The following is a 144,179-nucleotide window of genomic DNA, read 5'->3' as shown; positions in this document are numbered from 1 at the left end:
ATTCCCTTTGTCAATATTGCACCAACTGATTTATCTTCAACATGCTCAGGTTGATGCATCACTAAGCTTCATTTAGTGAGCTTCAGATAGGGGAATGACCCCTGGCATACCTCTTAGATACAAAAATGTATCCTTAGGTAATGGCTCGGTGAATATGTCTGCAATTTGTTCTTTAGTATTTACATATTCCAATCTTACTTCTTTATCTTGTACCAATTCTCTCAAAAAATAATATTTTATAGCAATATGTTTTGTTTTGGTATGCATCACTGAATTCTTTGATATATAAATTGCATTGGTGTTATCACAATATACAATCCCTGGATCTTTGATCTCTATCTTCATACCTACCAACAGTTGTTTGAACTAAACAATATTAGAACAATTAATTATTGTTGCCACATATTTTGCCTGAGCTGTGGACTGAGAAATACAAATTTGTTTCTTGCTTGTCCAAGACACTAGTGTTTTATTAAGCAAGAATGCTCCACCACTAGTGCTCTTTCTGTCATCAATGTTCCCTGCCCAATCAACATCTGTGAATACTTTTAAATATAGATTGCCTCCTATTTTGTACCATAAACCATATTCTTGAGTACCTTTCAGATATCTTATGATTCTTTTGATTGTCATCATGTGGTTTTCTTTGGGATTTGCTGAGAATCTTGCCACCATACCGATTCCTAATGCAATATCAGGCCTTGTATGTACTGCATACTACAATTTTCCAATCATTGATTTGTATGTGGTTTGATCTACCTCTTTGGAATCATCATTTTTTGAAAGCTTGTGTCCAATAGACATAGGGTTTCCAGCTAGTCTTGAGTCTTTCATTCCAAATTTCTCTACTATCTCCTTGATATATTTAGATTGAGTAATGTAGATACCATCTTTCTTCTATTGGATTTGCAATCCAACAAAGGATTTTATCTCACTAAACATAGACATCTCAAATTCTTTACTCATTTCTTCTGAAAATGTCTTGCATAAGTCATCATTTCCTGTGAATACAGTATCGTCAACAAATATTTTTGCCAACACAATCTTCTTGTCTGGTCCTTCTTTGATATAGAGACTATTGTTACCATTTGTTCTTTGAAAACTAATCTATACCAAGTAGTTATGAAGTCTTTCATACCAAGCTCTGGGATTTTTCTTGAGACCATATAATGCTTTGTGTAATTTGCAGACCATATCTCTTTTGCTAGGATCTACAAAACCTTCAGGTTGTTCTATGTAGACTTCCTCATCAAGAATTTCATTGAAGAATACAGATTTTACATGCATTTGATAAACTATAAATCCTCTGTGTGTTGCATATGCTAGTAAGGTTCTAACACCTTCTAATCTTACAACAAGAGCAAAAGTTTCACCATAATCAATACCTTCTTCTTGAGAATAACCTTTACATGCTAACCTTGCTTTCTTTCTAGAAACTCCTCCATCTTCATTTAGCTTATTTCTAAACACCCATTTTGTGCCAATTACATTTTTATCCTTGGGTTTAGGAACAAGAGTCCAAGTTTTCTTCTTTTCTATCTATTTTTCTTCATTCATTACTTCAATCCAACTTTCATTATCCAAAGCATCTTTAACATTTCTAGGTTCAAATTCAGCAAGTAAACATGTGCCTTTCAATTTGTTTCTTATCACTTTTCTATCTAATTTGTCTCCAATGATCTGGTCAGGTGCCTGATGTCTTTTGACATATCTTGTTAGCATAGATACTTTAGATTTGGAGTATGTTTCGCTAATTTCATCATGAACTTCAGTGTTAAGCTCAGGTACCACTATCTGTGACTCAGGTCCATCAGACTTGGTTTGCTCTTGTAGTAGCTCGATAGCTTTTGACTGTGACTCTAGTACTTTAGACTGTGACTCAAGTTGCACTATCTACAACTTGGTAGTTGATGGAGATTTTGGAGACTCAAGAGGTGAGGCCTCCTTTCTTCCAAATAGATTTGCCAGAGTATTAGATTCGTAACAAACAAATCTTCTGTAATCCTCAGGTTCTTTGTTTTGTTCACTCTTTCTTACAAACTCATTAGTTTTCGCATGTGTACTTTCTATGATTTTATGAGTAGATAGATTTAAACATTTATGTACCTTACCTTTGCAAGAGTATCCTGGGAATATGTCTTCATCCTTTTGATATCAAATTTACCTATCCTAGATTATTTCAAGATATAACATTTGCTGCCAAATACTTTCAAGTAACTTACTTAGGTTTGTAGCCATACCATAGTTCATAAGGAGTTCGATTTGAGTCTTTCTTCAATTGTACTCTATTCAAGGTATCTACTGCAGTACTCATTGCTTCCTTCTAGTATTTGGTTGCAATATTCTTTTCTATCATCAATGTTCTTATATAATCCATAATGGATCTATTCCTTCTCTTAGCTATACCATTCTGTTGAGGATTACTAGGGATTGATACTTGTCTCTTAATTCCTTTTTCAGTGCAAAATTCATTGGAAATGAATTCACCACCTCTGCCTGATCTTAAACATTTCAGCTTCTTTCCAATTTTCTTTTCTACTCTTGTCAAATACCACTTGAATTTTTGAAAACTTTCAGATTTTTCTTTTAGATACATTACGGTCATCATTCTAGAATAGTCATCAACAAAAAGAATGAAAAACTTATCTCCACTGTAACTCTCTATTCCAATAGGTCCACATAAGTTTGTATGCACAAGCTCTAAGACTTCTTTAGAATGATAGCTCTTGCTTTTGAAAGTAGTCTTTCCCATCTTACCAATTTGATAATTTTCGCATAGACCCATATCAGGTTTCCTCAAGCTAGGAATACCTCTTACTCTTATGTTTTGCTTATTTTAACCATGTTATAAAAGTTCACATGACATAATCTTTTGTTCCCTAACCAGCTTTCTTCTACTTGAGCAATAAAACGTGAACTTTCACTGAGATATAGATAGAATAAATTACCTTTTGTTTGTTTGCTTGATCCAACCAAATTTTCTTTTCCATCCAATAGTTTGGCCTTCCCGATCATAAATTCTACCTTGAATCTAATGTTATTCAATTGTGCCACACTCAGTAGATTGTGCTTTAGCCCTTCAACCTAATAAGCATTGTCACATATAAGTTCATATAAGATACATTCTTTTCCTTTTATGCAACAAGGTTCATTGTTTCCAAATCTTACACTACCACCATCATAATATTCTATGTGCTCAATATTTGTTTTGTCTCCAGTCATATGATGTGAGCATCCATTATTAATAATCCATGTGTCATTTTTTCTAATATGAGAGATAAGTGTCATTTTATCTCCTTCATCATTAGAATCATCTTTTACAACAATATATGCCATTTCATCTTCATTGTTATCAGCATCTTTAGCTATAAAATATGATTTCTTACCTTTATCTATGTAGTCCTTGTAGTTTTTGAATTCCTTCTTGCTTTTGTACTTATTGTTTTTCTTTTCATCCTTGTCTTCTTTGTTTTGGCACCTTGCAGCAATGTGACCAACTTCTTCATAAGAAAAACATATTAGAGGTATCTTACCTTTGTACTTTCCTCTTTGGAATATTTCCTTTCAAGTAGGGCTTCAACAACTTCAAGATCACTGTCAAAACTTTCTTCTTCTTCTTCACTTCTTGATTGATTGGCCTTTGATTTCTTACTTCTTTTCTTGAGTGAGAGTTTGGCTTCAAATGTAGACTTAATACCTTTGGAATGAGGAACATAGTTATCATAGTTATCCAAATCAAAAGCTATCAATCTTCCAACTAGAGCATCCAAAGATATTTTGTTATTTGGATCACATCTCATTTCTTGAATAGTAGACACTCTAATTGCATAGATAGGAAGAATGGTTTGGAGTACCTTGCTCACAACTATTTTGTCATCAATGTCTCCTCCAGATGCTTTGATTGTTCTCACACTTGCTTTGATTCTCTCAACATATTTTGCAATATTTTTATTTTCTCTCATTTTCATCTAATCAAATTGTCCTCTGAGACTTTCAGCTTTAGCTCTTCTTACATTATCATCTCCTCCATAGATGTCTTTTAGTTTAATCCATGTATCATATGTTGTAGTACAACTTTTGACTTCATCAAATTTAACATAATTAAGAGCAGAAGCAATGTCAATCATCTTGATGTTATGATTTTTCTTTTTAGCAATATCTTCAACTGATAATGTTCCAATAGGAGTCTTGTATTCAGTGTCAAGATACTTACAGCGTAAATCACTGATAGTTGTTAGATGTAACCTCATAAGTCCTTGCCATACTGCAAAGTTTTCTCGATTCAACTTGGGAATCTCTCTTCTATAAGACATCCTAATCTTTAGCTTTGGTCCTTAAAACTTTCACTGTAAGCACCAAACGCTCTGATACCAATTATTGGAAATATAAGAGGAGTAACTGAGAGGGGAGGGGTGAATATGTTACTACTAAAATAAATCCCAGATTCCTTAGATATCATTACAAAATAACTTCATGAAAACTTAACTCTATTGATGCTCAACAAACACACAGAAAAATAGTGTAACTCAGTAAATACTAAAATAGCTCAGTAAATGCCTAACATGAAAATATTTTAAGATATTATCTATGATTAATATTACTTTAACTTAGTTGTAAATACATAAAACAAATAGCATGAATAGACTTGACACCAATATTTAACATGAAAACCCAGTTTGGGAAAAACCACCAATTGCAACTACTTACTGATTTTCACTCTTCTGAAGTGAGCCCTATTAGGAGCCAACCATGTTGAAGGTTACAAAACACGCTATTAGGTGTGACCCTATTAGAAGATTTAATCACCTTATTAGGAGTGGCCTTGTTAGAGGTCTTTAGACACTTCAATATAAATGTCATCTTGTTAGAGGATTTACAAATAGATGTTGAGCCAACTCTGTTAAGAGATTTAGATCATTTCTACAATGGTTAGAGTGTAACAATGAGATGAACTAATTCCTAATACAATTGAATTGCTAATTATAGATCTCAATTCTTACTTGTATACTCAATCCTTCTTGATCAAATGTATCTTTGCATCTCAACAAGGATATTTGGCTTATCCTTCTAATTCACTTCCTCTTAACATTATCAGATCTTCAATTATGTTCCACTACCATGCTCTCTCCAATCCTCAACTTGACCTTATATTTATATCTTTCATATTGTCAAGTCAACTTCAATATAACTTAAAATAATTAATATTCATCTTCTTAGTCGGTTAGAACCAACATATTAATTAATTAAACTCAATATGCCAAAACAAGAAAATGCTTTGTTAGCTGACCCTACTTGGTAGACACTGACTCAGAAATGTTTTTCTTGTGTTAACCAAATGAACTCGGTCAACACTGCATATTCACAAAGTTCCTTTGGTAACTAAGTGAGCTCGGTTAACATTTGTTCCATCCAACATTTCCTTCATTAACTAAGTGAGCTCAGTTAACACTCAACTTTTGCAAACTTTCCTTTAACACCCGAGTGAACTTGGTAGATACTGTCTTATGAACAAGGCAAACTCTGGAATGCTCGGTAGACACAGAAAACTATCTTTAATGCTCGAGTGAGCTCGACATACACTGACTGGTGATGATATGACATTTTGTGTAACATCAAAAATAGTACACAACTAATCAATTGTATTCAACAAAAACAACTTATAATGGGTTACCCACATAGCCACTTTAGTGCTCCGACCCCAATTGGAAGCCATTTCTTGACATCACATACATATTACCTACCCTAGGCTCATAAAAGTACAACTCAAAGAATCACAGTTTTCACCTCAGCCCTATACAAGTGAGTGGAAAGCATCAAAAGACAATTCAAAATAACACTTCAGTCCTTTACAAGCAACTAGAAAGTATCCAAAAATAATTGATCGAAGACTTAAAGGTTATATCAAAAGAGATACACCGTTCACCTTAGTTTCATATAAGAACATTGGAAAGCAATAACCACCAATAGATCAAACTCCTCATAGAAACACACAACACATTACCAAGGTTGGGTATAAAGATCGAATTCAAAAGCATCGTCATGACATCACAAAACAAACTCCCAAGCCTCTGGTAACATCCTGATTTGGTCCAAGCTAAGTCAACCCAAAACCCAACATAGAAGTAAACATACAATAGACAGTGTAGTTTTGTAGTTTTGTTTGATTTTGAAAACACATAGCTTGAGTTTATAGTAAGGTTCAAGTTTTTGTTTTGATGCAAGTTTTCAACTTTACTAAGTTCATAAATTTCCCCTTTACGACTTAACTCATTTCCCATTTTAAATCAAATCACACAATTAACATTAACTTATGAAAATACAAAGGTCATAATTAAATATCATTAAATAATTTTAAAAATTTATTTATTAAATTATTAAAATAATAATTATTGATTATTTAATAAAATAATTATAAATATATTAATAATCAAAATCATTAAATAATAATAATAAATAAATTTAAACTTTTATTAGATAATATTTATTATTAATTAAAACATAATTAAACTCAAATAATTAAATTAATTAATAAATACTAAACTATAACAAATAATTATTAATTATTAATATTTAATAATTAATAAAACTATTATTAAAATCTTCTCAAAGGGTGGCCTTCTAATCTATGCAAGGGCCTCTATAGTAAACTTTGGAACATCTACAATTCTCATGTGGGAAGTCTGGAAAGAAAGGAACAAAAGAATTTTTAGCAATATTGAGATGAAAATAGAAGAGCTAGTTCAAAAAATAGAAGCTAGCGTAGTTGAAACAATTAATTCCCATCTTAAGAAATTGAGAATGGAAGAAGGTTCCTTTTCTTTTTGGGATGGTCAAATCAAAAAGATATTGCCTAATCTGATAAATCCTCCTCTCGTTTACTTTAAGGAAAGCAAGGAGGAAAGGAAAAGTTGTAAATGGTCCTCCCCTTTGAAGGTATGGGCGAAGCTTAATTTTGATGGAGCAGTCAAAGGTAATCCAGGGTTAGCAAGAATTGGTTGCATCATCAATGATGAAAAAGTGGATTGCTAAAAAAGTAATGGCCATTAGCCCTACTTCTAATAACTTGGTAGAGCTCAAAGCATTAGAAGAAGGGCTAAAGCTATGTTGTCAGTTAGGATTATCAAAACTCATCATCGAAGGTGATTCTCAAATCGTTTTAAATGCAATAAGGAACAAAGCTACTCCAAATTGGGTCCTCAACTCAAAGTTAGAAGAAGTTATTTATATGTTAGATAGGTTTGAGGACATTAGGATATGGCATATATATAGAGAAGGTAATCAAAAGGTAGACCTTCTAGCTAATAAAGGGGCTAATGGTGTCAACTTCTTGGAATTCAAAAATGGACAATGATTTTTTAAGTTTTTTTTCCCACTGTTAGCTCTTATTTTTAGTCTAGAATTTATACTTGGTATTATGTAATAGATGTTCATAGGATACCTAGATTAGGATAGCCATATTTTAAATAGGTTTCTTGGGGTATTAGCATCTCTTAACATATTTTGCTTTATAGATATCTAGTGGGGTAGTTAGCTATTAGGGGATTATAAGTTGGTATGTTATAGACACCAAGGCTAGTAAAGGTTTATGCGGGGTGACTTCCTTAGGTCATTAGTCAAGTAGCGACTGATTTTAATTAGGATTATATAGACATCTAGGTTTGTTTTTTCAGTAATGATATATGTTATGTCACTTCACTATAGCCTATCTGTGTAATCATTTTGAGGTGAAGAATAGCTTCTCCGATAATTTAGGATAATCGAGGAGCTTCTAGAGGTTTTGTCTTTTGGATCTATTTATTTGGACAAAGAACCCAATCTCTATCATTCAGTTTTGTTAAGTTTGAAGATGGACACTAATATCTGCATTTATCATACCACTAAGGCATGCGCAATGGCCTTTCGTGGTAATATCAAACCTAAAAGATGGAACCAAATCCTTAGGGCAATTGACGAAATGACCTGCATTGCGGTGACTAGAGCTATCGGTGAAGGATTTTTTAAGTATGAGCACACTTGGTCGACGAACAATGATGTTATAGGCACTTTCATCGGTTGTATGGCTAAAGTAGGGATCAACAAATGGGCCATGGTAAGACTCTGTCTAAATATTCTTGATTCTACTTGGTGTCAAGGTATATTGGAAACTTTATTAGTTTGGATGAATATTTGAGAGTGCCCCTTCCTGAGATGTATATAGAACATCCCCCGAGGAGTCTTGTTGTGGAAAATATCCCTAGGAGACCTGCCCTAATAATAAGAGATAGGGTTGCTTTCAATATGGCATGGCCCAAGACGGAATCTTGTTTTCATTTCCTCCTAGGATGGAGAAAGATCACGGTGGAAGCTGGACATGAATGGCTCAACAATTATCTTAGTCTTGTTAAGGCTTACATTCATCCAGGAGTGGAATTTGGCAATATAGACAGGTTGGATTTTTGTACCCCCAATATCGAAAAGACCAGCAAAGAAAGGTCCTCTTTCGAATTTCCTACAAATTTCTAGGCAGAAAACCTGAATGATGTTGTGGAAGTAATCATGGTATATTGGAAGAAGTAAGAGGTGTCATGGAGTTGTTGGTAACAAGTTTTTGTTTGTTCTGTTCGAGTAAGACGATTGGACCATGAAGCATAGTCTCCTTCAGATAAAGAGAATTTGTGTAAAAGGTTCATTTTGTTTATATAAAGCTTTCAGCCTTAGTATATGTATTCAAACATTAATCTAAATTAGTCTTTATTAGGTCATACTAGGGTTTTGGTTTTAGTTAAAATACAGTGGTTGACAATGGTGTGTAATTCAGTAATGGGTAGTTTTATTGCCTTTAGATGTAAATAAGGTGATGTATACTGGTATGTCTCTATACTTAGTCCGAACATAGATTATATTAATAATAGGTTTTATTTTATACTATGGAAAGGGGTTATCTTTCTGTGAACGCTTTGCATATCTTTACCTGAGCTATATCCTAATATAGTTATGGAGTATTGTTCTAAATATGTAGAGTGGACAATATGGTTTCTGATGATCAGTTTTTTAAATTTTACTTTTTAATTAACATCTTTAAGGTTTATTAGCATTCACATCAAGAAAATTTCTCTCTTTTCAAATGCCTTTTTGGTAGGGCACGATGGGTTAGGACTCAAAATCTTGGTCAGCATAATGCCAAATGTTTAAGTCTAGCATCTGTGTCTGAGGAGTTGAGTTCAGAGGTGCTGACTAGTACTAAGTAGTAATTTATTCAGTTAATGTTATTTTAGTTCGGGTGATTCTTTTCGAGATTAGCTACAGGCGATGTATGTGTTTTTATGACAGATTGAAATTAACTCATTTGGTTGTGTTTAGGAAATATAGGTTTCAGTTTGTTACTTGAATATTAAAGGAATTTTAATGAGCTTAATGAACTAATATATCAAAGTACATAATCATCTTTTAAAATACAAGGTTTTAGGTATTACTTGGAAGGCATTCAACATTAATAATTTTGATGTTTTAAGGATTTAGTTAAGGTATGAATATAATTATTATGATGTATGCCTTATTTTAAGTAATGTAGGAATTATTAGAAATAATTAAAAGAAAAAGTAATAGTTATTTTCTCCAAGGTATCCATTATTTTAAAAAGATGTATGCAGTTTTATCACTAACCAATTTGATTGCTAAGTCAAGAAGGCAGGGTTGAGTGCCCCGCTTAGTAATGGGAGGTGTGTAAAGTACAATGGCAGGAGTGGCTCAACTAAAATTGGTCTCGGTTGCATTCAAGTAACCTTGAAGATTGTATTAATTTATTTTACAATCTTCTTCTTTGTAATCATAAAATATGAAGTAATTTGATTGGGGTATGCCCCTTTTATGATGTAATAATAAATGACTTTGGTCCCGGGCTAGACTGGAGGTTTTCTTCTTCGTTCTTTCCTACCAATGCCCGTTTGAATGGAGAAACTCAGATGTAAATTATCAATTTTTTTTAATAAATATAATCAAGGCCTTGGTCGTTTACCGATTTAAAAAAAAAAAAAAAAAAACTATTGTTAAAATCAATAATAAAATTTTAATCTAATACAATGATTTAAAAATAAATAAATTTTAAAACTTAAAGAAAATCAACATGTTTAAAGGCTCGCTGACCTGCCCTATGGGTGGTTGCTGCAGGTAGCCCTACTGTTGTAGGCAGCAATACGAAATACTAAATTTAATTTTAATTTTTTTTTGTTTTGTTTTATAAAGAAACAAAACAAACACATCACCCCACCCCCTTTTAATTCATTCTTTTCAATATTTTTTAATAAAAATTGTGAATAATACTTTGATACGAAAAACCTAATAAACCAATCAATTTTTGCACGCTATAATTCAATTTATTTTCAAAACCCTTCCTAATTAAAATACCCAACTGATTAAAATTCACAGAACGAGGGTTCTAAAAACTTAATTTCTCGAATACAAATATCAATAAAAATGTACAACAAAAGATTCATCTTAAATAAAACTCTGAAAATAGATTTATCAGACACAAAGAAGACAAGAATTCAAAGAACAAAAATTGCTCTGCCAGTAAACCAAAGATTCTACCTGATTCTGATGCTAATACGCAAACGCATGAAGCACATGAGAAATCCTCTTTCTTCTGAAACCCTTCTTCCTGAAAATTGCTCCTTCAAAACCCGGTTATTGAAAAACTCCCCTCTATGATAAGGAGTTCTGCCCTAAATTCGGGGCTCTGATTGTGCAATCACGAGAGTGAACTCGTTGGTCAATATTTTTTAATATTTTATTGCTTTTACATTTTCATGCACCCTTTTTGCAATTTAAAAAATCTTTATTAAATTAATTTGTTTTCTCTTTAATTTAATTTTTGAAGCGTTTTTTATATAATTATTTATTAACTTAATTAATAATAATATTTAGCATTTATTTAAAAATGATCTCCTCAATATATTATTATTAAATTAAATAAATATTGTTACGCTATACTTAGTATTATAACTTTATTTATAAATTTAATTTTTTTATTTAATTAATTTCTCAATTAATTAAATATAATTAAATATTAAATATTCTTCAGAATTTTCCATTAAATTAAATCATTAATTATTCTATTAAATTGATTTAATTATAATAGAAAATACACCAAAGACCCACAAGACTAAAAATGAAAACCCATAACAAAATATAGACAACTAGATCAAATTCAAGGGCTATAATTAAGAATTTATGTCACTTGATGAATTCGAAAGGGTAGAAAACTCATATTCTTGCCCTACTTTTTAGAACAAATGGCTTAGGGATAGCATGTAGACTCAAGACTTATCTTCTCTCTCTTACCATTGAGATATTGTGATAGAGTACGCTCATCCTGGCAATTCAGGGAAGTCGATGCCCAGTACCTGCAATCTGCATAAAACCCACGCATGTACAAACACATATATTGTAAACTAAATAAGCAATGGCAAGAAGTGGTACATCGTGTAGATCCTGACTAGCAAATGACTACGACTCCCTTCCTCAACCGCATCAGAAACGTCAAACATACATACACGTACACCATACACATGCAAGTATAGGGTAAGTATCCATAGAAAATGCATATAAATCATTCATCCAACTAAAATTATTAAATAACTAAAATTCACAACATGAACATATATATCATCATCGAACAATCATGAGATAATTGAAATAATTGTGTGTGTGTGTGTGTGATAATTGGATATGGAACAATATCCAATAATATAGAAAATAATGTCATTAATCATCAAGCATAAACATAAAGCTTGCCTAAATGAGTTTGACAATAAAATCATAAAAGTTAACCAGGGGTAGGCACTATAGCTTCAAAAAACAGAGACCCCACTATTTTCACAAAAAATATCCTAAAAGCACCAAGCCTGTTCTATCAAACTCTTGTTCTTCTTTTTCTCCAAATACCAAGCAAGCTACAATAGATCTCAATTTGACATCATGAAGGATTTGAACAATACAAATCCACAAAGCCCAAAGAATACCTACATGTAAAAACCTGTCATAGAGAAGAAAAAGACAAGAAGAGACAAGGGTTTTGCTCTGAAAATATGCAAATTGTATTCTCAGAAATGAAAAAGATTAGAGATTATTACAAAAGATGAATCTTTATAGAAGGAGATCAGAAATCTAAAAGGGGTAATCTTAAAAGTAAATGACATTTATTAATTACTAATTAATTATTAAATAGAAATGCAAGGTGCATAAAGTGAAATAGGGAGAAAAGGTAATTTAATAAATTAATGAAATAAAATTGTATTGCCCACCTATAGTTTGTTTTTCCATTATATTTACCAAACTCTTTTATGCCTATTTCATGGATGTGTTAGTTTCAAAGATATTATTTCATAACTTAGACTAGGGATGTATCAATGATGATTACTTAGTTGACTATATTTCATGTGTCATTTAATAATTATGGTTATTGGTGCATTAATGATGCTTTAATGATGATTACTTCATGTTCGTAATGATGAATTATTTTATCCGAGTATTTGATGTTTTACTTATAATTATTATGGTACCTACCCCATACTTTCATGTGTATGGCGGGTGTGTTTGTTTTATCTTTCTATTTATTGTGTTTGATGTGGTTAAGGGAAGGAGTCATAGTCACCTACTAGTCGAGATCTACACGATGTACCACTCTCTGCCATTGTCTTTTTAGTTTAGATATATTTATATACATGTACATGCTCATCTTTTATGCAGAATGTAGGTATCGGGCATCGACTTCCATGAATTGCTAGGATGAGTGTGCCCTATCACAATAATTTAATGGTAAGAATGGAAAGATAATGTTCATATCCAATCCCACCCATAGCCTAAATACTAGTCTTGCAAGGAGGACTCGTAACTGACTTTCCACCCTTTTTAAAACCCGTGAGTCTTTGTCTATGTTGTCTGATTTTAAGTTTTAGTCTATATTGGTAATGTTGCTTTTATGTGGATTACGCTATGTGATTTATTTGGTAAATGATTTAATTATAATATTTAGGTTAATCATATAATTAAATATTATTTGATTAAAAAGAAAATATTAAAGCATGAGAATATTTAATTAATTAAAAAACTAATTAAATACACACTTTAATTTAAAAGTCTTAATTTAGAAGTTTAAATTTAGAAAATTAGTTAAAGATGAATCATAATATGATGATATTTAATTAATTATTAGTTAATTAGTTAATTATGTATGAACTTTAGTTTAAAAGATTTAATTTATAAGTTTATTTTAAGCAGTTTGACAAAAGGACAATTAAAATTTTAAAATAATTTATTTAATAATAATTAAATTAGAGTTGCATGTAAACAATGAGCTTTGATTATTATTTTATTAATTTAAATAATAAACTATGCTTTAATTAGTGCTTGCATTAATTAATAAATTGGAGGAAAATAAAATATATAAAAATATTTTAATTAAAAAGTTTTCAAGTGTGCATGAAAGAATTAAATAATAAAAATTTATTTTAAGGAAAGACCTTTGCATGTTCAAAACTTAGAAATCTTAGGCAGAGTTAAACTCTTTATTAATAGATTAGAGTTCATTTTACAATTACATAGGTTTTTGAGAGCAAAATTTGAAATTAGATCAAAAGAATTGTTGAGAGTTTCAGGTGGTTAAGATTTGCATGCATTCACAAATTGTCTTTGACTTTAGTTGTGGTTTTGAGATAGGGCTTGAAAACCCATTGTAGAATTTTATTGAAATATATATTTACTTGATGTCTTCCTAGGTGTTTACATACTACTTATTAATTTATTGTATTGATTGTTGAATAAGGAATTATGTTGTAGATTCTGAAAAAGGAAAACTTATTAATCAAGATAACTTGATTGCGAAAAAAATGTAGAAAATGATTATGATTGTATTCTTTTAAACTCATTTAGATAAATAGAGAATATTTGATTATGGAAATTTGAAAAATAAATAAATAAATTGAATAGTTAGGTTTTCAACTTTAAATTTGTCATTAAAACCATGAGATTATCATGAATTTTCTAAATACAGATAAATATTATTCTTATATCTAAAATCATTTAATCGCAAAATTTATTGAAAAAAAAGAAAAAAATTTAATTGAGAGGAAAACACATTGTAATTAAACTTATGCATGAATGTGAAAACAAATATGCTAAAAATAGAAACTAAGTATAGTATGGTTGCATGCATGTGAAAACAAATAAGTTAAAAATAGAAAACTAAGTATAGTATGGTTCTATGCATCTGAAAACAAATACGCTACAAATAGAAAAGAAATTATAGAATGCTTGCATGATTTGAGAGATCAAAGACATGTGAAAATACTAATTGCATATTTATTTTTATTTTATAAAAATATAATATAATTTTTTAGATTTATTTATTTTTTAAAAATTAATTAATTAAAAATTAATTTTAAAAATTATTTATTAATTTTTTGAATTAAATAAATATTATCCATTAAGTTATAAAGTGAATGTTAGTATTAGTGATTATTTAAGTCTAATTAAACTCTTAGTTGCATATAAATGCTTTTATAATTATTAATGCAAGAGGGAAGTTAATAAATAAATATTTATAATTTTATTATATTTTAAGAGAAGTTGTGGTAGAGTTCACTTTGTAATCATTTAGTTAATAACTATTTGACTTAATGAGAGAAATTAAATATAATTAAATTAAATTTATAATTTTATATCTAGTTGCATTATGAATTAAAGGAAAAGTAAATATTAATATTAGACTTAGATAGAAGTCATATTAGTATTTTAGAATTTGAAATTAATGTCAATATTTAAATATAAAAATATACATTTATGTTATTAATTAAATCATTTATGATTTAAGATTATTTAAATTAATAACGTGATAATATTGCATGATATATTATTATATGCACAAAAATATTGGATATTTAAATACTTATTATTTTAAATAAGTATATTAGCATAATAATTTATATTAACATGTATATTCTTACTTTATTTATAAACACATCTTTATGACCCAAACTAAACAAGAAAATTTGATGTAAACTATGTGTTTTCTAATATTTTATTTATAGTCTTATGATGTTTATTTTCTTGATAGTTTTTCTTTGTGGGTTGTTTAGTTGGCTAAATTAGGATGTTCACTAGATGTGGTTTTGATATTTATTTTGTGATTATTTGATTGGATCTCATGGTGAACTTTATGATTTGAATTGAGATTTATGTTTTATGAGCTTTATATTATTGAACATTTATGAGAACTTGGGTTTTGAGAACTAGTGTTATTTTTTGGGTTGCCTGTTAAGGAACCAAATCCGATTAATATTACTTTTTGTGGTATGAGACACTATTGTGGTTTGTGAATTTTGAGAAGGTAGTCTAGGTGCATGTCTATGAGAGTGGCTTGCATGTCTATAAGGTAGTTTTTCTTTGTGGGTTGTTTAGTTGGCTAAATTAGGATGTGCACTAGATGTGGTTTTGATATTTATTTTGTGATTATTTGATTGGATCTCATGGTGAACTTTATGATTTGAATTGAGATTTATGTTTTATGAGCTTTATATTATTGAACATTTATGAGAACTTGGGTTTTGAGAACTAGTGTTATTTTTTGGGTTGCCTGTTAAGGAACCAAATTCGATTAATATTACTTTTTGTGGTATGAGACACTATTGTGATTTGTGAATTTTGAGAATGTAGTCTAGGTGCATGTCTATGAGAGTGGCTTGCAATGGAGGCTGGGGTCCAAAGTGGCTACCAGGGTAACTCATTGTAAGTTGTGTAACAAGTGATAACACAGTAATTAAAATATCTTGCCTAGCCCTTTCCTTGAGATACATTAAAATGATAAGTTGGAGATTTTTCCTTGTCCATGCCTTGAGTGCTTGTATAGATTGAGGATGAAATGGAAATGATACCTTGAGAGGTATGACTAGTTTCCTCATCTTCATGATAGGCTACTCTGGTTCTGCATAGAGTCACTAGGGGGTCGAGGTCCTAAGAGACTGCCAGGGTAACCTTAGAGTTGGCTCATGTGATGACACTTCATAGTATGTAACCTAAGTCTCCTTCATGGTTTCTTTTCTATATTTGCCTCTAGTGGCATACTCATTCGATATTACTTTTGATGGTGTATTTATTGTGAGTTGTTACTCATTGATTGAATGTCATTTATTGTTGACAGTTGACTTTTATTAATAAATGATTAGTTATTTATTGGTGGTGTTTTTATTGTTAGAGTTAGTGACTGGTGGTTTATTGTTATCTATTGGTCATTGTGCTTGTGACACTTGACATTGATTTTGAGGTGGTTGTATATTTTTTGTTTTGGTATTTGTATGTTGACTTGGTATGAGATGTTAGTATTGGAATGAGTGTCATTTCGATTTTTATTATCTCTTCTTCTTAAGTAGTTTGTGTTACCCTTGAGGTAGTTTTGGCTATCAAGATTCCTTGCATATGATTTTTTTTAAATTTGATTATCTATGTGTGGATCATACATTATCTCTCTTGCACGGTGGGAGTGGGAACTTGATTAGGTGACCACGCGATTGAGAGGTAGTGTATTCTTACCATTTGGGTTCCCCTCAGATTGACAGTGTTGGATGTTCCTTGATATAGTAGTGCCATTATCATTCTTTCTCTTATCTTGAAGACTCCTACTCATTTGACGTTTCTAGGCATCATGTGTTATGAGATCCCGCAGGGATATTGTATTGTATATTGATGTACTTGTATCTATTTTCACATACCCTATGATATGTGTAGTGGATGTTATTCATTAGACGTACTTTCATATTATTAGTTGTACTTATGCATTTGCTTATATGACTATGTATGTGCTTATTCATTTTATGATTATAGACATTGGAATTGAGACTTAAAGTTATTAATAAAACTTTCTTAAATGTGACTCAACACGAAGGAACCCTTGAGGAATTGAAATTGTATTTGTAATTGATTACGTGTTCTTGATGTGTATGCATATATTTCTTCTGCATTACTGTTACTTTGGTTTTCTTTAAACTTTAAAAAAAAAAATTCAATAAATTTTATAACATATTAGGTTTATTTCTCTAGGGTTCTCGAGTGGGGCATTATAGAAATTAACCTTTTTTCTCTAACAAAAAATTGGTTTAGTTGAGGATACTTATCAGTATGCTCTGGGGGTGAAATATAAGTTGAATAGAAGACATCAAGGTAATTCCTAAGGGAAGGATAAGCAGGAGCATTTGGTGAAGAACAAACAAATTATTTATTATATTAAATTGATTTAATTATAACAGAAAATACACCAAAGACCCACAAGACTAAAAATGAAAATCCATAATAAAATACAGACAACTAGATCAAACTCAAGGGCTATAATCATGAATTTACGACACTTGACGAATTCAGAAGGGTAGACAACTCATATTCTTGCCATACTTTTTAGGACAAATGGATTAGGGATAGGATTTAGACTCAAGAGTTATCTCCCCTCTCTTACCATTGAGATATCGCGATTGGATAAAATCCACACATATACAAACACATATATTTTAAACTAAATAGGCAATGACAAGGAGTGGTACATCGTGTAGATCCCGACTAGCAGGTGACTACAATTCCCTTCCTCAACCACATCATAAATGTCAAACATAAAGAAAATATACATGTACACCATACACTTGCAAGTGTGGGCTAAGTATCCATAGAAAACACATATAAATCATTCATCTAACTAACATCATTAAATAATTGAAAGTCACTACATCAACATATATATATCATCATCGAACAATCATGAGATAACTAAAATAACTCTCTCTCTCTCTCTCTCTCTCTCTCTCTCTCTCTCTCTGTATATATATCAATTGGATATGAAACAATATCCAACAATCTAGAAAATAATGTCATTGATCATTAAGCATAAACATAAAGCTGACCTAAAAGAGTTCAACAATAAAATTAGAAAAGTTAACTAGGGGTGGGCACTACAGCTTCGAAAACCAGAGACCCCACTATTTTCACAAAAAATATCCAAAAAATACCAGACCTATTCTGTTAAACCTTTGTTCTTCTTTTTCTCCAAATACCAAACAAGTTACAACAGATCTCGATCTAATACCATGAAGGATTTGAGCAATACAAATCCACAAAGCCTAAAGAATACCTACATGTAAAAACCTGTCATAGAGAAGAGAAAGACAAGAAGAGACAGGGGTTTTGCTTTGAAAAATATGCAAATTGTATTCTCAGAAATGAAAAAGATTAAAAATTATTACAAAAGATCAATCCTTATAGAAGGAGATCGAAAATCTAAAAGGGGTAACCTTAAAGGTAAATGACATTTAATAATTACTAATTAATTATTAAATAGAAATGCAAAGTGCATAAAGTGAAATCTTAAGAAGGGAGAAAATATCCTTTAATAAATTAATGAAATGAAATTAACCTTTTTTCTCTAATAGAAGATTGATTTAGTTGAGGATACTTATCAGTATGCTTTGAGGGTGAAAGATAAGTTGATGAGAAGACATCAAGGTAATTCCTAAGGGAAGGATAAGTAGAAACATTTGGTGAAGAACAAACAAATTACTAGGGATAAACCATAATTTATTAAGTAGAGAAGAAGAATAAGTAGAGGTGCATTTAAGGGTACTTGTTTCAGATGTGGTGAGGAAGGACATATATCTTTTGAATGTTCCCAAAAGGTTAGTGATAGAAGAGTTGCTATGGTGAATGAGAACGTGGACTCAGTGAATGAGCCGGAGGAGATGGAAAACTTGCTAGTTTGGTGAGTGTTGCTTGGTAAGAATATGTTGGAAACTTGTCAAAGGATGAATTTGTTCAAGACTCGATGTAAGTCTGGAGGCAAATGATGGAATGTGACTATGGATGGCGGTAGTATTGATAACCTAGTTGTTGAGGAGATGGTTCTGAAACTTGGTTTGAAGAGAGTGAGACATCCTTGTCCTTACAGGATCAATTGGTTGCAAGATGAATATGTTGGAAGTGAGGGAGAAATGTCTTATTAATTTTCATATTGGACAGTATGTGGATCAAGTGTTGTGTGATATCATGGACATGAGTAGTTGTCACATATTACTTGCTAGAACTTGGTAGCATGATTGTGTCAAGAATGTGTTTATTGTTGAGAAGGGTGGCATAAATTTTTCATTGATTCCTTTGCATAATACAAAGATCGATAGGAGGAACTTGAATTTTGGTAGTGGAGTCGAGTTGAAAGATTCCCAAAGGGTTAGAGATCAGCGTGGGAAACAGACCTGTGGTAAACTGAAAAAGGATGTGAACAACTAGAGTAAATAATTATTTATTGTAGGAGAAGATTTGCAAGAGTGAAACAAATGCAAGAGCGTACAATTCACTAACTTGGAGAACATGTATGTAGAGAACCAAATCAAGGTTTACGTGTTGAACCTTGGAAGATGTTCTTTAAGTTGTTAAATGTAGACCTTATGGCAAGACATATTGTCAATTAGTGCCAAAATACTTAGTCATTTTGTATGGTTATATTGTTACCGAGAAAAATTGAGTAAACCATGTTAATAGTGTTAACCGAGCAAGCAGTGAGCAATGTCAACTGAGTTGATAGTATTTACCGAGTTGTAGTGTCAACTGAGCATTTGGTTTCAAGCATTGTCTACCAAGCTACTAGTGTTTACCGAGTCATCTTTGCCTGTTGACTGATCAATGTGAACCAAGTGCACAATGTTAATTGAATGCCTCAATTGCCGAGTTCCACTATGTTGCTCAAGTGTCAACATATCACTTGAGTGGATAATTGGACTTGAGTGTCAGCATTGAGTCAACTTGGTAAATTATTGTTTCAAACTATTATGATATCTTTGTAGCCGACTTGTTAATGCAATTATCTTGGATGTATATAAATATAAGTTACTTTGTTTATCTAAATCATCACTATCAATTGAAGAATATCACATAGAAGTGAATATGAAATAGCAGAGTAATTCAAAGGCTATAAGTAGTATACAAGAAAGGCATAGAGTCATCTATCATAGTTAGGTGATCAATTTAAATCAAAGGATCTTATTCAACAAACCAAGTTGCACAACAAAGATCAATCCACTAATTCATCCTAACAGGTGCATCAGTCAAATCCTCTAGCCGGGTGGACCTAACAATCCTTTGCATAAACTCCTAACAAAGTGCATACTTTATTGTATCGTATAAATCCTTTCACAAGGTGGACCTAGCAGTTCTTACTCTTAATTGAGTAGATCACCAGAAGTGATCAATTGTAAGCCCTAACAGGCCAACTTTATTACTGCAGTAGTGAAGCATTTTGAGTGTCATCCCCACCCTAGTTTTACCTTCTAGTTGGAGGGTTTTTGGGCTACCAATATTGTGTCAAAGCGTTATGGTGTTTTTACTTTATTGCTTTATATTCCATGCATGTAAGTGGACTAGACAATCTAATAAAGTGAGATTAAGTGACAAAAGATTTAAGTGGTTCCTGATTCCCCCCTCTTCCCCCCTCTTAGTCACTCGACCATTAGAAGATTTAAGTGGTTTATGTGTTGAAACCTGGAAGATGTTCTTCCAGTTGTTAAGACCATCTTTTCTTCACACCTGGGGTGTTTGACGTAGGAGCATCCTAGGGTGGTCAGGAATTCGATATGCAAGAGCATCGAGCTTAGATTTGTGGACTTATGTTTCACATGTTAGGGTTATGTTTGAGGCATATTGGTGGACCTTATCTTATGTGCGTATAAGAATTGGAGTGATAGTGTTGAAGTTATAACCTTTCTGGTGGTTGTTTGTAACATGTTCTTATTTCCTAGGCAAACCTTGGAGATTGTTTTCACGAGCTTTGATCTATGGGATTTGGCTTATGCACTCTTGGATTTGGATGGCATGTGGACCTATGCCTAAGGGCACACACCTTTATGTTATCAAATGAGTTATTTATGCATTGTAAACTTGGGGCATATCCTAATTATTTATTATTTTAGTTTGTCGGGTCAACTTGTGGCTTGAGTGCTTATTTAATGTATCTTGTTGAGCCGACTTGTGGCTTGGTTTAGTATAAGTAGATGGTCTTGTGATGTCCAGAGTCATTGAATTTTAGCACTGAGAAGATGGAGTAGTTGAGAGGAACAAAGTTCAATAGAGCTAGTAGTCGAGTGTGGGTTTGGGAAACAAAAAGGTTGCTTGGTGGCTTGCAAGCACAACTTTAGATTCTTCTTGGGGTGTTCTACCAAATTACAGATCTGGGCTAGCTAGGGTTTGGATCTTGTGAGGTCTTGCATAACTGTTATTGCTTATGTATTTGGCTGTAACCCAGAAGGCCTTATAGCCGTGCATGTTGGATGTAAATCTTATGATTATATTGTGAGAATATATGTTGCAATTGATCTGAATATCTATGTTACTATTTATCTTCTGTTGTGTGGGTACTTGCTGGGGGCTAGGTTATCTCCTTTAGGGATACACTTGCCTTGTAATACATCAATGATCCTACATTATGTTGGGTGGGCCCTACAACTTCTATTGGGACCTATAAGAATTTGAAGGGGTGGGGTGTTATGGGCCAATAAGGATAAACAAGGCTACCTTTTAAATGAAGAGCCTTTCGGTTCAATATCCCTTTTGGCCTTTAATTGATAAGACATATTTGATCAGTAGTCCAATCAGATCATAATTCATTCCTTGGTAGTTGGAAACCATATATTTATCTTAGATTCCCTCCTTTATGCTCCTTGTTTGTCAACGATAGATAAGACATCTATAAAGTACTTCATGATTAGTAGTCCTCATCTAGGGATCGATTGCTATAACTAAATTCGAGGCCGACAGGGAGCTCGACTTGAATATAAGGGGTTCAGAGGGAGCGAGAACGATTTATTCATTCCACAACAGGGGAAGGCGGGGTGGAGTTATCAGGAAACGAAAGCAACCACTACTATGTTGGGTTGCCAGATAGATTTGCTTTCAAATCCCTACTTTGTAGCTTGTAGCATAGATAAAGATTGATTCCTCATCAAGAAATTGAGGGGAGAGAGAAGCTGCATTGTTGTCCCAACCACGAGGTGGGTGGAAAATAGTTGGATGGGAGGGGAGAGAGGGTTGGACAATGCATCTCGTGTCAAAGCATCTCATCAATTTATTGTAAAAACCAATGTTGAAAAATACCTAAAGAAGCTTTTCTATTAATTATAATGAAGCAATCAAGTACATTACATTCGTATTTTTTTATGAAAGAAATTTGAAATTTTTTAATATATTTTTTGTACTTACAAAAAAAAGATTAAAAAAAATTTCATTTTAGAATTTAACATCTCTAAGAACAATATAAATAATTATATTAATACCCTAACAACTAATTCTTGAATTGATATATTCAATAAGAGAAAAATTGAATAATAAAAAACACTCATCATCAAATTATAGAAAATAAATTTTAAAATACATAAATAGTTTGTGAGGGCTATCCTACATACTATGTTTAACCTCATAGTGGTTAATTTCTTCCCCTGCTCCTACTATATAAAATACCCTATATAAAATAAAATACCCCAACGATACAAAAATCAACGTATCCAGAGGCAAATATACAAACTCCTCTCAATATTGGAAGCCCCGAAACAAGAAACACAATTTTTTTTTCACTGCGGCTGCAACATAAATACCAAGCATTCTCAACACAAACAGAAAAAGAAAAAATAAAACGAGTCGTGGATCGTTTTAAGCTCAGGAGATCCACGACAGAAACGTCTACACAATTATCAAGCAAACTCGATCCTCAGACTTTCAAGATCGAAATTCAGCAATTCTGTACGAAAAATCAAGCTCTTAACAATGGCGGAATTCGCAGAAATGGAGGGCGTGGACGGGGTGCGTATGACGTGGAATGTGTGGCCGAGCTCGAAGGTTGAGGCAAGTAAATGTGTTGTACCGCTGGCCACAGTCTACACTCCGATTCGCCCTGCGCCTGAATTACCCTTGTTGCCCTACGCTCCTCTGCGCTGCAAATCCTGTCTCTGCATTTTAAACCCTTTCGGCCGCGTGGACTACACCGCCAAGATCTGGATTTGCCCCTTCTGCTTCCAGCGCAACCATTTCCCTCAACACTACTCCATGATCAACGAGAGCAACGTGCCGGGGGAATTGTTTCCTCAATACACCACAATTGAGTATGCGGTTTCCGGCGAGAAGAGCCTGCCTCCTGTGTTTCTCTTTGTTCTGGATACGTGTGTCATTGAAGAGGAATTAGGGTATGTGAAGTCGGCCCTCAGTCAGGCGATCAGCTTGCTGCCGGAGCACGCACTTGTTGGTCTGGTAACATTTGGAACGCAGGTGCACGTCCACGAGCTCGGATTTTCCGATCTGTTTAAGACTTATGTTTTTAGAGGATCGAAGGAGGTTTCTAGAGAACAGATATTAGACCAGCTTGGCCTCAGCGGGGCCCGTCCTGGATTTCCTAAGGGAGCTCCGATCGGCATAATGCAGGGAGGGGTTGCTAATGGTACGATCCCTGCTGGGATTAATCGGTTTTTGCTTGCTGCATCTGACTGCGAATACACGTTGAATTCTGTGAGTATTCTCGGCATTGGATGCTTTTGTTTTGTTATTCTGGCGGACAAGATTGTTCAGGGTTTGTTGATGTGAGGAAACATAAGAAAATTCTCTTACCAGACACTGCAGATCTACTTCCAACGAAAAAGTTTATGCGGCTACACTGTCATTTGTCATAATTTTTAGACCAGCTAGTCAATTTGGGCGACTGTTGAACGAGCTTGGTGGTTATAATGAAATTGACATCAAAACAATTTGTGGAAACTATAGCCAAACTTATAATTAAACTATCTCATTTGAGGTTCGGGATTTAGTATGGATTTATTTTGAATATTTAGGAAGAAAGCTGCACTCTTATGTCTGGTGTATTTTTGAGCCCAGCCGGTTAATTGCTTCCTTCGTTTTTGCACCTGTTATGATTCGCACTATACAAACCTCGTTCCTCAGTACTCCTGACTATGAACTAGCTGCTCGCACTGTTTCACAACATTGCGATTATTTGTGAAATCGAAATTAAAACAAATGTGAGATTCTCACAATTGGGGTTCAACTTCGGTGCAGATTTTACTCAGCGTCAAAACGTATAGGAATCAATTTACACAATCATATGAATTTTGCGTTTTCCAGTTTGGATAATTTACTGTTTATGTTGCTTTTGTATTCGAGTCGTCGACGAGACTAGTTTTAGTCCCTTACCAAGTTTTCTGAATTGGGTTCTGCAGAGGCCGAATAACTTACGACTGGTTATAAAATGGAATCTCAACTAAGAACGAAATTTTTTTAATTTGAGGCCTAATTTGGCGCACGTTTGATTTCAAGAATCTCTTTGTAAAGCTATACTTCTCTTTATGGTGTCTTTTCAGCCTAGCTCTTATTCGTTTGTAATCTGCTTTTGAAATGATGTCCTAAATCTCTGTACTCTTATCAATGAGACATATTATGAAACCAACCTAGAATGTGTGTGGAACCCAACCGTTGCTGACTTACTGTAAATAATTGTTACCACTACTAGAGTCAGACTTAGCATAGGTTCAGGAGGTTGATTTTGGCGAAAAATGCTTGGCAAAAACTCATCATAGATGACAATTTAAAAAAAAAAGAATATATTAATAATAGAATTTTCAGAAAATAATGTAATATAGAAACACTTGGTCCAAATTTGAAGAGCTGGACGAAACAAGTTTACAGGCCTTGTTTGGCCTGCTTGGACTAGTATAAAGAAAGTTCTGGGTACTTAAGGAGTCTGGTGACCATTCCCTAATTGCACAGGAAAAATATTATACTGTTCTCAGTTCTGTATCATGAATTCATTCTTAATTTGATTTTGCATTCAAATCTTTACCAAGTTTAAGAGAGGTGAAATTTTTCATGAAATGTAATAAATAAATTATAAAATTCTGGTATTTTGGGCACAGATTTATTACAAATATATTTGATTGCACTTGTTAAATTTGATCTAAGTTTGCATTCACAATGGAGTTATCAAGGCCTCTACTCTTACTAGCAGCCTAAGTATTTGTTATTCTGAATTGGTGGGTTCAATTCTCTGCCAAGTTTGAGACCAGTCGTGCAGTTTACTTGAAAAGTAATGATACAGTTCCCTTAGGTTTGGTGCAAAATTTGTGCAGATGACTCAAAAATATTATGAACAAATTTACACTATCCCTTATGCTATATTTTTAAGCCCAGCATGGTGATTCATTCTTTCTGATGGGTATGGTTTTATTTTGTAGCCCAGCTTGAGGATTCATTCTTTCCGTTCCTTATGGCATGTTTTTCATGCCTTTAGTGGCAAGTCATTCTTCAAATCTGTTCTTGCAAAAGAGTTCTCTGTTATTCAACATAATTAGTTGGAGCCTGTACCGGTGGGTATACTTGTTCTCCAAGTTTTAGACTAATTATGGAATTGACATTAAAAAAGCATTGGAAGTTTATATTGGGTAAAGGTCTCATGGATGGTTGGAGATCAAGAATATAATTTACTGGGGAAGATGGAGGTGCTGCTAAAAAATTGGAAGAGTCTATTTCAACAAAACGTCTCCATCAAAATTGGAAGTGTCTATGCCAAGAGAAAAGTGAAGTTTTTCCTTAAAGTTAATGCAAAATAATAAGAAAAAATAATACTGAAGCTAGTTTTATTGCATAACAATATGGCTTTTTGTGAAAACTGAAAACCCTGTTTTTGATGTGTATGTTGGCTGTTAAGTTAACCCTTTTGTTTCATCTTGGAGATGCAGTGGATCAGAGTGTGCAGGATTTATAATTCCGAGGATGATTATCTTAATTTTCTTTTGTTGCAATGATCTCGTTCACAATACTAAGCTGGTTTTAAAATAACCTAGTTGAGCTATTGGTCATGTTACATACCACTTACGAAATTGTAACCAAAATGACTTTTATGAAATTTTACAGTTTCATTAACCTGAGTTGGGTAGTAAGATGCTTTAATTTAGTGGTCATTATTATGTTTTTGCCAGTGCAAGTTTAATCTTATTCTTTTCTTGGCAAATCCTTCTTTAGTCTGAGTAGCTTGAGCATGTTTCCAGGGAGGTGATGCAGTAAATTGTCTTATAGATCTGCTTATTTGTTGCCTTCTTAGACTAGTCCTAGTATGCACACACATATGCTGCTGTTGAATTTTCATCTAGGTAAGATATCTAAAGCAGAAGACTTTATACTCTGAATTAGTTTGGATGTTTTTGGGACTAGGAAACTTTTCAAAGATTTGGTTTTCATTAAATTTAGAAAGAAAGCAGCTGATGTTCCGGCATGAAAGAACAGGAATGGAATTTAATTTTGTTTATAAAGGGCATTTTTTTTGAAGTGCACAGTTCTCTCTTTTGGTCAAAACAAATTGATATAGAAATCATTGTCAAACGATCAGTGAGTTTGAGCTCTACTTTTATATTTATTAAAGGAATATGATTTTGTCAGCTGTTTTCTGAAAGACTAAGATGCAAGTGGAAAATCGAGCTTACATATTAAGACTTATTCAGTCCGAATAAACTGAAGGCTTTATTTGATTAGATGTTTTTCACTGTTGCAGCTTCTTGATGAATTACAAAGAGATCAATGGCCAGTAGAAGCAAATAATAGGGCGATGCGTTGCACAGGTATGGCACTAAGTGTTGCAGCAGGGCTACTAGGTGCATGTGTGCCAGGAACTGGAGCTCGTATTATAGCTCTTGTTGGTGGTCCATGCACAGAAGGGCCAGGCACGGTAAGATAATTATGCCATTTTTATTAAATCTTTCCTGGGTTGTTTTTTTAATGTTTGGTGCCATACTAAGCTCTTGTATGTTATACAGCCAATTGAATGATGGTTTGGATATGGGATTAGTGGTTCATTGGAGTTTTTTCCCACTGGTTAGGTACAGATTGGTTCTTCTGTACAATACACACACACACACACATACATATACATTTACATATACATATAGACACACATATAGTTTGCAAAATCGGCAAGTACTCTCTGAGTTGCCAAGTACTCTGCTTTTTTGCTAGGTGAGTATGTATAAGTTTAACACGAGTTTTTACAAATGCAAGAAAATGCGACTAACACCGATGATGCGGAAAAAATACTGGTTAAGATGTGTTTTCACATGTTTGTTTTGCTGTAAAACCATGCAGTTTATCTTTTGAGATGTCAATTTATGATTTAATACATTTTATAATTGAATTTTGCAAAAATAATGTTTCTTTAAGGAATTAGAAAATCTAGCATTTATAAATTGGCGAGCTTTTTCTAAATTTTTATCAATTATTTGCCTAGTTTTTGCTGAGTCAAATCTTAAGGCTAGATGAGTACTCTCAGATTCCAAGTCCACAAACTATGCAGTCACATACATTGTACACATATTTGGATATAGTGACCAGAGAAGCTATAATCTGCAAAAACAGATTGTACCCAATTATTCGTGAATTCTAGAGCCAGCTGATTTTTTCCCCAAAATAATTCTGATACATGATAAAAAAATATTTGACAAATTGGTGACCTAATCTTCTGACTATTTTGCATTTAAAGCACATTAAAATCATATATAATGGGAAAACATGTAAACCATTGCAAAAGTCTAGGAAACCCTAGAGAAACTCACAAAAGTCACAAATGGCTCAGAATAGTGTTGATTTGAGGACTAAAGCAAAGTCAGTGCAGAATCGGCCTAGAAACAATTTTTTATTTTGTTCCTTTAGTTTACTTTCCAACCTTCGGGAAACCCTAAGCAGAGGAGTGGGAGGAGCAATGGCAGTCATGAACCAAATTTGGAAGGGTCTCAATCATCCTGAATTGTGGGGGGCACGTGAGATAGTGTTGAAACAGCTAATGAATTTGCTCTAAATTGTGCTTTCAATATGACCCAAGCACATCTCACCCCATTAATTTTAATGTGATCAAATATATAATTGATATTGCACTAATTAAAAAATTATTACTATTATGCACTATGATAGAAGGCCCTTCATCCAGGAAGCAGCAAATTCCTATAGTTTACAACCAATATTATATAGTTGTTTCAAAATTTAAATTATTTTTTACCATTAATATATCTTATTAGTTGTATAATAAATAAAAAATAAAAAATAACATATACATTTATTTTTAATATATTTAATGTGTAATATATATATATATATGATTTTTAAATTACAAGTAGTTGCCAAAACCAGTGGCTTGATAATCATTTACTTCAACTAAACAAATGTCTCTTGTTGAATTTTACCCCATATAAAGGACTCACCAATTGCCATTATGGAATATAAAGCATCACAATTGTGTAATATGATTTGATAAGCCTTCTTAAATAGTGAACTGTCCCTACAAAACTCCTTGCCTCAATCACAGTGAAAGTCTTGGATCACTTCAAAATGGTTTCGCCCTTTAAATTATTCCTAACAGTAGACATATTGCTGTCTTATAAATTTTGATCTCACTTACATGATAACTAATATTTGATCTCAGACTTTGACAACTATTTGGTGACTATCCTCTTAAAACATTTGATAATTTTTGTTCTCAGTTACCTTATTTCTCTTATAAAGTCCATCCCAGTTACTTTATAGACTTAGCTAATATTTGATCTTAGACTTAGACAGCTATTTGGTGACTGCCCTCTTAAAATGCTAACCAAATATTTGCCTATGTAATCAGCAATATTAATATAAATGGCAAAATCATATTTCTACAACTCATTTTGGTCTTAAATACTTAATAGACATTGGCTAATGTTTGAACTCAGACTTAGGCAACTATTCGGGGACTGCCCTCTTCAAATGTTAACTAAATATTTGGCCTATGCAATCAACAATATGAATGTAAGACAAAATCTATTTTTTTCAATTCATGAGTTAGAGTCTATTTTGTTTGCTCCCTATATATCTCTATGCTATTGGAAATGGGCTAAAGCTTAATTTTTTTGTTTTGCTCTCCTTTTCTACAATTTTTTTTTTTTCTTTCCAAAAAAGGGGGGTAAAATTTTTTTTGAAGATCAGAAAGCAACATTACAAAGGATGCCAGGGACTGAGGTCCCAAGGAAAAACAAAATCACCAAACCAAACAAAGATAAAACAGCCAACACCATGAGCTGTCGCGATTCTCAGCCCTATCCTCATCAAGAATATTCATTAAATCAAGATAGAGCATCTGAGGAACCAACTCCTAGTCCTCAATTCTCCATCCCTCAGCATGCTTAGAAGCCCATTTCGCCAAACAATCAGCTGCCCTATTCCACTCCCTTGGAATATGGGCAAAAGTCACCATTTCCATCAGAGAACAAACCCGCAAAATTTGTTGGACAACCCTAGCCAACTGCCAGCTAACATCAGCCACTTTTTGTTCAATAAGCAAATTGATAAAAACGTGGGAATCAAATTCACAAACTATCCTTCTCCACCCCAAAGCATGAGCTCTCTCTAGAGCAGCAAGAATAGCCAGCCCTTCCACCAGGTTAATGGTTTGTATCCCTTCATAGATCGAAAAGAGAAAAATCACTGAGCCTAGAGAATCTCTACCAATCCCGCCAATACTAGCTGGACCTGGATTGCCCCTTGAAGATCCATCTGTATTAATCTTCAAAATGCCATAAGGGGGAAGTTGCCATTTGCCATCCCTATCAATTTTTTGCTTCTCATGACGCCTTCTCTTAGCCCTTGTCAAGGTCAAAGAAGACCCCAAAATCCCCAATCTTTCCACGAACTTTGTATCCCTTTTCCCCAAAGGGAATTCCACTTCACACCTGGCTTCCATAGTTTCTTGAACCATGCCCAATAATCTCCGCCAAATTGGTTGCACCAGTTTCTGTTCTCCACGAAAAATCCTTCAATTGCACTCCAGCCAAATCTGCCACAATAAGAAGGTAGGCCCCACAAACTACACCTCTTGCAAAATGGGTGCCATAGAAGGGGGCTGACCCATCCCCTGCCAAAACTCAACCAAGGAGGAAGCATAAACACAAAGAGTTGTCCAAACACTCCACCAAAAATGCCAAAGCTGCAGGGCAAAAGACTAAAGAGCAACAAAAAAACAAGTGGGTAGAATCTTACTCATTAGCCCAACACATAACACAAATAGAAGGGCCCAGGAAACCTCTCTTCCGAATGGTATCCAGAGTCAAACACTTATTCCAGGCCAACAACCAAACAAAACAATTACATTTTGGCCAAGAAAGCTTGTTTCAGACCTTTTTCCACCACTGAATTTCAGGCTCAACCAACTTATGAGACAATAACCTACTATAACCAGAGGCTACAGTATAGGTCCCCATAGGATTGGGAGACCAGGCAAGCACATCATCTTCCTAGAGAGAGCTACATCTTCCAGCACAACACATTCCTCCTGCAAACCGACAACCGACCACTTATCTGGGGACTTCCATTTAGCCATCTCCTTTTGACCATAGGGGAAAAAGGACTTAAAGTCACTCACCTGTGACCACCCTACCTCTAGAAATCTCTGACAAAGAACCAACAAGTTGGGAAACTGAGAAGTGATGGGAGGAGAACCATCCCAAGAATCAGAGCAGAATTGGACTTCTGTCCCCCTCTTGAAAATCCAAAATAATCCATTCTTAATAAGCATAGCCCCTTTCTTAAGGATGCCCCATATCACAGATCCCTTCCCCACAAGGGGGTATTTAGAAATATCGAATTGAGGAATCCCCAGGAGATACTTATGATAAAGAACCTTAGCCCAACTCTTCTCCTGCTCATTACACTACTACCAGTATAGTTTAGCAACCAAAGCCTCCCCAGTCAAAGCTGACTGCCTCAAGCCTAATCCACCATATTGTTTCAGACTACACACAACTTCCCATCTAACCAAACTCCATTTGGAGGACTCCAAGCAACTGGCCCATAAAAATTGTCGCACCATAGAATCAAGGTCCTTTAGAAAGCCCATAGGGGCAACCTGGAGCATGCATCTATAAATGGGTAGAGCCTACACTACTGACTTAATCAACTGGACACGACCAACAAAGGATAACCATCGATGAGTCCAGTGATCAACTTTCACTTGAAATTTATCCAAAATAATCTACCAAGACTCCCTGGGTAGTCTACTCACCGAGATGGGAATGCCAAGATAAGTCAATGGGAGATTCCCGATCTGAAATCTCAAAGTATGAGCAATCCTTTGCTGAATTGGGCCTGGAGTATTGAAAAAGAAGATGGAAGATTTTGCCTCATTAATCTGTTGGCCGGAGACAACCAGGTACACATCCAAGACTCTTCGTAAATTAGAGGCCTCCCTCATTGTAGCCATCCCCATCAAAGCAGTATCATCCACAAATTGCAAGTGAGTTTGCGGAGGTAAGGTGCTACCCCACCTCTAACCTTGAATGAGACCAGACTCCACATTCTGTTTAATCCATCTCCCCAAGCCTTCAGCCAAAAGAATAAACAAATAAGGGGAGAGAGGATCTCCCTGACGAAGCCCCCTAGAAGCCCCAAATAGCTCAGAATGACTCCCATTGATAAGCATCGAGAAAGAAACTGAAGTAACACAACTCCAAACCCATTGAATCCATTCTTCTGCAAAACCAAAAGCACTAAGAACCTGTCGAAGGAAGGACCACCGAACTCTGTCATAAGCCTTCGCCATGTCCAGTTTAATAAACATTGCTTTTTCTTTTGAGCTAACCATAGCATGGATGACCTTAGTAGCAATGACAATCCCATCCAGAATTTGCATACCCGCTACAAAACCACTTTGCTCTTCGGAGATCAAATCAACAAGCCCCTTCTTTAACCTGTCAGCAAGAAGTTTAGAAATAATTTTATATATTACATTGCATAAAGAGATGGGCCGAAATTGGCTTAACCTATCAGCCCCCTCATTCTTGGGAATAAGAGCAAGAAAAGTAGCATTTAGAGCCCTTAGCATCTGCTTATTGTGTTGAGACTCATGGACCACAACCAGGAGATCAAGTTTGATAATATCCCTAAATTCTTTAAAAAACACAATTGGGAAGCCATCAGGACCCAGTGCCTTCCCTTTCCTCATATTAAAAACAATCCCTTCAAGCTCTTCAAGCGAGATATCTCTCATGAGTTATTGATTCATACCTCCAGACACAAGAGAGGGGATACAAGAAAGAATTTGCGCTTCCTCAGGAGACCCCCCTTGCGAGTCCTCTCGAAAGAGAGATTCAAAGTACTGCATTGCCTCCCTACACATTTCCGAGAAGGAGGAAAGATGGTCTCCCCTGTCATTGACTAGACCAGAGATAGAATTGCCATGGTGCCTGGCCTTTAGAGAATTGAAGAAAAAAGCAGTATTTTTGTCCCCCTCCTGAAGCCACTTAATTTGAGCCTTTTGTTTCCAATACATTTCCTCTCGCAGTTCCTATTCTTCCAGCATTTTCACAGCCTGAGCCTCGTCCTTAAGCAATTCAGCCATGACCCCATCCTCTCTTATCCTCCTTGTGATGCCATCTAGATCTGCCAGGGCCAACGCCTTTGCATGGAAGACATTCCCAAAAGTGCAAAGGATTCCACCTTTTGAGCTCAAATTTAACATGTTGAAGAAGCTTTGCAAAGACATACATTGATGTGCTGTAGGTAGGTCTTCCTTTCTTCCACCAATCATAAACCAAATCATTCAAAGATGAGTCCCATGATCACATGAGTTGGAATATAAAAGAAGGCTTACAAAGCACCCAAGCTGACTCTGTAGCAAGTTTAATAGGCCAATGGTCTGATCCCTTCCAATCCAAGATCTCAGAGCAAGATGACCATATCCCTCCAACCCAGTAATAAGACACCAGAAATCGATCTAACCTTTCTGCAATACAAAACTCACCAACCTGACGATTGTTCCAGGTGAACTGACCATTGATAGGTTTGATATCAACAAGACTCAAGGTATTGATATTGTCTCTAAGCAGCAGTGCAGAGGGCTCCAACCTTCCAGTACCCCCACGCTTCTCAGCTAACTCACAAATAGCATTGAAGTCTCCAGCCAAAATCCAAGGATGGAAAGGCATCATGCTACGAATTAACCTGACGTGTGACCACAAACCTTGTTTACCCTGAAAATCAGCAGGAGCATATATATTGGAGAATAAAATGATGTCCCCTGTCTCAAGGCTAGCATCAACCATGGATATAGAGGTTTTAGAGGAAATCCACCAAAGAGGCTGGATTCTTCGAGGATTCCATAAGCATGCCAGACCCCCAGAAGCTCCATGAGCTCCAATGCACTGGCACTCCCCATTTCTCCACAACTTAGGAGTCAAACCTTGCATACTCTCAACAGATAACTTAGTTTCTTGCAAAAAGATGACATCAGGACCTTGCCTTCTGACTAACTCATGAACCGCTTTTTGTCTAGGGCCGCTGTCTAAGCCCCATACATTCCATGACAGAACAATCATTTCAAGGGGCATGAGAAAATAGAATCTAGAGTTTTAACTGCCCCTGACTCCACCAAATTCTCACCAGCTAGTTTAATCTTTTCCACGTCCTTTTTCTGCCAGGTTTGACAAATTTCTCTGCCCTGCCCTTCTTAATATCTTTCTGCAAAATGCTCAATTTGGGAGGCGGCTTGATCTTAGCAGCCAAGTCTGAACCAATGTTCCGCCCAATAGGCGAAAAATCCACTCTTGTTGTTGTAACAATGGCCAAGGGTTCCTGCACCTCAAAAGTCCCCCTTTGCTGATCAGCTTCCAAGTGTTGACAATCATCCCCTTGTGGATCCATAGAAGAATTATAAACAAGATCCTCTTGAGCTAAGCCCACAAGCCCTTGATCCAAGTTGATCAAACCCGAGTTTACCTCCTCTTGGTTGAGCTCATCCAAAACCTCAAATCTATTGAAGGTACCATCATCATGCCTTTCTTTTAAAGGTCTCTTTTGACCCTTGTTCCGATTTCGAGCTTTGACCGGGGCGAAACCATCAGAAGCTCCTACCTCATCAGGAGAAATGCTCTTCCCTTTATCTGATTTAGGAAGATTGCTCACAGGTTGTGAAGGTTGGGACTCCCTAGGTTTGTACCTTGGGCGTCTTCGCTGCAAATGGCCATATTCTTGACAAAGCCGACAATGAAAAGGAAGAGTTTCATAGTCCAAATGCTGCACCCAAGAATAAGAACTTGCACACATCTCTATTGCATCGGGCAAAGGCTCACTTAGATCAATTTCAACGCAAATGCATGCAAAAGTCATTACCTTTTTACCCAAAGTCTGCGATGAAGTCCCAATAGGATTTCCAAGCATTGAGGCCAAAAGGTGCAGCACATCCTCTCGACAACATTTCATCGTGAACCTCGGTAAGCGAACCCACACCGGGACACGATTTGGAAGCTCCTCTACGAGGTTGAAACTAGCATGCCATGGCTTGATAAATAACCCTACCTTATTATGAAAATAAGGACCACCCTCAAATACCCGATTGCGATCAGCAGTGCAATTAAAAGTAACCATGAAATAATTGTTTGCCAACAACATTATCCCCATTTCCCTCTCCGGCTCCGAAGTCCTCTAGGCCCAAACTTCCAAAAATTGCAGGGAAACCCTCATCCCCAAAAACTTACAATATAAGGAGTGATGTGAATAATACTCAACATCTTCAGCAATCATCTCAACTGGAATGACCAATTTTGGCCTCTCCTTGCACCTCTCGAGACAACCGTTAGTCTTCGTAATCCTTGAGCCATTAGATAACCCCAAATCAGCAATCTCGGAGTTCGGAGCAAACAAATTATTATCAAAGGTCTTCATCCCTTGATTTGAAAATTTTGGGCCTATCGCTGCCCGAAAGTCCAAGTGAGGGCTCCTCACTGACATCTCACCCTTTGAGTCAGCCATAATGCCAAAAAAAATGAGCTCCAAGAAATGGGAGAGGGAATCCTCCCCCCACCTTGTTTCAAAACCGCTCGCAACACCCAATTGCACCCCTTCAATCCTCCCGCCCCACACAAAAGAGAAGAGACACAGGCCGTGGGCTTGTAGGGCCTCCAACAATAGCGAAGTCTTCCACACAGGACACAACTGGGGTTTATGCAAATAGAAGGGCTGAATCTTTTGCGTGATCCCCAATCCTTACCCTGCAGACTCCAAACACCCACCTATGCAGCCCGGAGAATATCAGACAGAGCTAGGGCTCGGATGCCCTGGCTCGAGTTGCAGAGCGTTCGACATCCCAAATTCTAAGTCCTCCTTTTCTACAATATTTTTATAATCCAAATTTTTCTGTTTTTATTCCAATTTTTAAAAAGAATCTCATGCTTTTGTTTTGCCAATCAATTTCCCAAATGATTTTTGCTGCTATGGGAAATACCATACTCGAAAAATGAGAGCAAACTCTAAATAAAATACAATGCCACTTCCACTAAACATGTCATATGTAGAAGTTGCCTCATTTGAAAGGATTTTTTACCAAGTAGGGTAATCACTCTCAAGAGTTATATTGAACTTCCTCCTTACCCTTTTATTATAATCAAGTTTCTTATGGGACAAGAGATCACAATATCTAGTGGGGGCTTAGTAGTGTGGATCACATTGAGGTTGAGGAGTGGCATCCCTCATATGGGGGTTTGGGGGCAGTGCCTCCAACAAGGTTGAAGGGTAGTACCCCTTGTGATGTTTTATGGGAAACACCCTCAATGCCTTTGAAAGAGCACAAACCTTCATGGCGCAGCTATTTTCCCAATTTTATCCCTTACGGGTAAAACTATTTGTTTGGCACTTTCTTGTTTATTAAAATTTAAAACATCTCAGAACACTGTTTTTTTTTTGGGATGGCCCTTCAGTTGTCATATGTTGCATGCCCTAAATCATTGCTAGTCGATGTCAATTACATTCCTAACATGTAAAAATCTTGAGTTTTTAGTGAGTTTATTATGGGTTTTAATAAATTCTCCTTGGAAGTTTTGCAAAAAGCTCATTAGTGACTAGCTTGCCAAGGTTTTTGACTTGTGAGTTTTTGAACTATGATATATACATACTTAACACAGATGTAGACACATGCTCACATACGTATTTCTACATCATTTGTTTTTATTTGTTTAATATATCTATTTTGTACTTAGTATCAACTAATTCAAGAAATAAGTATATATTTTTTAATATTAAGTTTATTTAAGCTCCCATTTCGGGAATCAAACACAAGATCTTTCTATTACAAAGAGAAGCAGCAACCGCAGCACTACAGGCCTATGCCTGAAATAAGTATATTTTCAAATTATATATCAATTAATTTACATCTCTCAGTTATTAATAAAATTATAAATTATTTATTTATTGTTAATCTATATATATTTATATTTTAAATTTAGAACCCAAAGGAAAAATAGCAGTTGAGCAGATCTTGGTACACCACTTTTACAAATCAGCAAACTTAATCATGGGGATCCAAAATGATCTGAAACCTTTAGCCATGTTCTTGTATACGAGGAACGTGATGGATGAAGACCTTTGGCTGACAACAAGATCAATGTCTCACATGCAAATGGCCAAAAATTTGCATCTTTGTAGCATTACCAATCCTTTGATAATTAATCCTCTTTTACAAAAGGAATCTATTAAAATATTCATTAATATCCACGTTTTTAACTAAAGGGTCATAATGACTTTTATGTTCTATCTCCCTTTTAATTCTAAAGGTCTATTTTATAAATTTTTTTTTTTTCAGTTTGGGGAAAAATTTCCGTAACACGTTTCCTTGACAAATCTTGCTCCGTGCGTCTCCTCAAACATTTCTTTGTAAATATTCCTCTCTATATGCTAACTATGTGAGATACATTTCTTTAATGCAAGGTTGAATTTGTCCACCTTGATTTTTCTGCATTAGATCATTCATTTTTCTCCCCCAGCTTCTTCATGATGGATTTTGATATTCTAAAATCTTGGCTGCTCTCTCCTTTACTTGTTTTTCTGCAGTACATCATTCTTTTTTCTACCCTAGCTTCTTCTTGATGGATTTTGATATTCCAAAATCATAGCTGCTCTCTCCTTTACTATTTATACTTCCCTTGCACAACCAAATCCTTTGCAAACAATGATAGTGCGGTATAATTCCTTTCCTTTTCCAATATCTTACTGCTGTAGACATTAAAACTCAACTTTTCAAACCATTGTTACACCTAATCTACTAACTCACTCCTTGAGCAACATTTGAATAACTCAATCACACATTTCTATAGATAATTTGTTTATTACATCTTTATAACAATCAATTTGTTCTTTTTTTGATTTTAAATTAATCCTAAAGGAATTTTAGATTAGTCATTAACTTTTAGTGCTTTCTTGATAGGAGCACCCCTAATTCCTTTGTGCTCAATATGAGGTTCTCTATGGTGCAGTTCAGTTACTGAAACTTGACAAAAATTTGGCAGAGTCAAATCTGACCTGGACTCAGCAACCTGGCAAAGCCTCATCAATTTGAAAAATACTTTAATTACGAAATGTTTTCTATTATGTTTAAATACAAAAAGATTATACTATCACATCATGATACAAATGCAATTGCCAACCAGCAACTATGATATATATTATGAATATGTGATTATAGTCATTGAAAATCATCACTATAAACTGCTTATTTGTGCAAGTTACAACAATATACAATTTCCTGTTCTCCATTCTAGTGAAAAACTGGGGTGAAGGTCTACTCTTTGTTGTTCTACATCACCACTCTCATATTAAAAGGTTACGGCTCCATAGTGGAATTATATGGCAGTGATTCCTCTTCTGCCTCCTGTGTAGTATATTTGCAATGATGTCACTCAATCCACTGTTTTCTACTTTCATTATAGCTACATCATCTATAGCTTGCTCCTTGAAGTCAATAATCCTACCATTTGTAAACCATGGGGTGTTCTCTACCTTTGTACACTACACTCTGTATGGATAAGTCTTATCCAAGTCTATAGGCTCATGTGTGAAGGTGAATGTTGTATTGCACAAAAATAGATCATTGAGACAATTCATTGTTCTTTTCACATAGTGCGCTTATACAAATTATAGTTGCTCTCCTATTTAGAAGCACTATGACGTTGAGACGAAATTCAAAAGGCTAGCTTTTGAATATTTGGAGTATTTGCATCTGAATCTTACCACCACAACTCGCCGTTATTTAAAGTTTGTAATTCCATTAAGTGATAATTTTAAAGATTCCAGATTTTTATTATGTGGTGTTTGTGTGGATCATGGTATTGCTAGAGAAAATTCTCCTCCTAGCCAACTTGTAATTTTGCAGCTCTTGAATTTATTTTCTTCACATAATGCTCTTATACAAATTATAGTTGCTCTCCTATTTAGAATCACTGCAATGTTGATACAAAATTCAAAAGGCCAGCTTTTGAATATTTGGAGTATTTTCATCTGAATCTTACCACCACAACTTGCAGTTATTTAAACTTTTTAATTCCATGAAGTGTTAAATTTAAAGATTACAGATTTTTATCATGTGGTGTTTGTGTGGATCATGGTAGTGCTAGAGAAAATTCTCCTCCTAGCCAACTTGTAATTTTGCAGCTCTTGAATAATCAAGCTCATCACCTCAACCTTAGGTGTCATCCTCTCGATGCATGTTTAAAGGTCTGTTGTAACCTCCCTATTAAATTTTATAAAGGAACTTGACAAGAAAATCTTGGGTTGAGGTAGTACCTTATTGCATGAATGGGCTGGTGGAGTTGAATTGTTTCATCGATCAATGCTTTTGTAATTGAGATCAATTTTGTGTCTAACATCCCTTTTGTAGTTTTAGATAGTCACCATTTCCGTTTTTAATGTCCTTATAGATGTATTCAATTGAGGTATGTCCTCTATCCATCAAGCACGAAACCCTAACCAAAGGGTTTCACATGTACAAACAAATTAAACAAAAGTAATGCATTAAGATTTTAAAGTGAAAAAAATTCAAATTTGATTTTGTTTTGAAAATTTGATGTTTGAAATGACTTTGATAATCTTTGTAGCTCTCTTCACAAAGATGTAAATAAATTTTTTTATCGACATTCTTTGAATACAATGAATCTAGCTAGCAGTGTTACTAGATTTCCACAATCCATTAAAATTCATTTGAGTAGCTTCTGTTTTTGATTGTGTAAAATTCATTTGGCATTCTTTGTGCATCTCTTGCATTCTCTTACATCTTGTTGATGGATTACAATGTGTGATCTGAGATGTTGATGATTTTTTTTTACATAAACAAACCTAGATGCTACTCAAATGAATCTGGCTATGCTTTACTCACATACATTTACTTTAGGTGTGAGTTGTAAAGTGGGAGAAAGTTGTTTTACTTACCTAAGTGTCTTAAGGATTACAACTAATCTCAATCTATCCAGAAAAGATTTTTATGGTGTGGAATGTTTTTGTACTTTTGATTTATAAATTTAATATCTAGTATGCAAATAGAAAACAGATCTTTTCTAGATAAAATCTCCATCCTGCTTAAACAAATAGTATAGAGAAAATAAAGAGAGTTGGGTTGCAAAGAATGCTTCATTACAACAATGTGAATTAAATTAAAAAACTCAATTCAGAATTGTAATTGACAGATTGAGAGGGACCTGACACCAAAAGATGAATGTCATTGTCTAGGATGTGGACATGATGTGCAGAAATCTGCAAGATGCATTATAATCCAACTTATGCTGAACACTTTTGGGTGCTGAGAAAAGAAGCGCGGGGGTGAGGGTGGGGGGGGGATTGAATTAACATGCAATAGAACTTAACCTTTTATCAAAGCATTCATAATTAACACATGCAGTAGTAAATAATTGAAACCAAAAGTGCAACACTCAAGGACACCAAATTTTTTATGTGGAAAAATCAATATGGCAAAAATAATGGTGAGAATCACACCTACTGTATGAAAACTGATTACAATGTTTTAGGCCAAAGGCCAAGGAGGCTTACTGCTTTTGATCTGGACTTCCAGGCAAGGCACACAACCTTAGAGAAAGATACAGAGGATTTGCAAAAAACCGAAGATCATTTTCTCAAGGCAAGATACAATTGATTTTATGAACTGAAGAGAATCACATTTTCTAAAATTTTGATTACATTTCACTGTTCTATGCATCTGAAATTGGCTTCATTGCTGCTTATTTACACATTTGCACCATTGCACTTATACAACATGTCACACACAATCATATTGGCTACATTCATCATTTTCCAAAAGACCTCTTCCTTTATATATCATCCTTGACACAAATAACATCTATTAGGCTGGCCTAATTAGATAGATGTATCGTGCAAGTCATCCCCAAATTTATTCTCCAATGCACGTGGATGGAAAACAAGACATGTGAAGCATCACACCATGTTGGCACATCTTCCCAAATCTTCGCCTTCAATTAGCATGCTACTGTATTGACCAAAACAACCTAATTCAGCTCCAAACAAAAGAATTGTTAATGCACACCAACCAAACATTCCCAAAAGTTAGTACAGACCTCTACAACATTTGAGGATGCACAAAAGACTATCACCTTATACCAACAAATCAATCAAAGAACCGCAACAGAAAATCTATTGAAGGTGGAGGAATGCAAAGCATTCCTACAAACTTGTACATTGTCTCTGCAGGGTTCATACACAGAATAACACCAAAACAGCTGGGGGCCAAATGGCAACACAAAACTTGAGAGTTGACATCCTTTCATCCTTTCACACCCACCAACTTCATTTTACAAACACAAGATTGTATGAATCAATGCGCCACAATACGGACTAAAATACGGAACTGTGTCTTACAGATTGTTCACTGGAACAGTCATACTTTCAGCTGCATAAACCTGAATACTTTTCCAATGCTCTGGAACAGACCTGAAACACCTGGATATGCTATCTACACACATTTCCAACTAACACCATGCATCAATGTCAATACATATGTATACTTCTCATATTGTATCAGCTGTCACAAACAAGACCATACCAAACTCAGCTTCCGGATTATCATTGACATCAGACAACACATTGTTCATATTTGCAACAACTTAGGCATCATGGTCCATGTTACATGTTGTTGTCTTAAAAATTGTAAAATGCAGTTGTATAACTGAATTTTGACCTTTCCTACTGAACACTAAACAAGAATGACTGGAGCATTTAACCAAGAGATATCATATGCTACACAAATAATAAAAACAAATCTAACTTATGAAAGGGGAAGAGTGTGCTTAAACCTCTATGCATTTGAATGTTGTGAAGAGCTGTAGCTTGTACAAGAAGGAAGGTTTGGGATACTTGGGAGGTTGCAATTAATCTTCAAACCGTTATTTTTCTTTTGGTATTTTTTAGTGTTCCACCACCTGTTGAGGACATGGGGATGGGTTTTGGGGATGGGGGGACAAAGGGCCTAATTTCAGGGATGGTGGAGGGGGCTGGAGGGTTGGGTTGTGGGGGGTACGGGTGGCGCTGATATACATATAGTACTAGAAAAACTAGTTATGAAAAGATTTTTAAGAATCACATTCCAAATGAAACTTTGGTAAATTAGTGAATTAGCAGAATTGCAAATACTAAATACTAACATATGACTGCTGATTATGACTGATTTTATGGACCTTGATACTGTCATTCACAACTGATAATATGAAACCTTTATAAATTATAATTAACCATATTTGGAAATGGAATTGGATAATGAATTGTTGGATACATATGAGAGTTGGACCCGATGAATTGCTGGATTTATATGACAGTGGCACCAGATAAATTGCAAACATGGAAACACCAACATAGAAACTCTACTTCTGATTTTTATTCAGGGTAGCCAACATAATCAGAAATATGTAAGCAATAGCAGCTATAAACCCTCATAAATGCCCATATTAGTTATGCAAATGATCTGAAAATGTCCTTAAATCGGCCATAAATATATGTATATATCTGATTTTTGTGCAAAAATATCATAAAAAAGTTTTAAACAAACACTGTTTGATTGTCTAGAGATAAGAGACTTCTACAAGTCCCTGAAATGCTCAAGGAACTCCTTGGCAATCCCTAGACAACTTGGGGACTCTTGGCCGTCCCCGGCCATCCGTTAATAAACCTTCAAGTGCTATTCAAGAATGCTTGTACGTTCACATAAAATGTGTTTGGTCTCAAAACTCTGGGTCCTTAAGGTTACTTAATTTTCTCTACCTGCAAGACCAAAGGTTTGTCTTAGGCAAGAGCCTACAACACCATGGTAAATTGTGAGCCTGTCATTTGGGAGGTCTTGGGTTTGAGTCTACTCGAACTTAATATATAGTAATAATTAATCTCAACAAATAATAATAAATACTCTAGGCTTCTGCCCATTACCTTTCGGAAAAAAAGACCAAAGGTTTGTCTTGAAGAAGGTAATGAGTGGCTTATTTGATACAAAAATGATGTCAAAGCTTTCCTACTGAATTGCTTGTTTGCATCATGCCTTCAAGTTGCGTGTCTGGAAATAATTGGAAAAACTAGAAGATTGACTGGAAGAAAATTAAAGTGAAAATGACTGGGAATATTTCTTCTGTTCTCTATACCTCTGCCTTCGATTGAAAGGTTGTTTAAAAGAACCCCAATTAAGCTAGGTATGTTTGTATTTAGGGAGAATGGATGGCCATTCAAGTGAATTGCTTATTCTCTTTTCTATCCATGTTTTATGCAGAATAAAAGCAATTTTTGAGATAGCCTACCACAGAAAATATTTCTAATAACAAGTTTATATTTAATTGATTCCTAGCATTAACTATTTGTATTCTAACCTTAGTCTTTTTAAATTACAGGGTTTAATTGCCTGAAGCCCTAAAATCTTATCTACAAAGGGATTTACATGGTTTCCCTTTTGGTGATTTATGCAATTGTTCTGAGAAATCCAATTATGTTAGTGTAGGGGCACTGAGGTGTTATGTTGCATATTAAAAAAACATATATTAGGTTGAACTATTTCATTTAGCAGGCCTTCCTTTACATGTTATGTTAATCATCATGCATGTAGTCAATTTTTCTAAATTCTAATTATAATTGTGAAAATATAATTTTAATTATCTAATAGCGTTATATGATTTTTTGGCACATCCCAAGTTCTAATGTTTTTGTTTCCTTGGCACATTTTTGGTTTGCAGATTGTGTCTAGAGATCTTTCCGAGCCTGTTCGATCACACAAGGACCTGGACAAGGATGCAGCTCCACACTATCACAAGGCTGTAAAATTTTATGAAAACCTTGCCAAACAACTTGTTAACCAAGGCCATGTTTTGGATCTCTTTGCGTCTGCTCTTGACCAGGTCTGTATATTCAATTTTCAAATGCTTTTAGTTCCATAAATGTGGAAATCGGTGCTCATCATCTTTGTTTCCAGAACTATTGTGCATTTCTATTCAAATAAGTGCAATATAACATTTCTTAAGTATTCACACTCCTACTTTCTTTGTTTTTATAAATTGGGTCTTCAGTGCTTTCTTCAATGACTTAAATATTGACAAATGCACATGGATATGTTTTATTTTCTTATGAAGAAGGGTTTTTTTTTCTTACAAATATATTGCGAATCAATGCTTTAATGGCTTTCTTAACCACCTTGCAGATTTTTCTTTTTGATTGCCCGAATAATAAATCTCTATTTGCCACAGTATCAGAATCAGGGTAATAAGTAGGGTCAATGTCCTTGTCATTTGCCACAAAAGTGCCAATACATATCAGATTACTATTGTATTGTTTATCTCAAAATGGTCATTTAAAGTCACTTAATATATTTGGTCACTTAATGCATCTGCAGATATATCTGGTCACTAAATGCAGATGTATCAGGTCACTAGATGTATCTAGTCAGTCAGTTTAGTATATTTTTATTTCAGTTCTTAGTTAGCGATTGTTTCTTTTAGAAACATTGTCTTTATATTTCCTTATTTAAGGAGCCCTCATCTCCTTTGTAATAACTGATTGAATATCAATCTATTATTATTTCATGGTGTTAAAGCACATAGTTTAGTTTTCGTGGTTCCATACCTAGAATAAAACTCCATAAGCTTTTAACAAATGTTCAGACAATTTTTATAAGTTTTTTTTCTCAATGTTGTAATAAAGATTGAAGGTTTCAAATTGGGGTTTTTAATATTGCAAATCTATGAAGAATTTGAAGGTTGTCTTTGCAGACTTGGAAGGTTTTTCTACCAAGTGTGAGGGTTTTCTGTCTCAGAATTCTGTTTTTTGGAGGTTTTGTTTGCTGTGTTCTTGGGTTTACACTTTTGGTCATAGATGGAGGGGATTCTTTTTTTCCATAAAAAATAATGGATGTGGTTTGTTGATATTTTTTCCCACAAAAAATAATGATGATTTTTCTAAATTTTTTCCAAAAATAAACCACCATGGTGGGTTTTCCAATCTTTTCCACAAAAAAATCATGATGGAATTTTGTTTTAATTTTTCCCACAAAAAATTTGTCATGGGTTTTATCAAATTTTTTAAGAATCTTGTGGTTTTTCCATTTTTCCCTCAAAATGAAAATTAAAGTTTTTGATGATTTCTTCACAAAATTGTTGTGTCATTAGCAAAATGTTTTGATGACTTATTTTTTAATCGAATTGTGGTTTCTTGCAAAGTGTTTTGGGATGTACATTGGGTTTCAAAGGCAAACATTGTTCCTAAAAATGTACTAGGATTTATGGTGTTTGTGGGTATTGCTACTTTTAATGATTTTTGGCAAAATCATTGTTTTTTAGAGTTTTGAAGTTTTTTGAAGCTGATTTCGGTGATTTTAGAAAAAGGGAGGGATTGCTTTGTTACCCAAAATCATGTTGCAAGGATAATGATGAACATGGTCATATCTAGAAGTTTTGTAGTAGTACCAGGGAGGGTCTTAGCGACAAGCTCATGTCATTGAGTGTTGTGTTGATTTTTCCCACAAAAAATCATGATGTTTTTTGTATTTTTTAACAAATAAATGACGCTGGGTTTTCCAATCTTTTTCCATAAAAAATCTTGGTGGTTTTATCATTTAAAAAAAAAGTTTTTGATGAATTTTTCCTAAACTCGTGTTGTCTTTGGCAAAATGTTTTGATGTTTTTTTAGTAGGACTGTAGCTTCTTGCAAAGTGTTTTGGGTTGTGCCTTGGGTTTCAAAGGCAAACATTGTTCCTACTAATGTACCAGGATTCGCTGTTGTTTGAGGGTGTTGCTACTTTTAATGATATTTGGCAAAATTGTTATTTTTTAGAGTTTTGAATTTTTTTGAAGCTGATTGTGGTGATTTTGGATAAAGGGAGGGATTCCTTTGTTACCCAACATCATGTTGCAAGGATTATGATGAACTTGGTCATATCTAGAAGTTTTGTAGTACTAGGGAGGGTCTTAGCAACAAGTTCATGTCATAGAGTGTTTTGTTGAATTTCCCACAAAAAAATCATTATGTTTTTTCTAATATCCTTTCTTTTTTCCATAAAACATATTGGCAGCTTTTTGATTTTTTTTCCTCAAAAAATCATGATGGGTTTTTATCAATTTTCTTAAATCATGAGTTTTTTTGCATTTTTCCTTCAAAATGAAAGTTTTTGATGATTTTTCACAAATTCATGATGTCTTTGGCATACTGTTTTGACAATTTTTTTTAATAAACTTTTTGTTTCTTGCGAAGTGTTTTGGGTCATACCCCGGGTTCCAAAGGCAAACATTGTTCTTGTAAATGTACCAAAGTTTACTGGTGTTCGTTGGTTTTGCTATATATTGTTGTTTTTAAGAGTTTTGAAGCTTTTTGAAGTTGATCTCGGTGATTTTGGATAAAGAGAGGGACAATTGTTTTGTTACCCAACATCTTCTATGCATTCGTGGCCAAATGACTTGCAGAATCAATCTTTTGTAGTGTGCTCTGTTAATAAATTGACCATTAAGGGAGTCTATTATAATATTATTGTATTATTTACCTTTTAAAAGTCAATTAATTAATGTATCTGGTCACTAAATGTATATAGTTAGTTAGATAGTTCAGTATATTTCTATTTCAGTTCTCAGTTAACGATTCCTTCTTTTAGATATTCGTATTTAGGGAGCCTTTGTTTCCTTTGGAAAAAAACTTATTGAATAACAACAAATTATCATTTCAACAAAATGACTCATGATTTGATGTTTGTCAGATGGATCATATTTCTCCTTTCAGTACCTTTTGAGATTCATGATTGACAAATCTTCTTCTTGGAGAGAAAATAGGTAATCAAGGGTGTGAATGGAGAGTAGCCAAGTTCTCACCATATGTGCTAGTGATTGTAATGACAAACATGTCCATTACAATGGTGCTTGGTTTATGAAAACAACTGGTTCTCAAAAAATAGGCTCAGCACATTTCTTTTGGATAATATCAAAGGTGGTAATGACCTCTCTTGAGTTATCCATACAAGTAATCATATTTCTATGCTTAGTTCTCAAAAAACACAACACCCAAAACTATTTCACTTGGAGGGAGAAAAAGACATAAGTCCTATTGTGATTCTTGAGAGGTCGCAGGTAAATATTTTAAGTGGCTTGATGTCTACCTAATTGAAGATTTTATGATTCGACTAATCTCCTTTTTGATGGGAGGAAGATGATGGCGATATTAGTAGAATGAATAATTGAATTGGTTTTAGAATATTAAAATTCTAAATGAGGCAACCCACATAAAATTCATTCTTGGCTTAGGGGTTGCAGGCAAAGGTTTTGAGTTGCTTGAATATATTAGAATCTCTGCTAGCTTGAAGATTTTAACATTCTAGTAGTCTCCTTTTTTATGGGAATGATGGAGATGCTGATAGATTAATTAATAATTTCAATTTCAAAAGCTAAAACACTAGAGGAGGCAATGCACATAATAAAACATAAGTATATGCATATCATATAGACTAACTAGTTGAGTCGATTTCAAAGTTAAACACTAGACAAGGCAATTTACATAAAAAAGCATAAATATATGCATATCATATCTTTCTCAGAATATCTAATGGTAAGCTTGATGACGCTTTCCATGAAAGGATGTTGGACACCAATTTAAGCTTGGGCAATGCTCTATAGGGGGCCATTTCTATTGCAGAAAGAGGTATCGAAAGAGGTTATAATAGTTAACAGTGGAAAGTTCTAGGAAGAAAGAAACCTATAATCAAATCAATAAAAGCATGTAGGATGAATAAAGCAGTGTGTCACTAACAAACAACAATGAAGGGCAAAGAAATGCCCCAAAAGCTTGTGCTGGTGAAGATTGGAAGGACATCTCATAGAATATCTGATGCAGAGCATCATGGAACAAATCCTCAATTCTTAAATCAACCATGGAGATTAAGGCACCAACCCTACATATCCAACACATTAGAGGCATAATCACATAAGCAATCTTCCTTATCAACATATCATTAGGCCCCTCTATCCATCTAGGATACAAATCATTATCCGATATATTACAAGAATGCAATCAATTAACTGGCCACTTCTTAACATTTCCATATATTGCTTTTAAGGAACACATTATTCCATTTATCCATTCTAAGGAATCTTTCACATCATTGATCAATAAGACTGATAGATCTATTAGGTCTTGGATCAGAAACATCATTCATTAAATGAACACTGGCAACCAACATTATTATCAAATTATCAATCAACAACAAATATTAGCTCCCAGATTAGAGGATCCCTCATTTGGACCATTCCACCATAGCACTTCAATTGTTTCTATCGGCTGTCCACACTGTACTGTCTGTGTACAAAACTCATTAGTTCCCTTCATTAGAACAATAACAATACTCCCAAACCAATCCACATTAAGACATGCTTCATGTTCTGATCGCAGTCCTCAATTATTAGAGAACCTTTACTTACAATCAGACCCGTAACTTCAATTTGTCTCTGATTAGTGACAGTAAGGTCAATACATTAAACAAATCAATTCTTCAACAAGGTATTGGTAACATAATTGGGTGGATTATACTTAAATAAACTCCATTTAAACATTTATTGATCACATTTGGTTAAGATCAAAAGAAAATAAACAAGTTCTCCACTAACTATGATGACTGTCATTGACAGTTTCCACTGATCCTGTATACTTTCTTGATTCTACTTGTTAATGTATCTGGTCACTAAATGTATCTAGTTAGTTAGATAGTTCAGTATACTTCTATTTCAGTTCTCAGTTAATGATTCTTTCTCTTAGAAACATTGTCTTTGTATTTTCTTATTTAGGGAGCCTTTGTTTTCTTTGTAAAAACTAATTGAATACCAACAAATTATCATTTCAATAAAATGACTCGTGATTTTATGTTTGTCAGATGAATCAAGTTTGTTCTTTCAGTACCTTTTGAGATTCATAGTTGACAATTCTTTGACACTATAGCTACTCCTAGAGGCTTACTCAACACACGTGTTTAGTCATGGAGTCACTCACATGATCTTCACCATGGCTATTCCCAGAGGGTGGATCCACCATAGCTACTCCTAGAGGGTGGAATAAGGGCTCTCACCTCAAACTTTTACTTCACAAAGAATAATGCATTAATAAGGGCTGATACCTCAAATTCATGTTTCTCAAAGAAAATTGCATACAAGGGCATACCTCAAAATTCTCCATCTCAAAGAAAAATGCATACAAGGGCTGATACGTCAAATATCTTAGAGAAAAATGCTACAAGGGCTGACACCTCAAATTTCTTGGTCTCAGAGAGAAATGCTACAAGGGATGACTCCTCAAATTTGTCTGTTTGAGAGAGATGCTACAAGGGATGACACTTCAAATTTCTCCGTCTCAGAGAAAAATACTACAAGGGTTGACACCTCAAATTTCTCTATCTGAGAGTAAAATGCTACAAGGGCTTGCACCTCAAACTTGTCTAATAGAAAGAATGCATTAGCAAATCCTCATGATGATGTGGCTCCTTTGAAACAACTATCAACCTTTTGACCTCTTCATCCAAGGTTACTTCTAATGAAATGTCAGACTCCACTTGAATCTAATATCAACCTTCTAACCTCCTCATCTAGGATTGCCTCCAATAGTTTGTCAAACTCCCTTGAATGTTAATTCCTCCTCTTGAAGAAACAGGTATCAACCTTGGGACCTCCTCATCCAAGGTTACTTCTAATGAAATGTATAACCCCCCCTAAATCTAATATCAACCTTTTAACCTCCTCATCCAGGATTGCCTCTAATAGTTTGTAAAACTCCCTTTGAATGCTAATTACTCCTCTTGAAGAAACAAATAGGATTCTATGAACTTATTTTTAAGGCAGGCAAGCTATGTCTCTTGCGATCTCTTATCATTCTTATGCTCCTTGAATCGTCCTGGAAGTAATTTGTTCTTGAGAGATTACTTATGGTTCATATAATCAACTTATCTCAAAGAGAAATACCAATACAATACAATTGCATGAGTTAATGACTGCATAAAAAATTCATGAACATTATGCAATACTTATCTCTTTATATGTATGATACTCCTTGCAAATTCATATCACACTCACGATAGTTTGCTGAGCACACCACACTATTTAATGCCTCTGTTAGAACTAAATTCCCATATGTTCTATTTATAGGAAATGACTTTGCAAAATGCTTCACTTTAGCCAATTCTTGGAACCGTATAATATATATCCTTTGGTGATCAAGTGGATTCTTTCTTGTCACGGCAATTAAGAGATTGAAGAAGCCAAACCCTCTGTGCTGGTAATGGACCCTGATTCTCATAATATTATGGACAACAGTTTGAAGCAAGTATCATATTTGGAGTCAATTTTCCTTAGTTCTATCAAATAAATGAACATCTACACATCGGCCACGATCCAATGTTGAAGTTAATTGAAAGCAGTGTAACATGGGGTTACGTCCCCCCCACCCAAAAAAAAAAAAAATTGGGCCGTCTTAGAGACGGGGACGTCCCACGAGGGGACGGTGTCTCGGCGTTTTGGGCGGCACCACTTAGTGCGCCAATGTCATCGGAGATGGCAAGACGTCTCCAATTGTGGGGGTGCGAGGGGATGCGAAGGAGTCTCCTTCATTGCAGGGGGATGCCAGAAAGTCTCCTTCATTGAGAGGAATTGGTCTACATACAGCTTCATCCACTCTCTTAAGAGGAATAGACTTACCTCTCAAAGAGTAGAGAAGCTAGTGGCTGTACACAGTGTGTTGCGTATCGATGACCGCAAGACAACTTGTACAAGGAGATTCCAGCATCACGATGGGATGTAGAGCTTGAGGAGCCATCGCATATTGATGAGGAGGATGCTTTAGTTTCAGCCATAGGGCTAGTTGGTGTTTCCTTTTCGGCTCTTGATCTTGGAGAGATTGATAGTTCTAGTGGCGATGAGTTTCAACTTCCAGCCGTTAGGGGATGATCATTGATCATTGATTTGACATTTTGATTTGGACACTTGGAGACTTGTAGTTGTTGTTTGCATTATATATTTATTTTGATATCATGATTCATGGCACATGATACTTATTGTAATCATCTTTATGTCATGACTTGTATGATCATTGATTACTATTAGATCGTAGAATCTAGATACTCATACTATTGATCTGGAGACTGACATATAGACAAATATATATTATTTGCTGATGTTCAATGTTCATTGTTTGTTTGTCATTTGATCATGAATCATGATGTTCCAGTTGAAAACTTCAATGCAATGTTCAATGTTTAAGTTTTTTTACATCTTTGTATCTTATATTGTATAATTGTAGTACATCTTTTCATAACTAGCATTTTAAGTACCATATGTATGGTATATACACCCTTGCTCCCTTCACCACCCCCCTGTTCCCCGCCGCCGGCGCCCTGCCATACCCTCGCTGTCGCCAAATCAAGGCCCCTCTATCCCCCCATCTCGGAAACTTGTTCCCCTGTCCCTCGTCTCCCAGGGCGGTGTAACCATGGTTGAAATTATATTGCAGTACTTAGAACAGAAGCAAGGATCTTCATTCCTTCATGCTAATATTCCTAGACTTATAGGTAGAGATATTATGACCCAGAGAAGAGTTATTTTTCCCCAACCAGGAAACTGAAAGACTCCAGGCTTGATTCCAAAGAGCAGAGGAAGACTCTAAAATTGAATACCAATTTGGTTTTTACACCGGCAACTAGGTAATAAAGTAGCAGTTGAAATATGGGATACATTTTCTTGCAATTGCAAAGGTATAATCTTTTGCAGAGCACATAATTCCCTTGCCCCCATGGGACCAAATTTCAACACAGAGGTGTGATCAGCTACAGTAAGAATACCTGGCAGTGAATTTGAAAACTTCTAATAATTTCCAGGCAGTAGCGACTCGTTCCAAATACGCTGAATTTGTTTGCAAATCCCATGCTAGAGGTCACAATGGTATGTAGATTGAAATGATTCCATTCAAAGCAAGTATGAAAGTCGACTCAACCCAGCCTGATTCTATTCACAGGGCATAAATAATTCTTGAATAAGGCTCATGCTTTGAGGCAAAATGTTTTCGCATAGGGAACTCTTCTTGTATTCTATGCTTGTCTTTGCATCCCCCATGGATACTTGTTTCTTCAGTGCATAGACAGATCACTTGTTTTAATAAATAAATAATAATCATTATTTGCTTTTACAAGCACCATTGTAACATCAGGAAAATCTTGAAAGGATAAAGATTCTCTCACACACATTTAATAGATGTCTATCTTTCAAATTTATAAACTAGAGCAAAATAAGCGTTATAACCTAGAACAATGTTTGAAGAGGTGCTTGTCCAACAGTCTGGATATGCTATGAAGCAGCACAGATTCCTCCAATAGCATTGGTCTACATCTTGACCATTCTGTAATAGAAGGAAGCACATGCCAAATTTTGTATTAATTCTTTATTACTGCTCTAAATTCATATTGCTGCTAGATATGGCAAAGAAATGTGTTTCTTTAGGAATCAATAGTTCTTATTCCCCGTTCAAACAGTCACAATGAAGGATACAGGCTGGATTTCCCTTTCAAACATGGTTATACAGAAGATGTAAAATCTCAGCAACCTTGTGAATACACTGTTTGTTCACCTTACACATCTTTATACAGTCTGATACCCACGCTAATATTCATGCCACTCATGTTTTCTGCATCCATACAAGCAAGGACAACTGTACCATTTGTTCACTTAGAACTGTATTGTTGGTGAGTCAATATATATTGCACAGAAGGAACATGAGCTTGGTTTCTAAAAGAATCAGATTCAACTTCAAAATTCCTTAAAATAACAATATCTTCACCTTTGATAATTTTGAACTTACAGTTACGATAGTCACACTCTCTTCAATACAACACACGCATGAAAGCTCATAACATCTACCCACAACTTGTATGCTCTCCACATTCTCCCAAATACCAAATGTCTTTCACAGTGACAGTGCTTCAACAACAGTAAACAATTGACATTTTACATGTTAACAGGATTGTAAATTCCTCTACCCCACAATGAGTGAACTAGTCATGGATATAGTTCACCATACAAACAGAGCCCAATAGTATTCATGGATGCCATATGGAAACTGTGTTCATTTTTGTGTGAATTGACTCCAATGTGAAATCTATGTAAGTCCAGAGTCAACCTTTATAATTCTTTAATCATAAAAAAAAACTGAATAGGCACATGGTAGAGACCTTATTTTTTCTTCCAATATGGTATGCCGTGTCTGGTATTTTATAATCTCTTTATTGGGATTTTGTCCCAGACTTTGTTCTGATACCATGTTGTTTTCCCAGATTGTGTGTTAGATTAATGCCAAGAAGAAGATTTGATATTATTTATATATATTAGTTACCAAGGGTCACCACTCTTGGACCAATTAATTAGTTAATTCAAATAATTATATTATATTATTATATAATCATATAATAATAATAATTAGATCACAATAATATTATAATGTAATTATATTATCTCAATAATAATATAATATTTATATTACCAATATAACTATTATTTACAACCTTTATGTTGTCTATGTTGGCCTGAAGGAATCCGCTCAATAGCTACAATAACATCAACACCACATCCGTCAATGAGGGTTTTAAATCAGTTTTAAGAAAACTCGATCTTTCTTGCTCCACAACTCATGATGGTTGCTCCAAATTGATTTAGAAGAAAGTTAACACATTATACTACCTAATCAAATTGATTTTGGAGACAGTCCAATCCATATACCAACATAAATATGCCATACAACAAAGAAAACGTGACTGTAACCAGAGATATTAAAAGAAAATGAACCTGAACTATTCCTTTATTCACTTAATCCTCAACAAAATACATTCAAGATATTTGAACCATACATCCCTCCCTTCTTCACTCCATCTATAATCATCCTCCACATTCAAATGGATGAATGTATACTTGACTGTCAACCAACCCTGCAGGAACCTTGATGACAGTCAGAGGGATAATACATTTGCCATCACAGTCTTCCTCCATCTTGACATCGCTGACTAAAACCCGACCATTACATGGTTTATAAAGTCTTTGAGATATGTTTTGACAGTTACAACTGCCCCAAAACCGAAATGCACCCTTTAGACATCATTTTTACAACTTTTGCACATTTGACCTAAATGACCTTAAACCTTGTATGGACATTCTTTACATCTGAAAATAGACTAAACAAAACATTTTATATCATCTTTACCCTTCCTTGGATTTTTATGCACACTTTGACCATACTAACCCTATCAAGATCTTTAAGTGCTACTTGAGCAAATTGAATTACATTGTTTTGCACAAGGACTTATTATGCCTTGAATTACATCCAAATGACCTTAAAGACAACAAAGACTCAAAATTCAATGAGATTAGTCATGGCATGACCCTTTGAACTCCTGGTGTACCTTTAGTACTAGGTGGTCCTACACCAGTATCATTGTTTGAAATGAAGGTCTCTAAACCATTATTGCTCACGTTGAGTGGTTATGATCATAGGTGAGTATCCAAGGTGGAAGGTCATGTTGGGATATGTTAGGAGAAATTAAAGCACTTCATTTTGGAAGATTCTTTTACCTCCAAGACTAGTAATATAAACTTGTAATTTGAGTTTTCTCTTTTGGTTTAAGGATAGGCAATATATTGCAGATCCATGTTGCAAAAATGGGACAAACTCATGCTTGTGGAAATGAGTGGAGCCATGATATTGAGGGAGATATGATAAATTTATTAATGTCTAACAAATGACCACAAAGAAGGTCAAAAAGACTGTAAAACACAAAACAAGGTGCTAGTCCACAACGATAATACCACAAAATGCTTCCTAAAGAAACAAACTAAAAGCAACAAAAAAAACACAAAAAGGATTGGACAACCCAGCAAGAGAGCCCCAAAATCCTAAACATTTTGACCAGTTGTGAAGAACTCCAAAACAAAAGGCTAAGCCATAGGAGAAGTAGGGGCCCTAGATTGCTTTTAAGAATTCTGAGGGGAAGACCAATGTGATAAAAGGTCCAAGGCGACCAAGGGTCCACAAACCGTCATTGAGAAGTGCTAGAGGAGTGGTATTGCCATGTGAACCCACTTCAGGGTCTCATAGATTTGGAGTGGTAGGTGATAGGGGTATTGGACAACAACTTCACACCACGATTTGGAGACAAGGGTGAGAAGAAGGGCGGTGATAAGTTGATTTCAGATCTGGCACTAGGGGAATAAGAGTTGTAGAGTGTGATCTCAGAGCTGCTTGGTCTCGTGGCGCAAGGTATCGCTGATCCGTGTATCTGAAGAAGCTAAGAGAGACTTGCACTCTTTGAACATACAATAATATCTCCCCTTAATTTTATAGTAGATGGGGCATTAGAAAATGAAGTGGGTTTCCCTCTCTATCTCAGTCAAGGTACATAGTTGACAAATCTAGTACTCTATCCATATGATGGCTAGTCTGGATCCGAAGCTGGTAGGAGCCAACTCTGAAGGAGCCCAGAGTTGGCCCAAGGTGTGATTGCTAAGCGAGACCTGCACTCTTTGAATAGACAATAAACCCTAATCTCATAGTAGATGGGGCATCAAAAAATGAAGTGGGTCTCCGTCTCAGCCAAGGTACACAGTGGAAAAATCTGGTCCTCTCTATCCATATGATCGTCAGTCCGAATCTGAAGTTGGTAGGAGCCAACTCTAAAGGAGCCCAAAGAGATACACAAGGCTTGACTTCAACACCAAGACAAGTAACCTAGGCATGCAATAATCCCATCCTGAATATTCGAAAAGTGCTTAGCATAGAAGGCCATTCGTGGATCCAAGGAGAACAAGAAGGGAGGGAGGCAGTCAATCTCAATCCCAATCGATCTCATCAAACTAGTGGCTTGCTCATACCAACAACAGGTCCTAGTGGAGGGATCGTACTCCACGACAACAACTGAGGTGCAATATGCCAGGTAGGAGTATCTGTGGCAGCCATTTGCAAAGTATGTAAAACCATGAAGGCGGTGAAGAAACCAAATCAGATCAAAGATGACCCCAAGCTTGAAGGGATGAGTACCAAACTCTACAAGAATAACACTATCTAGTATGGATCTATGACATTTGATGATACGCCGGAGGAACAAAGTCTGAACCTGCTCTAGTCTGAGTCAAGGAGAGAAGGCCCCCACATCATAGAACCATATAGCACTGTTGGTTTGACTAAGGAGTCCAATAGGGACAACTTCGATGAAGTGTTATGGAAGTGATGTCTGAAACACTGTCTCTCCACCATAGTAAGGTAGCCTAGACCTTTAATAACTCTGGGTTGGATGGTGGGTCTCGAGCTGAAATGGAGTCCATAAAACTTGACTTCGAGATATGTATAAGAAATCAGTTGATGGCGGGTCTCGAGCTAATATGAAATCAGCTGTCACGTGTGAATGTTATTTTTATGCATATAAGTTTTTTAAAACATAACTGGAACTTGAAGGAGGGTATCTGGTTTTGAATGCTGGATTGTAATCATTATTTTATCTGATTGTAGAATTTTAACCTTGTGCCTCTGTTTGCATTGGGGTTTTTTGTGATGTAATAACTCCCCTTCTAGCAACATATATCAAATATTTAAAAAATGGGTGGCTGTATTGTTTTGGTTTGGAGGATTATATGACCCAAGAAGATAGTGTTAGGAAGATCATTGCTGTAGGCAAATTGTGGTAAAGCACTGGAGCTCTCGTTATATGCCACGGTAAAAGAGCCTATGAAAACTTGATGATATCCGTTAGAGAATGGTCAAGATCATTGTTTGAAAACTTGGATATGGCACGGGCTTGGCAGCCCAAAATAGGCCCCAGACTCAGGACTGGGCTATCAAGTTGGCTAGGACTCAGCTAGGACTCAGCAGGAAGAAAACTGTAGTTTTACAAGAAAACAAGAAGAAATTAATCTATGATCTTATATACTTGTCTTCTTCAAACCCAAATTCACAATGTAGACCTGTTTTGGTCACCAAAGAGCAGAATGAAATGGAAAAGTAAAACAAAAAGTGTTGTCTTTAGTCCAGGAGTTCTAGTCCAAAACTCTTGAGTTCTAGCCTAACACTCTGTAGGACATGGCTCGTGAGGCCATCGAGCCATGTCTAGTTGACTTTGCAAGCCAATAGATTTGTGAATCTTGCGAGACTTGGCGAGGTGTAGCAAAGTCTTCCAACTATGATCAAGATTAAGTGGGCTTGGTGAGGCAAATTTGGGGCTATTTGTGAGAATGGATTCAGGAAGCACGTGATCTGCAAGGGGGAGCTTGTGAGATTCATGGATGGTGCTATTGTGAGGGTTTAGACATCCATTAGGAAGCATATAACAACTGCACTGGCGCTCACTGTGAGGGAAGCAAGTGAATCAACTAGTCAGGAAAGTCGGAATCTATGAAGAATAAATTGACACGATCTTGCACAATTAAAGCTATAAATATCTTGTATGCTGTGACTAGATACTTATTCATCAACATAGATCTAGGATCTAAGAATTTCAAAGTTCTTGAAATCCATCATTTAAGTCAGCTAATTCTACTTAAGATTGAAAATCTGTGTTTTGTGAGTGTCTGCTGTATTGTTAAAATATCCTAACAACGGAGAAAGTGAAAACAACTAACTACAATCAATATATTTTAAAGGGTGGTATGGGCTCCTTTAGACTCATATCAACATTAATTTGCAATACTTATCAAATGCTTTCAGTGAGGCCTTCTACTGGAAAAAATTACGAGTAAGGAACTCTGCAACAGCATATACATGTTTGGGTCCTCAAGTTTCATTTTTGCAAATTGAAGCCTAATGGGCACAAGTGACTAGGTGAGGGCTATTCTAAGACTGTCACCTATCTTAGCAAGTGAAAAATGATCTTGTGATGGGACTATATGTTGAAACTCCGCTGCTCCATCATGAGGTACTGTCTTGGAGGCCCCATATCCTTACCAGTACCATGCTGGTATTTGTTGTGTTCTGAATAGATCCTGGATTCTTCTGTTAGCTTGGGTATTGGACTGTCTTAATAAAAACTTTATAAATGAATACCTCAGGTATGGGTGCAAATATCATAATGAAAGATACAAATTAAAACATAAATATAAACACAATTAACTAAGCTATTGATTTCAAAACATGCAATTGCTGGTTGGGGGATGCTTTTGAGGAAGACCAATATGATGTCACAGACTTCCAGGATTCGACTATTGTCATTGATTGTTTTCCTGTCAAACCTATGTGATATATTACATCACATGACTGAATTTATTTTTGAACAATCACTTATTGGTAATGTTTCTGTTATTTTTGTTTTTAAATTTTATGCATATACGATTGCTATTATGGTTAATTTGTCTACAATTTGAAATATAATTACTTTTCTATTCAGTCTAATCAAGCTATAGTTATACAGTATCTGGGATCCTTTCATCCTGAAAAAGGGAAAGCCCTACTTCTATGCCCATGGCTTCACTTGGGAGGTTTATAGGGAAGGTCACATCAGACCTTTTCACATTTGGTTCGTAGTAGGAATATTACCACAGTCCAGAACCTACTCAAGGACATCATTTGGTTGGCTAGGGCAACCATCTTGGGGTGGGGAAGGTAATCGCCAATCGTCACCCTACCATTGTACTATAGCTGTATGTTACTACACATCTGGCATAATTTCTTGCAAGTGATACCTGAGTGAGATGCTTTGAAGTTTGAACTTCTTCACATAGAGCTGTGTGCATTCTTCAACCATGAAAATCTTGTTGCAAAGAGAACAAATTTATTTTGATTTTCAAGGTTTGCAAGTGTTCCATTAGCAGCTGAGAGCCAACTAATAAGGGTACCATTCAAAGATGTGTGAGCATTGTCATGAGTGATATTCTATAGGTCAAGGTCATCTGTAAAGAAAGTTGGCCAACTGTTAAAAGGATCAATGCTCCTGGTAGAACATGGAGCTGAAGGTTAAGTTCTTTAGCTTGTATTGCTTTCTTCAATTTTTAGCAAGTTTTATGATAGGATTGAAACCTCTCAAAGATGTGTTGGAATAGACTTTTATAATCAAAATTCTGTCTAGTATGCAATTTGAGGGGCTGTATATTTGTGATGAGTTTTCGGATTGTTTGATAACTTTTTAAGTTATCCAGTCATGAGAAAAGAGCATGAGTTACAGAGCTTGGAAAGAAATGAAAATAGGAAACTATATGAGTTTTGTTTTTGACTGGATTACAGTTTGTAAAAGGCAGATGAAATTCAACTTGTATCAAAGAATCTTGTATTTTTATCCAAACTTGATTTATTTTCCTTCTGTATCTGAATTACATAGACTTCTTTCTCTGATATGGAATGATATAAGACATTCTTTCGAGTCAAAATATCATTTTTCTCTATTGTCTAAACGTTAAACTTTGGTTTCTATATATTTATATTAGAATATGTGGGGACATTTATGTTGGACAGTTTTCAGTACACTATTTGGTGGTCAGATTAGCTATAAGAATATAACTTAATGTTAAGTTTAAGGATTTGGATGAAATGTAATGAAAATTTTAACTGGTTAATCTTGTTTCAATGTTGTTTTTTATATTTTAGGTTGGGGTTGCAGAAATGAAAGTAGCAGTAGAAAGAACAGGTGGCCTTGTAGTTTTAGCAGAAAGTTTTGGACATTCTGTGTTCAAGGATTCTTTTAAACGTGTTTTTGATAGAGGGAATCAGTCTCTCGGTCTTTCTTTCAAGTAAGTCTTGCCTCCCTCCTATGTTGGAATTTTGGTTCCAAACTCTGTTTTGTTTCCTATTGTTGATTTCTCCCAATCTATAATCAATAATACATATAATCATAAACTGAATTTGTGGGGACATCTGTGTCTGATATTTGGTTATTTGCATGGCATACATAACATCGTTTGAAACTGCTTTGCAGTTTATGCCTTTTTGTATCATCTGCCAATTACAATTGTAATTGTAGTACCATAATTTGAAAGTTGTTTGTTCACTGATTTGCACAACTCTTTCTCTGACCTGTTGTCCAAAATAACAACTACTAAAATTGTTTGTACAAGGATAAACCTTATCTCAAGAGTGGCATTGGTATATACCAGCTTGCTATGTTACTTAAAATTTCTAGAACATAGAGTAAATAATAATTGATCTGGTTTTCTTGTATTAAGGTGAAATAGGACAATTTTCAATAAAGAAATGCATCAGGAGCAGTTTGTATTTTAGAGGCATGTACCTTTTTGACAGTCAAATATAAAAGTTTCCTAATTTTTTTGATCTCCCTTCTGACATCAGTATTTCTCAATTCAATAGGAAATGAATAGTCTTTCTTTCTTAAATGTAAAATATGGTAAGTCCTCTTTGAAGTTGAATTCCATGTTTTGTTCTTTTATTTGCAAATGATAGAAAATCAACTGATCACAATTTGAAAGTGGCAAAGACTTGGTCCATACGTTTTTGAAGTCACACTTTGGGTCTAATTAACAGTGCACAGAGAGTTGTCATGCCAAGGGTCCAGGGCTCCAGCCTAGTAGGCTAAATGACTAAGGTTTGTGTTTTGGTCTAAAACATGTGCCAATTTCTCGTTTTAATTTTGTATAATTATAAATATAATAAAAAGTAATTAGGAGTTCGTTTCCACACATTACAGTCACACACATTGAATATTAAGAACATTACAGTAAATGTTAAATTTATTTATAACTAGAATAAAATTACAAAATCAGTATATTTAGTTTTAATTTATTTGAATAACAACTGATCAATACTAATCTGTGGCAATTCTGGAATAGTTATTCACACCCATGGAAGAATTTGTGGCACATGTCCCTTAAAGCTTAAGCAATGGCAGCAATATAGCAGGAGTCAATCTCAACAAACATAGCATATTACATTCATGCACAACAACCTTGGCTAGGCTTAGGATGATTCCCCATGTAGTTTTCTTTTATTGATCGATCAGAACAGCTAAGGGGCTGTATCATATTTATATTAATGATATGAAGAGAGATTTACAATCTTGGGAATTCAAACCGTCTGGCCTGATCAGTCTATGCAGACCCCACAACCTTGAGACAACGTATCATGGTTATGAAAGCTACCCTTTCTTTGGGAACAATTCCCTAGAAGTTGGACACACCTGCCTATGTACAATTCTCACTACCTGCCTATCCAACATCATCATGGGTGCCTTGCGTTCTCCTTTTGCCAATGCCAAGCTTCTCATAAATATTTAACTTTATATATTATTTTTAAATGGTGGTTTCGAAACAAATCACACCCATGTATAGATAATTAATTAATTATTCTTTTGCCCTTCTTCTCAGGATTCTTTGTTTTTCACCTGACTACTTATTATTTCTTTAACTTTAATGATTCTTTCGTATGTGAAAACATCATTCTCTTTTACTCGGAGAAAACAAATGTTAATATTTCTCCCCTTGTAATTAGCATGCTTCTCTCAATAGCATGATGTGCATCTACATCACAATCCCTTTAATCACTGAATCAATGGACAAAAAAATGTCTACAAATATGTTCAACCCTTAATTCATATTTAATTATATTTTTCAATCTAGATCTTAACTCAAGAATACTCTTTCGTTTCATATTGAAATTCACAACAAGATTCAATAGAAATATATTGCCATTTAGAATATTTCTCTAATAAACTTACATGAAACACATCATAAATTTGTAATTAAGAAGTTAGTGCAAATTTATATGGTGAATCTGTTAGAAACTTAAAAGCCATTGTGTTTGTCGTTGTGCTAAAAGATCGCCCTGTTAAAGCACGATACAACCACACTCCTTATAGAACACAGGAGGAGGTTAATCCACATCACAAATCTTGAAGGGAAACATTGGTTGTTAGTCCAACAATCCCCCCCTTAGCATTACCCAAGGGATTCGAACCTGTGACCAAGCTCATATACCAATTGATAGAAACTTGAAAGCCATTGTGTTTGCCATTGTGCTAAATGATCGACCTGTTAACACACAATACAACCACACGACTTATAGAACACGGGAGGAGGTTAATCCACGTCACGAATCTTGAAGGGAAACGTTGGCTGTTAGTCCAACAGAATCTCTTGGTAATAATATAAATGTTTTACTCCATTACATGTAACTTGGACATTTGTAAGTTTTACAAATGTATTATCTTGTGATTATGTAGTGCTTGCTTAGTGAATGATATGCATATTCCTCACCATCTGTCAATTACCATTGACTACAATATAATCTGCATGGACAAAATACATTCCAAAGTGGTAATTGGACATCTCAAACTATATGATTACCTTTGCTTCCTATGCCAGGTACCATGTTTTTTGGAAATTAGAAACCCTTTTCAATTGAAAATGGACATTTTGCAAGTCCCATAATAACGATATAATTAATAACATTTGGTTTTGGTAACACTGCTTTCTTGCAAGGGTTAATTTGAATAATTATAAGAAATCTCCGAGTGTGCATGTGTACATTCCATATTTAATAATAGTACCATAAATCCCAAAATGTCCAAACATTGTGCTTAATTATAACCTTCAAATATGGTCCTATTACACAAAATTTGCTCTATAATATCCTTTCTTAAACCTTTCAAAGGATACTTCATATTTATAACACCTGAATTCATGTTGTAATCACAATTATTGAATTTCGTTTATTCTCGAGTCTATTGGTCCATCACATTTTTCATTACAACAATTTTACCCATACATTCATGCTCACATATGCATGCACGCACACGTACATGTGTACACATTTTTAAACACTTAGTGTCATTTAGGAACAATTTATTTTTATTGTAAGGGAGTTGCATCCCAATAAATTCTATATGTCCCCATCATCCATGTGATGATTTTGAATTTCTTAGTTATCACATGATGCAAGTGCATCAGATTGTCTTAAACAATTATGCCTAGTAAAGCATTAAATTTACGCAAATTCAAATTGTGAAAATAATCCATTAAAAAATTATACTAATTGCAAGATAGACGCAAGCACTCATTGAACTAATCAATAATTAGTATTTACCAAACAATGAATCACCTCCTAAAATTACACAAGTATTTCATCTACATTGTATTTTTGACATCAAGTTTGGTCGTAGACTCAAAATGTAAATTGCTTTCCATAATGCTAAAGTCACCTTTGAGTAAATAAATGCCATGAAAGAATGTTGATGTCACATGGACAACAAATGTTGACCTCATCTTAATGTTCTTACCAAGAAGGTAAAGGTAGCCTATAGGTCCGATAAGACATTTTTGAATACAATCAATGCAAAATATGTAATAAACATCTACATCTAGACATATTCATTGATTGAGTGGGTCAATATTCTATGTACATATAAATATATTGTGCTCTTTTGTCAAGAAGTCAGTACCTAATATATCACACATTTTAAACCCTGGTACACTTCTTTATATACACGTCAAGCATAGTTCAGATTTCCATAATGCAATTATAGTAGGTTATTATATTTGTGTTCAGTATCCATTAGGACCTAAGTTACCAGATTCTCTCTAGGAATCCTCAAAGTCTGGTCCTTGTCAAATTCTCCCCAAATTCACCTAAGCCACAGATTCACTGCAAATTCTGTCAGAGTTATCCGGGCAGGATTTGGAGTGAATTTGCTTGGCCTGGGGTCGAACCTAGGTCGAATTGGGTCTCAAAACAATTTTTAAAACTTTTTTAATGTGCATTTTTTTGCCTAATTTGAACTATTTGATCCTCCCAACCTCAAAAATGACCACTAAAAAAGCCAAAAATGATGGTTTATGTCATTTTTGCATTTGTGAATGAAAATGAAAACTTGTATAGAGGAAATCCAAATTGACAATAGGTGATGTCCAAATTGATGACTATATAGGAATTCCTTAAAAAAACAATGGTATCTTTGAATCCAGGACTTAAAATTTTAATCTCAACTTTTGATCTAGCCTGATTAGAAATCATCTAATCAATAAAAATAAAATTTCAGATAACTGCACTTATCTTTTTATGATTCTTTTCATTCTCATATTGTCCCCTTGATATGGAAATTTATCCCATGCATGTGACCAAACAAGTGTATCATGTTGTATGTATGCTAAATGATGCAATTAATATCCTATTGGACTGAAGCAAAGATATGGCAGTGTATTTTGCTATGTTGGTTTACTATTAGCAGAGTGGTGTATGTACTTATTTGTTGTTGCATAAATACACACACATTTTAAAAACAACATATGTTTTTGTATGGACGAACCCAAGACGAATTCGAACCCAAACCCCCCCATAATTGGATGAATTTCAAACCTGCATCAGTGCTGGAATCTGGACCGACAACTTAGATTAGGCCCTAAGTCACAGGGTTCTCCAAATTTCGGGCATGAGGTTTAAAATTCGGTGAACTTCAGAGCATTGTAAAATTTTTGTTGAAGTTCAACTGTTGTTTGGCTGGATACAGGGTATGATATTTCAAGTTTTTTTATTTTATAAAGAACAAGATTCAGAGTTCTGTTTTGTATTTTTAATGGTTCAGGATTCGCCAAGGGTTTCACCTTTCTATTGTGACATGCTTGAGACAAACCTGAATGCCCCCATTCCAAATAGTGAGCTTGACCCCTTTCCAAATCGTAATAAAATTTTAAACAAAAATCTTTGATAAACAGTTTATCTGTAGACATAAATCACATGTCCTTTGTAACTTATTAACGACATCATTCAACATATTGCCAAAGTGTAGGCTTCCTCCCAACACGAAAAACTCATTATCTCATTTCTTTGTTGTCGCCGACAATCTTTCTTAAATTTCAATGTTTTAATTTATTAATATTATATTGCATGTGCACAGATTTTATTATTATTTCATTCTGAATTTAGTTGTAATAGTAATTTTGTTTATAAATACAAGTACATATATATGTTAGGTGTATGATATTTGAAATTAATATATTGTTTAAGACTATTAATGGGTACATATTTATAATTTTATATGTATTTGTATGGGTGAACCTCCATCTATTTGGCAATATTAAAATATTTGAATAGTTTTATTGATATATATTATTTATATTTGATGACAAATTTTTTGTCAAAATTTTCCCCTTTGTTGAGCATCATCCGAATTTTATTGTTGCCGGACACAAACTTGAACTCGCATCTTGTGACATAGATTAGGTCCGAGCATTTCAGGTCATTATACATAAGATTATATATTATGCTACCCCAATTTTTCGGGACGGGGGGACTGGGAAACGGGTTTCCGGGATGTTTGCATTTTGCAGAACAGGTGACAAAAGGGGACGGCTATATGTGTGTGTGTGTGTGTGTGTGTGTGTATGTGGACATGTATGTATGTATATATATCTATCTGGATTTTCAAATATATTCATCAGATTCACATTCTCAATCATCATCTTAGAATATCAATAGCAAGTCTCAGCCTGATAAGCATTGAACAACTATGTTCAACCTGCATTTAATAACCGCCTTTCAATATGTTTTATAAGTCCTTTCAACATGCATTAAATTTTTTAAAACCTTTTGACACCTGCATTCTATGTCAAGACATTCGTCCATCTTTGTGTTAGGCATAAGAATGCAAAGTAAAAATAAAACTTCATTATATAAACAAAGTCAAAATATAAGAACTTTTATTTTATAATTTATTTCAAGTCTTCATTCCAACATGCGAGGCCCACAAGGGAAATGTCTTTTTTAATGTTTTTGGGGTAAAAATATTTTTTTAATTGGAAACTTTTAGCAATATGTAAAACAAATGGGAAACAGAAAATCAGTCTACGAGACAGTTAATGAGTTTCAGAAACTTGTTAGACTGTTTCCTAAGTTTCGGGGATGCATTTCCGGTTTTCTTGGCTAGGTGGGGATGGGTTAGAAACATCCCCAGTTGTCCCCCCTTCCTCGAAACCATCCCTGTTTCCAAAACTTGGGGCTTAGGGGTGGAAATGCGTCCTCGGGTAATGCAGATTATATATGTGCTTGGTGGTTTTTGAAAAATGGATTGAAATAATGTTTTTGGGTGTAAGGATACGCTAAATCAATAAATCATGAAATGTTAAACACTACAAAATAAACGGGTGATTTGTAATTCACTTCAAAATGGGTAGCTTGAGTGAAATGTGATGCAATCACAGATGGATGGGCCTCAAAGAGATTTGTCCAAGTGTACAAGAGTAAGCACAACAAAAAACAAGATTTTGAGAGAATAGCACTAGATGCACTTTCATTCAGCCGAAAATCAAATTACCATCAGTTGGCAACTTACATGCCTTCATACATACCAAGCTACAATTGGCTTGCTTGATTACAATTTTTGGTTGGAGACCTTTGATCCAATTATAATGATATCTATTCTAAATATTCTTAGAGCTACCTCAAGAAATACATAACATTACAATATATATGCATTGCAACACGCAAATTGGCCCAAGAATAGACTATGTTCCCTACAAACAGGAATTGAAATTCAAGATGAACTTCTAATAACAACTAGCCAATCCTTGAAATGATCTAACTTCTCCAACTCCCTTTGGTGCAGGTCATTCAATAATTGCTTTAACCTTCATAGTGTCCATCTTCAAACCTTCAACTAAAATAATAAATCCTAGATGCACTAACTATGCCTTCATAAAAGTACATTTCTTGATATTGATCGTCAAATTCTCTTCCTTCAACCTTGGCAATACTTTTCTCAAATGCATCAAATGCTCTTTATTACTCTTACTGGAAATCAGAATATCATCCAAGTATACAATCACTAATTTACCAAAGAAATTCTTCATTACCTCATTCATTAGCCTCATAAAAGTACTAGGTGCATTGGTCAAACCGAAAGGCATAACCAACCACACATACGAACCTGCAATAGTCTTGAAAGTAGTCTTCCATTCATCCCCTTCTTTGATTATGATCTGATGATAGCCATTCTTAATCGATTTTGGTAAAATACATTGCTCCACTCAAACAGTCCATCATGTCATCCATCCTAGGTAAAGGAAATCTTTATTTCACCATGATTTTATTTATAGCTATGAAATTAGTACACATTCTCCATTCTTCTTAGGTGCCAATGTTGTAGTATTGCACAAGGACTCAAACTCGCTTTGAACAAGCGTTTTTGCAACAATTCTTGCACTTGCTTATTCAATCCTTCATTTTGTGCAAGTATCATCCGATAGGGAAGATCCTTCACTTAGCCCTAATGTTCTCTAGGGCTCCTTAAGGCTCTTCTCCTGGCCTTACTAGTGTTTTCTCTATGACCCTATACTAGAGGAATTTTTTCTACAACTCCTCTTTCATTAAGGACCTCTCTACCAATCTAGCACTTCAGACTACCTTCACCTCGCTTCTTGGACTTTATGCGCTAAGTCCTCTACTAGATAACCATGGTCATAACCAACTCACATATGGATGGAGGGGCTTCTTTACCACTTGTTTCCATTAGTTTTGGTGCCACTGTATTCCCGTCTCCTATAGTTTTACTATCTATTTCTCCAAACCCTTGGACATAGGGCTAGTAGCCTTTTAGCCCCAATAAGGCTTCCATTTGAGGTTTTTGGCTTATAACTTTGAAACTTCCTTAATAATGCCCAAAACAAATTAGCTTTCCTGATACCCTTTTCAGAGAATTGAAGGATTTGAGGGTTTGGGACCCCAATTTTTTTGTACAACTCCTTCCTAGAAATGGTCTATTTATAAGGGTTTTAGACTTGTCTATCAACAACCTCTTCAAAAGCATTCTAACACTATCTAAACGGACTCAACTTGCCTCCAACTCTTGGATTCTGTTCCTCTAGACACCATCCTACATCTTCCCATCCTTGGGTTACACAGATCAACTCATCCACACCTCCATTCACACTTTGCAATCTCCAAGACACCTAGCCAGGTACGGTTTGTATCGCCTAGGGCTTGATAGGAAAATCAGTAAACCTGCAAGACTGGACTCCAAACTTCATATGTATAATGTATATACAATACCCCAACATATTCCAAGTGGCCGTACAATTCCCATTGTTGGATTTAATGCTAGGGCCATTTTAAGTCCAACTTCGTCACAGAGGAAATGTTTTTATTCAACCAATCAAAACTGTGAATCTACAACTACAAATGCACACCAAGAAACTAGATTCATTGCGCTAACTGATCATGCACAAAAGTTGCTCAAATAAATCTGTACGAAAATAACTCCCAACCCTTTATTCTGAACTGGAATGGTCTTATATAGCTCTTGGGCTCATGTTCCAACTGTCCCACTAGACCTAGAGCCGATCCTTGGTTGTTTTGTAAAAATGTTGTCAATGTTGTCATGACAATATTGCAACATTGACAAGTTCTACGTCTTTTGTACTTTGATATTTCTAACACCCATGATCACTTCAAATGGGTCTAGAATGATTACATTAGCATGAGTAAACACTCTTTAACACCTTTTCACCCGTTTCCACACATGTTGGATCAGTTTTACCATTTGACACATTATGACCTATACTGACAACTTTTGCATTTACATGACAACCTTGACAATCCCCATACCTAGTTTGACCTCCTAGAGACTCAACACACACTTGGGACTCTCTTTTAGTCCTTATAAATCAGTGGCTTGGCCAAAGCCATTTACAAGCCAAAACTGATTTAGGGTTTGACCTAAGACCCTAGGTGTTCCTGCACCATCATCCTATGCGGTGCCTTATTTGGTAAATTTGCTCCTGTTACTAGATCCAAACAATGATTGATACTTCTACTAGGGGTAATCCATTAGGTACACTATCTGAAATAATGTCCTCAAATTCTGTCAGTAATTCCTTTACTTCTAGTGGTTACTCATCCATTGTTCCCAAATTAGGTTTCTTAGGAATCGAAAAACACATGCTTTCCTTCTTCAAGCCATCTAGGAACATCCTTCCTTCAACTAAACAAACTCTTACTTTGGAACAATTCACATTTTTAGAATCCTCTATCAAAGTTAGCATTACTTGCTTCATCCCATTAGCCAAAATGGTATACGTATTCAATCTACCATCATGCATGGTCTACCCAACAAGATATGTCAACAATCCATTGGCATGATATCACAAAGAACTTCATTATTATATGTCTCAATCTTCAAATTCACGAAGCATTGTGCATTTACCAAAATCATATGATCATCCTTGATCCATGCAATCTGATATGGCTTTGGGTGCTTCATCCTTGGTAGTGAATAAACTTTAATATTACATTCAAACTTTGTACCTAATCTTCTTCAGATTAATTAATTTGTACTTTAGAGCTTCATCCTTGGTAGCAAATAAACTTTAATATTACATTCAAACTTTGTTCCTAATCTTCTTCAGATTAATTAATTTGTACTTTAGAGCATTAAATCAGAACAATAGGAATGCAGCATTAAATCAAGAGACACTAAACACAATGCACAGTAGTATGACGAGGAAACCTAATGCGGGAGAAAACCACGGGGAGAACAGCTGCTAGGATCTACTGTCCTAATGCAGCCTCATGAATCTTTAATCCAATTACAACTTTAAGGGCTTCAACTCTAACGAGTCAACAAACCCCGTTCTTCTTAAGAGCATCAACTCTGCCATACCAGTAGCTTCAACTTAGACAATCTAAGCGTCAACTCATCCAAAATGAGCACCAACCCAATTTTAACAAAATGAATTGTTTAACAATCAAGCGATATCCTAGTTTCCACAAATTCTAACAATTCTGTGAGTTTCCATGTAGAAAACTGTATGAACTGATATTCGGATATTATTGTACACTTTTGTTCAAGTCTCTGAAATATCCTGACTGAATTCAGATTATAAAATGCTGTATATCACTTTGCAAAAATGAGAGTGTAAATGAATCAATTACAAAAGTCCCGGCAATCTTATGATTTGCACTAGTTTTAAAATAGTCTCGTTATGAGTTTAAGAAGAATGAGAACTGATAATTTGATTCTGCAAAATAACTTGATAAAGCTTTAAGGTCTGATTCAAACTTCACCTAGACAATTTCAAGATGAGAACATAATGTTAGAACTATTATACCTGGTTCACTCACAGACTACTTTTATTTCTTGTCATGCTTCTCTTTTAGACATTGCTGTGTTTGAACTTGGTCTTCAGAATGAACTAAAATGTGAATTTATTACTCTGCAGACTTCTTGTCTTCCGTTCCATAACTGGTCATCATGTTTCAAATATCTTTTGCTCCTGGTCACCCCAGACTGAACCCTTTGGTGTTGGACTTCTTCCCGCTGAGGAAGGACCCCTAGTCCTTTCCTCAGCCGTTTTTCTTTTTCTTTTGCTCTCTTGCTTGCTCTTTGCTGGACACCATTTGGTGCTCCCATTGTAGGCTGTTTCCTTGTTTGTTAACTTTCTGCCCCTTAGACCCTTTTGTGGTTTCTAATTGGACATTAATAAATTTATCTTATCTTTCCAGCATGACTGACATTAATAAATTTATCTTATCTAATCTTATCTTTGCAGCATGACTGTGACACCAAATTCTTTAGAAAGAAATCCTTCCAAGAATAACCTTCTTAGACACGCACTAACTACTACTCTGGTTTTTGGGTGTTGTCATATAAATTTTCCTGAAGCAACATCGTAACTCTTCCCTTTCAATTCACACCAGGCTGCTATCATGAGAGAGACATATTTCCTCACACACATACATATGTTTGATTAATGATATAGATGCTTTATTCATTTGCCTGATGACCTCCACATATAATATTATAAGTTCTTCGACATTAAGATGTTCTATGAAACCTTATAAGAATGACATATTATTATCTTTTCCATCTGTTACAGAGTTTTTCTTAATGTTTTTAGAGAGTTGCTGTGTACGCATCTGCATAAATGGCATAAAATTTGTTTGTATTCCAAACACTTATTGGACTCACAAATAGGCAGCCTCCTCAAACAGGTGAGTCAACATCCAATAAATATATTTTTATAATTCCAATCAGCAATTTGGTGCATGTGTTTACATTATAAAACCCAACAATATGAGAGATGATGAACAACAATTTTGAACTGGGCATATGCTGACCATAACACATCTTTTAGAAGACATGACAGATACTTGAATGTGGACTTGGAACCTGACAACTACATATGCAAGTATATAAATAGTTATATAAGAGAACTGTGTTAGTACTGTATATGTTTGAACAGGGTTTATTTGGACATCAATGAAACACCAACACTAATTTCATACTGAATAGATGTTCTCAGAACATTCAGATATCTAGTAATTCTTTCAACCTCATCATCCATATGTCCAGACCTGATATCCAACCTATAGAATTCTTTGGTTTAGTCCTTTACAGCAGACTCTCTTTGCTTTAGGTTCTGCATCTTCCTCAACTAGCTTACTTGACAATCACTGGGTAAGAATTTACCCTTCAATTTATTCACTGTCTTATCCCATGACTTGATCTTGTCCATTCCTCTCTTTTTCCTATCCAACTGAAAGTGTTCCCACCATAAACATGCATGTCCTTTCAAATTAGTGCTAACAACTTTCACCTTATCCAGATTTGTGCTCATTCCCCAAATACTTTTCCATGTCACTAATCCAATCAAGCAATTCATCTAAACAGGCAAATTGAATTGTGGTTTTGCCTTTACCTTAGTTAAGGCCCTCAAGAATCTTTTCTCCTGTCTCAAGTACATGTTCTTCATGTTTTGCAACAACTTCTTCAACTTCATCATCACTTACGTCTTTAATCGGTCTACCTCTTCTTTGGGCAGTCTCCACAACTTCCAATCTAGCTTCTATCTGTCTCAATATGTCCATCACACTTAGATTTGCTTCTCTCCTTGAACCATTTTGTCACCTCTGCAATTGTAGGCCAGATCTGAACTCTGCTACCCTATAACCAAATCAATTTAGGGCTTCATAACAATAGGTTCAATAATAAACTCCAAGAGATCTGTCCAAACATGCAACAAGAGTAAGCACAACAGAAATCAACAAGATATTGAGAGAACAACGCCAGATCCACTTTCATTCAACTGAAAATCAAATTATAATTATTTGGCAACATGCATGCCTTCATACATGCCAGGCTACTACAAGCCTGCTTGATTACAATCTTCAGTTAGAGACCTTAGATCCTATTCTAATGATATCTATTCTCAATATTCTTAGAGCTGCCTCAAGAGATATATTGCATTACAATATATAGGCATTGAGACATGCAGGTTGGCACTAGAATAGATTACATTCCCCGAGAACACGAAATGTATTACAACAGACAGGTATGATCCCAAATCATAAGGAATAAACTACATAAACCGTTTAAGAACCAGTGAACTGAGATTTGGGTCCACACATGATCCAAGAACATAGATTTGTGCGCCACAGAAGATTTCCGATCATAGATTTTCAATGCAAGATCAAATTCCACGAATAGGTACAAGAACACACTATCTAAGAGAACATCTCATAACTCGAGCAACAATGAACCAAATGAACCGTGAACCTAGGAACATGATCCAAGATAGGTCCTGATTATAATCCGATCATCACAAATGCTAACATGAACGACTGAAGGATTGATCAATCAATCGCACGGACTGCACAAACTGGCAAACTGAACAAACTTTAAACAAAGTGTAAACCCAAGATGCTCATCCGTCAAAATGTCAGCTACTAGGTGGTGAAGTTTCTGTGCTTTCTCACCCATATTTAACACATGTACTTCAACAAGGCTAAATCAAAGTCCAATTTTTAAAATTACAATGTAATTTTCACATGAATTTATTTGTTTTAAGTGTAACTCATTACTCATACATAAAATACTGTGTTGTGTGGGGATGCATCCCCTATTTCTTTCTCTTAAGGAAACATCCAGGAAACACACCTTCTGCTGTCCCTCCATCCCTGTCCGTCTCCGAAATACCATGGAACATTTTAAAAATCAATACAAGTCAATCTTTCTTCATATAGCAAAGTAGAAACAAATCCAAGTGGGCTGACATTAACTAATGGTTCTAAGCTGGCAAGTTGAATCTATGTTCCATATATGATTCAAATTTTTAGAGTAGCAGGCTTATTTTGTATCTCAGACATGACATGTTCTGATTTCATTATAAATATCATCATTAAAAGTTATAAAAAATAAAAGGACATAATATATTATATATTTAGAAAAATCACTTACATATTTAATATTTATTGCAGTCTGGGAAATGTGTGCCGCATCCCTGTCTCTGAAACCCCGCACAACATAGATAAAATCTATTACCATGAAGCCAACGATTCAACACAAAAAAGTACAAACAATATCTGTAATTTAGTATAACTAGAATAGGAATATAACACTAGCGAGGAATGGGAGAATTTTTACGTCAAAACATTTTACAATAATCGTGTCATTTATATGACTAATTGGAAGGTTTGTTAAAAAATAAATTAATTGGCTATATGCTACACTTATCGAAGGTTCTCGATATGTATTAAGATACAAGATGGTTAAAGAATTAAATTGTGGTGAAGTAAAAGTCACTCAAATTTAAGAAAAAAAAATTGATGGTAAAAGATAATAAGCAAAAAGAAAATTATTCGTGTAATGCCAAAAATAGAAAATATGTGCCATAGGCTGTTGTAATTAAGCTTTTGACACCAAATCTTACATGCCATTTTCCTGACAATTTAATCCCCCAAAAAACATGAATATTCTAGATTTCAAAGTTATTGAAACATGAATAAAACCAATACTTGAGCTATTTGGAATGCCGACTTACACCCATAGAAGAAACTATGGCATAGGCCCCTTATACTATTGCCATGATTTAGAAGGAAATAGTTTCCATAAATGCAACGTATGGCCATGCACAACAGCCTTGGCCAGGACAGTCGTAAGTGTGTTATATCAGAAGTTTTCTTGCTTTATCATTTCCATGCCTGCTGCATGTCTATCCATTATTTTGCATGTGTAGCTTGAGTTCTCTTTTGATCATTTCCAAGCCTTTCATAAATTGTTTATGTGGTATAATGAGTGGTTTCCACACCATCACACCCTTTCATAAAAAAAATGCTTTGCTAATATTTTAGGATTCTTTGTTTTTAAACCAACAATCAGTTATTTTTCAATCTTTTTCTAATTTTAATTAAACATTTTCTTTTCAGCCCCTCTTTTAATGCAAGGAAAATTACATGCAATTTATATATTGACATCTTAATAACCAAGAGTAAATTAACAATTGCTTTTATCTCTCTTTTAATTTTAGTGGGTCTTTTATATGAGGAAGAACATTCTTTCTTTACTTCATGAAAAAATTGTTATGCTTGGGTTGTGGACACGCTGGTAGAAAGCCTCTGCAATGAAGGTCCTGTTATGCTTGGGCTATGGGAGTTCTGAGCTGCATGAAATGATGGATGATACTTTTCAGTGCTTAACATGGAGATGTTCTTGATGGCTTTACGATACATCTATCATTGATACTGCTGTATAATAATGCTATAGATATAATAAAAATAAAATTCAAGAAAAAAATTATGGGACTAACATATTGATTAGCTTTTGACTATATATTTTTGTACAAGAAGGGGTTCGAGGAGTGAGCAATAACTTGGAATGCAGTGAATCGTTGTATTTATTTCACATATTGCACAATTTGGTGTAAATAACATATATAATCATTTGCATTATAATGTCACAGCTAGTTTGCTAACATATATTAATTTTTCACCGGCATCTCTTTTTTAGTGAAATTCTTAAATTTGTTTTTAGGTTATTCTATGAAATATATATTGCAAGTCTAGCTGACTTCTGGCATATAAAGTTATAACTTGTCATTTTTGTTTAATATAATTATCTCTAGAAATGTTATCAATTTCCAGACTTTGTTATGTTATATTCATCCTCTCACTATGGAATAGTATGAAAACATGAATATCAGTGGTGGTTTTGGTGTAATGTTTTTCTTTAGACATTTACCATGCTTTTATAAGCTGGAACTGCTAGATGCAACTTGTTAAAGTAACATACTGTCTTATTGCAGTGGTACCTTTGAAGTTAATTGTTCCAAGGATGTTAAGATTCAAGGTATCATAGGACCATGTGCATCTTTGGAAAAGGTTCATTCTTATCCCCTTCTTGCTAGCTTTTTATCTTTGGTCTTCAATAAATATCAATTCTGAGTAGCTTGGGCTTATTGAAAACAGCTATTCCAAGTTTTACTAAGCTATTTCTATCTGAAATGATGTTGAAGTTAATATTGTTTTATTAATTGTGTCTTTTGTAGAAAGGTCCGTCTTGTGCAGACACTGTAATTGGCCAGGGAAATACAACCTCCTGGAAGATGTGCGGACTTGACAAAAATACTTCTTTGACGGTATTCTTTGACATTGCACCCAGTGAACGCTCCAATGCGGCCTTGCAAGCTGGAAATCAGCAATTTTACATCCAGTTTCAGACACAGTATGCTGTTGAATGTCCTAAATCCTGTTTGTTTCTGGCCAGTTCAGCTAAATAAAATGGTAACATAGAGTATCCACAGACATTAATCTCTGTTTGAATTTTCACAATGCAGCTACCAGCACACAGATGGCCAGAGCAGGCTTCGGGTTACAACAATTACAAGGAGATGGGTGGACGGAAGTGCAAGTACAGAGGTGTGGTACAAGTTTCTTCTGATTTTGCAGTACATGCAAGCCCATCAGAGTATTGATGGGACATGATTTCAAATAGTGCTTTCTAATAATGAAACCAACCAAACTGAGATCTATGAATTATGGAAACAAAATTTATCTGAAAAATTAGAAATTTAGATTTCATGAAATGAAAAAGAGAGCCGATGAATAAATAAACTATCAAATTTCCACTACAAAACTAATAAAGTGCTTCTCAAATAGTACGAGTCCTCCAAACAGCTAATTTTCTCTGTACCATATTCCTAAGATATCGATTCTCTCCTCCTGGTGCTGGATGGGGATGCCGATGCTGATGTGTCCGGAAGCGTTGATGTATTTGGGTTCTGCCTGGATGCTCGCGGGAAGTGCATCCTGGGCCTGTGGATGCTGGGTGGATGCGCTGCAGCCCATCCACCAAGTATTCACAGGCCCAAGATGTGCTTCCTGTGAGCATCCATGCGCATCCAAGAAGAACCGGCAGCCAAAAGGCCGTTCCCACATCAAAAATCACTTAGACGTCTATTTCAGCATGTGCTTTATTGTTTTTTAATTTCTTTTTTTTGCTATGGAATGGTTTATTTTTTTATATTTCATTTCTTTGCATATATAAATTATAGTGTGTGTGTGTGCGTGCATATATATATTCACACCAAAATCCAAAACCCAAAAAAAGTAATTCGCGTATCCAATTTTTGAATCCACATCAGCATCAGCATCTGCATGGGCAACTTAGCCCTGGTATGTCTCTCATATATGCAAAAATTCTTGATTTTCCAACCACATAGGATATTGTGTGATTTGTTTTCTGTTAAAATTTTCCTAAACTTAATTCTAGAAAACTTCAATTATGCAATTTTTTACATATATTTATGGTATAAGCTAAACCTACATCAAATGAGGAAATGTTTTTTTATTTGGGCGACCCTTTTTTTTTTCTACTCTATTATTTTTTTGCATTGTAAATTTTTAAATCAAGTAATAAAAATTTATGTAGCAACTTTGTGTCTATATTGCTTTTAAAGTAATGAGGAATTCCACTAATAACTTAGAAAATTGTGTTGTGTATGAGGTTTTTTATAAATGTCGTATCTGGCCATAGCTATGGGGGTCGAAAAAATGACCTTTTCTAATATTTATATTTGTATCTGAATCTATGTCCATTTAACTTTGTATATTGGAGGACAAGGATTTTGTCTGCATCATAATAATATGAAGAATTGTCTGCATCCTCATTGATCACCTTGAGAGGCCTTAGTCTGGATGTCTGAAAGACAAGAGCCTAGGTTAAGGAACTTAAATCAACAAGTTTTATTGGAGTAACAATTACAAAATAATTGGAAAATATTTGCTTGTTATTAACAGTGATCAAGAGATCAATTTATACAAGAGACTAAACAATGTTTCCTTAAGAAACAATCGTAAAAAATAGAAATATTCTATTCTAGCTAAGAAAAAGCTACTAGTTATCTGCAGCTAACTAAAGAATAGAAATAGTCTATTCTAGAAACAGAAACAAAAGATTACAATAGTTAACCATTAGATACTAAACAAAGATAATAGAAATTATCTATTATCGTAATACCCTCCCATAATAGTTAATTTATCTAGAGCACGAAGCTGTCAAAAAGCGTAAAAGGCATATTCTATTTCCTCAAGGGGCTCCGCACTGTTCAGTGTGGGCTGCGAACTAGATTGCTTAGATAGTGCAGCTAAGCGCTTCTAACATTCAACCTTCATGTGACCAAACTTGTGGCAATAGTTGCATTGACTGTTTTTCTTCCGGGAGCCTATTAATTCTGGAGTAGAGAATGTTTGCTGAGAAGACTGCTGATGGTACTTTGGATAATGCTTCAAAACAAACCACAAAAAACCATGATTTTTGAGGTGAAAAATCAATCAAAACCCAACATGATTTTTGAGGGGAAAAATCAATCAAAACCTAACAATAGAAAGCTTCGTTTGTCGTCGGTAAAGATTTTGTAGCTGATGGGCCGATGGGTTCATGTCATTGGTAAAGATTTTGTAGCCGACGGGTAGATTAGGATTGTTATGTAGCCGACTGACCCCTTTAGGAAGGTTCGGCAGAAAGTATTTATACCCCGTTTGGGTTCATTGTAAATCATCTTATCTTATCTGATCTTATGCTCTGGATGTAATCTGTTGGCATATGCGAATGAAGGAGTGCTACTATTACTGTTCGTGTTCATTAGCTGTGTGCATTTCTTAATTAACCAATGCGATAAGCATCGTTTTTTAGGACAAAGGGTAAAACCCAACAGATAATTTTTGAGGAAAAATATTACAAATCCACCAGAATTTTTAAGGGAGGCAAAATACAAGACTTTGCATGGTAAAGCAGCACATGCAAACAACATGCAAGTACATGCAACCCTCAAAAAGTAGGCCTAGAAAAATTGAAGGGTGACCTAGAAGAGAGCTTGAAAAACCCAGAAAGAATGTGTTGTTAGTTTCAGGATTGGCTGGCTCGAAAATTGAGGCACGAAAATTGATGTACCCAGGAAAAAACAAACTACTTAGTTGAGATCTCAAAAAACCCACCAAGAATTTGTAAATTGTTTTTGATTCGATTCAAAAAATTAGGGTTTTGAACAAAAACAGCCCAACTGCAAAAAAAAACTACAAAAATTGCGGAAATGTGGAGAAAAATCAGACGAGTTTGGATAGAAATGGGTTGCAAAACCGAACCAGAAGTTGGTGGATTTAGATCTCTTAGAACGGAAACCCTAGCCAGATTATAGAGAGAGTTGGAAGCAAAAATGCATGTACATAATTTCGAAAATAAAAGGCAAATAATTTGAACCAAGAAATTATAATTATTTTCGAAAAAATTTAGAGTATTGGCTTTGATACCATATTACAAATAATTGGAAAATATTTGCTTGTTATTAGCAGTGATCAAGAGATCAATTTATATACAAGAGACTGAACGATGTTTCCTTAAGACAACAAACAGTTATCTGCAGCTAACTAAAGAATAAAAGCATTCTATTCTAGAAATAGAAACAAAAGATTACAATAGATAACCATTAGATACTAAACAGAGATAATAGAAACTATCTATTATCGTAATAGTAACAACCATTAAAGCACTTGATTAAAGAAATGGAAGTTCAGAAGGAGAATCATGTAAGTTTAAGGCAGCCACCATTTCTTATCCTTATAATCACATTTTACAAAATATACAGTCTCATGCAGTTTCTTTAGTTTGAAGACAACCAGAAGTAGACGAGTTTAATTTGTTAGGCATTGACCAGAGGTAAAATGGAAATTCAAGTGATTGTGTAAAATTATGGTTCTCTTCATGTAAATTAGAACCCTTTGGTTCTGCATGTTGCATAATACCACATGAGATATAAATTCATCAGGTTTTCATAATTTATTTAAGTCATGTTGGAATGAAAGGTAACTAAAAAAATGCCTGTTTTAGGAAACTAAATAAAAAATTAACTAAGCATGTAACTTAGTTTCCGTGATTATCGTTATCTAGGGATATGATGCCCATAGATTCGTTAACATGTTTTTCCATGTGGACAAAAAATTTTCTTTTTGCTTTTAAATTTTAATTTGCAGTTACAATTGAAATCCAATATGTTTTCCAACTTGTATATCTTTAGCATTTTTTTTTTGGAAATTGTAGTTACAACATGAGGTAAATACTATTCATCTGTTTTATTTTTTTCATTAATTGATGGTCTCTGAACAGTTTGCATGAATATTAATGAATCAATTCTATTCTGTATGTACTTCCTATCCACATTGAGTTGAAATTTACCTGTTATACACAGCTGGTAGCTCTGAAATGTTTTTTTTGACAAATATTTATAGAAATTTGTTTTTAGTTGGGAATATTTGTTATCGTGAGTTATTCTTTTTTGCTTTGAGTTTTGTTGGTTTTAAAACTTTTTTGCATAATATTGCAGTAAACTTTGTCTCTGAGTCACAGTGGAATTGATGGAGGCATTAAACTTACAGTAAATTTTGATTTAGGTTTCCATGTAAGAGATAAGAGCCTTGTAAATCTTCATCTGGCCCACTGTTTATTCTGAATCTTGTATTTGCAATTTCTCACATTAGCTTAGATTCTCATCACAACTTTAGTTGTGCCCCCAACTTGAGCCAATGTAGGCAACTGCCCTAAAATGATAATTTCGGGTGTTTATGTTGTTTTAATAAATTAGGATTATGGTGGACCGTAGAAAATTAAGATTAGAGCTCATTCTATGGTTCAAAGCTTATGGTTTCATGATTTGGGTTGCTCCTTTTCACTAATTTTGTATTATATTCATCGTTTTAGTGCTTGTGTTCATGGTTTCATGGTTTACTATGCCATGGTTGAGCTTTTAGATAGTTTTCACTTTTCTGGTGTTCAATTTCTGGCTATCTGTGTTATTGTTATTTAAGAAAGTCTTGTGTTTTGGCTGAGCTTCAAATTTGCAGTCATGTGGTCTTATAAAGTGACTAAGTTCTCAGTGGCAATATTATTGGCAGCTTGTGCTTTGTTTTCGAGTTCTTGTTAGTCAGGTTGTATATGTGTTGGTAGTTTAGGACTTTCTGTTGAGACTAGAGAGGTCTTTATTGAAAAGATTGTGCACTTGCTAACACATGCCATCTTTTGATTACATTGAAAATCTGAGCATTGTGAAACTGTTATTCCCATGTGACTATATTCTAGTTGACACTATATTTGATGGGTCTTGCCTATTGCCAAAATGTGTCATATCTTTTGCAAGTTGCTTATTGTTTATTCTTAGTGATGGCACATTTGTAGTTTGACATTAAATATAGTGTGTTGTGGCTTGTTGCTAGATACAAGGACATGGACAACATAGGGGCAAACCATATTCAGGGTCCATTCACAGTTTTCCGCATCTCTAGAGTAATGTACATAATGGGCCCTAGTATGTCTTCCCACAGGGGATTGATTTTTCAAATGGAAAGCATGTGGATAGGTGGGACCTGCATTGGCAATTTCTATTGGCCATTTGGACCAAAGTGTAGTATATATTTGTCTTCCAATGAATTATGACAAATGAGTGTGTGCCATGTGGTCCAATAAGCAAGAGATTTGATTTTTTCAAAGAGTATGGGTTATGTAAACAACTGGTTGCATGTTAGCTTCCTATTGTATTAGAACTGGAGGACTTGTTAAGCAATTGACCTCTCATGGCTTCAATTAATCATTGCATGATATCTATTTGATCTGATGGCTTGTTGACGATGTCCATGGATCCTTGAGCGTGATCAAAAAACTTAACCTATTTGTTGTGCTTGCAATCTCTACCATTAATAATCATCATACATAAAGTTTTCTTCAATGAAATCCATTTATAATTAGCACATATGGAGAGGAATTTAATGCCATTAGAGGAGCCTTCTATGAGTTATTTCTCAAGGACTGTAGCAGGGCCCAAGCTTGTAAAAGAGCATTTCCACTCTTGTGAGGTGTGTTTGTCAATTTGTTTTTTTTACTTATTGAGTTCTTTGAGTAGAGGACACCATGCAGTGGTGGTCAATGGGAAGTCAAGTTGCCATTTTTGTAAGTATTTGCAAGGACGGACTTGTTCTACCAAGGGCCAAGAAAATAGTGCATTCCTAAAATGTGTGTTGTTTCCCCTACGAGTGCATGATCTTTCATAGAATTAAGATTGGTAGCTGTTCCTCTTGCTCTGTTCAAGTTGTTTGTTCTATTTACATGTAACATAAACCTCAGTGTATGATTGAATCAACAGCTGTAACAAACTTTAAAGAAGCAAAATTATGTGAGACTTCAAGAGTTATATACAGAAAATTGAATCTGCTCGAATTTGAATTTTTGAACTAACACGGAGATTACCAGACTCTTTATGCATTATCTTGAGATGTTGCTAAAGAACTTCTTGTGTGTGCCCCTTTTATAATTTACTCTAGTGTGTCATTTCTTGTTGTTTAAGCATTCAGTTAGAGGTGCATGTGTTTGCTGCGAATCGAGGTAACTTTTAGTTCATGGCCTCTCACTAACTTTAGTGCCAGAATGAGAATTGAAAGCAACTTTAAAATTCCTTGGGAGTCTTTCTAAGGTTTTATCATGATACGTGGAATACACTTGTTTATTCAAGGATTGCCAATTAAACTTGGTATTTGATTTTATGATTAATTAAGATTTGATAATATACAGCCAAACTTGCGTGAATTTGAATGCAAAGACTTGTTTTTCCACCTCTCTAAAATTGAATAAAAAGATCAGATCTTTTACATGATTGTTTATATATTTATCTATTGGTTGTGAGCATATGCATACTACATTGTACCTAAATCCTGTTATATAATATGGGAGCTGATATTAGAAACATCCTTATGAGGTTATACACTGCCATTCCTTAATGTTGTCATATGTAAAGTATATTTTTAAATTGCACAACATGGGGGTAAATCTTGCTTATGTCTTTGTTCCATGCATAATTTGTATAATCTGGTCAACAGGTTTGTAGGCATTTGCATCAGTAAACCAGCAAACTGAAAGTTTAGAGACAAATCCTTCAAAGACTTTCCTTTGCAGAGGGCAAAGTTATTAAAAGGGCTAATGTATCATTGTCTCTTATCTTTAATTGTCCTGTAATCAACGTCAAGGATTACTCTCCCAGTGTATCAGAGTTAAGAGAAAGAGCTACCCTCACTTTTTAATTGGCCCTTGGCTGTCCACTATCTGATCGAGTTCATTTGTCTGAGGCAATATATACCTGAGCTTAGGTTTTGTGGAGGTACAGCTTTGGTCAAGGATGTTCTCAATCAAAGAATCTGATTGAAGCCAATTTCACAAAGTGAAATGATTATGATACATGAAAAAAGTACAGAAAGTTTAAAATTTTGATTATCATATGCTCTGAATGTGGCATTTTTCAAAGGGTTATGCATTCACTTTGATTTCAAAATATTCAACTATTAAATTCACAAAAATGTACGTGCAGTAATGGTAAAATTTATGTTTTTTCTTTGAGTTACATGTAACCAAATTTTTATTTGCATGGTGAAATTGCTTTCCTACCATTTTCTACTGTCATTAGTCCCTTACCTAGCTCTGAGCATAATCTATTGTATTTGCAGGAACTGGTGGCGGGATTTGACCAGGAGACTGCTGCTGTGATAATGGCTAGGTTGGCTTCTCACAAAATGGAGACAGAGGTTAGAATCTATTTTATCTGTTGGATTATGAATTTATTGTTTGCTCACCTTTTTCCATTTTCCTAATGTTCTAGAGATTATTGGCATGTATCATTTTGCAACAGTTAATTCCTTGTATATTCATTAACTTACTTTAGTTATACTTGGCAGGAGGAATTTGATGCAGTGAGATGGTTAGATAGGTCTCTAATTCGTCTGTGTTCTAGATTTGGTGATTACCGAAAGGATGATATCTCTTCTTTCAGCTTGAACTCAAATTTTGCTATATTTCCACAGTTCATGTTCAATCTCAGGCGCTCACAATTTCTACAGGTACATACTGTTCTTAAATATCATAATTTATCAAAAAAGTGTGGACTGTAATAGGTTTTATTTATCTGCTAGGGTTGATATGCAACTCTGGGCTCCTGTTGCAGGTTTTTAATAACAGTCCAGATGAGACGGCTTATTTCCGCATGCTACTGAACAGAGAGAACGTTACAAATTCTGTTGTTATGATTCAGCCATCTCTCATTTCATATTCTTTCAATGCACCACCTGAGCCAGCATTGCTAGATGTAGCCTCAATATCAGCAGATCGTATTCTTTTGCTGGATGCCTATTTCAGTATTGTTGTCTTCCATGGCATGACCATTGCACAATGGCGCAACATGGGCTATCAAAATCAACCAGAACATCAGGTAAGATTTTCGTCTGTATAGAGTTGCCATTGTTGCAATCTGTTTTTAACTTCATATCATTGAGCCTCTAATGTATCTGCTTAAATTTTCTAAGCTCAAATGCTAAACTTGTCCATGATCTTAACCATTTTCATTCCTCTCCACTAACTTTGTTGCCTAACCTGATCATAAATTTCTAAGCTATGAATCTTCATATCAGGCAGTGCAATAGAATACGGAGCTATTAAGCATCTCAAGTGCATATTCATTTTAATTATTTTAATCTCGAAGTCTTAGGTTTTATGAAAAGTCAGGCTCATTCTTTGACACTTCGTCTATTGCAATATAATTCTTCATAGACTTCCATGATCTATTTTTGTCAATGAGAATACTTTGGGACCTTTCCTTGCAGCAAGAACATCTTTTAATTTTGAAACCTCAAGTGCATTCTTAATTTGCATGGCATTCTGTTCACAACCTATGCTTGCAGAACTGTCTAGTTACCTCATAGCTTTTATATGATTAAAATCATCAACATTGTCGATAATAGCTGGTTATCATACAAAAAAATCTGTGTTTTTTTACCACTCATGAATTTGAAAATTCATGTCTAACATTTTGGCTGGTTTGATTTAGTATGTTTCCTGGAAGTTTTTTCTGGGTGATATTTGAGTAAAATTTTACTTTTTATTAGTAACCTGGATATTTATTTTAAGAAATAATGATCAATAATGGAGTCTGGACTAAAGCTTCTGGACTTTTATTATGTTCTACAATGTTTCAGGACAGGGACAGGGATGGGGGGATGAAAGGGGACATGTTTCTGTGATGTTTCCTAAATAGCCAAAAATAGAAGATGGTAGTATACAAATTTTTACAATGTGTGTGACATTTTCAAAACATATTAAGATATTATAGATAGAGAGAGGGAAAGAGAAAGATATGACAGTGGTTGATTATTAACAGGACAATATGTAAATAAATCACTGATTCACGAGTTACAACAGTAGTATAATAACATAAATGATAATTGCAGCAGTAGAAATCAGTATAACAACATTATAACAATACTTTCAAACATCAAAACCATGGTCTATCAATATAAATATCCAAATCAAAATCGCTAAAACATGTATCCAAAAGTCTCAATCATCTAAATATAACAAGATACATGTATAGCCTATGAAACTAAGCCTCATTTTAGCTGTATCAAATATCTATAGGCTCAAAATCATCAGAGTCACTATCTCCCTCTATACACACACACACACACGTCTATATATGTGTGTGTGTATAAACAGTCTTACTTGAATAAGTTTTTATTGTAAAAATTATATATATAAAAGCTATCAAATTAAAGTTATAATTATAATATTTTTATTTAATAATCATGAAATTCATTGTCGCATATTTAATCACAAATTTTATTGTTGGCGGGCATGAATTCAAACCTTGTGGCCCCTGAACAAGCAGTAGAATCTCCCCTTGATCTTGTAGTCGATATAGCACACTGGCAGATGAAGTGTGTCTTCGATTCCACCTCCTCCCAAACTATAAAGCTAGCAAACCTTGTCCTCCCTAGCAAGGTGATGGTTGGTTTGGACGTGTAGTTGGTGCGATCCTACCTTGAAAGACCAAAGGGAGATACAAAGTAATTGCAACTAGGAAAAATGTCTAATGAGCATTAACTAAAGTAGCTAAATATAGTGAGATACTAAAAATACTCTAATACCCTCCCCTTTTCAGTTCTCTTTGGATGCACCTGCCACCTCCTTCCCTTTATAGGAATTGAATGAGCATGTCATGCTAGACATCCTGGATGGGGTCATTGGGCGCCCTTGGTACCTCACTCGTTGTTGGACTCATGCCCTTGACATTTCTTTGGGATCATTTAGGGTGGGATCTCATGGACTACATATACAAACTGACAACCAGATCATGAGAGAGGATAAGATCTGTCGCTCCTGCCTCGTTGTGGAGGTGGAAATTGAGACCCATTTTGTTCTCCATTGCCCCATCTACTGAGGCCAGGGGGAGGTTCTACTGCTTGTTTAGGGAGTGTAGGTCCCTCTCTTCATTTTTCAAATACATTGATCTGTGTGCCTTGTACTTTATCTCCATGAGGCCTTGCGGGTTCAAGATCACACTTTGCAACTTCAGTTCCATGGAGATATACTTTAGAGTTTAGACAAACTCATCACCTCCTTTTTCATACTCGTGTCTCCTACTCTGGGGATGAAGCAATTACTCAGCCCTCTGTTATGTCACACTAGATTTGTGAGACCTCATTGAGGACACTCTAGATAACATCACCCTATCTCCAATAGCTCACTAAGATGGTCCGAGGCACACCCTCGCCTTGGATCGTACCCTTCAAGTCTGGACCATTTCTCATATGTGAGGAGTATTCAATCTTTCCTTGTTCTTTTGCTTTCTTGCATGTTCTTTTCGCAAGCACCATTTAGTGCTTCCGTTGATGATGTTTGCCTTGTTGTACTCTTTCCAATCCCTTAGGCCCTTATGGTCTCTTGTTGGACATTAATAAATTTATCTTATCTTACCTCCCTTAATGGTCGACCTATCAACTACCTTGCAGAAGACACTACATCTCTTGTAGTCACAAATATGATAGAACATTTTGTGGTATGAGACCCTCGCTGGATTTGTAGAATGTTAATGACCAAGTGTAGCCAGAAAAAAACAGAGGTCGTCTCCTTTGGAATGATCTAGTTGTGAGAGATTAGAGTCTGCAAGAGACTATTCCACTGACCCTCCTAGAATTGGCAAAACAAAAATTATTAGAAAAACTGAATTGTCCTTCATTGGAAAAAAAATGCTGAGAATAGCTAGTGCAAATTTGAGGAAAAATCGACAAACCCTCCAAACTTTGTAGAGGATCAGGATGCCCCAAAACAAATTGCAAAATACAATGGTTTGAAGATGAAGTGTGTTTCAGACTCCACCTCCCCAAACTGAAAAGCTAGCAAACCTTGTCTTCCCTAGCAAGGTGATGGTTGGTTTGGACGCGTAGCCGGTGTGATGCTACCTTGAAAGACCTAAGGGAGATACAAAGTGAATGCAAATAGGAAAACAGCCTAATGAGCATTAACTAGAAGTAGCTAAATATAGTGAAATACTAAAAATACTCTAATATCCTCCTCCCTTCAGTTCTTTTCAATGCTTCTGCTCACCTCTTTCCCCCTCAATAGGAGCTGAATGAGCATGTCAAGTTGGACATCTATAGACAATACATTATTATGACTTGGAGTAGCCCTCTAGGGGGCTTCAACCAAGGATGGCTTTCTATGCTGAGCACTACATGGACATCTAGGATGGGGTCGTTGTGAGTCCTTGGTACCTCACTCGTCGTTGGACTCATGCCCTTCAAATCTCTCTTGGATTGTTTAGGGTGGGATCTCATTGGCTACAGTTAGAGAGGGACTACCATATTGACAAAGAGGACATGATCTACCGCCTTTGCCCCCTTGGGGAGGCAGAAATTGAGACCCGTTTTGTTCTCCATTGTCCCATCTACTATGAGATTAGGGGGAGGTTCTACTACTTGTTTAGGTCCCTTTCTTCATTTTTCAGATACATTGATCAGCGGGTGTCTTGCACTTTATCTCTAGGAGGCCTTGCGGCTTCTAGATCACACTTTGCAGCTTTAGTTCTCATTGAGACAGACTTTAGCCAACTCATCACCTCTTTTTTTACATCTGTGTCTCAAGCGGGGCTCAAAGCGGTTACTCAACCTTCCTTCGGGTTACACCAGATCTGTGAGGCCTTGTAGAGGACACTCTCGGTAGCATAACCCTATCTCCAGCGGTTCCCAGAGACAGTTTGAGGCACACTCTCGCCTTGGACCGTACCCTTTGGATCTGGACCACTTCTCATTTGTGAGGAGTATTTAGTCTTTCTTGTTCTTTTGATTTCGTGCATGTTCTTTCGGAGGACACTGTTTAGTGCTCCCGCTGCTGGTGTTTGCCTTTTTGTACTCTTTCTAGTCCCTTAGACCCTTATGGTCTCTTGTTGGACGTTAATAAATTTATCTTATCTTAGTTTATCTTACCTCCCTTAATGGTCAGTCTATCAACTACCTTGCAGAAGACACTACATGTCTTGTAGTCACAAATATGACAGAACATTATGCAGAAAATGAGACCCTCCCTGGATCTGTAGAATGTCACAGAATTCTGCAATATCTGGTTTCCTAATAACAACTTTACACATGAGCGCAAAGATTCATGTACAAGCAAAATTGCATCAAAGCTTTGATGTCCACACACAAAACTACCTTCATGTGATCAAATGGTATTGCATATGCCAATACAAAAAGCACTTTCTTGGATGGTATTGCATAGAGTAAGCATTTGAAAATCCTTGAAGGATTCTGGATTATTCTGCTTTGAAGTTGGATTCTACAAAAGTGCATTCGTAACTCTTTCAACATCTTTGATTTCCTTGAATTAATGACCAGCCCAATAATTCTGGCCCTTTCAGCTCTCATTAGGCGTGCATGAAACTTGCTTGAAAGCCATGCAAGCTGGGATTCTTCATCTTTTTTTATCCTAAAAGCTGCCTTGTTGACTATTCTAAGCTGAAAGGAGCAAGAAGGTAATTACTTTAAGCCTCAAATGCCAGTTTGGTAGTAACCAATTAGAAAGAGGAAAGGAATAATACTATTTCAAAACTTGCGGGTGGCATGCGGATTAGAGAAGGTACCATCTCCTCTCTGATCTTTGAGGGGAAGACAACTCTGTAATCTTGGATAAGAAAATAAAGTAAATTCATAGTTACCATGGGATGGGGTACATGGAGACACTAGAGACTGGTAGGTATCGGTATGACTAGTTTTCAAAAATACAAGACAGGTATAATTTGATAATTTTCAGAAAATATCACGAGATGCAACCTTGAAAACAGGAAATATGGTAAAATTTAATATTAACTTGAACATTGAACAAAATTTGAAATGAGAATTGCTTGTACTGCTGGTATCATAGCCAGTCTAAATGCTTCAGTGAGAGTAAGGTAATATACTAATATAGGTGTTCGGCACACTCAATATTGTCGGGTAAATAGTAAAGGCAATTTTTCTTATACCCTTACAATGACAAGAAATCTGTCATACAACTGTCAATATCCCTCTCAAAAGTCTACACTGTCAGTAGATCCGATTACTATATCTTTGCATGAATTTTTTTCTTCATGGAGTGTAGTTTCCTTATTTCCCTTTAACTTTACCTTGCTGCAGGCTTATTTTATTTAGCTGCCTTCTTTCTTTGCCTTTTACTGTGTTTTGCCCAAAATTTTGTGGTGGGAGACATCGATTTCCTGGTCGGAAGACTTTGGAGATTGTGGGAGATGGCAGCCAAAAGCACTCTTTGGTACAGAGATGCATCTGTCTCTGAGACACGTCTCAGAGGGTAGGAGATGCATCTCCCTGTAACCTTGAGTAGTATCTCTTCCATAAACGAATGTTTTTTTTTGGGTGCTTCTATCACCCTAGAGAACTCACCTTTCTCTGGATTTGTGCTTCTGTTAAATTTCTTCTTTAGCATAACAATTCTCATGCTTCCTTCTCTTCTCTACATTCCAAGTCTAGGAGTGAATCATTAGCCCATTAAATTGAATTTAAAAATAAATAAATTTTAAGATCGAGTTTCTCTTTTAATATATTTCTGTAAGATTTAATGATTCCATTTCTCTGTACTAGACTCGAATTTTAATTTTTGAGCAAAGGAGAGCATATTAGAACCTGACATTGCTCGTACAGCATTCCACAAATGAGGGCCCAATACATTTAGAATGGTTGCAACTATTGACCTTTGTTTGATTGTCCATTCTGTACATAATATCTGCTCAACCTCACGGCCGGATCTTTTTCAGCAATTGTTCTGTAATGCCCTGCCGAGGAACCTGCAGCTCAAGGACAAAATATTCATTGAACACGTGGATTTTTTTTAAAACATTAATGTACTACATCAAATTGAGCAACAATGAATCACATTAACTAAACCATCACATTATAAAACCATTTGTTAAATCATCTACATAGAAATCAGAAAGATAAAGATTGTCCTTATTGCCATGCTCAATTAAAAACAATAATCAGTGCATACCTTGTTTCTGCTTTGTAATCGCCATGTCTAATACTTAGAAACTGCACACCTGTCTAACCAACCAGAGGCAAAACATTAGATACATGATCATAAATAAACCCTTCATCAATATCTTATCTATCTGTGCTATCATTTGAGGAGAAATAAATTAATTTCATTCTAAACTTAAAGACAAACCATAAGGGCTCAGACCTAAGTTTTGTGGGGCTCATTATTGATGGCCTTGCCTACATTCATGCTCAGAGATATTGTAGTTTGACTCTTTAATCTTAAATCATATCATTTATTGTTATATGTTTTGTAAAATGCATAATAGGACCTGACATTGTTTGAACAGCTCTCCACAAAATCATGAAAGGAAGTATGTAAAGACACATGGATTCAAACTTGAAAGGACTATTAGCCAGAGGAGTATCCAATGTGGTTTCTAGAGAAATTTGAAAATGGTCGGGGCCCTAGACATTTAGAAATCTGCTCAACCTCAATGCTATATGACCAAAACTTTTCCAGCAATTGTTCCATGTGAATTTCTCCACCTAAGAAACTGCGCTATAAAGAGAGATGTTTGCATTGATTATTTTTAAGTCTAGTTCAAATTTAAGCAGTCAATGCACCACCATGCTTATTTGAAGGCCATGCCATTGCATTTAAATCATCTCCCAGAACACAACCATTTCATTTGGAAAGAAGGGATGGTAGGTCACCCAATATCATTATTATTCCTGGAAGGGTTATTTCGACTGTATATGTCTACTCCCAAGCCTCCAATATTTCACAAAAGGAAGAGAACATGCATGCAGTCCTGTGAGGAGAGGATGTGATGCTAGAAACTTGAAATTTGCCCAGCTTCCAAAGAATGCATAAATCATGGAAGGCAATATGAGCATCTTCAGCTATTGCTTTCAGCAATTTACACGAGCATTTCAACAATAGAACCAGCTTTGTTTTGTTAGGGGCACTGATTCCTGGGTAGACTCCCATTTCCTATCTTTAGGGTCCTTCCTTCTCAATTTTTTCATGCAGCTTAAAAGAGGAAAAGTAAGAAGATTGTTAAAGCTTCAGTGGGAAGCCAAAACAGGTATCTCGAGAGGCTCCCCTTCTTTTGGAGAAGGTTTTCAAGTAAACCTCCTTTGAAGGAAACAATAGGTGATTTTTTTGAACCAGCTAGTCCTCCTTCGCATTAGAGACCATGTTTTGGTTTCCACATCTTTTCTTGAGGTACCACGTAACTGATACTCGTTCTTGTTCCTATTATACTCTCACCATGCTCTATTTTGTGATAAATAATGGCAGACCAGAATCTGCTCATAATTTGGCAAATGGTAGGTCCAGATTTTAGATTCATTTTAATATAGCAATGATTGCATGAGAGGGATTTACCCCCTGCTGGTCCTTTACACATCCTTCCAAATCATTTCCTATTGATTCCAGCATCTTGAAATTTGAGAACTGAATGGCAAGGTTGTGAATTATCTGTATAACCAAATTGATGAAACAGCTGTGTTGATACCCAAAAGATAGAAGATCTTGCCAACACTAGAGGACCTGATCCCATTTATTTCCTGATTTTAATATAGCAATGATTGCATGAGAGGGATTTACCCCCCGCTGGTCCTTTACACATCCTTCCAAATCATTTCCTATTGATTCCAGCATTCTGAAATTTGAGAACTGAATGGCAAGGTCGTGAATTAACCGTATAACCAAATTGATGAAACAGCTGTGTTGATACCCAAAAGATAGAAGATCTTGCCAACACTAGAGGACCTGATCCCATTTGTTTCCTGCATGTCTAAGGCAAGAGTCTCATCCTTAGGCGGCCAAGACATGAATTTGAAAATTTAACCACAAATTACCTTGTGGCAAAAAGACAATTTCAGGATCATTTGTGGATAGGTTTGTTTGTGGACACCTTCATGCTTCTATCTGATAAGCAGTATACAATATAAGAGCCAACCGAAATCCCTTTCTGCAGGGCTTTGCTAGCTTCAAGAAATGATTCATCCCACAGCTGAGTACATGGGTACACCCCTAGGCACAAATAGAATTCGCTGTGTCTAAATCCCTTAAAAATATGCAAAATTTTGTTTTTCCAATCCTTTTGCCTGACAGGGGTTGTATTAGCACCAGAAGCTGGCTTCTTAGAAAGAGCTTCGGTTCTATTTGACTGCCTGCTTTAACAAATGCTTCATCAAGCTGAATACAGAGACATTCTGGTAAGGCATTAACGAACTTCCATTGGTTCTTCCATGTTTCTAAAGCTTTCAAAAACTTGAGAACTTCTGTTTTGTCTCTGCTTTTTCTTGATATGGCTTGCATTTGCTTTTTCTGTAGCACAAGGCTGCCTGAAACTTAGACCTTCCTTCAAACATGCCGCATGGTTTTGACTGATGGGAACAATACACAGCTGTCTGCCAGATTTTCTAATTTTTTTTTTTCCCCTGGAGTTTCTCATTTTTATTTGCAGCTTTTTGGGGGCTTTACTTCTTGGAGGAAATTCAATTATAAATTTTTATCGTTTATCAATCTTTGTGCAATTTTTAAGATTGACACCCTGGTTTTTCCAGCTAATCATAATCAGTACAGACTTCTGCCAATAGGTGAAATTTAGTAGATGTTCCTTTACTTAAAAACTATTTTTTGCAGGCTTTTGCTCAGTTATTGCAAGCACCCCGGGATGAGGCACAGGCTATTTCTAAGGAACGGTTTCCTGCACCTAGATTGGTTATATGCGATCAACATGGATCACAGGTTTGTACCTATGATTCACTTTCTGTTTTGTGATATTTTGCTATATGATTTCCACAAATTAACAAAAAAATGTCAGTCAAATGATTCCTTTACTTCACCGAAGTCTTTAATTTGTTCATGCTAAATCAACCTAGCTTGCTTCAGAACATCTATGGGTCTTTTTTCCAAACTAACCACAATATTTTCTTGTTGCAGGCACGCTTTTTACTTGCTAAGTTAAATCCTTCAGCAACATATAACTCGGCTAATGAAGCTCCTCCTGGAGGAGACATAATATTTACAGATGATGTAAGCTTGCAAGTGTTTGTCGAACATCTTCAACGTTTAGCCGTGCAGTCTTGATACTTGTAGACAAAATCAAATGTAAGAATATACAGAGCTGCCAGCGAGCTACAATTTTCAATCCAAGTTGGTTTCAATCTTCTGGCTTCAAACTGAAAGTGATTTGTTTCATTTTCCTAATTATGAGAGATTTCTATCATTCTTTTGGCTGGAAGTACTTTCTGCCTTGCAAACAATCAAATATTTGCAAGGCGGATTCATTTCTAGATTTAGTGCATGAGTAAGTTTCATAAACTGTTTGTGGATACAATAAGTTTAGAAAGGTCTATTCAGTTATCTTATGGAGCAAAAAGCATTTCACAACACGGATAGGAGGCATTTTAGTTGAGGTCTTTTCTTCTTTGATAAGCATATTTATCTGTTATCAGAAACCAGGGATAATGGTTTCCGTTTTGTATTATGAGACTCTACAGTGTAGTTTGGGGATGCAAATTTACTTTTACTGCCTAAATGTTTATTCGTTCAGAAGGAAAACAAGTTACTGGTACACTAGATTATTTTTCATTGGTCTTGTCTAAAATATGATACGAGTTGCAAAATAATTATTGAAACGTTTCATATTAACATCTTTTCCTGTAAATTTGGGGAAGGCCTTTCCATTGCAAATAATAATGATCCTTGCAGGTGAGCAGTATGAAGGAACTTTTTGAGGAGAAGATTACACAAGACGGCTAACTTTCTAATGCAGATCCACAACAAAAGGAACAACCTGGAGAAATTACAGCAGGCTACTTAGTTAACCTTCCGGTTCCCTTAGACTTGTAGTCTCGACAACAAGGATAGCACACCACTTCAAGAAGGAAATTTTTGAACTGAAACATAAGTATTTTTTCCGAAACATCATAGTAAAATCACAACTCTGCTTTTCTATGCCTCTTTGTCGCTAAATAATTTAAAAAAATGTAAAACGTACGTTTCAAAATACATTTTGTGTCACTCTTAAGACATACAAATGTTACGTCCATATGTGATCGATGTCATATATGATTAATACTGTATTAATGTTTGTTTATGACCGCACATTGTTGTAAGGTTGAAGTTGCTCTACAAGCCTTTCTAAAAGCGTCATCAAGAGTCAAATTCTATGTGGAAGTTTGTCACCATTTCCATCTCCTGCATATATTTTTTTTTCCCCATTTTGAGAAATGGCAAGATAATCAGAGTTACCTAATGTTCCCATGCTGCTACTTAAGTGTCATTTCTGCTTAAATTTAAACAGTTGAAGTGTTTCCATGTAAATTTTTAATTCTAAGAAGAGAAAAAATTAGAATCTTTTCCTATATTGATGGAGCAGCTATTGTTAAGTATATTATTTATTGGGCTCTTCAAAAGCATGTTCCCCTTTTCTCACCATGCACAATTTTTTTTTTTGGGTTCATATTTATCCTTACAGTTTTTTTAGATTAATTTTTATGTTTTTTATGTTGTAGTGTATTGTTATTGACTTAGTTAAACTAGGTAATTAAATTGATATTCATTAAAAAAGGGATGACTTTAATTGAACAAGATGATTAATTAATAATTGAAAATAATAAAATAGTCATTTTATTAAATAGAGTTTACAGATATTCAAGAAGAGGGCCATGTAAAAACTAAACGTGCTCTAATCTTCTAGATAGAGGTTGGAGTTCTTTATACAAAAGCTTGGTTGGTTATAGTAAGCATATTTTGTGGAGTTGATGTGATGAATTCGTGTGATGATTTGATGTTAAGTCAAGGACAATTTTTTAGTAGATCAACAAGGAGTACATGAAAACTTGTCTCTTTCTAAAGGTGGGTTTGTGACAAAGCTCACAATTGGACCGAATATTAATGTTGAAGCTTATACTTCAATGTTGGAGCTTATACTTTAATGTTGGGTTAATCAATTATTGTTTGGAGGTTAATATAGAGTTGAAATTTTGAGCTATGGGTTTAGGTTTTGATAGTGTTCAACAATGTGGTTTCATATATTTGAGCATCATTGAATACATCAATATAAAGGACAAGTTTATCAAATCAAACATTGCTTTATTGGAACTTTGAAAGGTCAAGTAGGATTTATAGCCTTTTGCAAGGACAACTAGGTTTTGAAGATACTTATGAGCTATGTGTATCTAAATTTGCATATTTTAATCATCTATATCTCAAGAAAAAAAAAAACGCATTCCAAATTGCTTCTAATAAGTAACCAATTGGCATATTTCCAAAGATGAATACATAAAAAACTCATGGCAATTTCTGAAAGCTTTGCAAGGGTATCAAAAAAATCTAATAAGGTTGTTAAAGCATACAAATTAGTTGAAATACTATACATCACTTGAAGAGTTGTTGTTTAAGGAAAAGGATAACTCAAAGCATACTATAGAGAAACTAACATTAGTTGACTCTAAAGTTTTGCATATGTGGCAATTAATGAAGCACCTTCATATACACAAGCAAAAAATGGATATCCTAAAGTGGGATAATTCATCACGTTACAAAGACACTAGATGTAATAACAAAGTTTAACATATGTGATGAATGACTAAGAGGGCCTTGTTAGTCCTGTTATCAATAGTTTGTCTGAAAAATTCTCCATGTCTGGTTAGAGTCAAGCTTTTGTGTGTTCTCATTGGTGGAAATTACCCAAAATATGTAAAACCCTAGAGAAATCTTCATAAACTCTTATGTTGTTTCATTTTTAAGTTACATTTTGTAACTTAAAATAAAGGGTCCTTGTGTCATGAGAAAAATCCCCTTTGCTTACCTACTGTTATCCCTTTATGTTGTGATCCCGTAATATATTTCTTTAAGCTATATTTTCATATAACTTAGATCGAGAGTAATTGCGTCATGAAGTGGGTCTTAAGTGTTTCCCTAGGTGATTATAACATTGCGTAATCTTTCACCTCGTGGTCCTAATGCGAATAAGGTGGGGTCCAAGATCAATGGTTGGCATATTTTCGCACGATTGACATCTTTGAATGAAAAAAAAAAAGATGGATACACATGGCACATGATGGGCCCAGGTTTCAACAACACTTCACAATTGAGAAAGGATTTGACGGTAGTGATATGATATGATATGATAGATTTTAATGACGTCCACGAGACTAAAGTAGTCTATGGGACCCATGCAATCGCCCTCCCGAGTCAGGAGCCAAACTAGTTAGTTGCAAAGTTTTGGTTAACTTGTCTCTTCTTCTCTGAATTTTGATAATCAACTCCGCTGTTCTCTTCACTTGATCTTCCTCAAATAAATAGTTGAAGTCCTTGTTCTGCAAAATTTTTGTATAATCAGATCTGATGTCGTTGTAAGCCAAGCATTCCATGACAAAGTGTTGCTCTGTCTCCACTGTTCTCATATTGCAAAATAAACATGTTCTGTCTGCCCACTCTTCCTTTGGAACTTGCCATCTACCAGTTTCACATCGCAGCTGATGTGAACTAGTTCTAATTTGTGCCATCAACATTTTTGCTTTCCAGTTAATAGGTGCCCTTATATAGGCCTTTTCATCATGACTAGAAGTGGGATTAAATTCTTTAATGTAATAAGATTTTTTCCTCCCTATGTGTCTTGTCCACAGAATATTGCGAAATTTTTCATTGACAAACTTTTTTATTTCTTTAATGTTATCCGGGCAAGCTTGGATGTTGATATCCCATTTTTGCATCCATTTGTCATTTTGTTTCATCCATGTGCTTTTCTGCCTCACAAGTTTTTCTTCTATTACCAACTTGGGACAACGATGTGTTTCTAGACCTTGGGTTTCCTTTAAATAGCTTAGCATTCGGATCAATGCGACGACTTCTAATGGAAAGGAACCCACCTCCGCCAAAAGGATTTCATACGGAACTGTGGTCTTGACTTTAAGATTGCATGTGATAAAGTGTTTTTGAATTCTTTCTACTTGCTGCCATTTCTGTTTGGACATACTACCGCCCCACACTTCACATCCGTATAGAATAATCGAAGTGACCAGCAAACCAAACAAAGTTTTCATGGTCGTCCAATCCCATAATTCTGCGTTCCTGCACTTGTTTTGTAAAGAGTATAACGCCTTCCAGCCCCCTTGGATCCTTTTCGATCTACAAGTATCCCAGTTGAGTTTGTTATGAAAATCTATGCCCAAGTATTTGTACTCTTCCACAATCTCAAGGGGGCTATTTTCAAACAAACTTGTCTTGTATGCCCCTATTCTTCTTTAGTGAGAAGATCATAATTTTGGTTTTGCTAGTGTTAACTTGCATTCCTACATCATGGCAAAAAAATTCTAGTGCTTTCAAGTGCTCTTTCAAACCTTTAGTTGTTCTAGCAAGAATTATGAGATCATCTGCATATAAGAGCAATCTTATCACGAAGTGGGCCAACTGCACCCCCTCACCATTGGTCTTGTTTATCCACTCTTCTAACTTGTCAATATAAAGCCCGAATAGTGTTGGAGAAAGCGGACACCCTTGCTTAACCCCGATGTTGCTGTCAAAATCTTCTGATATCCCTTCTATCGTTCTGATTTTAGCTTTGACCTGCTCATATAATCTGTAAACCGCTGACCTAAGTTCTTTAGGGACATCCAGCTCTACCATTCTATCCCATAGTTTATTACGTGGCACTGTGTCGAAAGCTTTTTTAAAGTCCACGAAACAACAAAAAGCCTCGTTCCTCGAAGTGTCCCAAACTTTCTCAATCAAATGCCTGAGAGTGATGCCGTGATCTATAGTAGAGTGTTTTGGTCTAAAGCCTGCTTGCCCTTTTGCACGTTTGCCTTCTGTTTCAGCCCAGTTGCTGATTTTTTGTTCTACCAAACTACCAAATAACTTGCCAAATAGTGGATTGATCATGATGGTTCGGTAATTAGAAGGATTGTTTATATCTCCACTTTTGTGGAGTGGGATCACCACACTTGTAGTCCATTTTACAGGGAAACCCTCTCTATTAACACTGTTGAAAATCTTAGTGATGTGTGGTGTGAGGATTTCAGCACCCCATTTTAAGTATTCCGCTTGTAGCCCATCTATATCTTGCGCTTTACCAACAGCTAACCTCCTGATGCCTTGAATAATATCATTTTCACTGAATAACTCCCCTGTAGTTTCTGTTTCCATGGTACTATGCTTTCTTAGATCACATTTGTAGAGAGTCTTGGCGTATTCCAGCCATTTGGTTCCTGTTATGTTATTCACTATCTGAGTTTTTCTCTGCTGAAGCTCTTTCCAAAATTTTCTGGGGTTGTTTTTACCAAGATTAATCAACTCTATTCTTCTTTTGTTCACATACTCTTCTTTCTTCTTTTTAATCAGTTGATTATACTCTTTTCTACTTTCTTTGTTCATGTTCTTTTTCCAATTCCTTTTTGCCATTTTGCACTCCTCATCAAACCAAGGATTGGCCGGAAAAGTGTTCTTGGCTTCTTTTGTGGCCCTAGATCTTTTACACTCCTCCAATGCTTTAATGATAGTAAGAACAAGATTATCCTTGTACATGAAATGTTGTTTTTCAGACTCTAGATGGTTTCCCGGAACCCTAGACAGCCGCAAAAGAGAGTTTTGAAAAGTATCATGGTTTTCTTGTGTCATTAAAACTTTGCCAGTCGGAATCATCTTCCTCTTCTGTAAAAGTTTTGGAACAATATGTTGATCTTTAAAGTGAGTAGTCACCCTTATCAAGATGGGGTTATGATCAGATTTTAACTCCATGGGGCAATCTTCTATCTCAAAGTTAATTATCTTTGCGACATAGTCTTGCGAGCATATAACATAATCAGCAACACTTTGTCCATTGTGTCTTTTGCATGTGATGCCTCCTGATTTAGGCCACTTTTCCATACCATTGCATATAACCATGTTGTATAGGCAGCATAAGCCTAGTAATTCAACACCAAAATGATTAATCTTTCCCATGCTATCCTGTGAAGATCTTTCCCATTTTTGTGTCCCTTCTTCTTCGAGCCAAACTGGATCTCTGCTTTCATTGTAACTCTCCTTAAGATTGAGAGTTTGGTTGTTTGCTGTTCTAGCATTGAAATCCCCTATTAACATTATTTCCCCTAAAGAGCTAAAGGCTGTTATGTCTTTTTTTAGCGCAACGAACGGATCTTCTCGATCCAATCTATGTTTTTAATATATTTTTGAGCCTTTTGGAGCGAAGTAACATATAGCCACCCTTGTAGAAATCTGATTCTCTGTTATTTTTATCCAAATATACTGCTTGTTTACATCTTCTTTCTCGAAGTTTACAAATCTGCTCCAAGTTTCTTTTATTAGAACGGTGATGCCTCCATGCCCCTTACCATTATCTATCTTTTCATTCCACAGTGATATCTTCTTATACCCTTCAAAATCTGGAACTCTACATCCATCATGTTCATGAGTCTCGGTAAGCATAATGATGTCATTATCTTTAGCTATCGGCCCTAACCCAGGTCCTCTTCTCCAAGGATAACCTCTACAGTTCCAACTAACTATAGTTAAATGTTCCTGGGTGGGCTCGAGTTCCTATTTATTGCGTGTGATTTTGTCGCTGATTTGGGCTTTGCCATCTTGTAGCCACGCCCACTTGCCTTTTCCTCTTGCTGTTTTCACTTTTTCCCATTCCTTCCTCCTTTCTTCTTGTTGAGTTACGGTGAGGTCATCATCAAGATATATGTGTGTGCCTCTAAGAAACTTCCTCTTGCTGAAAATGTTATTTTTATCTCCTATATTCTTCATTGTCACTCTAACATGTCTATCTTTGCCTCCTCTAATCCATTTTCCGATTCTTTGAGCTTGTATGGTTGTTCCATGCCAGTCTAATTGGTCTTTAAAGAAGTCTTTAACTAAATCCGTTGTTTTCTCCTGTTCTCCATAGTCTCGTAGCCCTTTGACAACGATATTTGTTGCTTTCTCATTTCTTTCTTTTTCCTCTCTAATCTGTCTCTGAACTTGTTTTTCTATGTTGTCAATAGGAGTGTTTGCTGGCCCCTTTACTATGTTGGCCCAAGATCTAACTTCTTCAATCTGTTCTCTGAGTTGATTCTCTTTTATTCCCATATTGGCCATGGCATCTTGTATATTTTTCATTTGCGAGTTTTTGTCTGCTTCTGTAGCCTCTTCTTCTCCCATAGTACTTGCTGCTGTCCTCTTTTCCCCTACTTCTTTCTTTAACAATATTAATTCATACTCTCCTTTTTCCATATTAAATTGCAATTTTTGAATTTGTTCTCTAAGTGACTTGACCTCCGCTGCCAGCTTCCAGTTATCTTCAGTAACTCTTTTCATTGTGATACTTTCTATTTGGTTCCTCTCCTCAAGTGCCCACACCCTTTCCTTCATAGCTACTAAATCATTCACAAAAATGTCTGGATACCACATCATAGGTGTCCTTGTGGGGCTGTAATTATTCGGTAGCCCATCCTCCACTGTGTCTATCACCTGAGAATTATCTGGCTTCCCTTTACCGTTAATATCTCTGATATTATCAAACTGCTTAATTGTTTTAGAGATTTCAGTCGGCCTCAGACTTTGTTCTCCCTCCCTTGTGCTGTCTGGGGTTTGTGGAATCGGTTTCGGAAGTAAAGTTGCTAACTTCCCTCTTTTTGCATTTTTAAACTTTTGTATCTTTCTCCGCCTAATTATTCTTTTATATTGTTTGGCATTCACATAGATGTAGTTGCCTCCTGTGAGTGGTCCGCTGGCTTGTGATAAGCTCAAAGTGTTTGTGGATAAATTACCATTTGTCCCTCCAAGATTGAATGAACTCGTGTGTCCGACTGAGGGTTCTAGAATAATGAGGAAGCTCCCTTGATTCCACTTGATGATGCTGTTGTGCATTAAACTATCTCCGTATGTCAGGACCAAGCCACTATTGCCAGAGATGTCGTGTTTCGTAGCTTCTTTCAAACTAGTTTGCTGTTCTGCTGTTACGGGCGCCCTGACTATCTAATTCTCTGCCACCCTGTTACTATCAGATCCTGTGTTATGTAAGGTGGACCCATCAAGTTCTGACTGTTCCTCTCTTATCTTAGGTTGATCAGTCAATGATACTTTTACAAGTATCCTATCTGCAGATGTATCTGTGATTTCCCCGTTTGTTCCGTCCATGAGGACCATATCATTCCCACTGGTGCCTTGTTTATATGTTTTTAATGGTGTTTTACTGTTGTAAACTTACCAATGCCAGGAGAGGAAACAAAGGGAGCCTGAACAGGTGCAAAATCATATGCAAGAGAAAAGGAAAAGGCGTACCTGGGATCTGCCTGTCCGCCTATTGGAGGCACATATTGTTGTCTTCAAATGGAACCGAGCTGGAGCCCACTGAAAGAGAGGGACACCATATCAAGCAAAATCATCATCTGGAAGCCCGCCAATATCAAAGCCTTTAGAACTAGATGGTCCCACTGGTTGCTAAGACTACCGACCAAACCCTTAAATCTGCCCCTGCACTGATCCCGTGTCTTGTGGACCCCTCAATCAGAATGCTGAACCCCTCAAATTTGTATGTAGACCTTGTACTACCACTGATCAGCTGTACTACCACTGATTACCTATACGACTTTTAAAAACTTTTCCAGCACAATTCTTTTCCCACCTATAAAACTGAAAGTTTGCATCTCTTAAAAACGCAGAACAATTCTGCTGATTCTTTATTCCCCGCTTTGCTTCGACGGTGCCTCACGTGCGTTGTCCTCCGTTCAACGCATTATGGAGAAAGGGTTGATAGATACGCAAGTGCCTTGTCCTCTCCAACAGCCATATCTTCGTGAGCTTTGACATCTTTTATGCAAAAATGTGAGATTATGCCATTTGTCCCGAGTGGGCCCACATCTGCCAAAGGGTAGCGAAGATCTCAAATGTATGATTCGATGGTTCACCTATTTTTGCATCTCTAGCAGCACCAGCTACGGTGCCTTATTTGCACCGTGCCATTTATTTTTCCTCAATCTCCTTTCATTCTCTCCCATACCGTCAACCATCTCTTCCTCTCACATGCATGCTTCCTCTCTCTCGTAGTAGTGTCAGGTGGGGTTTCCACACTTAATCTTATTGTGAAAATTTCTATATATATATTATCATCTGTGTAAATTTAAAGTTTCGGCTTAGTAATATAAAATTATTATATTTTAATAAATTGTTTTAAGGTTTAATATATATATATATATTTTATTATATTAAATATTTTTTTATAATTAATTATCGTAATAGATAATTATTATTAATAAATGTTAAATTATTATGATTATTTTGTATTAAAAAAAATTAAAACTAAAAATGAAATATTTATTATTGATTAGAAACTATAGATTTTATTTAGTTAAAAGGTTTTTTGTTTGAAGTTATAATTTGTAAATTTTGAGATTAATTGTAGTGTAATTTTCATATCACAGATCAATGAAACCAAACCAAACGCATTAATTTTAACTGAATCTAAGTTAATAAATTTAAAAATGAAATAATATAAATAATTATAATAATCTAACATTTAAAAATAAAAACATTTAAAAATAAAAATGATTATTTACAATGATTTAAAAAAGATTATTTCTATTAATTTTTTATAAATAATTAATATCATTTAGTTTGATAATAATATTATGAAAGTTATTATTTTATAAAAAATAGAGTATGAAGTTTAAATTAAAAGTGTAATTAGAAAATTTATTTACTCAAAAATCAAGCCATCACCTAGTGTTTATCATTGTTCCCTCAACCTTACAAACATCTCACATCCCCACCACCTCATTACACAATATCATGGAATTGATGTGCACAAACTTGTAAATTATAGGACAATATTCATAGTACCTCAATTTGAACAAGGTCAAATCTATTATATTATAAAATTGCTTTAAGTTATATACAAATGGGTCCTAAAAGTATGATCAAATGGATACACACATGAACAAGGTCAATATATCTTTTGTTTGATTAATGACAAGTCATGGTGCTTATGTGGTTTAATTAATGGTGTAAGCATTTAGGTTTGAACTAAATTGATCTCTTTGAGTATGCAAGCATTACTTATCAATGTGGAGGTAATGGCTCTAAACAACTATGGTTTTATTAAGCATGTAGGTTTGAACTAAAATGATCTCTTTGGATATGCAAGCATTTTTTTGATCAATGTGGAGACAATGGTTGTAAAAATTAATTAGATTTTATTTATCAAATGGATATACATTTGGACAAAGTTAATATAAGGTTTATTTGGTCAAGTCATTAAAACATAAGAAGACATTAGTTAAGCTTATTATTTAATTGTTTTTAGATTTGATTGTGTATTTTTTATTGACATTAATGTTTTGAGTCCAACTTCATAATCTATCATCGTAATGTTGAAGAGTTTAGAAATTATTAATAATCTATAATTTCTTGGAGTATTAATAAAGTATAGTGAAGAAAATATCACTCTTCAATTGATCTCAAATTTAAAAGTAAAATAATATAAATAATTATAATAATCTAACATTTAAAATTAAAAGTGATTATTTAATTATTTACAATGATTTAAAGAAGTGATGATTTAAATAATTTCTTAATAATATATTTATTTTTATAATTTTTTAATAACATGTGTGTATTTAAACATTTTGTAAATTTATGACTTGATTTTATTATCTCGAAGAAAAGGTAATTTCATTTACAAAGGAAATAAAATCGCACACTTGTAAGCTTTAAAACTCTGTCACAGACTTAAAGGTGGTCATTTTAGCTAGTTTTCATCATCTTTTGCATGAGAAATTATCGTGAAATTGAGTTGATCTGTAATCAGAGATTTTCAGACGGATTTTAGAAAGACTCGAAGGGTGGAAAAGCAAGAAAGTTAATAAGCTTCATCCAACTAAATTCAACATGTATGAATTCTCTAAAAAAATTTAAGTTGTAGAATTTCTTTGGTGAATTCAATTATTTTGGTAATTATTGAAGCCCTAGTTTTAGTTTGGAAACCCCTTTGAAACCCTAGCCCTCCTAATTGTTCAAATTCATGAAGATGCCACCCAAGAAGCACTCTGGTAATTTCAATTATGCAGATAGACGTTTGTAGGATGACTTCCTTGATCAATTACCTAGGTCCAAAGAGGGTAGGGTTGCCTTAGAAGAATGGAAAACAATGGGAAAAGAAGTGTGCAAGGGCTTGAGAGATAAATACAGAAATATCCATGATGTGTACATGCCACTTTTAGGTTTGGATGTTTTCAGAAGATGGTGTGGATAGTTTAGCGCAAGAAGCCCTTTGTATAATGTATGATAGTATGACCTTGGAAAACTAGTAGTTACTACTTTTTTCTTAGATGTAGACTTGTTATTAGAACTAGCAACAAGATATGATTCCATTACTCAGATAATTAGGGATTTAGATGGAGAGATTTTGCTAAAAATTGATGTTGAATTTATCAGAAAATCCTTTGACTTCCATTCAGCCCTAGATGTAACTAACGAAATTGATTTTCAAATGTTTGAAGAAGCCATTAACCAAGTCAGGCCAGAGGTATTGAAGAATTGGATTACCCCTTTCTTAAAGACTGTGAATGGAATTAAACTTACATGTGCAACCGTGTCATTCATCGTGGGTGACTTGGACAATATGATGACACCATGGTGAACACACATGTGCAACTGTGTCATCATGTATTAGGGTTAGATAATAAAAGAAAGTTCAATAAGGAAACATTGTGGATGTGCTTGGGAATTCAAAAATATGGTGTTGTAGTTATTTATGATTTCCCTCGATACTTAGAAGCAAGAATTAATGAAGGACTAACAGTCTTACACATAGGACAAAATATGATTTTAGATGGTACTCATGCATATGGTCCTTTTTCACAATAGGGATTATTTTTCCAAACACATGTATATGGAGTTTGAGAGGAATGATGAAGTGTTGTCAGTTCAACTTTGGTCAACTATCATGTCAAAGGATTGGAATGAGCCCAATTTTACATTGTTTGAAAATGAATTTGGATTTTATCTTAGGAGAATATTGCCATTTGTTAAAGTTTTTCCATGTTTCTTGTTCACTTTTCAATTTAAGGCTAGTCGATTGTGATGTTGTTCAAAAGTTATGCCATCAATGGGGTGATGTTTAATTTTACCCCCACATAACTATCATCAGGATTTGTGGTTTCCCTAGGAGACCTTTTGTAGTGCCAAGGTATATTCCATTACGGGTTGGATTTCTCGAAGTCATGAGACAAATCACTATACTACTAGATACTGATTTTGCCACAAATGCTAATAAGGGAACTTTATTCCCAGACCTCACATTATTTCACCACTTAGCAATTATTAAGGGAGGATATAAAGACATGGTTCAATGGCTGAGGGCTTACAGGATGGATGTCAACACCAAAAGGGTAAATGACATAAAAAGGGTTTTATCAAATGTTAATGAGCAGAATAAAGATAAAGCTAAGAGGTGACCATGAGTTAGATTTCCTAGAAGATATTATTAGAAATGATAAGGATATTCAATCTCAAAAAAGGAAGAAGAGATATTGGCATGCTTCCAAAGATATGCTAGATGAGGTTTATGGAGTGGAACCAAGTTATCCACTTTCAAATGTTAAAACTTGGGCTCAAAAATTGAGGATAAGTCTTGGAAATTTCTCAGAGATATATGATACCATGAATGAGAAACGTGGTAGGGCTAAAAAGGCAAAAGGTCATATTTGTAGAAGATGCAAAAGGTCTATAGTTGTTATTGAAAAAATCATATATGATTCTGCAAGAGGGAAGGGGACAAAAGAGATTAAGAGAGGACCTAGAACCTCAGGGTGATGGTCCTTCCAAGAAGAAGAGGGGTGAGAGCAGTTTGAAGGTATATCAGAGGAAAAAATATGTCAGAGGACTAGTGAAACTAGGGGTTTGGGAGGGTCAAGAGGCTAAGGATCCAACTAAGAGAAGCCCATCCCCTTAATCTCCAAGACCGCCTACTTCACCCTCATAGTCTAGGAGACACCATGATTTATTGCTCGAGATGGAGGGAAGTTCAAAGGGTATCATGTCTACCTTGGCTATAGAACAATGAGAAGAAGAGAAGATTCCTGAGAAAGAAGAGGAGGAAGAAGATTTCATCTACATGCTTGATACTTTGTTATCAAGAGGGACCCCTCTCATGCTAAGAGCACCTGTTTTAGAAATTACTACACATGAAATGAAGGGAATTTCCGCTAGGGATGTGAGAATGGAAGCTTGTAGAGCTTTTGTTGCCAATGATGAATTTATTAAAATAGTAGCTTTTAAACAATTGTTGTGGCAACATTTTAGACTAGAATGTCATCAGAGGATGGAAGAAAAGAAGGCACACAGGCTTGAAGCTGATGTTGATGACCTCATACAAGAAATTGAGGGAGAAATGGTGAGTAAATTTGAAGCTATCACCCCAAAAGAGGGGAGAAAATTTGTGAAGGAATCAGGGTTCTGCTATTGCCAAACTTGGATGTAGCAAATGTAGTTGCTTTTGACTCAATTATGCGAGACATGAGGTCACATACACCTAATATCAAGCAATCAAATAGACCTACAAGAGGTATATACTATAGTAAGGACTTTGTTGCTTTAGCTATTTTGTCTTTCTCCCCCTCCACTTTTGGGAAATAAATTGTTGATGATGGTGCTAGTATTAGGGGTAATATAGTTTTGCAAAGAGTAGAAGATGCAAAATTTTCATAATCAACTTGTGATTTGAAAGAGCATGTTTCCTACGTCAATAAAGTGGCCAAAGAAAAAAGAGGAAAAATATGAGGATTTACAAACAAACTTCTGGCATGTTTTTGGTGCATATGAAAATCAATCAAAGTTAACTGCTAGCTTGTAAACTCAAGTGAGTTTTTTGAAACAAAGATTAATTGAATTGGAAATACTTAGGCCCACGAGTGCGGATGAGGCAAGTCCTTCAAGTTAGTTGAGTATAGTACCTGTTACACTAGCAAGTGTCATATTGCTAATACAACAAATCCCACCTAGTGAGAATAAAGATGTTAATTCCTAGATTAAAGAGGTGGTGGACTTGCAGATGAAGGTTGAAAATGACAAAAGAAATTTTGAACTCAACAAGGAAGTTATTGTTCAAAATGCATTACTGCACCTACACATGAAAATGAATGCTAGAATGTTCAAAATTCATCAGGTGTCCTCATTGCTTTTTTTGGCTATTGGCAAGTTTGGAGAGGATAGATCAATGGTTGAACCAACTTATTAGAAGTGGGTAAAGAGAATTAAAAATATAAGACAAATTGAATTATGTGTAAGAGTGGATCCAAATTCTCTTCCAGTTGTTGTGCACACTATTAAAATTGTCAAATCACTCAAGAGCTTTTTAGTTTTGCCAGAGTACATTGAGACCAAAATTGTGGAGTTAAAGGATAATTTAGAAGAGTTTCAAGATACACTTGTGCCACCTATTTTGAATGAGGACAAGAGTGTAAAACAATTTGCAGAGTGGATAGATGAGAATAAACAAGGTGAATGAGTTGGAAAAACAAATAACACAAGATATGAATATGACATTTTCTGAAGAATGCATTACAAAATTAGTAGATTCTTGGGTATTTTATGAGAATTTTGAGAAAGAAGTTACAGAGGAAATAGTTAAATATAACCCTTATAAAACAAGAAGGGCCCACTTGAACAACAATGAGCTTTAAAGATATTCTCTTTTGATGATGACATTTGGTTAAAAGGAAAGAGCCAGTGGTCACATGATCCCAAAGATGTCACATCAAGCTTTGGAAAAGGCTAACTGCATTTTTTTTTAGGACAAATCATGCATTTTGTTGTAACTAGACTATTTTGTCAAATGAATATGTGACATGTGTCCCATCTCTCTAGTCTGAAGCTTGTTGCAATCCATTCCTACAAGTGGATTCCCAAGACTTGGAGAGGGGTCCAAATTTTGATTTGTTGAATGTAATGTTTCACTTTCAATTGATCTAGTATTGTGTTGCAGATTTATTGATTTGCTTATGAATGGAAGGGACACAGATACAATAGTTTGATTCCTTCTGAGATGTTTTATAAGTCATATATCTAATACATTTGTGTATAATTTCAAGCAAAATTAACACAAATGGAGAAATCAGTGGAGTTGCACAATATGGATCTTATCTCTAATTTTTATGTTCTTTGATTTTTTGTGATTCAGTATTAAGTATATTTGGATCTTATTTTTAATTCATTTAGATTTATATCCCATCTAATGTTTTGTTATTAATCTAATGTATTAAGTAAATGATTGACATGACATGAGAGAATCATAGGATTTAAACAAGAGAGTTGGTAAGTATGATTGTGTATTGGTTTTGTTTACAATGTAAAGGAGTAGATCATGGATTATGGTGTCAAATTAGTGAGTTGGAGCCCAATGGATAAGGCATTGTGTTGGTTAATAGTTTGACTTCATTGGATTTTGGTTCATACCTTGACTCTTAATGTGCCCAATGTAGTGAAAGACAAAGTAGTTAGCAACAGAATGGGTCAATGTAGGTGTTCAATCAAGTACTCCTGAATTGAAAGGTACAACTCCCTTGTGTGCAAAGGTTTGCAATGAATACTATCTTTAGTAGATCAACAAGGTTTAGGGTTATGCTCTTAACTAGTGAGCATAAGAGGTATGACCAGATTCACGAATAACTTCATGCAATCCAAGCCAGTTTTAGATAATGACTTGTAGAGTTCCACACCTATGAAGACACAAGAGTCACCTTTAAGTTCTTTCAATACCTAAATGCAGACTATTTAATCTACTAAATGCAAAATGCACTAAAGAATGACTACCTAACAATGCATACTATATAAGGAGAGGATGTTTGACTAACTAAGAAATACTCATATTGCCCAAGTCATTGAGATTTCACAACAACCATTTGTTTCCTACTCAGTAGCTTACATCAACCAAATCCAAAATTTCTCACACAACAATGAAAATGTACATGCACTAACTTGTATAGAAAAAAGGAAATGAGGTAGTACTGCAAATGAAGGAAATAAAGCTTACGACCACTGAAAAGAAGAAGAAAGAAAACCCTTTTTATTTGCAATCTCATAGTTTTCATTGATAACACATTTCATTTCAAGCACCATACAAGAATTAACACTAGACTAACATGAATGACATAATTAAATTTGGACGCAAAGTCTCACACAGTAGTCCTAGCTACATGGGTTTGCCCAAATCCAAATTTTTCCAATCTTATTTACTTCTCAAAAAGTTACATTTATAGGCCCTTTAGAACTGGCCAGTTACATTTCATGATTACCACACAGAGTATAGACGTGTTCTAAAAATAAGATTGACTGATTAGTCATCTGTTGACAAAGCCTTAGCCTATGAGGAGAATGCCAAATATGGCCAAAATATCAAAAAAAAGAGAGGAAGAAGGGTTGTCACATCTTGCAGGGAGAATGTAATGCTTTTGACAGAGCGTCAGTTCTTCTTTGGAGTTACAGATTTAGCTTTGTAGGCCTTCATTGCATTAGTTACATTCTTTAGCTCTGTGACACCTGGAATGAGGATATTGTCAGTGCTGCTCAATAGACTGGAACCAACAACCCCCACCCCCGTCGCCCATAATGAGAAAGAAGAGAAAGATATAAAGAATGAGGAATCTTGGATCTAATCTGGACATGACAAATGTCTACTTGAAATTTCATCCTCCCACTGCTACAAAGAATCTCTCATCTTTCCTCTTTGTGTTGATATACAATACTCATATATTTGAATCAAAATTAGGTCCTCTCCAAGCCTAGTCAAACCCTGGTTGACTCTTCTTGACACGCGGCCTTCTGTGATTAGTCACCCAATCCCTATCACTAGCTTTGTCATATTACACCTGGGTGCTTCGCCATGTCATTGCCACATGGCCTCATCTCATTGCTTCTCATCTCTAACAACTCTGGCTTGCGTTTGCACAAGATTTTGACATGTGCAACCTCTTGTACAGTCACCTACCAACAAAGCATAACTCTGGTAGTCTTTAGATTTGGCCATACAATGTTACGCTTCCTCTTTGGGCATAACATTGTGACCACCCTTTAGTTGCACTTGCACTCATACACCTTCCTTTTTGGGCGTAAGTTCAGGACACATAAAACCTTATCATAAAGTTCTTTACAAACTTACGTTCACTACCTTGGTTGTATCTTTAGATGACTTTTCAAGTCAATTTTGATCCTTTTAATTTTTGGCCCAAAATGGATTTGAGTGTGGAAAAGTGTCATTATTCTGAAGACATTCTCCAAAACTTTTTGTCCTTCAACATTTAGGCCTGAAACATGATTAGGGCCATTGGATCTTTGTTGATCGAATGACATGTAACACTTGTTAACGATGTTGATGTCGCAATAGATGTTACGTCAAGTATGCCACATGTCCTCTTTCTAGAGAATATGTGAATACAAGATAACTATTGCCCAAAATTAGCCCAAAATTTATTTGGATTTGTTGATCTAAGTTGATCGAACGGTGGTCAACTTGATGCCTTGTCTCATGGTTTTTTAAAAAATAAAAACCTGCTCCGATCCTATGCTTAACTGTCAGATGTAACTTTGTGACTTCCTTTTTGAATGCATGGCAAGAGTTAAGATTAACTTCTCCAAAACTTTTAGCCACATGCTTGTTTTCACTAACCACATTCTTTCCATCGCGAAGTTACGTAGGTTGCCCTCTAGCTGTGTCACATCATTGCACTATAGAAAAGACTAAAGCTTAACAAGGCAGAGATATAGAGATGAGCATTGGTCGCCACATCGCTACTTGAATTTTCAATGTTTCTTTGAAAGTGCAAAACCTTTAGCACATTCATTTGAAACAAGAGGGTTAAGACATGAAAATTATACATATGAACATAAAATTATGTTTTTCTAGAAAGATCTCTACAACATGAAAATGTAGACCCTAATTACATTAGTTTAACCTGGATTTTCATAATGGGTTCTTCATAATTTTAACACTAGTGGAAATATAGACCATTACCAACCAAGACTTAGCTGAAATGATATTGAGTACTGATTCTAGGATTGTTGGACCAAAGAGCTTCCTTGCAACTAAGGGTGTTTCCTTGCTTTGGCTAGCAAATGGAAAGGCAATTGCTTTAGTAACTAAGAGGGCTAGAGTATCACCTTGCTGAGATGAGAAGCTTAAAAAGGGATGGATTGAAAGTTTGGAAACACATTGATCATAGTGTCATTTTGAGTAGATATTGAAGTTTGCATAGTAAAAAACTTTTAATCAAAAATAAAAAAATTTCATGTTGAGTTGTGAGTTGGAAAAGATCGTCTATACTTGGCTTGGAAATCATTGAATATGGATTAATAGCCATCTTTCATTCCTTTTTTTTCTTCAAGTTAGAAGAGCTAAAGACTATTATCTATTTAAGATGGGGTTAATGTTCATGTGCTATTGTACAAAAAAATAGATTAATACTAGGTATACCTGCCTGAACCTTGCAGAGTTCAAAGAGGAAAAAGTTGAGTTATCTTTGATAGTTGGTCCTTGGGCATGTAAGATAAAATTTTCATGGGAACTAGTTATTCCCTATGTATACTTTGGTCCACAAGGTAGTTAAAACCTTGTCAAATCAGGAGCCAATGGGGCCAAGGAAGTTGTGTTGATAGCCACTCAAACAATATAACACCTAAAAAAATAAGGTACATGGTGTGAGCAGGGACCATGACATGCAAGCAATTGTAATGAGACTGAAGAAAACTTAGAGTTAAATGAAATTGAAGAAGAGCCAAAGGTACAAGAAAATGCCTTATCATAAGGTATGCATAACCAAGTTCCAAAATGATTTTACTATAGTATTTCAAGATAAAAATGATAGAAAATTCATATCAACAAATTTGACTACAGATTAATCTAGTAAAATGAATGAAACTAATGTTCCCATGATGACAATATTAGAAGATATGAATGAATCTCTCATCTTAGAAGTTTCGCAAGGACAACTAGGGTTGAAAGTCTTTTTAAAGGGAAAAGGATTCGAAGATAAATTATGAGGTATTCATACTTAAATATTTGAAGAAAATAAGAGAAAACTATTGTAATCCATATTTAAAACTTTTGGGTAGAATTGGAGGGATTCTATGTATTTTTCCTATATTCATAATATTCATAAATTTATTTCTATTAGCAAAAAGATTAGATTAATAAATTTAATTTTTTTTGGTCGGTAACAATGAAGGCCTTGATAATTTTATTCATTAATTAGAAAAAAAAATGTATAGTGATCTCCATTCAAAACAAACACTTGTAGGAAATAATAGAGTAAGTAAAACCTACAGTCTTGCTCAGGGATTTGTGCACTCATCGAATTATTAATTTAAACATAGGGGCATACCCCTATTTTCATCAATTTTGATTTTAAGGGGATTCCCTTAACAATACATAAATTACAGTAGAGCCCTTTAAGTTTTCCTTGTTACAATAACATAGATAAATGGCAATTTATAGAACTTGAATTAACATCTTTGTTGTGGAAACTTCTCTTATCTGAACATGCATATATTGCTACTTGACAAAGATCGATGTTATCTTGTACATACTAAAAACATGTATTCTTGTTTGAATGGATTAAGATACTTTCTCATAACATTAATAGTATACCATTAAATCACTTGATCAGCAAATTTTTTTATTTTTACTAAAAACCAATTTTGAAATGTGTCTGTGAAAGGATAGTGCATACTATTGTCTGGTAGTGGCACTACCTAACCTAGATTATGTCATAAGTAGCTTAAGGGATTATTCATTAATCTTAATGCATTATCCTCAATATTTGCCTCTATAAATTGGGTTAGTTTGGTGAAAAGTATTAATATCTGTCCTTTTTTTCCTTAGACGTTTACTATGGGTTGAAACTTGTTTTAAATGGATGCGGCTATCCTCCCTACAAACTGTACAATTGACCAATTTTCAAAAAATAAAAAATATTATGGATTTTTTCAAAAATTTCAGCATTTGATCTTCATGATCTACATAGTTTGCAGTTAAAAAAAAAAAAAAATTGGAAAAAAATCACTATTATTTCGTGAATTTGGAATGCTTTTTTTTTTTCACTTTTTTTTGTCTTTAGTGCATTTTGTCTAAGATTAGCTTGTCCTGTTTTAAATCCTCTTTACTTGATATTGTGAAAATTGGAGTTCGATCCATGTGATTGTATTTAACTTTTTTGAATGCTTAACTATGATTAGTAAGTTTTACAAATTTGCTCTATTTGACTTGGATAATTTATACTTTTGCATCAATCTATATTTCACTTTCTAAGGAACATATTGTTATTTATTACTAATTTGTCTACTTATTTCTTTTGACCATTTTATTGTGTTCCTTTATAAAAACTAATAGATTTTTCAACCTAATGCGTGAAACAATATGTGCCATCTCTGGAAGATCAACACAATACTTATAACATTTGATTAACAGTGACTTTGGGGATTATCTATATTGATGTTGATTTATTATTCTACTTCAGAAATATTACTGCCAATATAGGAAAAAAAAACACCACTATCAATCAAAATAATGCTTAGATAAATTGTAACTTTAATCATGGAAATAAAATTCAAACAAATCTATATGAAGATCAATATATTTAATAATATTAATTCTTCTATTAAATTCGCATCGACAATTGGGGTCCTTCGTAAAGTAGTCATAAGAAAAACAAGTAGTGACATTTGCCAATAGAAACTAATCATGTTAGATTGGGTTTGTCGTTGCACCAAAAAACCAATTTGTCAATGCCCAATACAACTACTCAACTTATAGTATATAGGGGGTGGTTAAGGCCTTATCACGAATCCCAAGGGGAGCACTGAACAAATTTCCAACAATCTCCCCCTCAGCGTGACCCAAGGGTTTGAGGATTCAAACCTGTGACCAAGCTCTGATACCACTTGTTAGAGTGGGGTTGTCGTTACACCAAAAGACTGGTTTGTCAATGTCCAATATGACCAGTCAACTTACATAAGAAGCGGCTAAACCCTTGTCATGAATCGTAAAGACTGAACAAATTTTCAACAAATCATTCATAATAATCAAAACTAATACATTTGAAACCCATTTGATACCACTATAAACACCTATGTACCATAAGTTTGTACAATCTTTCCACCTATGTATCATAAGTTTGTACAATCTTTCTGTTTCTGCTAAATTCGATCAATACTTATATATAACTATTAGCAGATACTACGCTGATGTATGCCGTTACTTAATTCCAAACTTAGACAAAAATTTAAAAGGACCCTCTGAGAGTTACTACTAGATACAAAACCTTTTATACTATTAGAAACTGGTCTTCATATTGTATATACGTAAAAAAATAGAATGAATCGAGACTTATACATCTTGGCGACGAACAATAATGAGTTCATCATCCATGTCTACATCCGAGGAAATGCCACTATATACATCAGTTGGTTTTCCCTTGCGCTTCTCCTAGTCCTACTTGACCTCTTTAGATTCGGGAGGATAGATTTGAACTTTTTGAGGTCTCAGAGATCCACGGTCAGAGAAATGTTGAGCTTGGCATTTTTGAGGTATGATTCAATCCAAAGACTCTTACCCTCCTTGGCAATGTTACACCATCTGAGGAGGAAATGGATGTCCGCTTACATCTCTGGCCAGACTCTCTTAAAGGAAGGAGGATCCCTAATGGAGAGGATTGGGTGTTTGGGAACTTTGGCAAGTTTAAGACTAACTATCAGCCAATCCATGTATGCTTCAGGATATGGAATTTCCAGGCTACTATTGATGTTGGAAATAACATTATGAATCCCTTTCAACTAAGTCCGACCAAAGATGGTTTCACAGAGCTTCATTGTGTTCCCTTGGTTGTCTTAGTGCAGAGGAGGCAGGCTATGGAGTATCTGGTAACTTCACTGTTCGATCGCCAAGTTTGACTATAATCAAAATGTTTCTCACCTAATACCCTCCTCACAACCATCCAAGTCATATCATCTATGTCTATAAATATCCTACTCCACCTCTCAGGCTTAACATGGCCAAGGAAATCCATGGTTCTTGGAAAAGGATGATAGCAGTGTTCATAACGAATGAGGGCAGACCAATAGAGATAGAGAACAAATAACAAGCAATAGAGGAAAACAAGACCAAAGACTTAACAAATGCATTTGGCACCAGAAATAACTGTAAAGAGGAAAATAAAAAGGTAATGGAAAACTAGAAAGATCAGAAAACAACTAGACCAAGGGAGGCGATAAAAAGATAATAAGCCAAAGCAATTATAATGCGGCAAGGGCAATGATGAACAGGAAAAAGCCATTGTAATCAAGAAAATATGAGAAAACCATCGTAATCCATTTTTAAATTGAAAAGAGTTTGAAGATAAATTATGAGTTATTTATATTTAAATATTTGAAGAAAATAAGAGAAAACCATTGTACTCTCTATTTTCAAAACTTCTACATTGAATTAGAAGGATTCTATGTATATTTCCTATGTTAATAGTATTCATAAATTTATTTCTATTAGCAAAAAGATTAGATCAATAATTGGATTGTAAATTTGAGTTTGAATTTGTTGTCGAACTCAAATTCACATACTCGGCATCAATAACAATACACAATACACAATTGTACACTTACAATCAAGGAAACAACCCTTCTTTTATACCTTGTCTTTAAAAATAATTAAGTTAGCCTTGAGGGCTTTCCCAATATACAATGAATAATATAAGACCTCTATATGATATTAAAATTAAGTTCAACATGCTAAAATATACTTTACAACTTCCAAAATAAATATTTCAATACAAAAGTTGACTTCTATGAACTTATCACACATTACACTTCAGTGACCTCCAGAAAATGATCTGATACCATGAACATAACATCTGGAACATGTCTTCAACCATGATCTAAGCTCTTTTAACAACATTCCATCTCTCTTAATAGATACAATTGAATTATTTGTAAACTAGTTCCTTCACATGGACTTGCAATTAGTCCTCAATAAATCATTTCTAACTCATCCCAATCTTCATACTAAATTGAGAGAACATAGATGTAGCATCTGAACAAATCCATGAACATAAATCTAAGTCCATATAGCTTAACTCGCTACACCCAAACCTTACAGATCAATTCTACCTCTGTGATGTACTATAATTCTATCTAACATTTACCAAAATACATATATGTTGACATCAATGAAAAACCAAGCCATGAATGTAACATATAAGAAATCAATCCAAGTGTCAACCACTCAACCATATCTCAATAGTATCCCCAACATGCTAACAATCTCCCCCTTTGGAATACACTCAACATTCACGCTAACAATCTCCCCCTTTGGCATTGATTCAACAATATATGATGAAAAACTGTAAATGCCAAATGATTTGAATACTCTCCACCATTAACATCCATTACTCTTCCGTTGAATACTCTTCCCCATAGATGTTACTCTTACCCATTCATTATATCATCTATAAATAAGTTTTTCATGTATTGCTCTTTCCTACTGACATCAATGAAAAATGTGTCATTATGCCAATATAAGAATCTAAAGTGCTCTCATTATTACACTCATCTCCAAAACAATATACAAAAAGACTAGGTACCAACTGACACTATTGTACCAAAACATTACACAAGGGTTCTTCAATAATTCTACCCAAAATAACTACTTCTTGCCCTTAAGAGTAGAATCAAGCATCCAGTCTAGAATGAATAGTGCTCTAATTACATTGGATTGATGCAATCCTTACATCAACTTTGAAATAGGTTGGAGCATTATCCCAAGCATACCTCTAAGGTACTCAAAAGTATCCTTAGAAAAAACATTTAGTAAGTATATTTGCTATTTATTTCTTTGTACTAACTTACTTCAATCTTTTATTCTTTTCAACTACCTTCTCTCTTAGAAAATGATACTTCATAGCAATCTGTGTAGTCTTTGAATGTATGTAACTGGATTCTTTGACATACTAGCTATGCTTTTTGTTAATGTTTTACAAATTTAATTAGATAAACCTATGAATAATTATTTATGAGATATAATGTGTTTATTATATATATATATATATATATGTCCCTTCAAGGGACATGTCTCTTCATAGGTTTATTCTCAATATAAATAATAAGATATTGTTGTAATTGAAAGTCACAGAAATAAAAAACAATGATTTTTTCATCTACAACAATCATTCAAACTTTAACATGGTATCAAAACACATTTCAATCCTAAGATTTGTGTTGAGAAATTTGTATGTTTGAGCAAGGAAATGGATGATTCATTTTTGCCAGACTTCTACGGAGAGGCCACGTGAAGGAATATGATCATTTTAAAGATCAATTTACAAACTCTCAGTCTTTTAGTACTTTGCCCTATTGAAGCCTTGTTGAACTACAAGTCAGCGAATGCTTTTCCCAGAGAATGTCATTTTCTAATCATTGTTAATGTCAGACCTTACATAGATTGTTGGGTCATATGAAGCCAATATTTCTACCAGAGGATATGAATAGTAACTTGGAAAGGAGTGAACATCTATCTCGCACCATACAATTGGAGAAAATATAGACGTATAAAGGCATTTATTGGCCACCCAAGCCAATGGAAATGAAAACACGTTAATTAAGGAACCATTTGTTGACGTGGATTTAATAAGCCATTAATATCTCACATGAAGGCATCAAATGAGGGATTATCAAAACTAATAGAGAGTAGAAAAATTAGGGCGGCATGGAAAGAAGACAAGAGATATCAATTCAATTAAGGATGTGAAAGATATTACTCTCTTGATGATGCCACTGTGGATTTCAAGACTAATATGAATACCATAGTAGAGGTTAAACTAATTAATCACATTGCTCTGTCAAGGATAACTAATGAATCGACCCATTGAGTCAAATAAGCCATAAAAATGCCCTGCACTAGATGACTCAAAGCAAGATCTTCGTTGGAGAGAAATATCTTTGGTCAACAACTTCAACGGTTTTCCTCTTTATGGGTAGGTTTTAATGGTCAAAGAGATCAAACCTAGATCATCGATGTTACACAACCACCAAAAATAAGGCAAGCTTAGAGATCATAATGATCTCAACCTATTTTTTTCTCAAGGGGTTTATGGCAAGAGTTGGCCACAACAATGATTTTGGGCTCTCCTCAAAACTTTGTCCCATATCTGTGTAATTTTTTCTAATGAGAAGGCACATAAATATCAAATTGATAATAGTGGAATGAATCATGGGTCACAATTGTATTAGAGGTGATTCAAAAGCTAAGGAATTGTCGAGCATTAAAAGCTCAAAAAACTAGCATGGAGATAGATTCAACATTTTAGATATTGAACAATCATCTAACTTGAGAAGAGGGCATCAAATTATCATTCAAATTACACAACCAACAATTTGGCCACATTCAAAGAGCACTTTGATTATTATTCTCGAGTCCATATCTATAGCTCTACCAAAGATTACAAAGGATACATGGACAAGACATCTATTGAAGACACCTATTCAACACCGAATAAAGAAGGGAGTACTCTTGACAATAGTGATATTAAATCAATACCTTTATATAATAACACAAGTAAATAAGAATAATATCCAATCTAAAGTTAGCAATGATTTTATTACCAACACGTAGAGGCGACTTTATCATAACATTGATTATAGAGAAGAAACGTGTTAGAGTAATTAGATAGTTTCTAATTAACTCTAGTCTACTTAAGCTAAATTTTCAGCATATAACAATTAATCTTTTATTAATTATTATGATGCAACCTAGGTTAGACCTTTTTATGCTTTGATCTCCTTTATAAGGACAATCTCTCTTTGTAATTATTCAACTGATTCAATTTTGATAATAGCAATCTCTTTTTTTCTTGTCAAGAATGTCTCATCTATGGATATAGCAATTCCAGTGTCCATAGCTTTTTGCTTCTCTCTTCTGTGACAGGTGTTTGCATGCAAGTGATTCTTGAGAGCTATAGGGTTGATCATTCATCAATTTAAACATGGTATCAGAGCTCCAGATCTTCATGCCCTTGTTCTATTTGTGAGAGATTTGGCATCAGTTTCAGATGTGTGGCTTTCAGAGGATTTTACGTTGGATCTGGGGGGACCTCTTTTTTGAGGCACTTTGAGCCCAAACAAACATCATTGTTGAGCTCAGAGCACTTGAAAACCACCCTTTCCATATAAAATACATATAATTTGGACACCGTTGAAATTTGAGGCAAAAAAGCTTTGCACCTAGGCCATATTGACCTAGGCAAACATATCGAGGTGATGATATAAATTTTCAAGATATGTCTCACAGAGTGAAAAACTGTACCCCTAACTTTGACAGTAGAAAAATCCATTGAAAAAGCATCAAAACTGAAAACTAACTATACCATTGTGACGGGCTCAGAACCAACTTTCTGACGATATCTCGTTTGCAAAAAATGAAGTCTGTATGCCCAAAATATGAGAAAAAAATGTGAAGGTAGGTCTAAATAGAGCCTAAAGGGAAAACAGGTTGATGATGTAGTGTTGGCATGACACTGATATCAACAATGATGAGCCCAAATTTGATGGTCAAACAACCGTTGAGGCAAACAAAATGCTTGAAAAATGATCCCTGCAAAATATCCAGCTGCTAGAAACATGTATCACACAAAGGGTCAGTGTTAGATAAAAAATCTGGTGGCCAATAAAGACAAAGTCACCAAAGAAAAAAAGATCATTGGAAAAAATTACGTCAGTAGAAAAGAGTTAGAGCTGGTAAAAATTACCGATGGCCATGATGATGCCACATGTTTAAAGCCAAACTGCCTCAAGAGGGAGGGAAACTATTGAAAAAGAATCTCAAACCACGTATGCCAAAACAACCACTGTCGAAGCAAGAGAAAAAGTCTTGGGCCACTGCAACATCTACTACCTCCAAAAACAAAATCATGCGTTATCCAAAGAATGACCTGAACTACCCAAAAAAAATGAACTAGTGGAGACAACTCCCCTGAGAGGCACATCTCAAATTGAAACTTGACCGATGTGCAACATGTGATCTCTAGACTACGCATCCAGTCTAAACTTGTAGAGACACTTAGGACTACAAATTGAGCTCATTCTAGTGATGTTGGTTGTCTTTCCAGATTCTGCTACAAGAACATTCTATTTAGTCTTTTGCATTTTTTGCATTTTGGTTTGAGAATCAATTTCATTGCTTCAGATGATTCCTCATGGCTTATACTATATGTTGTATTAGTCTTATATCTCTTCTAGTCTATTTAAACATCATTTGTATGCATTCTTGCAAACACATTGAGATAAAGTGCCATATTGCATATATATTTTTGTTTCAATAGTTTTGCCTTGCTTTTCCTTCTTATTCGAGCAGTGTCATCTAAGGACACTCATGCAGATTATTGTATTCTTGGGATTTATTATATCTTGTGCCTTATTGTACATGCACTACTCTAATTAAAGTGCCATGGGGGGTTGATGTTTTACCTTTTTTTGTCATTTTTCTCTGTCTAGTGAGTTTCCCTTTTGTGACATTAGCCTCATGAAATGTTTAAGATTGATCACCTTAGTACACATATATGTACTTTTTTGTGCATCTTGATTGTGGTTCCTTGACATGTAGTTTTACTGGCTCACTTTTCTATTTGGCTGTCACATCATCCTTGTCTGTATTAGGGCAGATTCTTTTGTTGTTTCTCATCCTTCCTTGGTTTGATGGAGTGAGCTATTGTTGATGTTAGTTTTTGTACCACTACATAACATATTAGAAATTGAATATCTGATACAGAGTATCAAACACACAATTCCTCTCTTGAAAAGTTAATACACATGGGACATGAGTATAACTCCAATGTTCCTTACACCTATGTATACTAACTCAGTATATTGATGTGATTTTCTGGTAATCACATAGGTGGGCTTACGTTATTCCTTCAAGGACAAATTGGATTTTGAGATGATGATAATGGTGATTTAGTCCAAGTGCCAGATGATGTTGATGGAGAAGGTGATGGTGATGGAGGGTGAATGTTCTTACGACTTACACCTTTCTAACATTCCTCTTCAAAACTCCAACTTCTAACTACTTGCTATTCCACTCCTACTCCTATGAATGGAATGATTAGAAAATGGACGGGAATTGAATCTAATGAAAGTTAACCAGTGGCTCCACCTCCATAGATGCAATGATTCAAAGGAAAATAAACTATTTTACCACATAAGGCTTCCCAACAAGCCGCTAGGATGCTAGTGGCCTAGTTATTGATCCCTATCAAACATCCACTAATGCTACCATGAAACTATCCATCTACTCACATCTACTCTTAATCTTAGTAGGCAACTTGAAATGAAATCTATTTTAGCAATTTTAAAATGAAAATCTTATTCTAACTAGTGGAAGTAGAAACCATGCAACAATACCAAATGTTCTTAATCACCATGCAAGTCACAAAAATGATAAAGAGAGGCAATTTTGGCATTATCTTATGCAAAAAAATTCTTCGACCATTACAAATGAGAGAAAATTTCCTTATATAGATGCCAAAATGTACAACCAATGGTAGAGATAAAGAGGCAAAATCAACGATCCAAATTGAATCCTAGAAACCCTAAGTAGGGTTGCCACCCCATCGACCAATGAGAAGATGCCACCTCATCAATGGACCAATGAAAAAAAGGAAAAGTGGCAGCCAATGAGAAGGCACCAAAATGGTAGCCAATCAAAATTAGACTCTTGTCCTACCCTAGACAAAAGAGAAATTGCCACTTGGGCTTACATCAAATGATCTTCTAATATAAATCTCCCTTTTTCTTTCATCCTTTTAGCTAAGGCAATGAACTTAGCTAGCCTTTTTTTGACTTCCTCCATGGGATGGAAAGGTGTATGCTTTATCTTGAGGTCAACCAATTTCATTATGCTGCTTGCTGCTTGTAGTGTCTTCTCAAGGTCTTTCTCGTACTCTTTTCTGTATCCGATAAAGGCATTGAGGGAGGAAAGGGTGCCCAAATGTTTCTTCTTGATAGAAACCTTTTCTAACTCATCCAATCTTGATCCAAGTCTTGTCTCATTGAAATATTCCTCTCTAATATCTTCAAAATCAAGTGCCACCCCAACCTCACTCATCATGGTCGAAATGGATGTCTCGCCGCTTGGGCCGTGCTTTGAAACTACATTTTGTATCTCTTCGAGTGTTCTCAATCTGGTAGTCAAGGCAAAAAACCAAGACCCAACCATAATCAATCCTCCTTCATCAACCAACTTTTCCCTTTCCAAATATTTCTCTGGTAGCCCAATGAATGCTTGTAGCCTAGGAATGGCTAAATCCTTGACCCGAAGGAGATCCTTCCACTCCTCTTCAAATACTCTGAATTTGCTTCTAACAGTCACTAATGGTCGAAATGTCGAGATAAAGGAAGGTAAGAAATTTTTCTTGTCTTGGATTGTATCATGGATCCAATCCTTGACTTCATGTAGCTAAGTTGATATCTCTTCTATGTTGCTCTTGTTGTCTTGAGGAAGAGCTGCCTGGTGCAGTTGTTGGATGGGCTAGCAATCTCTCCAATATTTGTTCTCGGCCTCCAACTTTATGATCCTTTCATTTTCCTTCCTCAATCTTTCTCTTATTGAAACTATGCCCTCTTAGATCTCCTCACACTCCATGTCATCTGTATTCCTTCCCAAGTTATGCTCCACTATCTCATATTTCTGGGCCCAATCTCATCCAATGCCTTGTTAACCGTGGGTACAACAATCTGAACCTTTCGGTGACCATCACTATTGCTCCTAATCACCTTTGCCACTATTTTTGCAATCTATTTTTGGTTCTTGCTATCACCCTTCTCTATTAATCCTTGGATGTCTTCCATTGTTTGGGCAGTTACTACCTCGCCTCTTGGCATAAGCATTTGCCTTAACCATAGTGGTGCGGTGCATCTCCACAAAACTAGATTCTAAAACTAATAGAGCATCACCAACGGCCTCGGGTGCCTGACTTATTGCCTCAATATCAATCGGCCCATCTCCTTCTTCGCCATTAACTGCCATGTCATCTCCACATTGGTTTTCTGAGAGAGGAGAGTACTTAGTGCTATTATTGTAACCACTTGACTCTAAATCACAACTCACTTCTACTACAGTCCTTTGCTCACTTTTGTTATCTTCTTGGCCTCTAGCCTCAAATATACTTTCCCTTGATGGTGCTGTGTGTTGTCTCTTTGTTGGAGGTTACATATGTTCTTTACTTTTCTCAACCTCCAAAGCTCTCTTCTTGCTTCTAATTGTTTCTTGTTGCTAGCTACTTCCTTCACTCTTCTATTTGACCAATTCCGTTGGACCTTCTTTTGGCTTCATCTTCTCATAAGTAAGGGGGATCCTTTGACTTTGTAGCTTCCTTAATCTTTCATTATACCATGACTCGGTATGAAAATCAACTGCTCTTGTAACTGCCTCCAAGGAAGGATCCTGATGATCATCCTAATCTATTGGATTCAACTTTGTTCCTTCTACTGTATCATAATCTTCTCTCAACACATTTCCATCATCTTCTAATTGATCAGGAATATCAAGGCCTCTCCATTTGATATCTCTCATCATGTTCACCAACAATCTTGAGAAAACTAGCTTTCTTACATGAAAGTCATCCATGGCATTGGCTCAAAAGTCTTCTATAGTGGGAACATGTTTAAATGCATTTCCATGAGATACCTTGATAAGACCATTAGGATCAAATCCTTGCCTTGCTCTGTACCATCCTAGATGATACCATTCCAATTCCTTCTCCACAGCTACAAAGGCAACATGATTAGGGAAACTATCATTGCCAATTCCAAATGAGAAGGTAATCCCTATCTTACCTTTGAGTTTCACTATTATGTCATAATGCTCAAGTTGCCTAGCCAATTCCATCAAAACTACCTTGTCAAGTGGGTATCTCAAAAGCCTCTTGGGAAAAACTATACTTCATGCTACTTTAATGTATGTGAATTGTAGAAATTGGATAAACCAACTCCCATATTTCTTTACCTTTGCTTCTGCTTCTGATGAAAGTCTCTTAGCAGGTGTCCCTTGTAATACCCTTACTGTCTTCATGGCAAAGGCATCACAAAACATCTTATAATCCTCATTGTTGTGCAAATGAAGTTGTAGACAACATTCATGCAACAAATATTGCCCTGACCCATTGCCAACTTCTCCTAAGGCCTTAAGTCCCAGACTTTTATACAATCTAGCAATTAGGTAAAACAGATAGGATCCCATGTGGAATTGCTTTTGGTTTTGTATGGTTCTAAATTGCAGTTCTAGATTTCGCTTATGATCCTAGCCCAATCAAATCTTCTTTTCCCTTTTTCAATTTCATCAATAAATAAGTACATCCAATTTTTGAATTGCATACCTTGAGCTAGGCCCATGATCCGGCTGAGAAGCACAATGAGATCTCCATATTCTGATTTGAAATCTGCCACTGTGAGCCTCGATGATTTGGTTACTCCTTTCTTTACCTCGTGTAGCCAATCCTATTTTAGATGCATGAAATAAGCTTCCTGGTTATCCTGAAATGACTTGGCTGCCTAATCCATCATCACCATTGTCATGCTCTTGTACTGGGGAATGTTAAATGCTTCTTCAATCACCTGTCTACAAATGTTGGCCAACACCCTCTTCCCTTCATAAAAAATGATGGATTTACTGATAAGATCAAACCTGGATGCGCACTCCATAACCAATTTTAAACAAGGCAAGGTAGGAGAAAAAGTTTTTGCATGTACAATTCCACTTTTGTATATCTTCTTTGCCATGGGGGATTGTCCTTCCTTTAGCCTATCTTTTACCTATATCATATTTACTATACTGACATTAGTATCAATTATTCGCCTCCTTTTTTAGAAGAAAGTTGTTTTGGGCACCATATCCTCTTTGTCTTTCTTAGTATTCGTTCCCTTAGGGTTCTTGCTTGCACTAACATCTACCATCCTAAACATTTATTTTTGCCCCTTCATTCTAAGTGATATGGACTACCCTTATCGATCTCCAACCTTCTTTCTATCGATGGATTCTAACTTATTTCTGCCTTGCCAAGTCCTATCACTACACTTATCAATCTCCAATATTCAACCTAGGATGGGACTAACACTTATTTTTGCCTCTTCGTGTCGTAGGATGGACTACACTTATATCTTCCAACTTCATTCCTAGGGTGGTCTAGCTTATTTCTGCCTCTTCAAATGTCCTATCATGGATTCTACCATTATCAATCTCCAATCTTCAACCTAGGATGGGATGATGAAGTGGTGGATGATGAATGCAAGAAGAACCAAGAGAAACAAAACTAAACAAGAACAAAAGAGTCAAATCCACTTAAGGACCACTTTCAACTCTAAATGAATTGAATTTGCCTATACTAATGGCTGGGTCTTCTTTTGAATTTTGGATCAGACCTAAGACTTGAAATTGTCCATGCATGTGCCAAAAAATCATACTTTATCACTTGTTTTCTTCACCAATAAAATTGTCCAATCTCTAGGAGAAAAAACGTAGCCTCTTTAGAAAATTAGAATTTTGTCTTCCACAAATTTCGGCTCCACAAAAATTGCCTTAGGGCAAGAAATTTTGATTTGCCACAAGAAGTTGCCTAGGGCAGAAATGCAGCCTTCATGGAAAAAAATTAGATTGCCAACAATGGAAATTCACCTTTGCAAGAATGCCAAAATCTGGAAAAAGTTGCCTTCCTTAAGAAAAATCGCTGCCTTACTCAAAACTTGCTCAAGCATGGAAGAGGATGATGGAATGAATGAGGAGGTAAGGGGAAAGAGATCCCTCTTATACCCAATTCACTTGCCTTCTCTAGTTGGCCGACTTGCAACTAGGACGGAAAAAAAAACATTAATTAATGCACAATTCTCACCCGAATTAAATGATAAGCTAAAAAATAATTTTGCCACAATGAAATTTGCATTTTTAAATTGTCGGTTAGAACAAAATTGCAAAAATAAAATAAATAAAGCCTTGGAGATGCTAAACATTTTCATTTGATGATGATTTAGTAATTAATATATCATCAAAAATCAAATTTGGCAAGCCAAAATTGATTTTTTCAATTTTAAATTACTAATTTTCTTTAAGTATTTTAAAATCTTCAAGGCAGATTTAATCCATTTAATGCCAATTTTTGCAATTTAATCTAAATCGATTTTGCTATACAATTTTAATTTTTTAATAGACATAAATCATTTCTCTTGAATCCAAAATCGATTTTGCAATTTGATTTTACCATCACTAAATTAATTTTCTCACCAAAAAAAAATAATTCAAGATTTTCCCAAAAACTTAAATCTAACAAAATTTTATTTTTAAAAAAAATTATTCAAATTTATACAATATATCCAAATTTTCAAAAAAATCATCTGAGTACAAAATTTACAATTTTATCCTGCCAAGTGTTGTTCTTTGAAATTTGTTCGACCTAAGGATGAAATTGGTTGTTCTAGAAAATCAAGTTGAAACTAGGTGAAAATTAATTTTAACCTGCTCCCTCTTGACCTAAAGGTGTCCAAGAAGTAAAATTTTCGAAGACTAAAATTTTTTGGACAACTTCAAAAGTTATTTATCGCTAAGGTGATAAAAAAAAAGGGGTCCCCAATGTTTTAGGGTGATGGTGTGAAAACTTCACAACAACTATGTATTTAGCATTTGTTCCTATGTACTAGGTGGATGTAGTGGTTGGGTACCTATGCATTTCGGTGAGATGGATTATCTACCATATAGACACTTTTCTTTGTGTTCCTACTTTGGTTGCAGCCTTCCATGTTCGATTGATTAACTCTTCAGGATTTGGTGTTTCATGCCATATGTATCTTTGAGTTTAGTTGTTTTCCTTTGTGTGTGTCCTAATTTGATGTAGATTATAGTCTTCTCTACCTTGTCAGGTTGTATTTTAGTGGAGGTTCTTCAAATCAGTAGTTACTTTTGATAGAGCTCTACAACTTCTACATGCTTCAGTGGTGTTCTTCATGATCATATTATGTTCCTATCTTCTGGAACATTCCCTAGTTTGGAGGCTTTTTCAGTCCTTCACTAGTTCTTTTCAACATTGTTTCCATCTCTTTTTGCAATAGAATTTTTCCCATGTGGTTTTTTCTATTTCTCCTCTATTTAGAGATTTGGTTGTGCTTGGGTACCTCATCAGGCCTTGTTGTCAAGACCCATTTCTAATTTTTAGTAGTAGTTTCTATGTTTTTAGCTAATCCTTAAGTTTATCTTGGGGGTGGGGGTGTTAGAGTGGTTAGATATTTTCTACTTAACTCTAGTCTACTTAAGCTAAACTTTAGTAATATAATAATTAATTTTTTTATTAATTATTACGATGCAACCTAGGTTAGATCTTTTTAGAGTTTTGATCTTCTTTATAAGGATGATTTCTCTTTTTAATTATTCAATTGATTCAATTTTTATAATAGCAATCTCTTTTTTTCTCATCAAGAATGTCTCATCTATGGATTTGACAATTCTAGCCTCCATAGCTTGTTTTTTCTCTCTTCTGTGATAGGTGTTTGCATGCAAGTGATTCTTGGGATTTGTAGGGTTGATCATTCATCAAATTAAATAGTGCAATCTTCTAGTCAAAATTTATTGGTGAAAATTGATTACCTCATAATCAACATTCATAGTCTCCAGTTAGATTGACTATGACATCTACTTCACAAAGACTTGGAGAAACTATATTGACACTATCAGATTGGGTAGCACATCATAACTTTTCCTAAAGTAGACTTTCATAAGGGATCATTGAACATATGTAACAATTTCATTGACACTTTTGAAAAGCATTTATATGAAAGCAATGCCTTATCAAGGGATACGATCCATTAACAATATCTAGTCAACACCACTGCCATCATGTCAAACATAGAAAGTGATTTTATTGACTTGTACTCCATATCCTGCGTGTAAAAGGACACCTAACACTGAAAGAAGGAAGACTACACTACATGGAAGAAAGATTAAAATAAAGGTGAAAGGAAGCATAACTGTTGATATTATGGATGGTCACACATTTCATATTGCAGATCGTGAATTAAAATGATGAGCCATGTAGATATTGATGGACTAGGACATATAAGGCCATACCTTTACATCTATCTCCAGCACCAAGGACATATCGAGGGTCTATTAAATGACTTCATGCCGCCACCCCATTCGGTTAAGTACAAGGTGGTAAAAGTATTGGGAAACGATCCCAAAGGGAAGTTAAGGTAAAGTATATTTTTATACATTATTAAAGTAACTGAATAAATATTTTTAGCTCCTTTTATATTATAATGTGGTTTATATATACTTTGAAATAATGCATTGTAGACAATTATAATAATTCAATAATGGTACTTCGAAACTTATATTAAAGAGATTAATATGTTTCTTACTTGAGTTCCCAGAGTGTCAGTATAAGGATGATAATCAACTAAATGAATGACTACCAGTATAGCAATTGAGGGTATCATTGTATAAATGACTATATGAGTGATAAAAAGAACCTATCACTAGTACATTTGCACCCATTTTTCTACCAATTTTTTGACCAAAGCTATGAATCATCTTTATCTTTTGTTTTCATTCCTGCATTGGTCCTAAAAAAAATCAAATTCCTGCTTTGGTCAAAATTTTGACCAACATCAGTTTGCCCAATCTAGGTTGGTCAAAATTTTGACCAAAGCAGGTCATAACAAAATTTAGATAAAGTCGATGCAAAAGACTAGAAACACATAATATTTCCACGAGTATTTTTTGAACTTTGGTGAGTGATATCGGATTAGCATTTCGCTGGATCGGGTTTGCCCATGAACAAGTTTTAACCCATGAATAATTGCTTTCTTGTAGGTAGTCGTGAATCATGTGTGATTGTTTTCTTGCAGGTGACTGTGAATCATGCAAGTATTCCTCTACTTATTTCCCTATTGATCTTAATATTGTAATTCTTATTATTCTAGATGTGCCCTCCACAAGAAAAATGATTAGGCAGAGGCTCCTTTGGAATGAATAGAGCATAACCTAATTAAGCATTTGTTAGCCATCAAAGATCATTATTCAACATAAAAAAAGTGAGGCTTCAGCGTGGGCTTGTTGGCTAAGGTATGCACGGTTGGAAGACAAGGAGCTCTTTTTATACTTTTTAAACAAGGGAGAGAAAAGTATTTTTCTCTTCAATAGACCTGGTCCTATTTAGTCTACCAAAACTTGGATTGATAGATAGATTATGCGAGTTTTTATTTGATATCACTTTCTAATTTATGATTTCCTTCAGTCATCTTTAAAGGTCATATTCTACAGTAACAACAATATCCATGTCTAAAGTAACTTGCTTTTATATTGTACATCAAGAGCATTGCATATCACATAAAAATGTATCCTAGTCCCTGCACTCATATTAGCTCATAGCTCATAGCTCATAGTTTGTAGTTAGTTTGTAGTGTTTATTGGGTTTAGTATATTCTTGGCAATGTCATTAATATTTGGAAAAGGCCAAACAAAGGTATAAGACCATGACTGTCACCCTTATTAGGTCAGTGTTTCCTTCAAGGTTGTTTCTCATGATGCCTTCATATATCATATTCTTAACTATCACATGTCAAATAGGCATGTCAAATATCTTCATTTTATTGTATAATGCTTGACCTATAACTGAATCACTCTTTATGGTTTGTATTATGTTCTTCATGGTGATTATCTGGAGGTTCTACAATCTATAATATTACTAGGAATTTCATCACATGCTTTTTCCTTGAGTCTTGATATTTGCACCCTAAAATTGTCCTTAGAAGATTTTTTGCAACTTCATTATAAAACAAACCTAACTTGTAGGTACTAAAAAACAACTCTTTCTTATATTAGCATTTAGTCATATACTATGCACTCTCAATGGCACCACTACTTGTAAGTCTATCACATCCCCTAAACATGATCTGCCACTGTCACAAATCTTTTTTTCAATGAGATCTTTTACCTTGTCAGAGCTCATACAAAACCTCAGTAGGTTGTTATCTACCTATTGAATGATCTCCTTCACTGACACTCAATCATAGTGCTTTCCACTATTGTAAATTGATGCATCATATTACAAAATTCTATCACTTATTTTTCTATATTGTTTCATGGTATTAAAAGCATAATGACTACTCCTTACAAATTTCATGCACTAGTACTGATTAGATGGTCACCATTATCATCAGTTCATAATCTTTTCCAACTTTATGACTGTTTGGCCCTATAGGTCAAGCTTGTGTTGAGATGATTGTAATTTAATGATCCTCTCTACCTCTAATTATTTGGCCTATAGGTGATCCTCATTTTGAGATATGACTGTCGTAAACATTGTTTTTGTGTTGCCCTCCAAATTGTTGCTCCTCTAGCATTCACAAATTAGTGTTTTGGCATGTTGTTCACTTGATCCATCTTGTTCTCAAAAAAAGTTGTTTCTTAGTTGTGTCTTTGATTGAAAAAAATGATGGGGCTCTTAAATTTTGTTGATAGTTTTGAATCTCTATTCCTTTCATCTCCATCGCTCCTCACTTGCATGGTGCTTTCTATTTGTATTGTACTCTAGCAGTCCTTACAACTTCTTGTTGACTACTCCCTTGTAGTGGTTTTACCTTTGATAGTCTTCCCAATGAACCACTTTAAGATTGCATATGGTTTTTAAGAACAATGTTGCCATCTTTTTTGGTCATTCATGTCTACCACTTTAAATAACTACCTGGATGCTTCACTGACCATTGTCCTTTACATGCTACTACATCGTTGATTTGGATCAAAGTTAATTCATACTATTAACATACCTTCAACATTATCATAATAGTTTAGATATCATTTGTTCATCATTGTTATTTATACATCCCTTTTACAACCTTTGCATGCTCACCATACTAGTCTTCAATACTATTAGAAGGACCTCATATGTCCGTCACGTCATGAAAATTTCCTTTGAGCTCATGGAAAGATTTGAGACCTTAGTCTTCTTAGTGCATCTTTTTCTATTACATAATAGACCTCTCTATTTTTTCATGTCCTCAAAATGGTGTCCTCCATGACTACTCTGATCAATACCTCTACTTTGTCTTGCATATCCCAGTCCGCTACTCTTAATTTCAATAGCAATATCTTTCTTTTAGGATTATTGATTAATGTTCCATCATTTTAAAATAGTACATTTGATGAAAACAATAAAAGATAATATGTGACTATCCTCATTGTGATAGTCTAGTAGCCTTTAATTGTTTTGTATTTTACCTTCTAAGGTCTTCAAGATCTATTTCTACTCACTGTGCATTAATGTCTTTTGGTCACTCATTCCATGATTTATGACTTTAAAACCTACACCACATTTAGTTTGATAAGGATGTTGCCTCTTAACTTTATAGTATTATACTTGACAATCAAACCATCCAAAACTTTTCCTCAATACAATAATGACATATTTTCTTTCCAAGAAGCATTGTCACCTAAACATTACCACATTTGCAAAGAAAGGGGAATCTACTAGAGTCTCCAATTTGAGAAGATTGGGCATTTGCAGATGCATGAGAAGATTTACTAGAATCTCCAATTTGAGAACGTTGGGAATTTGCCAAGGCACTAAGGTCCAGGTTGGGAAAAATAGAGAGATGACAACAAGGACATTTTATGCTAAGGCACAACCATCGATCAATACATTCAACATGGAAGTTACGAGCATAGGGTAGCCCACAGACTTGTAATTAGAGAGGTTACTTATCATTAAAACACAACTAGGTGTTAAATATATGAACCAAGTTTCCCTTAACAAAGTGTAACACAATTATCTATAACAATCTTAAATTGCATACGTCATTTCCTACACAGAAATCCTCAAGGCAGATGGGGCACTCACTACAATTTGTAGGCACTGCCTTCATGTGGAATTTTGGAAGCTCTTGAATAAGTGCTTCAATTGCTTCTCTTTGCATTTTACTCATTCTCAGTATATAAAAAAAGAATAGAAATACTTGTTTAAATAAAAGAAGCTAATCAATGTATAAAAGAAAAAATAGTCATTAGGGTTATTTGACCACTAGTCTACTACATCATAGTCTTTGAAAGAATACTTGAAATGATATATAACTATGAATTTCAAGTCCATGCATTAATTGAGTTAAAATTACATGTATACCCCTAACCTATCTTCAAGTACTATAACATTAACTCCTTCAAACAAATGGAACTCAAGGAAACACTAAATTTTGCAAGTTCTAATTATAATCAATGGACTACACAAAACTGCTAACAATAAATAGAGTCTTACTACTGTTCATATTGAGACATTTTAACAAAATACATATTAGTGTAGTCTGATCTCTTATGGTGTTGGGAACATTTCTAGTGGTTAAGTTATAATATAACAATAATTTAAGAAGTTATAAGTAGAAGAAAATTTGGAAAGACATTTGATAACAAACTTTTTAAGCTTGTCATCATGAATTTGACGAAAAAAATAAATCGCTTCTGCCCATTGAATATTCTTGGTATAAAAATTATTTACATTGTATTAGGAAAAATAATATTTACTTGCAGACAATGAGTAATCTTTTTAAATAAGTGATATTAAGTGACCTGGTTTGGATAGTCATTATGTGCATTTGTGCTCTAGCAAGTCCAAGAACATGATGAACACCTTCAGATCCAAAAAGTAATCTCTTGTGGAAGGTCATTGATAATATAGAAAAAATCTCCATAATGAGTAGATTGGTAGATCTAACACATAGCCTTCCAAGCTAACAATAAGGTTCCATTGCTGACACCATCATCCTTAGGCAGGCATGTTCCCACTAATGCAATTTCAAACAAACCACTACATTTGATGGCAACAATAAAAGATAATATGTGACTATCCTCATTGTGACAGTCTCGTAGCCTTTAATTTTTTTTCATTTTACCTTCTAAGGTCTTCAAGATCTATTTCTACTCATTGTGCATTAACGTCTTTTAGACACTCATTCCATGATTTATGATTTTAAAACCTATACCACATGTAGTTTGATAAGAATGTTGTTTCTTAACTTTATAGTATTATAGTTGACAATGAAACCATCCAAAACTTTTCATCAATGCAATAATGACATATTTTCTTTCCAAGAAGCACTGTCACCTAAACATTACCACATTTGCAAAGAAAGGGGGATCCATCTACATGAAACACATTAGCGTAGATAAAGTCTAATTGGGGTCAATAACACCATCATTGGGTGTGAATAAAGCATAGTTCAAAGATACCTAGTGAAGGTTATCCATCTAGGCACAATACCATGGAGATCAACTTTGTTTCACCAAAAGAAAATGCTACCATGGACTTCAAGAAAACAAATAAGGAAAACTTACTGTCTAGTCCCTACTGAGGATAGAAATGATATAGAAAACATACTTAGTGTATGAGTTCTTGATACCTTGCATGTTATTTGGTGTTTAGCAGCTCCATGAAATAGCATAAGTTTTGACAATCTTCATATAGGTTGAAGTCATATTTGCATGGTCTTGTATTGCTGGAGAATGATAACCTCTATAAAATTATTTTCAACTCCATCCATTCCAAAGTAAATGCATTTCCATGTTCAAAGATCCCAGAAACAAAAGGAAAACAATTCTTATCCTATGTGTGTCTTCCTATTTGTGTCTGAGTTTCCTTCCAATACAGTCTTCCATTAATTGTGTACAAGTCCAATTGCCATGATATTATAGACATAGAGCTTTAGCAGATAATGAAAATGCTAACTGTGTGTATTATCTCACTAAGGTTAAATTCTTCATCTATTAAACTCCCTTGAAGAAACCTGCAACATGCCTTTGGCAAGACTCGAGAGAATGTAAAGGTCACAAAACTTCCTCTTTGACTCTCTCAACTATTAAGAAGTATGGAAATGTGGAAATGACCACATCAAGATATTCAAATGGCAAGTGATGTAGTAGGATAGGGTGGTGGTATTCAAAAACACAATAAGATTTTGTAATTTCAGAGGTTTAGGTACTCTGGCCTATCAACAACCTCAAATGCTGAATTGTCAAGGCTTTCACAATATCACACAATGGTGGATTTGGTTTCATAGACTCACAACTAAGACTCTATTACAATTCCATACCCCCGCTTCACAAAATCTCCTCAAACTGAACCTAAAAGCCCAATACTATGCCTATTAGTCCTATTGCATACTTAGAATATAAATAATTCTACCTTTTCAAGAAAATTGACAATGTAATGATGCTTATTCATGCCCTGTTTAGTGTACTACAACACATCATACACTTCCTTATGTTTGTTTTGGACTAACACAATTAACCTTGACTAGTGCCCTATTTTTATGCATAAAGGTTGACCTATTAACAAAGGAACTACGTGAAAAAATCTACCTGACACTTCCTACTATTGGATAGTGTTTTATTATACCATCAAATGGTCAATTTCCAAAAGGAATTAGTCCCAAGAGTTCTGCAACTCCCGATCCCCAATTCTTGACTCCAAACCTGATTCTGACGGGTGTACACCTTGTGTTTCTATTTCTCGAGCATCACCTTTCATGTTAGGAAATTCATGGTTTTTGTCATCTTCTTTGGTCATATGTTCTAGGAGGAAATTATTAACCTGCATGATGTTAATTTTCAACTTGGCAGTGATCTTAGTATTTGTTATGTGTGAATTGTAGGAAAGAGATTCTTTTTCTTCATGTTGCAATTTTGAAATCACATTCTAGCTCTCCAGATTGTTAAATTTGATGTGAATTTTTCATTATTATTAAACTTCATTTTTGTTTGGGGAATCTTTTTCCAACTCTGAAAGGAACCACACTGCATTTAGGATTTATCTTCTGTTTCACTTTGTTTTATATCTAGTACCCTATACTACATCTATTAGTCTTGTTTTCCTGATTTTGTACATTGATGGCTGGTAGGGGTGATTTCCTCACATGAATCTATATAATTCATTGTTATAAAATCCATCTTTTTTGATCAAAGAGGGAACTAGTAACTAGTTTATTTTTGATGCAGAGCCCTCCATTATCATCCTAAGAAGACTAATTCAACTTGAGGATTCAACAAGAAAATTGGAATCCATTCAAGGAGTTAACCTCACTCAAGGATCAAATGAAGTGCTCTAAATTTATAAGTTACTTCCACACACCATTCTTATGAATTCACTTCCTACTTTGTTGCCACAATCTTTTATTGCATCAATTTCCTCCTAGGTCACCTAGTGTACCTAGCACCTCCACCATATCAAAATCCAAATCAGGCTTCTTTCACTGGCCCTAGCACCTTGGATCATTTTATCATGGCCTATCTACCATGATCCAACTCTCCACCAACTCCCAACAACTCACCTCTCACCATTTCCCACTTTAGCCCTTCTAGGCTTGTCTAGTAGCCCTTCATAACCTGAAACCAACATATTTCTCCCATATTTTCCAAAAAACTCAACAATATTTTTATACTTTAAAGTACCCTTTTGAAATTTGTTAAATTCCTAAGAACCTCAAGCTCTCACCATTTGATTGGTGAATACTTCCTTCACAACCTACCCCTTCAACTAGTCTTAATTAGCCCTTGCCCAAAGAAGGAACTCAACACCCTGCTTAACTCCAGGAGTCCCAAGTGTGAAACAATCTTCATAGACTTTCTAAAAGATAATATTTTGAAACTCCCAAGGTTTCATCACTCACCATATTCTGAATGAACAAACCCTTGTTTCTAGGGTCAATAATCTAGGTTTTTTTATTGAAACGTCCCTTCCCTAAAACACATAGATCCAATAAAGATTCTAACACCTCAAACTAATTTATTATAGACATAATCACCCATAAAACATACCCTTCCTTCATTGGGATCCATCTAACCAATCGATGTTGTTGTGTAGGGTTCAAAAACTAGACTTTAACAGGTCGTTTCCCTGTTCCCCATTGACTGGCGCCCTTCCCTACAGTCAAAGTCACATTTTATATACAAAATGTATCATTGGAATCTCCCACCAAAAAATAGTTAGTACAGTGGTGGGAGTGCCTCACATTTCAAGGAGGTTTCAAAACTTTTACTGTTAATTGTACCCTGTTCCTGCACCAGTCAAGTTCTTGTTATTGTCAATCAACGAAACAGTGAAATGTTTAAGTAAGGAATTAAAAAAAATGCTAGGGAATGTTCCTAGATCATATTCAAGAAGAGATCACAATAAATAACATTCAAAAAAAATCATTGTTATACCCACAAAACAGTGTGTTCCAAAATTACAAAGAATTTTGTTTTTCATTGACTAAAACTATTACAGCCTCATGCCATTACACATCAACCTTGGTCTTTTTTCACTCACATGAAATCATCGCTAAAACACCCTCTACACTCCAAGAAACTGATGCCAACCTCTAACTAACTCCCCTAACTATCTGCAACAGTCAAAATTGATTGTGCACTAACATAAAATACTTAGATTTGTTGCCAAGTTGACAAAAAAGTTGTCAACTCAACAACCTAAACATATAATGCCAAAACAAAAGACTTCTAAAGGTTTTAGTGATAACCTTTATCACCCTATAACCTTTACTAACCCAACTAACCCCATTGAGCCCATTTTAGGCCATTTTGCCAGTATAGGCAATTTACATTATTGTGCAGTCTTAGTGCTTGTAGCAACATTTAAAGGCTTGATTAGCCTTATTACATCTATTAAGACCCTTATAGGTCAATTCCATTAACACCTAACCTAGGATCAACCCAAATCCATTCCTAGTGACCCTAGGTACCTTTTAGACTCAATAATGCTTTTAAGGCTTAGATTATAGCTTTGATTACAATATGATCAATCTATGATCAAAACAATATCACATGTCCATGATTAATCTCATTACAAATTTTAATGACCTTAGAAGGCCATTTTTCTTCCAACCCTCCCAAGGATCCATTAGTGACCTTAGTGCACTTCATGAGTCCTACCTATGACCTTGGTGCTCCTGCACCAATTTTTAATGTAGAAACTAATGGTTGTGATAGATCAACAGAGGACTTGGTGGGGAATATGAAGAAGGCACTTTGAGTTAGTAACGATATGAAGTATTGTTAAGGTTTAATCATCTATGTATACTCAGGTCAAATCATTTTGTATATATATACTTCTAAATTTCTAATAGCATTTTAAAATTTCTTGAGTACAGGCCTATATTACAGCTTTTGAAGGAATGTTGATAGATGATGTCAATTCTAACAAAGTAATCAATTTACACGGGGCTAAATTTATTCTATGCCAGACCAACAAAACTCAGAACCTTAATGTTTTGACTCATTGTAACACTGGAAGGTGTGACAGAACTTCAATAATATGTTTGATGTATCCATTTCTTTGTTAACTCTGCATGATTCTAACATAACTTAGTGATGTGTTTGGCTAGTCTTGCAACTGTTGGATATGGTACTGCTCTTGGTGTGATTCGTGCACTTCATGCTAAGGGACTGTTAGAGACTTCTTTTTGCATAGAGACGAGACCATTCAACCAGGTACTATGGATGGTTCTTTGTTAATTTCTATAACCGAACTCTATATTTTAGTCTATAAGAATTCACTTCATGTCAAAAATATTCAAGAAAATTGTTCAGTGTTTTTTGTATCTAGATTCTAATAATTAATGTAACTTGAAAAATTATCATAGACAATTTTGACTCGAAAACTTATCATAGATTATTTCAATTTAAAAGGTCATCTACTTTAGCATATGTAGTGATTTCCACCTACCAACTAATTGTTTGTTTGATGTCAAGAGATTTTTCTAGTTATTATTTGATCAAGGATCCTCTCTAAACATAGAGAATGTATTGATGGTTGACAATTTCACAGGCTTACTAATTATTGAAGAGATTAGGTGGAAATTTTCACAATATTTTATTTCAGCTAGTCTTGCTTGTGCTACTATTTTTGGTTTTTGAAAGCAACATGAGTTTTTGATTAGCATTTTTCCCAAGAAACTTCCTGTTGTATCCCTCAAAGTTGATGAAACATGAAAAGTTCTGAACGTTTTGATCCAACTTTGCATTTTATTGAAATTCCATATATGAACAAATTTATCGTGTATGATTTCAATATCAAGATTTATATTGACTTGAAGATTTGTTGCATTTCTTTCAAGGATCAAGTCTCACTGCATATGAATTGGTCCATGATCACATACCTATAGTCCTTATAGCAGATTTTGCAATAGTGGCATTGCAAAAGTCAGGTCGTGTAGATGATATAGTTGTAGGAGCAAATAGGATTGTAGCAAATGGTATGTAGATTTACTATTAATATCCTGCAATTTCTTTGCTATGATATTTGAAATTGATGTTCATCAAATTAAATCTCATTAGATGATTGGTTGACAAAAATTTTCCAACAACATATGTTCTTGTATGTTAAGGCTTGCTAAGTTGGTATTATGGTTTCATAGGTGACACAACAAATAAAATAGGGACATATAATCTGGCACTCTCATCTTTCCACCATCATATCCCATTTTATGTACCTGCTCCTCTAACCTTAGTGGATCTCTCAATTTCCTTTGGTGAGAATATAATAATTGAAGAGAGATCACCAAAAGAACTAACTCATGCTCTTGGTGGCCAAGGTCAACAAGTAGCTCCATCTAGGATTTTTTTTTGGAACACTACTTTTGATATTACCCCTAGAAATCTTATCTCACCCATTATAATTGAAAAGGTGCAGTTTCATATCTACTCTTTTGTGAATAAACTGTCATTTTGAAAAAAAATACAATTTGATCTCAAACTTGGTTTTATTCATTTCATACATTGTACAAGTGCAACCATGATATATATTTTGGCATATAATATTTAAAATGTGTTGTGTAAAATAGGGCATCATTACAAAGAAGGATCCAACTTCTATGTTTGATGTAAAGGAGTTCATAGAGAGTGTTTATTAAGGAGCAGAAAAAGGATACATGGGACAAGTGCAACTATGATTTCCATAACAATTTAAAGAAATTGAAGTACTCTTTAGTCATTAAATTCTAAAAAATAGAAAAATGATTGCACAAGTAAACTTCAAAAGTAGTTTTTCCACAGTAAACTTCAAAAGTAGTTTTTCTAGTGTTGAAGTTCTTGTGGGATAAAATGCATAATTTTCATATAGTGGTGTTCAGTTTAGGATGATTTTCTTCTTCAACTTATGTAATGTATTGTACTCTACTTTGAAAACTGGCTGTCATGAATATGAAATTCCTTTGTTACTTTGATTATATAATATATCATTATTCATAGTTGAAAAAAGTTCTGTCAACTTTGGCAATATCAAGAGTGCATAATGAGGTATGCTACACTTCAATAGTTCTGCTTTTGCTTACATTCTTGGATGCTTTCATTTCAAAGAATACATGTCTATGCTATATGTTTATGTTCTTCTTTGTCCCATATTGTATCAAGCAATTGTTTCTTATCCAAGCAATTTAATTTGCAACCTTTTAAATCTCTGCAAAGATAAAGTTGGAGCTGGAGAATTTGGATGCTTTACAATCAGAGGACACATTTGGGAAGAAAAATTCTCCTACTCCAACTTTATCTTTGTAGAGATTTAAAAAATTCCAAATTAAATGGCTTGGATAAGAAACAATTGCTTGATACAACATAATTAAAAATTTGACCAAACATTGGCAGAAATTTTGACCAATTCTTGATAGTTTTCTACCAAGAATTGGTCAAAATTTCCACCAATTATAAAAAAAAATTGACCAAACATTGGTGGAAATTTTGATCAATTCTTGATAGTTTTCTACCAAGACTTGGTCAAAATTTCCACCAATTATATAAAAGAACAGACTAAATATGGGTGAAAATTTCAACCAATTCTTGATAGTTTTCTACCACGAATTGGTCAAAATTTCCACCAATTCTTTAAAAAAAATTCGACCAAACTTTGGTGGAAATTTCAATCAACAATGACAAATCAGAGCTAGCAAAAATTAAAAAATTTTGACGAATGTATTGGTCAAAATTTTGACGAGAAAAATTACCACAAACTGCTTGGTCAAAATTTCAACCAAAATTCATCGAAAATTGAGTTCAAATTTACTAGTGTATCTTGCTAATGCAAGAGATGAGTAACTTTCATATAATTGGCTAGTAGTGCTAGTGTGAGAGGTCAATAAAATCTACATATAAATGACTACATAAGAATATGAAAGGTTATAGCTTCTATACTTCACCAAGTATTATTTTAGGGCATGAGTTAAATTACCAACATTCTTATTTGTATATCTATATGTACTACAAGATATATGCCTTGATATTTTCTTCTATTATGTTCTTGTAGGACAATGATAATTGATATGAGATTTAGAGAGAGTGATATTTCATTAAAGACAACCCTAAAAGATAGGGAGATAGAGAATATATTTAAGTAAACCTTCGATGATCTCGATCATATTGATTTAGAAGGAGTAGACTATGCTAAGATAGCTTCTTTACTAATCAAAAAATTATCACAGTTAAAGGGACTATGATTCATGGGATGAAATTACATGTGAACCAAGGATATCTAGACCATAAATTCTGAGATAGATGGATACTTGTTGAACGAAGGAGCATAATAGTTTATTAGAGGTAACCTTGGAAAAAGAAAGGGACCAAATAGAGGATACATGTTTCAGATTTAGAGGGAGTTGTGACACCTTATTGGAAATAACCTTAACAAGGAGGTCAAAAGGTTAGTGTTTCTTTGTGAAGTCCCTCATAATGCATTCTTCTCTATGATAGATAAGTTTGAGGTGAAAACCTCATTCTCTAATATGATCTATGGTGGATGTTATGACAACACCACATGATGATATCTGAAGTGACTTCATATGTATGGGAACCCTCTTATGTTCATCATGAGGAAGTAATAACTTTCAAATGATTATAACTTGTACTTGTAGAAGTTATTGAAAGGTGACAACCTTATAATAACTTATATCATGATGTACATTTTGAGTAAATGTTGAAATAGATCATGAAAGGCTTTATCCAATAAATCAAAAACTAAGTGTTAAATGTCATTAAATTGACTTTCTATAAGTGGTTTGTATAGATATATGATAGGTATTTGGTGAATATCTTGCCTTGATATTATGATAGTCCATTTCTGCATTGAGTACTTGGTGAGTATTATTTATTTGATATTATAGTGATAGGTCATTACTTAGAGTACTTGGTGAATATCATTTGGTTGATGTTCTGATAAAGCACTACTCATTTTACCTAATATTATATCAAAAGAGTATTTGGTGAATATCATGTGTTGATATTATGATAGGCCAATACCCATATGATAGTATATAATGGAAGTCTCTTGATCAAAGATTTCCTTGAAGTGATTTCCTAATATTACCAATGGTGTAATATTTATCACATGTTTATCCTTCCTTAGCTAAGAGGGAGTTCTAATGTTTTATAGCTTTAGTTGTATAAATCTATGAATAATTATTTATGAGATATAATATATTTATTATTTTTATATATATTTATATTATTATGTTAATTTTTTATATTAATTATATATAATTAATGAATAGACATGTCCCTTGAAGGGACATGTCTCTTCATAGGCTTATTCTCAATATACTTGGTAAGATATTGTTGTAATTAAAAGTCATAGAAATCACAAAAAATGTTTTTTTCATCTACAACAATCATTCAAACATTAACACTTGTGTTGTCACAATGAATGATATTAGGTTCTAGAAATTCAATACCTATGTCCTTCAATATTTACATCATCCAAATGATCTGACTACAATTGGTTGTTGTTGTTGCATACTTTGTTTCTATTGTAGATTTAAAAATGCAATCCTATTTCTTTATTAGCCATGAAACTAATCTTCCTCTTAGGAAGAATGCACTACCACTAGTACTCTTCATGTCATCCACATTACTTGCCCAATCTTTATAAGTGTACACACATAAAATGAAGTCATGTGATTTTTCATACCATAATCTATAATCTATTGTACCCTTCAAGTATCTGAATATTCTCTTTATTTTTGCCAATGAGTTTCTTTAGGATCTTCTTGAAATCATGCAACAATACCAACTGCATTTCCTATATATGGTTTTGTATGAGTTAGATATTATAATCCTTCTACCATTGATGTATACCTTGTTTGCATTTCACTAGGAGACTCAACCTTGCTTGAAAATTTGCAATCTTATAGTTTCTAATCCAAATCTTGTCAATAAATCCTTTAGATATTTAGTCTATGACATGAAAATTACATCCTTACTCTGATTTGTTTGTAATCCTAGGAAATATTTCATCTCACCAATCATACTCATCTCAAACTCATTAGAAAATTTATCACTAGCATAAAATCATCTACAAATACTACAATGATTAACAAACCATCTAAATTCTTCCTTAAGTACATGTTACTGTCTACATTACCTTTCTTGAATCTCAAGCTTAACAAGTGTTTGTCCAATCTCGCATACCATGCTCCTAGATCCTGTTGCAATCAATATAATGTCTTCTTTAATCTACAAACCAATTGTTTTTTTTTTCAGTTAGGGAAAAATTTCCAGATTGTTCAATGTAGACCTCTTCCTCAAGTTTTCCATTAAAAAATACTAACTTGACATCCATTTGATATACCTTGAATCTCTTTTTAGATGCATAAGCCAAAACAAATTTATCGCTTTAAGTCTTGTAACCAAAGTAAAAGTTTATTAAAAATTAATTCCTTCTTGTTTTGAATAACCTTTACATACCAACCATGCTTTTTTTATTACCACTTCACCTTGTTCATTCATCTTGTTCCTGAATACCCATTTAGTGCCAATAACATTCTTATATTGAGGTTTAGGGACTAGTTCCCAATTCTTGTTCTTTCTAATATGATCAAGTTCTTCTCTCATTTCCTTCATCAAATATTTACCTTTATATGCCTCATATGATGCTTTAGGTTCAACTTGTGAAATCAAACATAACTCTTCATTTACCTTGTTCCTTTTAATCACTTCTTTGTTTGTACTTCAAATGATCTGATCCATAGGGTGATATCTTGTAACATATCTAGGAATTCTCTATTTTAGTGTCCTTTCTCTTCTCTAGCCTATTGGTCAAGTTCATGTCTAGGATCTTCAATCTATACATGCAAGTCATTATCTATCTCATCGAATAGTTCTTGTTCTATGTTCTAATTATTAATCCTTTGATTATTACTTGCTTCATTATTTGAATCATAATCAATTACCTTCTCTTGTATCCTGAATTTTTTATCAACTCTTACATTTTCACTCTCAATTTTTATTCTCAATCTATGATTATAACATCTATATGTTTTTTTTCTCAATGAATAACCAAGTAATATACCTTCACCACTTCTAGGATAAAAATTTCCTATATCATCCTCTCTCTTAATATAATATTTGCTTCCAAAGATTCTAAAGTATTTCATAGTAGGTATGGCGAAACCAAAGTTCATAAGGTGTCTTACTAGTGCCTTATCTAATCACAACTTTGTTCATGGTGTTTACTATTGTGGCAATTTCTTCTTTCTAGTAATGTGACACATTTCCTAAAATCATCATTTCTCTAGTTGCTTCACCTTCTAACATGTTTCTTCTTTCTATTATCCCATTCTATTGTGGTGTATTAGGACCTAAAATTTGTCCCTTAATTTGATTATCCTCATAAAAGATGTTAAACTGATTTGATGTAAATTCTCCTCCTCTTTCTCATCTTTAACATATAATTATTAATCTTGATTCATTCTCAACTTTATCCTTTAAAATATTAAACTTTTCAAATGCATTAGATTTATTTCTAAGAAATGCTACCCACATCATTCTTGTAAAGTTATAAATGAAGAGAATGAAGTATTTTTCATCATAGAATGCCTTAGTTCTTGTAAGACCATATAGATCTATTGGCAATGGGCCAACATCCCTCATAGGATTCACGACATGACTTAACCACATCTTGTGGTTCTATAAGACTATTGGTTGTATCAGGCATTGACAAGTCGATCTTTTGGTGCAACAACAACCCTGGCCTTTCTAACAATTGATATTAGAGCTTGGTCACATGTTCGAATCCTACAAGCCACAACGAGTGATGTTAGGAGAGGTATTTTTGGTAGTGGTCCAATGTCCCTTGTAGGATTTGTGACATGGCTTAACCACCTCATGTAGTTTTATAAGACTCTTGGTTGTATCAGAGATTGACAGGTTGATCTTTTGGTGCAACGACAACCCTGGCCTTTCTAACAAGATATGTATGAGCAATTTCCAATTTCTTTGATGTAGTGAATAATTTTCTTGGAAATGAGTTTTTATTCTTCTTAGCCATCACACATTCCTTGCAAATCATGTTATTAGGTTTCATACTCTTAGGAAAGTCTCTTATTGCATTATTGTTACTAATCTTCACAATGTTATCAAAATTTATATAAAAAAATATCTTATGCCATAACCAGTTGTCATCAATATTAGCAAACAAGCATGTCATCTTTGTAGAATTCAATTGAAATACATTACCTTTCATTCTTATACCTGGTCCAATTAGTTTTCAATATTTTTCTTTGATACTACATGTATTTTCAATGAATTGTAAAAGATATCACTTGTCCACAAGTTGTTGACCACTCAAAAGGTTATGTTTCAATCCATCAACAAAATATCCATCTGATGTTTTTGTTTCACCATCAAGTGTAATAGATCCTTTTCCTTTAATAGGAAATGGAGCATTGTTTCCAACTCTAACTACTCCACCATCACAACTTTTGAATTCAACAAACTTCTCTATATCACTTGTCATGTGATGTGAGCACCCACTATCTATAATCTAGTCAAACATCTTCTTTTGCATATGTGATACAAGTTCATTTTCCTTTTGTATAAGAATTTATTCTTTTATAACAAGTCCTATTTCATCTTCATTATCACTCTCTATAAGTTTTATTTGTTTGAAATTAAATTCATCATCTTCATCAACAAAGAAGCAATCTTTTGTAATCTTATATTTGTAAGGATTTTTAGGTTTCACCTTATTTTCTCTTTTAGCATGTTAATATGAAAAGTGTCCAAATTCTTTACAAGTCCAATAAAAAAAAGAGTTCTTACCTCTTAGTTCCCTCCTTGAAACAAGTGAAAGATATTTCTCAATCTTCCTATCCTCTATATCTATATTTG

At 34.8% G+C, this 144,179-nt stretch overlaps 2 protein-coding genes across 4 annotated transcripts; both read left to right on the top strand.

Annotated features, from left to right (window-relative positions):
• The first annotated feature begins 22,668 nt into the window (after positions 1–22,668).
• Positions 22,669–93,248, top strand: LOC149532698 (protein transport protein SEC23 E-like). Of its 3 annotated transcripts, none has more exons than XM_089804357.1 (13): positions 22,669–23,550; positions 26,579–26,752; positions 43,089–43,250; positions 58,963–59,105; positions 74,394–74,469; positions 74,637–74,812; positions 74,925–75,006; positions 82,126–82,203; positions 82,354–82,515; positions 82,620–82,883; positions 91,631–91,735; positions 91,931–92,098; positions 92,710–93,248. In XM_089804357.1, exons 1-12 carry the CDS (start codon positions 22,816–22,818, stop codon positions 92,075–92,077), a joined length of 2,304 nt encoding a protein of 767 aa, XP_089660483.1. In that variant the 5' UTR covers positions 22,669–22,815; the 3' UTR covers positions 92,078–92,098; positions 92,710–93,248. The 3 variants fall into 3 exon arrangements, with proteins under 3 accessions (XP_089660483.1, XP_089660482.1, XP_089660481.1); XM_089804356.1 differs by having other exon boundaries at positions 92,702–93,248; XM_089804355.1 differs by lacking the exon at positions 92,710–93,248 and having other exon boundaries at positions 91,931–92,581.
• A 31,380-nt stretch (positions 93,249–124,628) lies between these two features.
• Positions 124,629–137,938, top strand: LOC149532697 (methylthioribose-1-phosphate isomerase-like). The gene is made up of 6 exons (XM_089805751.1): positions 124,629–124,784; positions 136,178–136,320; positions 136,412–136,513; positions 137,139–137,281; positions 137,444–137,712; positions 137,870–137,938. The coding sequence occupies exons 1-6, from the start codon at positions 124,629–124,631 to the stop codon at positions 137,936–137,938; spliced, it is 882 nt and encodes a 293-aa protein (XP_089661877.1).
• Positions 137,939–144,179: the final 6,241 nt, after the last annotated feature.

This window comes from Cupressus sempervirens, chromosome 10, assembly GCF_028749045.1.
Source record: "Cupressus sempervirens isolate cs-2001-9-10 chromosome 10, ASM2874904v1, whole genome shotgun sequence".
Taxonomy (NCBI): Eukaryota; Viridiplantae; Streptophyta; class Pinopsida; order Cupressales; family Cupressaceae; genus Cupressus; species Cupressus sempervirens.
This window is presented reverse-complemented; position numbering and strand designations above follow the sequence as displayed.

Coding starts and splice junctions, on each gene's coding strand:
- LOC149532698 (XM_089804357.1), top strand. CDS start 22,816: ATGGCGGAATTCGCAGAAATGGAGGGCGTGGACGGGGTGCGTATGACG. Junction 26,753..43,088: donor GCACAGAAGGGCCAGGCACG/GTAAGATAATTA, acceptor TTTGGTTTGCAG/ATTGTGTCTAGAGATCTTTC. Junction 82,884..91,630: donor AAAATCAACCAGAACATCAG/GTAAGATTTTCG, acceptor TATTTTTTGCAG/GCTTTTGCTCAGTTATTGCA.
- LOC149532697 (XM_089805751.1), top strand. CDS start 124,629: ATGCAGCCTTCATGGAAAAAAATTAGATTGCCAACAATGGAAATTCAC. Junction 136,321..136,411: donor ACTCATTGTAACACTGGAAG/GTGTGACAGAAC, acceptor GTGTTTGGCTAG/TCTTGCAACTGTTGGATATG. Junction 137,713..137,869: donor CACCCATTATAATTGAAAAG/GTGCAGTTTCAT, acceptor TGTGTAAAATAG/GGCATCATTACAAAGAAGGA.